The sequence below is a fragment of the Ornithodoros turicata genome, chromosome 1 (genome assembly GCF_037126465.1).
Source record: "Ornithodoros turicata isolate Travis chromosome 1, ASM3712646v1, whole genome shotgun sequence".
In the NCBI taxonomy this organism is placed as follows: domain Eukaryota; kingdom Metazoa; phylum Arthropoda; class Arachnida; order Ixodida; family Argasidae; genus Ornithodoros; species Ornithodoros turicata.
This window is the reverse complement of record NC_088201.1, coordinates 150860069-151004247: the sequence shown is the minus strand read 5'-3', so window position 1 is coordinate 151004247 and position 144179 is coordinate 150860069. Positions and strand designations below refer to the sequence as shown.

The window sequence follows — 144179 nt, the reverse complement described above, 5'->3', positions numbered from 1 at the left end:
CAAGCACTTAAAGAAAAAAAAAAGAGATGTATTAAATCGTCAAAACTGCTAAACGTAACAAGGCAGTAGAAAGCTTCGTGGAAGCGTGTGCGCAACTGGAGAACAATTTTCCTCGTTTTTTTTTCCTTCCTGTTGAAAGGGTGCCAACGCTGTTATCTAGCAATCTTTGAAACTACTATAGGGGCTGTGCAAACTCGGAGAGTCATTAATAATTGGGTTGTGTTCTCGCTTTATATTTATTTCGTTCAATGTGCATCATTCATAGTGGAAACTGTGGGCGAATATTCGAATGGCTCACATGGCTCGCAGATGTTCAAACAGAGTTGCTCGTCACTACACTCTATGTCCGGCACCCGATATGTAGCGCATGAAAGAAGGCCCGCACCTGGGCCAAGCGGTACACATGAGGTACAGTGCTCAACCAGCAGGTACAGTTCCCGACCACTGCGAATTTCAAGCGGTACAAGGGCTCCGAGACTTATCCGTACCAGCTAGGTACCTTTCAAGCGCGGCCTATAGCAGCTGTACCTCAGGTGTACCGCGTGTTTCCGGCGCATGAGTACGAACGCCTTCTCACGATCTCCATGCGCTGCAAAAAAAAATTTCCCGTGATTCCGAATACCAGTCTATGAATTCCTTTATGCAGCAGTGTAGAGCCCTGCACTATCCGCGGATGGAAGCGGATATCCGCGGATATCCGCAAGATACTTGCGGATTCGGATGAAAATTTAGAGCTTTCTGCGGTGTGCGGATCGGATGCGGATGGCGCGAGGTCGGATGCGGATCGGATGCGGATACGAAGGCGGCGGATCGGTAGCGGATCGGATGCGGATATACCGCGCGCTGTGATTTTTCCACGAGCAATTTATTTGTATCGCGCGCCGACAGCGAGCGCATGCTTGGGTTCGCCTTCGACCATGCACGGCCAAGATGGAAGAGAAGGCATTCTGTCGTCTTGAACCATGCAAGCACCGACGAGGTAGCGTTCCACGCGTTCCAGAAGTTTCCCCATATCGCGTTTGTTGAAATGTTTACCTTTGCACGTCTTTGTGAGTCCATCAGTGACAGCATGGAGGCATCCGAAATTGTACCAACATGTGCTTCCTGCGGTGTTTACGCGTCCTTCGAAACGTGCGGATTTTGCGGATCGGATGCGGATGGTGCGTTTTGCTCAGCGGATCGGATGCGGATGTGAACTGTTGTGTATGCCGCGGATGTGAATCGGACGCGGATAACGTGTGCGCGGATGCGGGTCGGATGCGGATGCCAAAAATCTCATCCGCGCAGGGCTCTACAGCAGTGCCGTAATGGTTCAGCAGTATCATTCCATCAAAGAAGTGCAATAATTAGAACCCGTGACCGTGAGGGATCGCTCGTTTGGGAAGAATGCGTTTCTTGCAACCGCTGGCAAATCAGTTTGTTTTGAAATGTCGGAGAGCGAGGACGAGTCTGCTCGGTCTTTGAAGAAACTCGTTCGACGCTTTCAAGATTGGAGTAATTTAAGGTGCGTATTATATCTTTGAAGTAATTACTCGTCTGCACGACGCATTTTCGTTCTTCTTCGCTCTGATTCCCAGTACTCCTGATCACCGACAGGCTGGACACAACGACTGAGGGACGGAGACAACGAACTTTGCGCTTCATGCACGAACGTTGATGCGTAAATTAGAGAAGTGTAGATTGCACTTTATACCTGGATTACACAAGCAAGTAGGCATGTTTTTCAGGCAAGCTATTTCGGTTGTTGGATTTTTTTACATTGTATTTTCTCCTAGGTTACGTCCAGGCGATGTCGTAAATAGGTGAGTCAATCATCATCCTGTGGTTGGTGTTACGTTCTGCGGAAGAAACGGAAGTTGGGGAGGAACAGCAATCCAATGGTGTGACGAAGCGTGACCACAGAGCAGCTGCAATGGTGAAGGAGAGATGCAGTGGTCAGCGTTCATCCATATGCGTTGTGCCCCGTGTGCTCGGCGTTTGTGCATCATGACAATGCACGCTCGCGATGGACAAGCATCACACCTGAAATGGATGTAATTTTCGAATAAAGGTATTTGTTTGTGATATTTATCGTACAGCGTAGCTTCCTGGGGCTGATAATATATCGTAGAGGAGGGGAACCACCCCGATGGGTAGGCCTAAATCGCTGCGCGCTATCCGTTGCATGTACCGCATGTGAGGGCGCGTGTACCTCTTAAATTTAAGAGGTACATTTTTTTTAAAATGTTCCTCTTGGCCAAGCGGTACTTAACCGTTACATATGCGTTACCTGGTTTAGAGTGTATCTAGCTACAACCATCAGATGACCCCAGCTTATGGATGGACCTCGAAGTACGCCTATTCGCCGGGAGGAGCTTTGGTGTCGCCACCTGCCAGTGAGTAGCAGTGACGTCAGCGGTTGGATGCGAGGCGTGACAGCAGACGATGCATAGCTCTTGAGTGCTTGTTTCGCGTGTGCAGTGTCTGCGTACAACTGTGTTGGTACGACTCTGATACTAAGTATAGTAAAGTAAACTTGCATCTGTGACTCACGCGTGAAATACCGAACCAAAAAGAGGTGGACGAGTATCAGGAGACAACTTTGCATTTGTATCAAGCGAGAACTGGCGGGAAAGGGCGTGTCTGTAAGGCGTACGAGCTGCTACTTTCCGCAAATACAAATTCAGACAGGAGTAACAAAGGCCCAGTCAGCATTTTGTGCATGAGAAAGAAATTTCTTCAGCTTTAGCATGAACTTTGATGAGGTCACTTCGTTAAATTAGTAGCAAGGTGTCTATTTTTCTTCAGCATATACCTGTAGAATGACTCCTGTACCGATGTACGTTCAACATCCATAGCAATAGCAAAGTGCCAAAAATATGACAAATACTGGGTTCGAGAGCATTTAGGAGCTCTTCTTAACGGTGCACTAAAACATAATGTGAATTCCACTAATATTTGCATAAAAACTGTTAGTTGGGTGAAGACACACACATCTTGGCCCAGTCAGCATTTTGTGCATGAGAAAGAAATTTCTTCAGCTTTAGTATGAACTTTGATGACGTCACTTCGTTAAATTAGTAGCAAGGTGTCTATTTTTCTTCAGTATACACCTGTAGAATGACTCCTGTACCGATGTAGGTTCAACATCCATAGCAATAGCAAAGTGCCAAAAATATGACAAATACTGGGTTCGAGAGCATTTAGGAGTTCTTCTTAACTGTGCACTAAAACATAATGTGAATTCCACTAATATTTGCATAAAAAACTGTTAGTTGGGTGCAGACACGCACATCTTGTACACTGTGCGACACAGCCCTTGGGACACATCACTTTCTTATTAATAACCCGGCCAATAACTAGCATCGGTGCACATCCAAAGGAAATCCAAGCTAGCTGTTAACAACATGTCTCATGTTTCGTCTTTCAGGTGAAGAGTAACTTGCTCTCAGAGAATGTTTTATTGGTTTTTGCCACTTCAGAAGTAATTGTGACAATGTTAGTAAGATATTGCATGAGGTCAAAGAGGAACAACAATATTATGACGACGAAGTGAGGAGGTTTTCCACTGTAGGAGTGGTACTCTACCCCGTAACTGCGAGGTTAAAGCGGAATCTCTGCTGCAAGATCTTAAAAAAAGCTTCATTCGCTGCATAGCGTCACACTCGAGGTCGGGGGCGTTTCAGGTTGGCATGATATTTGACTCTTTATTTTTTTGCCGAGCTCGCTGGGATGTCCGCTAGTCTGCTACGCTGCTGCGTAGATTGAGATGGAAGTAGTAATGTATTAGTGATGTGCTATTAATGAGCAACTATAGTTCTGCGACTTCACCGAACCCACGACGAATGTGAGTTTGGCATCATCCGGCTGCGAAGCATTTGTTGGGCCTGTCCAGGAGGCCTTCCCGGTACGTATCGAGTTCCGTGCTGCGTACCGAAAATGCGTGGGCGCTTTGTACCTGGCTGCAAGAACAATTCAGCGTACAGTTCCTGTGTTCCGCCTTCGAAAGCAGAGAGTTGCTTCGGTTATTTCACCCCTTAGTGTTACGGAAGCAAGGCGCAACTCGAACAGTAATTTTGAAGCCGAATATATCTCAACCGGGATGCTGCTGTGCCAACGATATCTGTAGCTGGACATGCGGAGTCAGCAAAAGAGAGCGGATGGAAGTAAGTCAGGTAATGTTCCTTTGATAAATTATAAATCGTGTGGTGCGAATGCCATGGCGTTGAAAAGAAGAAATGTGTCAGACATTCGGCCCCAGCGGGTTTGTTTTGTTTCAGTACCGATTTGAAATGTATCTCATATGATTGCGCAGGTATGGGTGTACCGAGAGTGGAGCAACGGGGGCCGCGCCCTCCCTGGAACTCCAAGATCACTTGTCAAAATAGCGCGTTCACTAGGTCGTAATGAATATTCTCAGATGTCACGACAGCAACATTTGAACACCCACACAGCGCGCAACGTCCGCCTCCAGAAAAAGATGTGGTAGGGAGGGGGTTGCGCTCTTGCCTCCCCCTGGAAGCGCCTTTCCCCCTCTCCCATTGGAAAAAATCCTAGGAACGCCCATGTGCGAAAGCATCCTGGCACCACTGGCAAATTTGCACTCCGCGTCCCAACCTTTACCTTTCAGTAACACCTGCAGCCGGCACGGAGACATTTCATTTTCTAATGAAGGAGGTGGTTTGCATCACTTGTGTTTCTCTTCTATTATTTGTATACCCTTGCTGTTGCTCGCTATAGCTTGGAGCAACCATGCCTGAAGTGTTTGTGTTGGTCAAATCAAGTGCCCTTACACTATTGCTTTCACAATGTACATTTAAGCAGCAACAGGTGTACGGCAGCACATTTTGTGTGTTTTGTGTAAGGTGTGCATTTAAATCATGGTTCAGCTGTTGTATTTTGTCCACAAATTTTTACAAGGTGTCTTTTCAGAATCTTCAAGGGTTACATTGAAGCACATTACATGACATTAGATAATACTTCTCGTACTTTCGCGTGCGATCGAAGAATGAAAATGGAACAGAGCCCGGGCATGACGTGGAATAAACCCAGCGCACGTGCCAGAACAACAAGAGAACAAAGATATGTGGCCTACATTGAACAGCTGCACTTTGTCATCGTTCAGCGCAGGACGATGTAATCCTGGCATATTCAAAGGGCAGACACAATCCCACGCACAGAGGCACTTCTGCACATGCACCACGACTTGATAATATAAAAATCGTCCAGTCAAGCGCATCGACGAAAGTGTGAAAGAAAGCCTCATCTGCCATGTCTGTCGTGGCAATACTCGTCACCATTATCTGTGCAATGGCCAGCGGCTGTGACCGACCAGCTGCCGTCAGTCCTATTCTTCAAGAGTATCAAGACATCGGTGAAGTAAGTACATGTACTATAGTGATAGCTTTGGATCTTGTAGTGTGTCAGGTACATGTGTTAGTTAAAGAGTGACGGGGTTCATGAAAACCTAACGCAATATGGAACAAGGAAGGTAGAAATAAGCACGCAAAAGGCTGTTAGTTCAATAAGGACCACTGAATTTGCTTAACACTCACTCACATTCTACTTTATTCGACTACAGTTGATGTACATGCATTTTTTAAAGTTTCCTTTGCCAACGCGCAAAAATTCGTTTTTGCTTACAAACTCCTATCATTCATCCACAATCCGAAGTGTCCTGTCAACCTTCGCATAGATGTGAGAGAGGCAAGCTATCGGAGCGAAAGTGCCTCCTTCTGCAAATGCGAAGCAGACATCCATAGTCTGGTTTCAGTCACAGCCGCTTCAAGATGGTCACGGCCGACAATGATCCCTAAGGTGTCATGTAGGTCTGAAAAACTCACCTTACCGGATCAAATTTGAATTTCGAAACGTAGGCTTTCTCACACATGTACGGTTAGTTTTTCTCAGGACCCTTCTCATAAGCTATACACGAGGTATGCATATTTTGCTTGGAGGTTGTAAACCGACGTCCAGAAAGTACGTCTGTATTCAGAGTAGTTCCGACTGACGACGATGATTTTCTAAAGTATACGTGCTGTAACGACCATCAGTATATAGTTAGGCCCAGTTACAAGGGGGTCGAATAGAAGTTCTAAACAGCGGCTGCTCCCGCCCAGAGACACTTTTTTCACACTTTACGTTGAAAGAATCGCTGGATCCCCATTCTTTGGGTGCAGATTTTTTTGTAAAAAAAGGGGGTCCTGGAAAAATGTCGAGCTCCAAGTTTGATGTCTCATTTCCCCGTAAAACTCCAATTTAATTGTCAAGTAATGGATGTTAGCAGTTGGTCGCCGATAGTAGTGACGTACTCTCTTTGACAGAATGTCCGCGTGCCCGTATAACCCATTTGCCAAACACGGCATCTATATGTTGCTCTCATACATTTTCTCATTATAAAATCAGTAGCGCATAAGAGACCTCCTACAGCAGTACATGGCGATGAAGCTCCCCATTCATCATCTCGCAATAAAGTTGCTGTTGTTGCCCTACAGCAGGGGTGCCGAAGTCGCGGCCCGCAAGTCGCGGGCTGCCCGCCTCGTGTTGCCAAGCCGGCCGCGTTGCCCCCGAGCAAAAAAGTATGAAAATCGTCCCAAGCTCCATGCAGTTTATCTTGCATTGGTTGGTCATAGAAAGCTGTTGCCATTGGACGAACGGGCCGGTTGGTACATGACGACAGCGAAGACGACGAGAGTGACACAGATACAGATAGGGAACGTCGAACTTTCAACTTTAAATCATAATCAACATTTAATTGTATGTTTATAAGTTGAAAGTGTGACGTTCCCTGTCTGAGTCTCTGTTACTTTCGTCGTCTTCGCTGATGACTCTCAAACATGCCCCTGCGTGGCTTTTATTTGATTGATATTACTGGTACACACCAAAATTTCTGAGCAAAGCCTACGTGACCAATTTGTAATATTGGTGCCCTCAATGCCACCAGAAGCGGACCGGTTCAGTCGCAGACTTTGTGACCTCCCGAGTGAAAGATTCTTTGAGTTGAGGATACCGGAAACGGATTTTTTTGATCATCGTTTTCTGCAGCTGTGGACAATGTTCCTGATGACAACTTGCAAATGGAACTTGATCTGCAGTGCGAAGTACCGATATAGAACAAACTCGCTGAGGTTGGAACGGCTTCGTTTTATTCTTACGTTGGACGAAAGTATCCGAAGAAACGCATGTTGTTGCAAAGAAACCTGTCCATGTTCGGCACAACAGACGTCTAATAGTAGTAATAATTCGTGGCTCTATACGCCGGAAGACAACTGTATCAACATAGGTCTGCGAGCAGGTGTTTTCCGCTGTGATGAATCTAAATAAGTCAAAGCTACGCTCACAACTCACAAACGAACACCTCAACGCGGCCTTTAAGATTGCAAGTGCGCAATCACTTTCACGATGTTGACCCAAGTTAGAAACAAGAGGTGCCAAGTTCCCTCAGCACACAGCAAATAAAAAGGATTGCTGACTATGTGATTGAGCAACGCAAATATATACGTTTTATGTCATCGTAAGGTCTGTGTCGCTTCATCTATATCAGGAACAGGCTACCCCAAACCCGTGGTATTCGGCCCGCGCAGTTCCTACATAGCTCAACGCGGCCCGCGGACACAAATGAGCTCGTCACCCCTCCCCTACAGTATAATGTAGGACTTAGCTACACTAGACAGTCCGTGTAGCACATAACGTTCATTTTTAACAGCTTTATAACACGTGTTCAACCGGAGTCACCGCTTACACTTAACCAGCCAAATACCCAGTCCTAAACATCATTCTAGCGATGCCCGTTCACAGCTAAAGTCGCTCGAAAGCTTTATCTGGCACTCTCTTGATAACTACCGTGCCTTTTGAATGAGACCTGTTTTTTCGTGTAATTATCTCGTTGGAGAGCACGGTATTGATACTGTTTCGGCAGTGAGAAGAAATGATGATGATGCTGGTACTTCTGAGGTTTTAGGATATCTGCATTACTTCATAGCTTACGATGCGCCGACCCAAGGTATATATCTGCATCGTTTTTGTCACAGAGAAATGAATTCAGGCGTACCTGCTAAGGACTTGTTTCAATGGGCAAGCAACACGACACACCGATACAGCCACTTGCTTCATAAAAAGTCATCTCCTACAGGTTAACTTCGCCAACAAATCTAAATTTATTTCTAAGTAGCTTAGGCGGTAGCTTAATGGTTCTCAGCCATAACGAAATGCCCCGCTTGCACAAGCCTGCTCCTTGTACGGTCATCAAACTGATAAAAAACACACGTCGGAAATGAGGCACATCCTTCACATTTGGATGCTCTTAAAGCAAACGCGTGAATAAAACATGTTATTCGACTTCCTTGTGTGCTCGGCGTTCGTCAGCATCTTGCATGCCTTGCCCATTGTTCATTTAAGAAATACACTCACCGCTCCCAGAGAATGCATTATAGAAAAAAAGGTAACATTTCCTTGAGTTTGAGGAACGCACAATACCAAGAAGACAACACAGCACTCAAATTGAGTCTTGTGTTGTCCTCTTCGTAATGTGTGTTCCCAAACTCCAGGAAATGTTACTTCTCTCTACAGTGCACCAGCATGCTTGCACCATTCTCATTTGCTCATCGAATGCATTATGTTGTCTCGGAGTATAGTTGATTGATGTAACATGGCGTTTGACGCCCATAATCCGTTTGATAAATTTTTTGGATCCAATTAGTGAACGAAGCGGGCGACAAATAACTTTTCATAAATGAGTTGTGCATAGTACACAAAATCGCTTTGGTTCTTGCAGTGCTTCAAGAAGACAGGAATGTATTATTTTGTCTATGGCAACAAGGAAAATCCTTTCGGATATCCATGCTTCTATAAAAAAACAACTCTGTCCGCTAAGCAATGGTGTAGTTCGATTCGAAGCCCGGTACCTACAGGATGGTAAACCGTAAGTACACTTCACATGCATCACTTCTATTTCGATATATCCTGTAATTCGCACAGTCACAAGTCGAAATACAACCGCCTGCTGCGGCGCAGTCTCATGAAAAGGAAACTAAACGAATGTAGCAGGAATCATGTTGTTTCGTTCCGTCTTTGCAGAACGAAAAGAGTGGTAATAGACCCGATAGACAAATCACCAGGCTACAATGCTACAAACATTGTCAAATTTCCACTTGATAACTGTAAGTACTGTCTCATCTCAAATTCTCAGTTGCAGTTCGGGATCGTGGCGTTCGCAGTAAACTAAAGGTCTACGAAAAAGAAATATACATCCTGCGACTTGAAATTTCATTGGTTTGTGTCTACATGATAATTGATTAGGTGGTGCGGATCACTGTTTCACTATGGACGAAAAAGGGTTTTGTCCAGCCGTGCCCGAGGGTCTCAGTCAGGAGTCCCATCGGCACTACCCTTAATCTGCCTTTGCTGTGCTCCGATGAACGCCCTCGTCAAGGCTCTAAACACCGTGGTATGGTCTGGTATTCGCTGTGACGGAGTTCTGGGAACTTGCTCGCTGAGGACACTGAAAGCAATTGAGTACAAGACCTCGATTATAAAGAGCAGCCTAACAACATAGAACCAAAAACAAATAAAAACTAAATTGATAAATAACTGTTGCTAATGAGTACTTCCGACGCTCAAGGCTCCATGGAATTTCTTTTTAAGCAATTACATAGATTGTAATCAACTAATGTCACGGAAGCCACGGTTCTCTGAGATGATAGTGGTTTCTTCTTTGACCTGCGGCTATGGAAGATCATTAGCAACTGTAAGAGTTTTACGTTAAGTTTTTCTAATGTATTCCTAAGAATATTTGACTAATCACGCAACTAACGCTGGAGATTGATGGACCATGTGGTCGAAGACGGATCTATGGCATCTTGACTTATGCAAGTCTGCACCACGACCTGTCCTCGCTCAAGAAGGTTGGCATCTTTCATGAACCGTCCCGCTGGCTTAATTCGTCAAGTAGTAGACAGCTAACTTTAACTGCGTCTGGGAGAGATATTTTAGGTCAAGTTTACACTTAAAATTTGATTTGCAGTATGCGTATAAACGCGGCATTTCTTTGTGCCACACCTGTCATCCTGCACCAACACTTGTGCAAAGGTCCTGTAAACAAATTGATGACGCATCAAAGGCCAGGTTCTCAAAGCCAAGTCTCTCTTCAAAGCCAAGTTCTCGTCAAAGCCAAGGCAAGGTTCTGAGTATCATGTGGCTTCCCGGAGTTTGTGTACTAGAGTGTTATCCAAGTCGTTGTCAAGGTAGCCCGAGTGCTGACTTGACATTTTCACACCACGTGTCAAGTCGAGCTTGCTGCACTTCTGCCGAGCAGGGTTTCTGAAGTGCATTGGCGCTTTTCAAAGGCAAGTCAGGTCGAGATCAAGTCACATCTACGAATTGGGGGGTTAGTGTACAAACTGGGCACGCCAACACAGTAAGTAAAGTTGGGAAGCCGGCTTACGAATAATCAAAATATTGTATTTTTGGAAAATACGGTCGCCGTTGCTTCGATAATATATTTGATGGAGAATACGGCACAGAGGACAGGACATCAACACATTGGAAGTAAGAAGCATGGTGAGGAGCAGGCACACATGAAGACAAGAACACTGCGTGGTTCGCCATCCATTTTATGAGACTGCCATGACCGACATATGCGCAATAGAGGAGGACGGACGGTTTTTAAAAACTAAAAATATATTTTCCGGTCTACACAGCAGTTTACGAATGTGTGCGCGTGCACGCGTTCCACTTTGTGCTGGGGCACATCCTATGGAGCATCCTGCGAAGGAGAAGCAGCGTAGCCAACTTGGCTGACAAATATAACAATATAACTCTGCAAATAACAACACAACCAGCAGCAGGGATCGTAAGTAAACGACAGCCCTCCGCAAGGCTAGCCAGTTGTTGCTGATAAGCTGATTATACGAAACTGCGTATATGTTTTTAGTCCAGTGTTGGCGCCGCGAAGCACCTGTGGCAATCTGCGGCGTACAGACGTGGACATATGGAGGGAGGACAACAGGGAGGAACGGTGGTTAGTATGCGTCCTCGGCCGACTTCAGGAGAACTGTGCCGACATTCGTCTGGAAAGTATACGTTAAGCCCAGGGTAAACCTCAGACAGCACAGCCGGTGGTAAGGTTGGAACCCACCGCCTCCCAGTCTTCAGTCTTCGACCTTAGCTACGGCCAATGGACGGGACGCCTTGTCGCGCTCGGCCCTGTCGCTGGTCATCATTTACATGTTAAGGAATGTAAGGACGACACTGTTATGTAGTTATCTTGTAGCGCCCCCACAACGTCTGTGATGTATTGCCAAGGCTGACAGCATAGGTCGTCTGTGGTTCAATAAAAAAACATGGCCGCACATCATCTGACCATGGCTCAACTAACAAGCTGCATTCAATCCAACTCCATCGACTCAACCACGACATAACATGGTGTCAGAATCTACTTTAACGAACCCACACAGCACCACAGTAACGTAAGACATGGCATTTCCCCTCACTCAACCGCGGAAGCACTTTACACCCGGAAACAACCCGGCAGAAGCGTGGGCTGAATGGAAGTCTGCCTATCTTTTGTATGAAGAGGCGTGTGAATACTCAAGTAAGCCAGCAAGCACTCGTCGAGCCCTACTACTTCACGTGATTGGTCCACAAGCTCGTAACATTGTCAAAACGTTCAACTTCGCATCACCTGCGCAAGAGACCATGGACGCCATACCTGCCAAGTTTGACGAGCGGTATTCGCTCTACCAGAACACGACGTAAGCGGCAGCATTATTCAACGTCATGGTCCAGAAAGAAGGGCAGTCAGTGGATGGATTTGTGGCGCAGCTCAGGATACAGGCAGCCAAATGTGACTTTGGACACCAGTGTGATCGGCTTATTGGGGATAGAATAATTGTTGGCATTCGAGACAGTGCACTCAGGGAAAGATTGTTTCGACAGAAGCAGCTCACACTGCCGAAGATAATCAAAGCTTGCAAGGCGGCTGAAACATCCAAAAAACATGTCACTTCGTTAAATACCGCGGCGGCATCACCGCATCACTTTTTACGTGGAGGACAGAGGAGGCATCAGCAACAGCATCCAAAAAGAAAGCAGCAACAAGAAGAACGTCATCAATTCAACGTACCTTCCTCGCAACAAGGTCAAACTAAACATGGAGGCTACCCCAGAAGTGCGTGCAGCGCTATGATGTCAGACTCATTTATGTACCAGGGAAGCTTCTAACTGTAGCAGATGCTCTTTCAAGAGCCCCTGACCATACTGCGACAGTCACCACGTCTGATTATGATCCAGGTCCTCTGGTATACACTCTTGTGCATGCATCTCCATTCAAGCTGACTGAAATTCAACAAGCAACAGCAAGAGACCCTGCCCTGCAGCAAGTCACAAGATACATCAGCCATGGTTGGTCTAAGCACCTTTCTGGTGTACATTCTGCAGCTAGGCTGTACTACTCAATCAGAGATGAGCTATACCTCACTAATAACTGTGTCTGCTTTCGACAACGCTTAGTCATCCCAAAAGTCTGTCGGGCTGAGGTGCTTGGAAAACTTCACATGTCCCACGGAGGTGTTACACTGACAAACATCGTCGCTCGAAAGGCTATATATTGGCCTGGACTTGACAACCATATTGAGCAGAGGGTAGTCGCCTGCGAACTTTGCCAAGGCTATCAGCGAGCAAATCCACAGCAGCCTCTTCTCGACAGAAACATTCCAGATCGCCCTTGGGAGCGTATAGCAATGGATTTTTTCCATCTCAACGACTCCACTTACTTGATTCTTATCGACTACTTTTCGAAGTTTGTTGAAGTTAAGAAAATGGAAGCGACCACTGCTGTTGACCTAATTCACGTCCTCAGTGAAATTTATGCACGATTTGGTACACCATCAGAGGTTCTCAGTGACAATGGCCCTCCATTTCATTATCGGCACTTCACCGATTTCAACAAGCAGTGGAACATTTTTCATGTAACGTCATCACCCCGCTACCCTCGTGCTAATGGTCAAGTGGAAAGGGCTGTACAGACCATCAAGGCATCGTTGAAGAAAGCTCTGGAAGGAGGAAGGAATCTGAATACTGTCCTTCTGGAACAACGCAGAGTCAGAACAACGCCAGTCAGTGGATCTCTGACTCCAGCTGTGCTGCTGATGGGAAGGCCATTGGGTACAATGATTCCAGCCCACCCAGATACGTTAAATTCGCATTTTCCAACACAAGACCACAAGCAGCAGCTTGAACAAAAGCAGAGATTTCAGCACAGACATGGTGATCAACACACCAAGGAACTTCAACCGCTTGATGTGCAGCAGCCTGCCTGGTATTGGGACAGTGGTACAAGAGATAAGGTCTGGAAGAAGGCCATCATCAAGAGACTTGGGCAGAACCCAAGGAGTTAAGTCATCACTACAGAATCTGGTGCTCAGCTGATTCGGAACAGACTGCACCTTCGGCCAAGCGTTGTGCAGTCCTCTAGTCCTCGTATAGGAACACCTATACGTCGTCCACGTTCAGCCGAGGACTATCACGCTGTTCTTGAAGAAGCGGAGCCCTTGTTCAGAGACAGTGTCACCAATCGACTTCCTCATCAAACGAGGTCTGGACGAGTCGTGAGGGGCCACTGCGATATGAACCATAATCTTGTATTCTTGTAAGAGTCATGTTTGTTACTTTTGTTTACTCAAAAAAAGGGGGGCGTGTTATGTAGTTCTCTTGTAGCGCCCCACAACGCGTTAAGTAGTTCTCTTGTAGCGCCCCCACAACGTATGTGATGTATTGCCAAGGCTGGCAACATAGGTTGCCTGTGGTTCAATAAAAAAACATGGTCGCACACCATCTGACCATGCCTCAACTAACAAGCTGCATTCAATCCAACTCCATCGACTCAACCAGGACATAACAGACACCAGCTGATATTCCGAGTCTGTGCTTCTTCTGACGTTGTACATAACACAGAAGAAGAACAGTTCTGTCTTTTTGACATTTCCCCATCGATTCCCTGGAGTTTCTACCATTTTACTTCCCATTTCCATGGTTATCACTCTCATCGTCTTCTGGATGGCAGGTCCATGACTCTTTGTAATCTAACTCAAACTCAACTCGCATCTCCTCCTTTGTCGAGACCTGTAGTCATCGGTTACAATTTTAACGCTGGTGCTAGTAACAGGTTGTACTCTGGCTAATTACTTAGCTGTTTGCCTGCGACATACTGCTCCGGGTAATCGGGTGTTGTGTATGTACACGAAGAAGCGCGATACGTTCCGCTGGAGCCGTTCCACGACAGGCCTACCTAATACATGGTGTCAGAAGATGCAAAGCCCCTGAATGGCTTTTATTCAGAGGAACTCACAATCGGAATCACACTCACAGACCACATGATTGTTCGGCCTACGGTAAAACATACCTCAAGTGCAGAAATCTCCATCATTATGGCATCAACCGGCAAGTTGCAGCAGCATAGCTTGTGCACGAGAAGCGTAAAACGGAGATCAAATTTATTAGGATTAGAACACAACACGTGCAATTCAATGACAGGTCAGCCTTCTTAGATTTTTTTCGTGGCTTGAAAGCTTGTAAAATTCCGGCTCTCATCTCCATAGTAGACATGATCAGCTCCATCGCGACACTGTTAGGAGACTTCGTGTTGTGTCTGTCCCTTCGTGTTCCCTAGTCTCGGAGTTTTTACATTATGCACTGTTAGAGAATTACAAAGCCTATTTGACCGAACGGGTTGCTACGGCAATAATACCGGTCACTGAAAAGGAACACGACACAAATTGTGCAGCCAGCTGGGCGAGTACCCGTGCTCTTTTGAGAGTCCTTACGAGAGGAACCGCGATGTATGAAAAAAGCGGGGATAATCGGGAAAATTTCCGAAACAAAAGAATGGCGGCGCTCATTCGTATTGGTCAGCGAAGAGCAAATATCTGAATAGCGAACACTGTCAGCTCCTACGGATAGAAGGCATCCAAGCCGAGTTGGCGGGAGTCACGTTTTTCTCCAGTTTAGCAGTGGTCTGTGATCAGTCTCGACGGTTATCTTGCCTCCGTAGACGGACTTGTGAAAAATGCTGGATTTCACCAGATAGCGGTGGACGAAGCCCCCTAAAAGATATGCACGTTTTGAATATCTTTTGATCTTTCGGCCGGCAGCTGTTGTTCCTTAAGGCCGCCCTTTGAAATAGCAGCTGCGCCGGAAGTGTTTCAGGAAACAGTGAGTAGCAACTTCGACACACTAGATGGCGTACGTTTGTGTATGAAAGGTGAAAGGAAGGGCACTCCTCACAGCCAAAGATGCTGCAGTGGCTTTCAATGCAGCCGAGTGTAAGTTTGGAATGACAGAATCATTGTATCTTAGAGGCCTGATTTCCGAAACTGAAGTTCAGCCGAATTCGAAGTTAGTCAGGTGCCTCATCAATTTACCGCCGCCAATTGACAAGTAAAGTGTGAAACGCATGCTTGCCGTAGCTACCTACTTCGGCATAACCTTGCAGAACCGACGGACTTCTACGCAGTTCGATCATTGGTGAAAACGTTCGTCAACTACTCAGCAACCCGACGTTATCCCTGTTCTTAGCCCCAAGAAAGTTAACAAACGTTTCTTCAGATGCGTTGCATTTCACCCATAGTATTGCTTCCGCTTGACTTGAATCTCATAGAGACGACAGGAAGCAGTTGGCTTACGCATCAAGAGAGCTGTCAGAAGCAGAAGAACAATATTTTCAATCTGAGAAAGAAACGCTCGGCACCACCTTTCGCTGTGAAAAACTTGACCAGTTTGTCTACGGAGGCAAGGCAAACGTCGAGACTGATCACAGACCACTGCTTTCAATGGTGCAGAAAGGAACTGGAGATATGCCACCAAGGCTACAACGGGTTTTCAGCAAATACGAGTTCACCCACAGTTTGTGCCCGGCAGAGACCATGTTCTGTTCGAGGTGTTGTCGAGGTCTGGTTCACCAGGTGTAGGCGGGACTCTAGAGGCAGGTGAAGACGTCGTTACTCGCTAAGCTCATGATGGCTGGTTCAACCCATATTGAGGACGGTAGCAATGTTGCGGAGGTAAGCAGTACTTCCAGCACCGTATGAATGAAATGCGTCCACAAGGGTCACTTAGGAATCAACGAATACAAGGACTGCAGGACGACGCCTAGTATTTTACCAGTTCTGATACTGAAGCACTCCGAGCCCCCGTTGATCCGTAATCCGCCTTGAAGCCTTCCTCACCGGCAGGGACTGGTAGATTACATTATGCCGGGAAGTTGTACTTTTGCACCTATGATGCACATTCTAACTTGCCAGAGGGCGACAAGCTTCGAGACCAAACGGCAGAAATGCATATTGTCCGCCGGTGCACAGTGTTTGCAGGTTATGGTATTAAGAGGGAGGTTTCTACCGGATATGACCCTCAGTTTTACATCTCACCCCATTAGTTGGCGGCACAGAGTAATAACCTCGACAGGCACACTTTATTCTTCTTTTTCCGTGTGTCCAAGTTATAGAAATGGACTAACCGGCGCCGTTAGTATTATGTCTATATACTTCTCACCTATTTCTCCACTTCGCCTGGAGGTACGTTTTCATGCCCATAACCTGGTCCAGGTTTCCCTCAGTCAAATGGGCTAGATGGAAAAAAATGTCTCGGTAGTAAAGCATGTCTTAAAGGAAAGTACGGACACCATACAATGAAAGAAGGAAGTCACTGAAAAGGTTAGCCAGCTGTAGGACTCGAACCCACATCTTCTGGATTACCGGTCCAGGGCTCTACCAATAGAGCTAAGCTAACACACCTCCTCAGCGAATTCCAAGGGCGCGTCATCGGAAGGGACAAACCAACCACTCTCTCACTCAACCCCCTTTCACTCTTACATTTTTTCTCACTCATACACACATTCATACGACGGGATCGACGCAGGCGGCATCAGTTGAAGATGCGACAAGTGATGTTCTGAGGCTGGAACACATATAGAAGGATAAGTAAGGTTTGTCCCTTCCGATAACGCGCCCTTGGAAGTGGCGGGGGAGGTGTGTTAGCTTAGCTCAATTGGTAGAGCCCTGGATCGGTAATCCAGAAGATTTGGGTTTGGGGGGGGGGGGCTGCTAGACAGCCTTTTTAGAGGGTACCCCTTCACCTGTGCGTGTATGGATGACAAACTAAATCTGAATCTTAATCTGAACCTGAATCTGTGTGAACGAGACTCCCAGATATCCGCAATAACGCCGAGCTTCCCGTAATCAAAGATAAACAGGGGCAACGTGATCGTGAGTTGAGCACTGCACGAGCCTCAATTTATGAGCCCGACCCGTCCTGGAAGTCACTGAGTCTTACCCAGCCCTGGCTGGCCCGGCTGCCGAAACTCAATCCGGTTCGGCTGGTACCCGAGGCGACGGACGCTTACCCGACCCTAGCCAGACTCGGGCGCCGAAAACTCAGCTCAGTCGAGGCCCGGTGCGCAGTTGCATAGGCATATTTATAACGTCCTGAGTTCAACAGGTTCAACCGAGTCGGCAGACTCATAAAGCAGCGTAAAATCGCACACACACACATGCAAAGCGCAAGCGTGAACCGGTTTGTATTCCTGTAGACAAGACGTGAAGCCGGCCGAACAAACCAATATCACTTTGTAGGGAATGGCTTACAGTATACCGTACATGGACATGCCTATAAGCCGTCCTTTACGCTCTCCCGTTTAGCAACATGGTGGTGTACCGCGCCTCTGTCTACGCGCACTACAGGATTCTGTCCGCGGTGCACGCCGCAGGGACGGCGAGATCTTCGGGAAGGCCAAGACGGTGAAAGGGGCCATGAACTTAGTTGCTTTGCTTTCAAAGCAGATGTTGAGGATTGAATAACGTGAAAGAATGGCTCTAAAAAGCACGGTCCGGCTCAGACCCGATTACTTTCAGACTCGACCCGCGCCCAGCCTGAGCTCACCGTCATAACGACTTTGGGGCCCAGCTTTCGGCACACGGGCTGGGCCATGCTCGGGTTTTCGCACTACCCCGGCTATTTGCAGTGCTTTAATCGTGAGACACTCACACCGCTGAATGAAGGTGAGATGGTACGGGTGCAAGGCAGCAACGGCTGGCCCTCCAATGCAACAGTCGTATGGCCACTACGTGCCCCACGAGGTCCAACCAGAAGCACAACATGTCCTCCGCTGCAACTATCAACCACTGAAATCATTAGGAGAGACGCTAGAACAAACGTTGGGGGAAAGTAATGGAGGAGAGTACGCGACTTGTACGTGAATGTTAGCCTGCTTCGGCACCCTGGTATGATTCAATACCTCGGTGCACAAAAAGTGTCACCAGTTAACATTCATTAACACTTGGTGAACGTTTATGGAGACGAAGCAATGGATGTGAGCACAGTTAGGAGGCGGATGGGCGCGTTTCCGTATATTGGACAGCGGTAAGACAGGCGAGCCGCATTCAGGGCGGTCCAGCACGGCAGCCACTCAAGATAATGAACGGCGCCTCAACCAGCTCATCCGTGCAAATCGTCCGGTTGCGACGAGGGAAATTCGAAATACGCTTGAAGTAGGCTTCAATGCCCTGTAGAGGATGTTCAGTTATCTGGGATATGGAAAACGGTGTGCGAGATCAGTGCCGACGTTCCTTCCACTGGACCAGAAGGAGCACCGCGCGCAAGTGTGTCAGGGGCTGTTGAATCAGTACGACGCAGAAGGAAACTGCTTTCCCTGAAGGAAACAGCTAGCCCCTACTTGTCCCCTTCGGGGTTTCATCTGTTCGGGCTCATGAAGGACGCATTACTCGTGTAATGTTACACTCACATCGGCGCCTTTACTGCAGATGTAAGAAACTGGCTGAACTCAGTTTGGAAATATTTTTGCAAACGTGGCATTTCAGTGTTTTCTTCAGCGCTGCAGAAAATGCATTGCCACTGGGGATGATTATGTGGAAGAAATGGTGACCTAAAGATTAAATGCTGATGCGTACTGATTGAATGCTGTAGGTGTCCGCTCCTATATACTTTCTACTCTTCTCATTAAAGGCAAGGAGGCATTACTTTCGGAGCAACGAGTAGCTTCAGAGCCTTCAGATGGGTTGTGGAGCCGCTGCAGCCAGGAAGGGCAGGCATCCAGATAGAGATTAAACTTCTTGGGATCTAAGATGATCACCAGGCACTTCTTCTCCGTGACGCAGTAATCCCGTTCGGGTCCGGTTTGCAAATTCCACTGGACAAAGAATAGCATCATGTTCCTGCGGCTGCTCTAACTCGGCACACTTAGGAATGAATTATCTATAAAAAGCAACCATACCTCTAATCGCTGCAAGGCTTTTACATTACCGGGAACCGGAAACTCCATGATAGCTTTAGCTTTCATCGTGAGGACTGATGCTACTTCCGTCCACCACAAAGCCGAGTAGACTGATCCCGGATGATGATGTGCGGGGTTTTATGGATAATCCCACCTGCATCATCCTATCAAGGGCGGTTTCCAGGTGGTCGTGGCCAGGTGATAGGAAGGCGGTGTTGTTGGTATTCAGACAAATCTAATTTAAGCAGCAAGAACAAGGGACATAAACACAACGATAAGCAGTTTTGGTGTGCAGTTCATTTATGTGTTTACATATGAACCTTGTTTTAGCTGCTTGACTGGGATATGTTGAAGGATAATCTGCTGTACAATCGCGTTTGGGGTCCAGGACCACATGAAACGCCCAAAAAGCGCTGGGGCGTTAGAATTTCTCCAGTTTGAAGCATTTCCCAAGAGCAGCTTCTAACAAGGCACGTTTATGTACGCTCCGAGGTCTCGGATTACAATGCCAGTGCCTAGCTTGCCCGCGTCCATGTTACGCTGTCACAGAGACGACGAAACGGGTTCCTCCGTGAAAATGTCGTTCGAAACGCACCGGCGCATCGTCTACGACCATCATGTACAATATCTGAAGCTACTGTATGACCTGTGCGATGCTATTGTTGGACTGCTTCTATTGGAATTTTTGCCTTTTGCTCATGATCAAGTGATTGCTAGGGTCATAGAGGTCGGTGAACTTATGCCTGTCTCACACGTCGACTACATCGTTTTTGATCGGTGCTTACAGTGTAAGCATTAGTCTCTTGTAGTTGGGTATATCGTCCAAGTCGTACTTTCTGCAGCTTGTTCATTAGTCATGTCTCGCTTTTTGTAATGCACACCGCTCCCTATGCGCTCTTCGTCTTCAACGTCTCTGTCTTGCTCGTCATCTAGCACACGAGAGAGAGTCCATTCGTGACTCATTCGTGCACCACGCAACGAAGTCTGCCAGACACAACGATTCCAACTCCGTGGACCTCTACTCGTAGCGGTGTAGAGATAATTTCGTCCAAATGTCATTCATAAGCATCATTGCACTTCGGCAAGCAATGGCCTTCGAACTTCGTCCGACGAAGGCTTCTCCCACTTGCGACACAATGTATCGTTATGTTCTCCTGAGGTAACCCTAATTAGCGAAGCTGTTTTCCAACGCGCCTGCACGTGCCACGAGCCATCAAGTGTTTTTATTTGCAACGCACCCAGATGTCGCAATACAGAAGCTGGCTTCCGAAACAAGCCATGGTAGGTCAGTATACTTTGGTCTGTAAGTCAGAGCTTTTGATAAGAACTATCCTGACGTTTCATTGGAACCGTCTAATGTTCCTAAATGCGAATGCATTTATTTAACGCAATTTTCAAGCACCCGTGACGCCGCGTCAACTTGCTTGTAGCCTAAGGTGGACAGGCTCCCCTTACTCTCGCGACGCGCCCTCTTTACCCGTTCCCTCGCAGTTTTCAACACCAAGAGCCTTGTGCATCACGCCTCCACCACTGCGAAGAAACATTGCGCCGGGCGCACTCGCTGAGTGTCTGCAGTGCGCATGTCGCACACAGACACTATAGTGCAGTGAGACAATAGCAGTATTTCATGATTCACTGCTGACGCTGATGGCATTAGGAATTAATGTGTGCTCCTGTCATATCCGAAATGGAATCGTCATTCTGCTGATACGCTATCGCATAGTTACGTATAAACTTAATTTTCACGTTTTCTTCCCCTTTTCGTTTGCTTCTTGCAGGTGACAATCCCCGGTATAGAGCTTTCCTCATCGCATACATCGAATGTGGCCGGTGTCTCGTTGCAATTGTACCTGACCTCGGTCGTGAGTAAAAGTCGATTTTTTTTCTTTATAACACTTTATTTCACAGGTATGTGCTGCATTTCGGGTGCCAAGTTTTTATCCTCTACATAATTTTTTAATACAGTGAGAGCAGCACTTGTGCCATTTTTGCATACGGGTTACGCTGTCAGTCGGGCAAGCTTCGGGAAAGAGCATGTGACTACTGCACGACTAATTTCCTAAAATGTATCGATTAACTTTTTACTCAATGTTTTAGCGAAAATGCGAGGCAGCAGAATTGGAGGCAACTATTATTTGCATCCGCCCTCTGTTTGAAAGCCTGAGCGAGATTTTATTTCGAGATATAAATCGTTAAAGTAGGTAAGAACTCCTATCTGCAGCTATTGAGTTGAGGGTATAATAGCTGAAATATTGTCCTTCTACGCTTCGTAGTTCCATTTACAAGTTCTTGTTCCGTACTCGTCGTTCATACACTCTAAACGTGGTACCTTCTAGTAAAGGGTAAAAATTTCAAAAATTTTACCCTCTATTTCAGAAGTTACCTTGTAACCTATGGGCAATACCCTCTATAAACGTTACACAGATCACCTATAAATAGAGGTTACTGTCTCCTAACCGCCACACCGAGGTAAAAGTTACAGTTTCGCCAGGCATGGCTGTCTCTAAGACGCTCGCCTCTTCACATACGCTACTGAACAAATGGTGCTCAAAATAAGCTCTCATCAGTGCAGAACGCATACTATCATTCGGAACATATAGTTATAATATACGTAATTCATCTAAGGGCATCCAGTGGCGAAAAGTGAGTGATCACTGCATGTACAGATTCACATGCACAACAAATGAAAGAAAGAAATAATTGCAACTGGAGCATATGCATTATTTAATTGGCAAACCTGGAACTACAGCTGAGGCAAGAGCACGAGGACGTCACAATACCAACACTTCAGCTGTGATGAACGATATTCAGTTTCAAGGAGGTATACTCTTTGCAGTCCCACGTTGTTGCAACTTCCTCTCCAGTACGCCGAAAACATTTCTATTCCTTTCTGATACGTCAGAACGACACATCAGCGACGCGGCTATGGTTAATCAGAAGCACACGAAGAAGTAAAACACAAGGATGACAAAGGACTAAGCAAATAACGGACGTAAGACACACACGTACACACTGTGTTGAACCGTTGAACCGTGTTAGAGAGGCAGACTGTGCTGTGATTAGTGTTCCTAGACTGTCCAGCAAAAACGTAACCACGTAACCTTTGTAGTGAACATACCGTAGAAATACCCTGATAAAGTTCCGTCACTTGACCCTTGTGCATTCTTCACAATTCTGAATACGATCCGCAGTTCGTACAGACGCAGAGACACAATAACGTAACGCACACTCATCGGGCACTCTCGTACTGAATAATTGAATGTGCGGCTTGAACGAGAACGCAGTGACTTTTGAGCTGTACGTTTTATACAGGTTACCTTGCAAAGAAACAAAAAAAAAAAACAAGCGAAGGAAATTCAAACGCGGAATTCGTTTAGAAGTTACAACGTTTCCATAAGGGGTAACATTTATAAGTTACGACAATTGGATTTCCGTTGAACACTGAAGTAACCTCTACTGCTCCTCCAGTGTCGCGTTACATGTCGTGAATAGAGGTATCGGACGTGTAACCTCTACGATATTTGGAAATCTACGTCTATATAAAGGTTACACATTGCTAAAAGTTACAATAAAGGGTACCGAATTAGGAGTGTACCTGGCGCAGCGTTAATACAAAAACGCACTTGTTTCGAATACGGGCGAATAGACGTACCGCCATCCAGATACCTCAAAGGTACACGTAACGTCATGTGCTCTAAGTCGGAGAGCAGTCTAGAAGTAGGGAGAAAAGGTGACGAACTTACACGAGTTTGTAATACGGCCTAAAATGTTGGACAGAAAATGTGGGACCGAGCAATATACTTCTGCGCGTCATCCGTTTGACGTGCCCTGTTTTCTACGATGTGGTGCAATCCAGTTTCTTTCTGCCTCTGACGACGGCGGCGACAGCACACAGCGTAGGCATTTCGTCCACAAAGCAGGCGGGCACCTTTCTTTCGTTCTTTCTGCACATGCTTTCTGTGGTAAAGCCAAAAATGTGACGAGAATAAGAAATGCGACCGAGAAATGCGTGATCACGTTGAAAAACAGTGGCGGACCTACCGACCACGGAGCCGAGCAAATTTTTCCTAAAACGAGCACGTACTTTGAGATATAATCTGAATTTAGGGAATTTAGAATTAATAATTTAGAATTTAGGGAATTCAGAGAATTTAGGAAAGAGGACGAATTGAAATAATGGCTAGTTACAGTTCCGCTATCGTCGCCGAAATCATTTAATTAATAAGTTCATGAATGAATATTAGGTACTTAGTTGTCCTGTTCATGTTCTATCCCACAGGAAGTCTACTTGTGAAAACCGCACCTAGGTATCTCTCAAAAGGATTGCCCTTTTGTAAACATTCTCTAAATGATAAAAAGAAAACATCCTGTTAACCTTGAATACTACACGATGTCATGGAAAGTGCAATATTGGAACTGGTGGATGTATCCGTCGATTACTCGTCCCAGTCCTCATAACTCATGACTTCGACGCATGAGACCTACACTACAGACTCTGCGACTCTACTCCATGACATAGCACGAGGACGCAAGCCTATGCCTTTTGTATGTGTTTGTGTTCTGCATTACACTATGGTATAGTAGTATTGTTTACTATTAAGATCGTCCGCCTTCGAATGTGTCACGTATGGAGGTCTGATCACGCCCATCTTGAGTTGCTGGACTTGGTGTTTGAGTGTGACATACACTTGACTTAGTTTGATATACACTCTCCGGGATTATGTACCGGGTCTATTGTATGTGACCCATGCGAAGACATATTTCTATCGATTTTCGCAGCGAGAACTGTATAAGAGAACTTTTGTCAAGGTCACGGCGTGGTTTTTCTAACTCTTTATTTGGCGCGCCATTGGTTGGTGCATCAGCAAATGGGAGAGCAGATAAAAAAAGAAAGGCGGCAGTTGTGAGGGGTGCGAGCGCAATCAAAATACCACTATCAATACTGAGTTTCAGTGCATCATCTGCTATTGGCTTTGCACACGTAAGCGATAGTGTTGGTGGTTCTGCGCACGCGCAGAACACAAAGACAGCTTCGCGTGTTGCGCGGAACCAGCACGCTATCTCTTACGTACGCAAAGACGATAGCGTACGGAGCATTGAAACTCTATAATATACGCTATGGGGCGGCCACGGAGAGTGTGTCCGCCGTCCACAAATTGGGAGTTCGAGACTCGGCGCGCCGCTGCAGCCGTAGTACATCGGAGGAGAAGCAGCCCAGCGGCTTCGTGAAGACAACATGACCCAACAGTATGGGAACACAAAGCGGCTGCGATGAGACGAAGCCGAGAAGATCCGAAAGTTAGGGAATGCGAAGCGGAAGCCAAGAGACGAAGGCGGGAGAACGAACAAGTACGCGAGCACGAAGCCCGGTGGCCCTTAGATGTAAACGGTCCTATAGACGTGACATTCTTTAAAGCGTCAGGAGAACAAAGGCGAAGCACACAACAACACACGCAACTTCAACAACGTGTTTTCTGCAGGACAAATGATCCTTGTATACAACCTGGCTGCAACACCCACTGCCTGGGAGTTGCAGCGAACAAAATTGTTTTTGTGTTTGACGACGCAAACAGGACGTTCCTTGTCTCTATTTACCAGGGGAGTCACAGACTTCAGCTGAAAATCGCCCCCAAAACGTTGTGCTTAGAAGTAAAATTCTTTAATCCTTGTATTTTGCTGCAACACCCAGATTGTATACAGGATTCCTTTGGCGGAAAACGCTACACCGGACAGATAGGCAGAAACATAAAAGAGAAGATTACGTGAGCACTCGTCCAACTTCAAAGCTGACATAGGCACCTGTCAGAACACTGCAACATTTGCCGGTGAACTGCCGGTTTTAGTGATAGAATCACTATGGGATAGTACTGGAATGAGTGGGAAAGGTTGATACTCGAAGCATTCTTTATCAGTGAGAAGAAGGACAGACGTGTCAGCCTATCATCAATAGCATTGGGTGACGGTGTGTCAGCATTTTGGGGTGAGTCTTTGAAACCGCATTAACCTGTTGTTCAAAGTTGCATTTCTGTTGTGCCATTTGTCTTGGTTCCCCTGGCGCTTTAAAGACGACGACGTAACGCATTAACGTGTGTGCTTGAAACTAATGCACGCCCGTCGCAGTTTGCACTGGCAAACGCACAGTTTACGGAGAAGCTTCTGAATCACGATTATGGATATGTTTGTAACGTCTGCGAGAGACTGGTTTCGGATCGACATGGCCAATGCTACTTATATAACAGAAGACCTGAGTGCTATTTCAACTGACGTCACGCACGTGGCCCTACTTTGGCTGTTGGGGATAGATAGATGTGAAGTCACCTAAATAGCAAAGAACAGAAAATCTCCCTCATTGAAAATGTGTGGCAGCGGGTCCAGGAGCCCGATCCTCAGCTTGCCCACACTATTGCCTGAACTCTGAGCTTCTGTGAGCTTCTCTTAACGTGAGCTTCTGGATACTTTAAACAGTTGATACAGTGAAATTTTGCAACTCACATGTCAAATGCTACGTTTAACTGCTTATTGTGATGTCCTTATTCATAGCAATGACAACTGGATTAAATCAAGAGCCCGGGCTTCAACTTATCATTATCCCCATAACACACGTGGAATGCATGACTTCGCCCGTGATTCACCGCGAGCTCTTGTGCGAGCCTACCCAAACAGCTTTGCTAACATAAGTTCGCTGACCTTGTGGAGGTACATTACATTCTGCTGCGACTTACGTTGCGATTTTGAAGTATGATGTGCAAGTATGCAACACTTCGTACTATCGCTAACATATTTCAACTTTATTCTAATTACAGCTGATGCCTGTGTGATGGTCGTGGGTGACCCGAATGTTCCTCCGAGTCGCTGCTGTCTCTACACCTACGCACTATTCTGTGGCAGCACCAAAATTCCCATCTATGACACGAAGGAATGTGCCGGCGTATGAATACCTGCAGTGCCTTTGAATGTAAAACACACATTTCGCGGTCATGACGATAGGCTACATTTCTCCAATTCGGAAGATCAGTTCATTGAATTCCTAACTGTTTCGATTGGCGTTGTCTTACGACACTTGGCGGTAAGAAACAATCGCATCACGGACAAAATGAATAAACATGGTATAATGTACTGGTATACGCAAGCAAGGTCTTCGAGTTTATCGTTCAACATTTTCTGCTGGGGTAAATGTCAAAATAAATTGTGCTCCTTTGGAAATAAATCAACATTGCAAATTGGACGCTTTCTTTTCCTTGGAGCAGTAGTATATAGTAAAGGACGCTGTAAAAAATCTCACGTTTGCTCGTTAATGATGGACGACTTTCTCCTGATGTGTAAGAGACCGTTTAAAGGGAAAAATGGTTTAAAATTTGGCTGTTCGGTGTAGCATACGTTAGAAGCGATAAAACCCCCGTGCCGGGACGGGGGTTTTTATCTCTCTTAAAGTTTAAAGGGGCTTTGAAGGTCAGGAATGAAAATGTCGTGCAATAAAAATCGAAACGATTTCCTGTGAAATCTTTCCTTTGGAATCCAAGGAGCATTCTGCCACGTGGACAGGCAGATCGCTCGGCAAGGAAATGCATCCAACCAAGCTTTAACATAAATGTTTCGTTTCGGAATTACAGCGGGTTGTATGCCATGCGTTCTTGGAGAGTAATAGTGGTCGTAGCTGACCTGAAGCGAGATATGTTCTATCTGCACACGCTCTAAAGTCCGTGGCGATGCTTACGAGTGTCTGTGGCAGAGTGTAAGTTAATTTTCCTTTGTCTCTCCTGGCAGAGTACCTGATGAATTCAGTATATCCAGCAACTCTAATATACTTCACTGGCTTTGCACTGGCCTTTCAGTGGTGAGTCAGCATACCCTGACGGGAGGAATAACGTGCTACGGGACCTTCTGACGTTCAAACGTTGCCTGCCTGCGTAGTGCAAATGGTCGACCAATAAGGCCGAAACAGCTGTCCAGTACTGGCGTGGCGACGTTTGAGCACTTACAAACATATGCTATGCGTGCAGCCAAAAAGCTCCGAATATTTTTCTCTAATATACTTCACTGGCTTTTCACTGGGCTTTTAGTGGTGAGTCAGCACACACTGACGGGAGGAATCACGTGCTACGTGACCTTCTGACGCCATCCGCTCAAACGTTGCCTGCCTGCCTACTGCTGATGATGGCCCAACAAGGCGGAAACAGCTGTCCAATACTGGCATGGCGACGTTTGACTTACAAACACATGAGTGAAGGAAAAACGGGTAGGAACACTTTATTACAATTAAGATGAACAAGGCTTTCGTGCAGAGTCTGCACTTCTTCAGGTTAAAGAGTAGCCGTACAACCGGACGTATATATACCAGTAGAAAGGGAGGGAGAAAGGGAAAAAGATAAGCAAAAACATAATCGAAGACACTTATCTAGCTGAGAGAGTTGAAAAAACAATAAGTAAAATAAGTAAAAAGTGAAGCAGACCGGAGAAGACCAAAAAATACAGCCCAGGGTCCTGTGTCACAGACACATAACAGGAAAATTCACAGCGCGGACAGCCGAAAAACGCAAGGCGACCCTTCCGATGCTCCCTGTAACAAGGAGTTTCGGGGAAGGCTCAAGGTCGCTCCGCGGTCCCCAGCCGGCGGCGCTGCCCCCCCCCCCCCCCCCCGGCCGGCGAACACATCCACCCCCAACATCCACACTTCCTGGATAACGGAAGGACGACCCACTTGAAGCATAATTAAAAGTTGAACAACTGTAACGGGCCAGCGTATATGTTTAACCCATGTGGCTGAAGGGAGCAAAATTTAGAGATCAAGTAGGATTCGCGATTTTTTCGTTTTGTGTCATTTGTATATCCGGATTCAAGGAGAACAATTGATAGATGAGTATTAAAGTCATGTCCCGATGCATTAAAGTGTACAGAGACAGGGGTGGGGCGATTATTAATTATGTCAGATTTGTGGCCATAAAATCTTTCTCGCATGGAATTTGATGTTTCACCAATATATTGGACGTTGCATTTTTTGCGCATAATCAAATAGCATAAATTAAATGAATTGCAATGTAAAAAGTGTCGTATCTTGAATGTAAAGGAATTAGCGTTACTAGAGATAGATGTACATGGATTTATGAAATGACAGGTTTGACAGCGTGTTTTATTGCAAGGAGAGCAACCGGGTTGCTGTCGCACTAAGCGGGAGGAGGTGAGGATGTTGCGAATACTGCGAGATCTGCGGAAAGTTACAACTGGGGCAGTTGGGAAAATAACTTTAAGTTTTTCATCGCTGTGCAGTATGGTCAGATGACGTTCAAAAATGGATCTAGCGTTGTTCAATGTTTCGTTGTAGACGGTGACGAAAGCGATATCATCGCGCTGTTTAATAGGCTGATGGGAGAGCAATGTATCCCTCTGCAAAAAACTACATTTCAATAGGGCGTTCTCTATCAGTTTCGGCGGATGATTGCGTTTCTGAAAGTCAACTGACATTTTTCTAGCGCGTTCAAGAAAATCGTTGTCGTTAGAGCATATGCGTTAAGGCGTGTAAATTGGCCGTACGGTATATTCCTTTTTTGGAAATTTGGGTGGTGGCCTTGGAAGTGTAGGTATTGACGTTTATCAGTTGGCTCCTTGTAGAGGTCGGTAATAAGTTTGCCAGATTGTATAGATATATTAACATCGAGGAAATTTACCGAGGTGTTAGACTGGTTACAAGAGAATTTGATTGTATCGTGAACAGAGTTAAAATGTTGAAAAAACGAGCGCAGTGAATCTTCATCGCTAGACTAAATAACAAAAATGTCATCGATGTATCTAAGAAAAACTAGAGGGTTCGTCGGGAAAGCGTCCAGTGCTTTCTGTTCGAATTGCCCGATAAAAATATTTGCATAGTTCGGGGATACACGTGATCCCATAGCTGCACCTTGCACTTGGACAAAATGGTTGTCATTAAAAGTAAAGTTATTATATTGGAGAACGAGTTGAAGAAGGTAAATAATGGCGGAAGTTTGGAGGATCTCAGAAGGGAAGGAAGAGAGGTAAGATTCCACGGCGCTAAGACCTACGTCATGTGGTATATTGGTATATAGTGATGCAACGTCCATGGTAACGAGAGTCATGTTACTAAAATCCATAAATTGGTCGTTTAACGAGTTAATTTTGACTAGGAAATCATTGGTGACCTTGACGTCCCATACGTCAATGACACCAATGATTTCCTAGTCAAAATTAACTCGTACACGAAGTTATTTTCCCAACTGCTCCAGTTGTAACTTTCCGCAGATCTCGCAGTATTCGCAACATCCTCACCTCCTCCCGCTTAGTGCGACAGCAACCCGGTTGCTCTCCTTGCAATAAAACACGCTGTCAAACATGTCATTTCATAAATCCATGTACATCTATCTCTAGTAACGCTAATTCCTTTACATTCAAGATACGACACTCTTTACATTGCAATTCATTTAATTTATGCTATTTGATTATGCGCAAAAAATGCAACGTCCAATATATTGGTGAAACATCAAGATTTTATGGCCACAAATCTGACATAATTAATAATCGCCCCACCCCGTCTCTGTACACTTTAATGCATCGGGACACCACTTTAATACTCATCTATCAATTGTTCTCCTTGAATCCGGATATACAAATGACACAAAACGAAAAAATCGCGAATCCTACTTGATCTCTAAATTTTGCTCCCTTCAGCCACATGGGTTAAACATATACGCTGGCCCGTTACAGTTGTTCAACTTTTAATTATGCTTCAAGTGGGTCGTCCTTCCGTTATCCAAGAACTGTGGATGTTGGGGGTGGATGTGTTCGCCGGCCGGGGGGGGGGGGTGGCAGCCGCGGAGCGACCTTGAGCCTTCCCCGAAACTCCTTGTTACAGGGAGCATCGGAAGGGTCGCCTTGCGTTTTTCGGCTGTCCGCGCTGTGAACTTTCCCCTGTTATGTGTCTGTGACACAGGACCCTGGGCTGTGATTTTTGGTCTTGTCCGGTCTCCTTCGCTTTTTACTTATTTTACTTATTGTTTTTTCAACTCCCTCAGCTAGATAAGTGTCTTCGATTGTGTTTTTGCTTGTCTATTTCCCTTTCTCCCTCCCTTTCTACTGGTATATATACGTCCGGTTGTACGGCTACTCTTTAACCTGAAGAAGTGCAGACTCTGCACGAAAGCCTTGTTCATCTTAATTGTAATAAAGTGCTCCTACCCGTTTTTCCTTCACTCAGTGTAATCACAGTTAATTGGACTTTGGCGTTGCTTTTTACTTTGTATTGTATTGTTACAAACACATGCTATACGTGCAGACAAAGAGCTCCGGCTCTTTTTTCCTTAACTCTAGATGTCGTTTGCTTGCACGTTTTAAACCGTTATGAAAGCAACAGATCACACAGGTCTACAACGAAATTGGTTCAGACGTAAAAACAACTTTTGAACATAAAAACAACGGTGAACTCAGTGTATGTTGGGGCTCTAAAAACGAACTGAAGGAACTGAAGCTTAATCTGTTCTAATTTTTAAAATAGAGAGACGTCAATATCGCGTACGTTCTATAAGGTGCGTCTCAGGAACACTACGCCACTCCACCACAATGAGCGCGAGAAAATGTTTAAATGAAAACCGGCACCGAATTGATAACGTTTGTAGCGTCCACCATGTGTGAGGGGCAGTGAGCGATGAACATGGGAAACAACGAGACAGGGAGCAACGTACTGGTGGCGGTGTGCTCCTGGCTGTTCAAAGCTCTTTGAGACCCATTAGTGTGAACTTCGTCTGTTATTGATCTCGAAATGGTTTGTACACTCTTTGCGGCATGTATAATATCGTTCTCATAGGTGTGTGTTCTCGTCCTCCTACTTCACAACCTGCATTTGTTTCATTATTACATGACGCACTCTGCGAATGAATTGCACATGCCCAGCAATTCGTGAGAAAACGTAAAGCAGGCTTCACCTGATACAATATTAGGAATAGGCTCTGTGCACTTGTGATGTGCGTGGCGCCATCTAGCTGGAGCCGAACAAACAACTGGAGTAACAGGAAGTGAAACGTGAAACCGTGATAACAGCGTGTCGGCTAACTGCTTTGGTTTATGTAATGTCAGGATCGTCAGATGCGAATACTGTGCGGATTGCAAGCTCTCTCCGGGGAAGAAGACTTTTTCAAAAAACAAAAAAAAACACCTAAAGAATGGCAAGCTCCTTTATGAGAATGGCCATGTCTCTAACGTAGAAGAATGTGTATCCGACGACGAAAGAACAGTCATCGGAAAGTGCCTTGCGCTGACACGCAAGACAATGCACAACATCACAATAAGCGTAAGTCCGTTTTTGGGTCATACGGCTGCATGTTAACCAGAAAACAACACTGTATTAGCATGCTGTGGTGAACCACCGAGCTCCGCTCGTTTCGTGTGTATCCTGCCACATGTGCGGTCCATGCAAACCTGCCGTGTTAACAGCATCTCCCTTTCTCTGGTGTATCATGTTTCTTACTCTTTTTTTTTTTCAGGTAAATGCCTATACACGGGCTATCACCGACGCGAAATGTCAGCGTAATAGCCGGCAACTGTAAGCACACAGCGGCGATCCTCATGTTCGTGAACTTTTACACGTTCAGTTCCTGCACATCAGTGCCTCAACAGTGGAGAAAAGCACTGAGCTTGACGAATGACAAAAAAGCGTTGCTTGAGTGAGTTGTATCCTGGCAAGGGTGCTTTCGCAAATTTTTGTGGTACACATTAACGGTTGGGGGTTCCGTCGCTTTCCCATTTTCCTCAATTCTGCAACACGCTATGAAATCACAGATGACTCTTGTGTGCAGGCACATCACGTACAGTACATGCCGCAGCATACGTCCTGGAACACTTTGCTGGGATAGAAAGCCTCTGGATGGACATATTAAGAGCACAAAGTGTGACAGAAGTAGAAACAACCTGTCGTCCTAATGAATGTTGTGGATCAGGCAGCATGCGATACAGAGAGAGTGACATTGCCTGAAACCCTTCAGACCGCAAACGCCAACAAGACCACACACTGCATTAACACAACAATTGCCCCAAACGACCAAGAAATATCCTTCTATTTATTTATTTATTTATTTATTTCACCGTAGTGGTGCCGGGGTACAGGCAAAAAGCTGTGTGCTCACAGCTTGACGGTGGCCTGACCCCCGGGCAGCAATGTACGTACGTTTCAATATCAAATAATAACAATAACAGCTATTTACAAATATATGCACAACTAACATGACGGACATAAGTTATGCGGGCATTGTTAGAGACACCCTTTCTTTCTTAATTTGAACGAACAATACTGGCAGCGATGCCCATTACCAAAGTGTGATGAGGATGAAACGGAAACGGAGAACGTATGCTACTGAAAATACTGCTTAATAGTGCCTGAACTGATGGTATGAAGGCTGACGTTTAACTGCAACAAATGATTCAAAAGCGATGGCATGGTGAATGAGAGTAATGGAGTGCCATAGTTAGTCCTTGGACGTGCGACGTGATATGCGGAATGGTGCCTTAGCGAATACTGAGGATAAAGGGTGGACCAGAGCTAAGAATGCTGTTATGTTGGATTTTACTGCGTCTGTGTAGGCTACAGACAAAGGATAATTGTACAGATTAGTTGCGCGTATTACGTTAAATCTAGGAAACAGTTCCACGGTGCTGTGGTGGTAGGGAACATCTGCTACAAACCTTACAGCCCTCTTTTGTGCCCGTAGAAGCTTGTTTAAGCTAGTTTGGGTAGTAGTGCCCTAGACTAGTTGTGCGTATAAAAGGTGCGAGTGAAGAAGTGAATTATAAATACAGATTTTTTGCTCTTGACGGCAGAAGACTTTTAAAGCGTCCCAGGACTCCAATCGCTTGGGACATTCTAAGAGCAACGTGACTGATATGTTTATCCCATATCATTGCACTATTGAACCATACCCCAGTGTTTTAACATTATCAAGAATATCAATTTCTTTGCCGGACATGACTAACTTGTCGTTGCACATGACGAGCATATTTTTTGGACGATAAAGGACAGCTTTCGTTTTGGACGGGTTTATATTTAAGGCATTGGCTGTGGACCAGCTCAGAACGTCGCCTAAGACACTATTCATGTTTGTGATGAGATATGACGCAGATGTGCCTTGCATAAAGATGCTGCTGTCATCAGCGTACGTGACAAATTCTGCTATTGATGAAAGTGAAAAGATGTCATTGATGTAAATAATGAATAATAATGAGCCCAAAATACTACCTTGTGGTACTCCTGATGTAATGGGCAGTATCGACGAAGGATGATTTGGTGTGCGACATACTGCTGACGAGTAGAAAGGTAAGATTGGATGAGACTTAAAGGTGTGCCGCGAATACCATAATTTGGAAGTTTGGAAAGCAATATTTCGTGAGAGGTTAGGGCAAATGCTTTGCTATAGTCTACGTACACACCAAGTGTTAATAATTTAGCCTCAAAGGCTTTCAATATAAATTCTTTTTGTTTAAGCAATGCTTGTTCCGTTGATCTATATTTTCGAAATCCAAACTGTGAGTTATCTAAGAGTGAGTGTTTTTCAAGAAATGACGCTATTCTGCGGTGTAATATTTTTTCCATACCCTTAGAAAATATTGGAAGAATGGAGATGGGTCGGTAGTTGTTATATGAATGAACGTCACCGCCTTTATGAATGACGACCACTTTAGCGGTTTGCATTTCACTTGGAAACATGCCTGTTGTCAGAAATAGATTAAAGATTTGTGTTCACACAGGACTGATTATATCAATGACATATTTGACTGGCTTTATTTCAATGCCATCTTTATCTGTGCTAGTACTATTCTTCAGACTTGTGAGTGACATGCATACCTCTTGGCTATCCGTTGGCTCAAGGAAAAGTGACTGGAACGTGGTTGGACAAGGTAAGGAAAACACTGTGTCAGGTGATTTTGATGAAAGAGCCTTAGTGATGAAATGTTTATTGAATTCATTGGATAGTTCCGTGCCTCGTAATTCTCGGCCATTTACTAGAAGGGAGTCGTTAAGACCCGTGCCTGAGGCGTTTGGAAAGATATTTTTCAGGGTGTTCCACACCTTTTGTGGTCCTTGACCTTGCAGAGGTTCGAATATGTTAGTGAAATATTCCTGTTTAGTACGTCGCAGCTTCGCAGTTACTTTGTTACGAAACAGTCTGTACGCTGTAAGGTCATCTAAATTCCTCCTTTTAATGAATTTATGGTAGAAACGATTCTTGGTGCGAATCATATTCAGGAGCTCTCTGTTTAGCCACGGCTTACGCAGTTTCTTGCTTGTTTTAATTGATGTAGCAGGAAAGTGATCATGGTACAACCTAACGAATAGGTTCATGAAAGTGTTATAGCCAGTTTTTGCAGTAGTTTCCTGATATACTGCGTCCCAACTTTTTTGTAGTACATCGTGACGAAACGCCTGGAGACTGATCTCCGTATTTAATTGCCGGGTAATAGTTCGTTGCTCCTTAAATGCCTTTCTGTGCTGTTGTGGAATTCCCAGAAAAATGGGAAGGTGGTCACTGATATCAGATGAGATAACATGGGAGATTGGATCATAAGCGTTAGTAATGAAAACGTCAATAAGAGTTGATGTGGAAGTTGTGATTCGAGTAGGATGCGTGATGACATTAGTAATGCAGTTAGATTCTAAAAATGATACTATCGAATGTTGTGCCGGTGAGCTTGAAAGTAGATCTACATTGAGGTCACCGCCAATGACAAGGTCACATTGATCACCAGAAACAACATTGACAAGCTCCTGAAGCGTAGTGATCAGACAAGACAGGTTACCCATAGGAGGCGGATAAACTACGGACATTACAAAACCACTGCAACATAATGACATGATTTCAAAATCATCGGTTATAACACTGTACTATTTCACAACTAATACCACTTCTAACTAGCATATAGACTCCTCCGCCATGTTTTTCACGCCTATCCAGCGGAAACAGGGAATAACCAGGTAGAGTGTAGTGTTCCGAAACATCTTTGCACCACGTCTCGGTAAACATTACAACATCAGGGCATAAGTTTAATTGTCTGAAAAGATTATCTATGCTGTCCTGCTTATTTCTCACGGATCTTGTGTTCAAGTGAAGGAAGCTTAGAACGCCTCTCCGTGTTTTTTGAAGTAGGACAGATAGCTCGTCTGGAGTAATAAGTGTGTCAACATATAAAGGCGGTGCCATTAGCGATAAAGATGTTGAAAATTGCCAGCTCTCGCGCTCTAACGCACATGCATCTTTCCAGGGGTAAACCGGGGTTTCTAAAGTCTTCACTTAGTAGGAATATGATCCAGGATGCGTTCTAACCAGTGGCTTAGCCAGACCTCCAAGGTAGGGGGGGCTCTATAAGAAAACCCGCCCCCCCCCCACTGATCCTGGGTGCGACAACACACAATACTTGTACACAACGCAGCATGCGGTTGAAAAAAAAAACGAAAATAATTTATTTCGACATTCACAATACCATTATACTGTGATGTCCAATGAGGTGGTGTCACGAGATTGGAAGGATTTTGAAAAGCTCATACTTTGGAAACCATTCAAGTGTGCCGCTTAGATAGACGCCATGAACTGTGAGAACTTTCGCGATCGTCACACTGCCCCCCCCCATATATTATTTTCTCCTCGGATTTGCACGATTTGCGTGGGTCGGTCAGTGGCAGGTAGCCCCCGAGCCCCCCCGTGGCTACGCCACTGGTTCTGACCACACGCCATACAGTCTAAGTCAAAGTTAAACTTGCATCCCATAAAAAGCGGACGATCACTGATATAGGTGTGTTCCAGATGTTGATCTTTTCTTAGCGCGTGAGTCCAATAACTGCTCATATCAGACCATACACTCTTCTGAACGTCAGTTATACGGAGAAGGGACGTCAGTGCAAAAAACATATCAAATGAATGACACGGTGGTTGAACGACAACATTTAGATGTTTCTTATCGGCATAACTGTTCACCAGTTCCACAGCCAAGTCTGAACTCACAAACTCTTCCAAATTGCGAAACTGTTTCTGTTCTACATCCACCACGAAAAGACATATCACGAGGATAACGTGCAGCATCATTTCGCCGAGCCATCGAAGCCAAGCACCCGAAGTTAAGTGACCGACGAAATCGATGTGGAGCAGTTCGAAGTACAAATTGTTTACACCAGTGTCTTGAAATAATTGCCTGTTTGGTCACACTATATGTTTGTCGACAAAACAAATCAAGTCTTCAACTTACAGCATGCGAGGACCACGTTGTTTCACTTGTTCATTTTACTGTTCTGTCCGTCTGTTGTGTGTTTCAGCCTCAGAACATTTACTTTAAATCTGTAGCAGGATGTCTGAGGTTCATGCAACACTGTTATCTTCGTCAAGGGAGTGTTTTTTTTAATAAATGTAAATGCATGCAGTAAGGGGCTATTGACTTCCTTTTTTCTCTCTGTTTACTTTAAGCTTGATGTCGCGATCGTGGTATTTTGATCCTCGTTGAACGCAATTGGAGAGGGTACCTGTTACCCAGCTCATCTTTTTCTGCCCTCGTGCCGTATAACACATATACATAATGTTTTGCTCTAAACGCATTGTGAGATTACATGTCGGGTCACCCACGATACTAGCTGTAAAACAGAGGCGGATAGTTTTCATTTTCCCGGAGGGGGCAAGGGCGCACCGCGAAGTAAGTACTCTGGCCGGGGGGGGGGGGGGGGGGGGGGTTGTTTATTAAGAGAAAAAAAAAGGAAGCTAAGCCCGATGGAGGTCGGCTTGTTATTCCAAAAAAAAGTGAAAGGGGAAGTCAAAAAAGGCAAAGAAAATTAAAAAAAAACAAAGAAAGGAAAGAAAATGAAAAGAAAAATGAAGAACAAAACTAATGCTGAAGAATCACGCACTCTGGCGGAATCCTATGATGTATGCAGAACTGGTATAGAAATAAGAGGGAGGAAGAACAGAAAAAAACAACACAAAAGAAAAAAAAACAGAGAGAACGTAAAGAGTGAACATGTGCACAACTGAAGGCATTATGCCTTTGAAAACTGAGTTAAAAAAGAACAAAATGCATTGAATCCTTGGTGTTTGACCCGAAATGCGCGCAATATAATGAATATGGTCAATGAAATGGAGCAGCGGGAGTTGAACCCGCTCCCAACGAATATGCGTTCCGAAGATCCCACCGTTACACCTCCCTGGCAGCTGCTGGTACCTTTTCGACTGCTTCGTTTCATTGATCTGATTGCTTTGGGCGAAATTCAAGCTATGTGTTGTGTCATCCTCTGTGTTTCTTCACCTCACCTTCTACTGTGATAATGAGTATGGTGGGCGGATACATATTTTACAAATTGCAAAATGCATTTTTGGGTTGGTGCCTCTTCGCTCTTTTGACCCGGGCGCGCTGAGCCCCAAAGGTTGGCGTCAGTCTCATAGTGGAGCTTCCCGGGGGAGGCGGCGCCCCCCCCCCTAGTTCATGTTCCGGGGGGGGGGGGGGGTTCGGCGCCTATGATGTAAAACATAAAAAAAGCAGTGTTACAATAAAGGAACAACGCTAACAGAGGGTACACACTGGTGGCACTACAACGAGAATAATTAAGAAATACGAGTAGCCTTAAATGAACGATGGTCAACAACTGCGCTAGATGACTAGAAAGTTCCATAATTTGAGGGCGCGTGGGAAAAAGTAAAACGAGAGAGTTGGTGTCCCGGCGTCGGGAAATTGGCGCCCCCATCGCCCGGCAGCAGCCGCAGTAGCCCCCTCCTGCACTCACGGTTGGGTCGCCGCAGGAGGGAGACCCCCACGTATAGCTGTGCGTGGCTTTCCCGTGTCTGGGGAAAGGGGGATCCTGGCGGTTGAGTGGACCCGGAGGTTGGTTAGGACCCTTCGGGGCCCCTCCGGTAAAGCAACACACCGCTTTGGCCTCTGCTTCCCATAGACGGGTGGTCCTGGAAGGCCCGGCCAGGATTATTCAGTTTAGTCGCCATCTCCCACGCTCATTGCTTACTACTTTTCTATCCTCCCTTCTCATCTTTCCCTTTCACCTTCTTTGGCGGCGAGGGCCAACCTTGTGCAGTCTTTTCACTCTTTTGAAACCTGCACTAGGGTATAGTGCAGAGGTACGTGTTAGCGTGCGGGGCACGTTCCCTTGGTTGGGCTCGATGGTGGGCGACACACCGACTGCACTGAATCTGAACACTCTTTGTATGGATACATCAAAACAAAAAAAACCTGATCGGCTCCTCAAAAGGAGTCGCACCGAGAGACAGACACTGAGCATCACTGACCTATCGCCAGAACCCTGGTTCCCCAAGTTCTTGATTATTCAGCCAAGTGACGAAAACACCTCACTGGCAAAAGTATCACCATTTCTCGTGGCAAAAGTTCTTGAACAGGTCATAGGCAAATCCTATCAAGCAAAAAAACTGAACTCTGGTTTCATCCAAGTAGAAGTACATACGAAGCAGCAAAGCATAGCACTTCAGTCACTGACAGAGATAGGGGACACACTTGTATCAGTCAGTACACATCGTACACTGAACATTGTAAAGGGCGTAATTTCAGAGGATGAACTGCTTTCCTGTTCTGAATCTGAAATTGAAGAAGGTATGAAAGAACAAGGAGTCGTCACAGCAAAACGAATATTCATCCGCAGAGACGGCAAAGAGATCCCGACTAAACATATCATACTATCATTCAAACTTCACTCACTGCCCTCAAGTATCAAAGCCGGCTACCTTAATTGTAATGTAAGAGCATACGTCCCAAACCCAAGGCGCTACTTTAAGTGTCAGCGCTTTGGGCACAGTTCACAAGTCTGCCGTTGCCATCCTGTTTGCCCAAAGTGTGCAGGGAAGGACCACACACCAGAGAACTGTAACAACGAATTCCATTGTGCAAACTGTGAGGGAAACCATCCGGTGTACTCCAGGTCATGTCCCCGTTGGAAAGATGAGAAGCAGATAATTAAAATCAAGACAGAGCAGAACCTTACATATAAAGCTGCAAAAGCACAGCTTGACTTTGCAAAGAAAGGTAGTTTTTCCGACGTGGTGCGCAGGGGGGTGGCACCACCGAGGAGGTCTGTGGAGACTCAGACCTGTTTTCAGGTAACTGAGACTCCACTCCACAACCCCCAGCAGGATGTGGGAGACACGCAAGTGCGTCCCACGTTGCCAGTGGCTAATCGAGAGACTGGCCACAACAAAGGAGCCACGACCTCGTCCAAGGTCGATGGCGCACAGTCTGTTTGGGACGGGAACTTAAAGGTTCCTTCCCAGATATCTCAAAGTATGGACGTCGATGATGATGACTGCATGTCGCAGAAGTCGTCATCGAGTATATCCAGCTTGCCTGGAAAAGAAAAAAGAGAAAGAAGAGATAAAGTTAGAGGTAGAGGCTCTAAGCCTAACGCCCCTTCCAATGAGCAGCGAAGGCCGGTCCCCCAAAGGGTGCTGCCACCTTAAACGTAAGTTATGCTTCAGGTAGTAACCCTTAATTTGTTGGTCCCTTTAGTTACCTGTATAATGGGCATCTCTATATTGCAATGGAACTGCCGTGGCGCTGCTCAAAACTATAATGATATTTGTGCCCTACTGGATATACATAGGCCATATATCTTCTGTCTGCAAGAAACCATGTTGAACACACACACAAAACTGTTTAAACATCACACAGTCTACCGTAAGGACCGCATAGGTAGCACCGGAGGGGGTGTTGCAATTGTGGCTAACTCTGGTGTAATCATAAAAGAGATACCTCTAAATACATCGTTGGAAGCAGTGGCTGTTAGGGCACAACTGAAAAATCTGACAACTGTAGTCTCTCTTTACATACCTCCAAGCAGCAATCCCACACTAGGCGATTTTCTTGACCTTATCAATCAGTTGCCAGAGCCATTCTTTATTCTGGGAGACCTAAATGCACACCACCCGCTCTGGGGCAGTGAAAGGAGAGATGCACATGGCAAATTAATTGAGGAAGTATTAGACACCACGAACATCACCATCTTGAACAATGGTGACCCTACATATTATAACAGTACACATAAAACATTTTCATGCATTGACTTGTCTTTAGCTTCCTCAGGAATGTCGTTGGACTATACCTGGTCCGCAATTCAGAATCCGTATGGGAGTGACCACTTTCCTATTCTTATAGAAACACGATCGTTAGCACCAACGCTGGAGGTGCGTCCACCTCGATGGAAACTGGAACACGCAAATTGGGACACATACAGAGAACTGGCAACAATCGATCATGAACATCTGATGCACCTATCAGTAGATGATGAAAATGAAGCGATTACACACACCATAATAGATGCAGCATCAAAAGCGATCCCTCGGTCCAGTGGACGACTACGTAAAAATCCCAAACCATGGTGGAACGAAGAGTGCCGCAAAACACGTCAGGCGCAGAACAAAGCCTGGAACTCTTTCAAGCGCGCTCCAACAACAGAAAATCTGATTGCGTTTAAAAGGTCAAAAGCCAAGGCCCGTTACACTAGAAAACAAGCCAGGCGAAAATCATGGCAAGGGTTCGTTAGTGGTATAAACAGCCAAACACCAGCAAAAGCTGTTTGGGAAAAAATCAGAAAAATGGACGGAGAGCATAGGGCTTTTACAATTCCTCTTCTTTCTACGAGTAATCCAAATAGCACGTCCCTTAAGGATCAGGCAGATCTATTAGGTGAACACTTTTTCAAAGTGTCCAGTTCTGCTGGGTACACAAGTAGATTCTTAAAGCACAAAGAAAAGGCTGAACGAAATAGGCTTTCAAGCCCAAAGACAAAAGAAGAATATGACTGTGACTTTACGATGTGGGAGCTTGAGGCAGTATTGTCGAGCTGCAAAGCAACAGCTGTAGGACCTGACAGTATCCATTATAAGATGATACAAAAGCTACCACCTCCTTCACTGCAGGCTCTGTTGTCATTCTTCAATAGGATTTGGGTGGAGGGCAAAATCCCTAAGGATTGGAAAGTAGCAACTGTGATTCCGATTCTCAAACCCGGCAAAGACCCGAGCTGTGCAGAAAGTTATCGGCCCATTACTTTGACGAGCTGTCTTTGTAAAACATTCGAACGGCTTGTTAATAACAGATTGGTATATATTCTCGAAAGTAATGAAATGCTAGACCGCTTTCAGTGTAGGTTTCGTCGTGGCCGATCCACACTTGATCAGCTGGTTCGTCTGGAAACGCAGATAAGGGAGGCTCATATTAAGAATCAGTATTGCTTATCTGTGTTTTTCGACCTAATGAAGGCTTATGACACCACATGGAGGTATGGAATTTTACAAGACCTCATAAATTGCGGAATCGGAGGAAATATGTACCATTGCATTCAAGACTTTCTTTCTAACCGAACTTTCCGTGTGCGCCTCGGAAATACATTATCAGACCTGTTTGTACAGGAAAACGGAGTCCCTCAGGACAGTGTCTTGAGCGTTACGCTTTTTGTCCTGAAAATCAATTCAGTTGTTGGCGTCATCCCTCCTACAATCCAATACTCATTATATGTAGATGATCTACAAATAAGCTTCCGCTCGTGCAACCTTGCTATATGTGAACGCCAAATGCAGGTAGCTATTAATCGCCTTACCAAATGGGCCGATGAGAATGGTTTTCGGTTTTCTTCTGAGAAATCTGCTTGCGTCTGTTTTCATCGCAAGCGTGGCCTGCCCCCACAACCCAACTTGCTCCTTAGCGGGGAAGCTATTCCACTGAAAACAGAGTATAAGTTCCTTGGTTTAACTTTTGATGCAAAACTCACATTCGGGATTCATATTCAGAAACTAAAGTTGCGTGCACGGAAGGCATCAAATATCCTGAAAGTTCTTTCGCACAAAACATGGGTTGCAGACAGAACGTGTCTCTTACGTGTGTACAGATCACTGATACGTTCAAAGATAGATTACGGATGCATATTCTATGGATCTGCCCGATCGTCCACACTGAAATCTCTTGACCCTGTTCATCACTCAGCCTTAAGACTTGCAACTGGTGCATACCGTACATCTCCAATACAGAGTTTGTATGTCGACGCAGTTGAACCCTCTCTAATGTTTAGGAGGAAATTCTTAACCTTGTCTTATATGGCAAAAGCTTTCTCACTTCAAGACCACCCTTGTCAAGGTATTTTGAAAGATGATCACATGAATAGACTATTTGAAAACAAGCCAAGGTGCATTCCAAGTTTTCCAATCCGTGGAAAGCAGTTTGCGCAAGAGTGTGGAGTTGAGCTTATAAAAGAACATATAATTCGTCCTCAAAATGAGATTGCGCCATGGAGGAAAAAAGAAATTCTATGCAATTTCAAGTTAGAAAAGTACAATAAGAAATCTACCCCTTCCATTGTTATAAAACAGGAGTTCTTGAGAATAAAACACAGCTATAGGGACTTCGCTGCATTTTACACGGATGGCTCTAAATCATCAAACGCGGTAGCAGCTGCAGCCGTCAATGAAGTGGGTGATGTGCAGCACCTTAGCCTTAACCCAAGAGCAAGTGTCTATACGGCCGAGTTATATGGGGTCTTTTTAGCACTCGATAGAATATCGAGCGAAAACAAAAAGAAAACTGTAATTTACACAGATTGAGTCTAATGATGGCAATGAAAACAAAAGAGCAAACTAAAAATGCTCTCTTTCATAATCTAATTTTACGCCTTCACAGACTCTCTGCAAAAGGGCATGACATACACTTTTGCTGGGTCCCCAGCCACGTGGGGATTGCTGGAAATGAGCTAGCTGATGCTGCAGCAAAGGCTGCATCACTGTCTCCTCCGCAAACTATGCAAATTCCCTTTCAGGACTACAGACCAGCTCTAAAAAGGGCTCTCGTATCACAGTGGCAGCTGACATGGGATACAGAACTTAATAACAAGTTGCATTTGGTAAAACCAGTAATTAAAGAGTGGGAGAGTTCCTATCACCGAAATCGCTTCTTTGAAGTCACACTTTCCAGACTAAGAATAGGGCACACACACCTAACACACCAGCACCTACTTCTTGGACAACCGCAGCCAGAGTGCCAATACTGTCACGAGCCTTTAACAGTTATTCACGTTTTAATAGCATGCCCAGCGTATGAACAGTATCGTTTTACCCACTTTTCACGATTCTATCGGTATTGCATACCATTACATCCCTCACTTTTGCTTGGCAATGAGCCTATAGTACCCCACGTGAATGTTTTAAGGTTTTTAGATTGTATCAAGATCTTACGAAATATATAAGTATTTTAGTCATCATTGGTATTTTACTCTTCACAAGACACCTCTAGAAGTTTTACATATATGCATACATTTTAATGTCTTCCTGATTTTAAACAAATCACTCATTACATAATCCATGAATTTTTCTTATCAGTGACTTGGCGCTCTTTGGCCTAAGTAGCCCTTGCGCCAGAAAACCTCTAACTACATACATACATACATACATACATACAGAGTTGGTGTGATGTGAACACGATGGGCATTTGTGAGGATTTTCCAAACGGTGGTTAAAGAAATTTCCAGGCCTATTACACTAAAGAGACTGGGAAAGGGAGCATAGGTAAGCTTGTGGAAAAAGCGGAGCATTCAAAGATATCATGGGTGTACCATAGATCCCAAGTGGAATTTATTCGAGATGAGATACACTTGAACAGTTCAGAGGAACCAGGAAGATTGAACCGGACAGCGTCGGTTATGAGTGGATTTGATGGCGTTGGAAACGGGTGATTGGTGAAGATGCAGATGTAACAAGCGAATTCTACCTACGGCCGAATTATTGCGATATATGCAGGGTCAAAGGGTCTCTGACCAGAAGCTAGAGAGCCTTTTCCGCAGTGGCTACCGATAGAATACACAAAAGCAACTTCATATACGAAAATTCATGCCTCAACACCTCGTAGTTTTCGTAAACTCGAATTTTAAACATCGCGGTTCACGCATACGCTGGCACGCCTAGCGTCAAACCAAGAAAACGTACGCACATATAGAAAACTCATCGGGTCATCCCACAGGGATGACGTCAATCGCCCATGCAATCAGCGCGCAAAATGCCGTCACGTGATCGATCACTTCAACAACAACTTTCAGCAAGAACCAACATTTTTACGCCGATATACTGTCGTCACAATGTCTGGAAATAAAAAGTATGTATATACTTCGAAATCTACGACCTGTTTTATAACTGCGATAATCCAATTAGCGACTTCCGTGGAAAGAGGAGCTACGAGGCTACGAACTACGACGACTTTCGGGATCCAGCGCGCAATTTCACTGCGTTAGCGTAGCGTGTGTATTTCCAAGTTTTCTTTAGTTATATCTTTTGGAACAACGACCAATTTATCGAGGTACAACCCTTACTTCATTTGACGTGTCTCGGTTGTGTCGTCAATGCGAGATTATTCGGCGGGCATTCAGTTCCGTACGATACTGCGCGTTCAACCGCAGCGGTAGGTATGGTTGGCAGCGGATTTTGCCACTCGTATTTGAAGAATGCAGACCATGAGACGGACCCCTCAGTTTGAGTACAAAGAACCTCCGCCTACAGCAGTCCGCAGTGCTTTCCTTGAATCTATCTTCCAAGACTGTTGCATCTGGACGTGACGAGGTTAGTGTCTTCTGTATAATTTATACAGTGAGTACTCTCCTTGTGAGAATTACGTTGTGGCATGCAAATGTTAGGAGACCGTTTACGCAACAAAGCAAAATACGGATTAAAGAAAATTGAAGTTTACGCACTAAATCAAAAATTACTGTACAATTCCGAGTGTTGCTGAATGCAGCCATGCCAATTGCAACATTCATGCAGTATAGCAGTATGCAGCCATGCAGTAAGCAACATTCACAGTACGTAAAATGAAGCTGTGTATTCCGCATCTAGATGTAACATGTTACATCTAGATGTAAGATGTGGAACCAAATGTTGGAAATACAAGGCAGGTATCAGGTACAAGTTTTCTTCTGTTTGTTTTCCTTATAATATGCAGCATACTGCACATAGTAAAGAAGGGCTCTGGATTCTAAACCAACGCAGTTGAAATCCTTAGTTTACCCCAAGCTGTACTATTGTTGTCTAATCTGGGGAAACACCACAGAGGGCAACTACGATAAAATTGCAGTGCACAAAAAAAAGAAAGAAAGAAAGACTAGTATACGACAACCATGTCTACAGGTTGTCTACAGGTGCAATGTGCTGGACCCTCGTTGCAAAGAGGCCTACCAGGGGTGCCACTACAATCCATCCATCCAGCACCTCAACTCCTTCAACACATCCAAAATTAAAAAGGGATTTTTGTGTGTGTGTGTGTGTGTGTGTGTGTGTGAAAATGTGGACAGCTCGGTGCAGTTGTGTATTTTATTTATGTGGTTGTGATTTGCTGTATGCTCGTAGTGGTAATATCTCAGTTATCGCATTTATATGGCTTTTTTTTAACAATGTTAGGGTGATGACTTCATGGAAGTGGAGGAACAGGAGAGGAACACATCTGGCAATGGTCATGACAGTTGTCCGTCAGGTACGAGACCAATTTCTTTTATAAATGTGGCATATAGAGTGAAGTTGTTACTAACAAAAAGTTTTTTTGTTCCCTTTAAAGGAATCTACAGGTGGTGAGCACGTGTAAGGAATTGACATATCTCAATACAACTTAGACCTGCCTGTTGCACATGAGATGTGCGACTCTACCTCCACACACAAGCTTCTGCGGGTTCGATGCATGTATATTTTGAAACATGAAAGACAGAGTGCTAAAAATATATCTGAGGTGAAAAATTGAGCAGTTCACTGCAGTAATTCTATCGATTTATTTTCAGCATTTTGGGAAAAATATAGTGATGGCAAGATTACCTGTGTTGCACTGCCAGACCATCTGCCATTGGAGCTCCATGTCCCAGTTATTATATATAATAGCTGTTTGAGGTTATTACATATTTATTATGCAAGTTTTGTGCCTGTGAGTTCCTGTAAATGTGCTCTGCAGTGATCATACTGGACAGAGAGCTATATGCCTGTATAATAACAGTGACTAATGTTCTCCTGGCCATAAACCTATTCCTAGGTTACATCTGCACCCTTGGAAGTCACTGGAGAGGCGTGTTCGCTTAGCTCAATTGGTAAGGGCCCTGGATCGGTAATGCAGAAGATGTGGGTTCAAGTCCTACTACTGGCTAACCTTTCCAGTGACTGCCTTCTTTCATCATTCCTTTCTTAGGCACTTGACGCTTTGTATGTATTTGCCTTTTCTATGTGTTCCAGTCTCAGAACATCAACTGCCATGTTCAAAAGAACTGGAATTTGCCTCTGCAATCTAGAACCCTTCCCAACATCTCTTAATCGACAAAGTAGAATTTGTACAGAACCGCACGGTTTGTTGCTCGTGATTATCATCCTTTTTCCAGCGTCTCAGCCATTAAAGCCAAACTCTTTCTTACTCCTTTGATTTCCAGATGAAAGGTATCAGGCCTGGCATTCTTTCGTAAGTTATATTACAGTCACACTCCTCCCCACCCCACTTACTGTCAATCCCCTCACAAGTTACTTCCAAGACTTGATGACTCGCACAAAGAACTTGTTCCACCTACACAAACAAAAAAATTCCTGTACTCTCCGCACCAGCTGATGGTGTCAAACTGGAATGACGTTCCTGCCCACATAGCATCAGAACAAAATGTATAGTCATTTATTTCCAAGTGCTATGATCGTTTTCAGATTGAATGAATTTCTTTGTGGTGAGTGAACGAATTTTGTGTACATCCTTTTGGTATTTGTCTTTTTTGGATAAAAAACCTCCCGCATTTATGTAAATCCCTTCACAAGGGTCTTTAAGTAAACAAATGAAATGAAGAACTTCGTGATACTTTCATAATTGGAGCATTTTTAATGCATATTTTTAAACACTGGCTGCTAAAAATGTGTCAGACACTGTTACAAAGGCTGCCGTCTGTGTCAGGTGAATCATGATTTTTCCCAGAAGCCCAATAATGTATAACGCTGCATGACATATGCTATTTTGGAGCAATCTCTGCAGACATATTATGAAGATATTATCTGAGTGCCACAATAAACTACATGAACCACATTTCATGTTACATCATCTTTGACTAAAACATGCCTATTTGAGTATTCGATACAAAGCTTGGTTCCTCAAGGTCTACATCCTACTCGAACTGGGTGTGCACTTTGCACACAAAAGGAAGATTGAGAATGAAAAAATGGCTAGGAAGCAAGCGAACCGGGGTTTTACATCATGCATGGAAGATTGAGGTTTTCGATAGTCAACTTCTGTAGTGAGCACTTATGGAGGACTGGGAGCAGGAACCGAGGTCACAGACAGGGTAACCTGCATAACAGTCTGATTTACTTCCACATAACGATCATTAAAATACTTCAGGTGCCTAAACAATACTATTTGGGTGCTATCAGACAGTAAGAGTTCGAACAACACTTACGACATAGACTGAATGGGTTGACAAAAGGATGCGTCAGAACAGGATTGGATTTGTGTCTGTGGTGGAATTGAGAGCCCAATGTAATTCTTACCAGGCGGAGCGGGCTGATGAGATGGTGCTTTGTGTCAGGGGTCAGCACAGTGGTTTATCCAGAATCCCAAGCATGGAGGAGTGTTGAAAAAAGGGAGTGGGGGTCATTATTATAGTTGCATCATTTGTCTACAGCTGATATTGCAAGGGCACCCCCTGTAGGGGGTACTTCCACCTAGTATCTTGGGTATTTAAAGCATGTAGTAGTTACTATGGGAAAGGCTTTGCGTATCCTGTTCACCGCGCAGACTGGTATAACGATTTTCTTGTTTTTTTTTTTTCAAGTTTGTGCAACATCCATCTCACGAACTGTTGGTATGTAGTGTACGTATCTATTTTCTGTATGAGACACGCAAGCTTTGAACAAAGCTAAAGCTAGTAGGACGCCCAGTATTAATTCAGCTGCACTCTTTCTGAATAAGTGACGAACAATAACGAAAACTTCAGAAAAACTATTTTGTATTGAAACCAACCAGCATGATTGTACATGAGACACGTACGCTTCTTACTTGTGAATATAAGCGCTAGGTGCGTGCCGCCCTCGAAGGTCTAAATATGCTACTTTAAGAGCAGCTCCTTGCAACATAAGCACTCGACTTCTTTCGGCAATATTATGCAATGAACCACTCCGGCCCCTTTACACGGCGCCGTCAAACATGAAAGTTACACAAACTGTTCATGTGCTTCATCGTGATGGATGCTGAAAGCTCATCTAACAGTCTGTCGTTGGAACTTCCTCTTCATACTGAAGTCGATTCGCGGCTCAACATTTCAAAAGCAAGGCCTCCAAACTCTGCTGCACGTAGCAGGTGCCTCTCAGCTGCTGAAAGGTAGCTGAAAAGCTGACTTGTCGACTCCGCTGTGCTTCCGCGTCCATATTGAAAAAGCCCCCAGCAATACGGAAGTTGCGGAAACCACCTGAACTTCCGGTGTGGACTTCCCACCAATAAACGTCGCGGGCGTTTGACGTCATACACATGGGAAAACCACTGCATAATAGCTAGAGTTTTGCGCTGATCGCACGAGTTGAGGGCAGAAATCGAAACCGCTTTTCGGCTCCTTGTTTGAAATAGTTGGCGGCTCCGCAGAGACGAAACGTTTCAGTTGTAACTTGGAGGCACCATGTAGGTTCGTTATCCAGACAAACAAAGACATTGATCAGGTTCTGATCAGAGACCCTTTAAGTTAGATATACCATCGGAAATACGCTTCAGTAGTACTGTTGAATTATTGATGACGTCATTAATACGGGTATGACACTAAAGAGTGGAAATGGTACGAGCCCTAATATATTTGTAGCAAAAAATATAGTTGATGGACGCGTTATAAGGCGTGCAAGGATGCGCATATATTATAGCATGCAAGTAAGACATTTCGGTTAGTCTTATCGGTCTTGTAGAGTACCATAGCAGGACTTTACGAATGTCTGTTTTCAGGCCCCTTGATCCTTAGGAGGGGTGGTATATGCCCATAGAGAATGCGGCTGTCGGAGATAAGTGGCACTGTCAAGGAGATATTAGTTGGAAAAACATTGACGTTTACGAATAGGAAGGGGTATAGAACAGCCTTGCGGATCAGGCGACTTCACAGGTTGGGAGTTATAATTCACAACTAGTATCATTCAGCAAAACTTTAATTTAGTTTCAACTTCGGAGGTTTTTTATTTAATTGACCCGTACTGTTTTCGCTCGCTGAAAGCCATTGTACCTGACATACAGCGCAAAAAAAATCTGCAGTTTGGGACAGTGTCGTTGGCGTGGAATAAAATGTCGAAGTTGCTCCGTCAGAAAGCTCCGCTGCTAAGTCAATTTCTTTCGTTTCTTGTTTTCGTTTTTTTTTTCTGGCGGATCACAACACTTCGAGCCAACATATTGCTTCTGTGTGCATGTTGCGGCACAACATTTTTTTTTTTTTCAAAAGAAATCGATGATGGTGTCCGAACTACCCTGCCTGAGTGGAGATGGAATCACCCATTTACTCTTTACCCTTCATCAGGGGTTCGCACACTCTGTTCCACGATATCTTGTAAAGGTTTCTACAGGCATAGTGGCGGCCGGTTATGCAGCATAGTGGAATGCACACGGTACACCAGGGGCGGATCCAGGGAGGGGGGCCCTGGGCCCCCCCCCCGAGACATACCTCTACCCCCCATTCCGGCAGATTTTCCTTCCACACGGCGAATTTTCCTGCTACATAGCGACCCCCCCTCGTCTTCTCTCTTTTTTTCAGTGCCCCCCCCCCCGAGGACCTTCCCTGGATCCGCCCCTGCGGTACACTCTAAATATAGTACCGCCTAGTAAAGTGCCATCTATTTCACAAGTTACCCTGAAACCTATGGGCAATACCCTCTGTGAACGTTACATATACTACCTGGCTAGTGCCATCTCAAATCGAACAAGCCGGTACATCTGATGTCTGAATCAATGGGGGGAAAATATGTTGAATCCATTGGTGAGTTAGGATAGATAAGCGCTTTCGGAAATCTCTGCGCTGCGCGACTCGAGGAATGGAGGGAAAGAAAAAAACTGCCTCTCAGAAGACGATGTCGTCACGCGCTGATTGAACGTCCCCTGCGAAGATATTTGTGTGTGTTGTGTGTCTAAGTGTTATAGTCAGTGAATGTAGTATGTGCAACAATCAGGTGTGCTATGCTTTTCACTGATTGTGATGCAGCTGTGACGTGTCACGGAAGACACAGTGTAGTAGATCCCTGCACGGGCCCGGCTTCTGACACATCCCTGGCCCAACCCGTAGGCAAGCGTAGCTTTTTTTGGGCTGTGTACTCCGGGCGCGGGCGCGGGCCCGGGCCCACTAAATCGCCAGCACCGCGGGCAGGTCCGACAAACATGGTTCCGATAGTCTGGCCGGGTCACACAGCTAATTCCACACAATGGAGGACTATTAGTTTATGTGATCACGTGCTTGCGTCGCTCCTGTGCAAATATTTGGAAAAGCAAGCAGACGACACTGCATTATCCGTGTGATTTGACGCTCTAGAACTTTCCCAAAGCAACTTCACATTGCACCTGACACCTCACATATTTCACAATCATGTTGGCAAAGCCTAGTGAGAGGTGTAGATTTTTGAAGGAGTTTGTCTACAACATGCTCTACTTCCACAAAAACTTGGTAGTGTAACGATAACGCGCTTAGCCCGCGTTCGTTCTGGATTTAATTTGGTATCGCGCTGTTGCAATGTTAGACTGCCAGCTCTTGTATGTTTGCCGCCTTGCTTTTTCTTATGAATTTACACTTAAACACACATTAAACTTGTCTGATAAGCGCCAGAAACGCGTAAATCACGTTTGGAAACGCAGGGTTCTACTCGCTGAGTCAGCGGCCCGGTCCGGGCTGTATTCGCTAGGCCACCGGGTCATGCCGGGCCATCTTTCGACGCCCGTGCCGGACCTTGCAGAGCTCTACAGAGCAGTAATGCCGAAACAAAGCAGTAAGTCTGTAGCCGAGGATGATGCGAAATTTGGCGCAAGCTGTCTCCACGGAGTTAATGCGATTAAGACCACCCCATGGTCACAGCATGTCAAACTGATGATCGTGGGTGTTGCTCAGCGACGCCAGCCGGACTGTTTCGGCAAGGTTCACAAAAGGCACAAGACGAAAGCCAGCCTTGAGTGTGTGCGTAAGGCACTACGCAACGTTACTTTCCTCTGTGCGATTTTCGCCGTACGTGGTCATGAAACTGTAGCAATGGAAAGGTGTTCTAAATAATGTTTGAAATTACTACGTCTCTTCTGACACAATGTGCACAACAAAAATGCCATGTAATCACCGTGAATACATCTTAGAAACATGCAAAAGCAATCTGTTCTTCATGGGCTCAGCACCTGGAATGCATGTGTGACGTTCGGTGAAAAATGCGGTTGATCTTCTGGTTGATCCACAATCTACATTCAGCGGTTATAACGCTGGACGCAAACGCTCAGAACGGCTTCAAATGATAGCAATTATTATGTGAAGACAGAACTTGAAAGTCTATTTCGACAATCGGACTTTGCTCCACGCTGGAGACGGTGCAACAGCTTGTTTGAGCTCCGCGTATGGGGCTGGCAAAAAATTCACAGTACGCCTACCAATCAAGTCCGAATCTTGATTTTTCTTCTGTGTAGAGTCTAAAGGACTACCTACGATATATCAAATTTTCGAGGCAAATTTTTGGTGAGGGGCAATTCAATGCAAAGTGATCCAGAGGCGCCGCTCGACCTCCCCCCCCCCCCCCTAGAATTTTGTGGTTCCTTATGACTCCGGAAGCAACAGAACATTGGTCTTTTCTAACGAAATTGAAATTGATGGGATGCAGAGCCCTTCAAAGATGCAGTGCTTGGCGAAAACCAATGTCGTTTTAAGCAGGCCTTACGGCCCACGTAAGGAACGGAACATGTTAAAAAGCATCTTCTTTGATAGGGGAGAGTTCATTTAACCGTATGTAAGCAATTTTCACTATCGCACTCGACGGGCTCGACGCTTGTGGCGCGCACGAAATTGACAAAACTTGTGCACGTTTACGACTCTTTTGCAATATGAAATTCTCTAATTTCTTCCTCCAAATTTTGCCTTGTATCCCCCTTGCTGTGCTTTAAGCACAAAAACATCCAACCCTACCGGTGCACTGTAAGTAGGAGTGAAAAATTGGGAGGTTGTGAAAATTCGACAAAACGCACATTTTTGTCCGAAAAATTCGGTGTGAGGAGGTCGGGATAGAAGCGTGTTGAAGGTGTCATTCGATGCATCGTCTTCCTTGCAACGCGTAGCAAAATAATGTCAGAGGTACTTTTGGTTAAACTCAAATAATATTCTTTTTTTTAATTGAAGGTAACACCGCCAACGTGTATGCGCGCTGCGGCGCATCGTACCGAATGAACAACTGAGCGGGTCACTCACAAAACACTAGATGGGCAGAAAACACTAGCCAGTCGCATTATTGAAGAGCAAATAACGATTGCAAACACGTGTTTCCTTCCTTCGAGACCTGACGGTTGTGCAGTGAGCGCTCATCAAGCAGGCCATCTTATGCACCTACGAAACTTTTAGCCAGCTCGCGGTCCTGGTAAGTCAGAGATAAGGAAAGACGAGGCGATAGGGGCCCATTCAGGCTTCATGGTACCGTGTGGTTGATTTTTGGCCGTGTGGCATCCGGCGTCCCTCAGTCGAGTCGTTGACACGAGTAGAGTAATCACAACATCGGAAGTGATCAAGTACTGCCTGCACCGAACACAATCGGAGACTGGTTTCACCAGTAAGTTCTTGGTATGTGCCATTGCTCCTTTTTTTTCATTTTTGTGTTGACTTATTCCAATATTGGGAACAGGACCCTTAGCTGTCCACTCCCCTTGCACGTACATAAAACTTAGTAGCTGGGACGTATACGATCTTTTCGCTTTGTGCGCCAACAGTTGAGACGTACGTGTGAGAGAAAAAATTTGGCAGTCACGCGTGCTACTACTTTTAATATTGGGTAAGCTAATTGGGGGCATTTCTCTTCTGTGAAAAGCAATGATACTTGGCTATTCAGGTCAGGTATAATGTTTCTTTGATAGTTATCTTCCATACGGGGGATAGTTATTTCAGAGAAACATGATCGAGCGTACGAGGACAGGCACATTTATACTGTTGAACATGAAACAGTCTTTCTTTCATCGTCACTTTCATCGTACATTTATACTGCTTGCCGTGTGAAGTCTAGTTGTAGAAGCCTGAGCTTAAAAATGACTTCTGGGAAATCTGGGGCTTTTCGCATTTTTGCATGGAGCCTGATCACTGCCATGAAACAACGGTAACAAGGGATCAAGTTAGCAGTTATTTGTGAGTTGAACTGCCCAAGTCAAGATCTAAGCGAAGGAACAAGTCGAAAAGTCCCAGATGTTCCTGAAGTCATTCTGAAGGCTTTGCTTATACACTAAAGCAGGGGCGGTCCCAGCGAAGTACTTTGGGGGGGGGGGGGGGCGACGTCTGCGAGCCGGTAGCCAGTCGCTGTCCATTTGAGTTCGTGGGGGGGAGGGTTCTGGACACGGGGCTCAACCTTTTCTCGCACGAAATCCTATCACTGGTAATCCATTTTAGGCATAGTGCACCTCAGTGGCAGCAGGTGGGAGAGACAAGTTGACTCTCCCACCTGCTGCCACTGTGGTGCTCTTGAGGATCTGGAGCATATTCTTCTTCATTGCCCTCACTACCAACCTTCCCGAACCACACTCTCCGAGTCTCTTCGTCAGCTCGACTCTCGCCCTCTCTCCCTATCGAAATTGTTTGGTCCCTGGCCCAATCCAACCCAGCAACGCTCTGCGCTCAAAGCTCTTCTGACATTTCTGGACACCATCGGACTTCGATCGCTATTGTGAAGGGGCTCGTTATTTTATTCCCCCCATCCCAACCAGCAATGGGGTAGAGTATCGCCTGCGCCGATGAAACTCCCCACTCTCCAAGGTCGAAATAAAGTTGTTGTTTGTTAGGCCCCTGTTGAAAAAAGCCAAATAGGTTGTATGCGATCCTATTTATCCTATACAAATTGATGTAGGATCCTTTATGTCCTATTTTGTATCATGTGGGAAGGTTGTGGGATCCTACATGTCCTATATTCATTCACATATAGGTGAGTCATAGGATCCTACATGTCTCATATTAGGCTATGTAGGAGAGTTGTGGTGTCCTACTTGTCCCATATTCGGCAATATAGGAGAGTTGTAGGACACTACATCGCCTATATCCGGCTACGTAGCAGACTTGTAGGATCCTACAAGGCATCAAAAAGGAGCTATGGGAGATCTTACGTGACCTGTTTGGTTTCATGTGTGGAGGACTTGGGGAATTATTTTGAGATATGGAAGTGATATATTAACACAGCAACAAACATTATTTGATTGCATATATTTATATATATCCTTCAAAACTGGGGCCAAGAACGAACTAGTCATATTCAATCATGTTTACCAACGCGCATACATACGGCAGGTTATCAAGTGCGAATTCTATTAGAACCACTGCAAATAAATATATATTTTTAGGTTAAAAACAAAGGACTGGTTGCATTCATTTATGGAACATGCATAGAGTATGTACATTACTAGTCGACGAACCATCAAGCATACAATGATGCGTGCATTCCTTTGAGTGCTATTTAAGCACAAACAGCAGTGCGCAACAGGTCGAGGTGGCGGTTGAACCCCATCGAGCGACATTGCGGTGTCGATGGGGTTCTCGGTCTAATTTCTAGGACTAAACCGGTTCTATCAGGACGCGATTTGTTGTGACGGATTCCCCAATCCTTCGCCTTCACGTACACGCTCACGGCTCGCAGGAATCCTAAGAGTAGTCGAGATACTTGAAAATTCCAGGCCTCCGTCTGCACTTCCGATACATTCGGAGCTCCGTAACATCCGCCCCGCTGATCATGTCGACACCAGAATTTCCGTCCTAGTAGGACTTGAGTCGCTCTACGATCGGTCAAATGGAACCATGGGTCGGTCTTTAGCGGTTCGGGGGTTGTGGGCAGAGACGCGTTCGTAACTCTGTTTTTCTAAGCTTTGACGCCCTTTTTCGGACGGAAGCCCGCGATGGACAGTTTTCATCTTTCTAGTGTGTACTCGCCTCAAATCGGTGAACGTGGCAAAATTTACTACAGCTGTCAAAGTCTTCTGGTTCTCGAGCTACAGGTTTCCGTGTTTACACTCCTCCCAATACATGGGACTGCCGGCTGTTTTTTCCCTAAAACCGTTTCCATCGCATCTACAGAGTCGTGTTTGACATAGTTTTGAAGCTCTTGACGTGCTCTTTCCAACCGCTTTAATCCCGTAAGCGCGCGACTCTCCGTTCCCCAGATATGGGCTTTGGAGTTGGAGGGTCATGGCACTGGCGACAGCAAGTCTGGCTGACGCCGCTCGGAGACGCTTCCGTGAGTGCTGTTCCTTTAGTGCCGTAATCTCGCTTACCTAACGTCCAATTTACTGGAAATTTTGGATGCGTGTTCTTCGTTCTTTGCTCTACAACTTTTCAATTCGCACCTTCCGTCTATTTGCTACAGGTTACGTTATTCCCGAAATTCCTTAGGCTGACTCTCCTAGTTCTGCAACCTTCGGCCCTGTTTTTAGGTTTGAACCCTGTGGGAGATCTGAATCACCTATTAACGGATTCGTGCACTCCGAACACCGAACGGCTAGAAACTTGCGGGATCTTTTTATCTCTCTCCATTCTCGAGTGAGGACAACATGGCAAAAGCGGCTCGTTATACATGGGGCTGGGGGCATTTTTTTCGATGTCGGTTGTTTGTTGGCGTAGAAATGTGATTGAAGACTTACAAACGTCCTCTTTCCAATGGCACTGGTCACCCGTACGCGCGACTTTCTGCTTTTCTGGATGTAGCGCGAGGAGAGCATGGTGGAGAGCCGTTACAGCCAGGTGGCGCCGTTGGAGCTTAGAATTCCTCCAGCTCATTTCGAAGGGAAATCTTAGAAGCGTTCGGACGCATGTCCACAGGGGTGTACCCTGTTACCCAGTCTTAATAATAAAACTTTTGAAATCCACGCTAAGAAATCCACCCTTCAAATTCCAATCCTTTCAAATTCAAACTGTCAAAATAAATCACAATGGGTCTATGCAGTCCAGTGTTAAGCATGGTTTTACGTGAGAAAATCAGTGTTTAAGAAGGTCACACTCCAGAATAACGAGTCTTTATGCAATTCTGTGTGGTATTCAGCATGTATCTCTCAATTATTCATCAATTTAATTAAGTTAGAGGCGTAAATAACTACGCGTATGAATACTAGGAAAACAACGCTTCAGAGGTTCGGCCGTTCGGCTACTATTGGGGACGAGGCTATTAGAGAAAATGGAGTAACGACGGCGCTGTATGGTGTTGCGTGATGTGCTGCATGAAAAGGATAATCACTGCAAGCTCTAATAAAGCATATGTTTCTTCTGCCGATTTCGTCAGGTATTTTTCAGACGTGTAACGACTTGGTGTGCTAACACGCGCGTGTAACTTATGAAGGAATTCATTGGTGAAGTGACATTGATGCAGTCGTAGCTGGTTTGGACAGGCAATCTGGTAGCGAAAAATGTCCACGATAGGCAACATATAAAACGTACCGCAAAACTGCTGTGTCGACCATTTGTCACGACGGTAATCACGTACATCACGGTAAACATCATGGAAACGTCTCTTGCTTTCCTCGGCCTCGGCCTACGAAGAACCGCTAATGTTATGTTTGATAAGCGCCGCGAAAAGTGGTTTAGCAAGGTAAAACTGTGCCGGGAACGCCGTCACTTAAGGGATGTGTTTAATTAAATCACAGTCAGAGATAGCAAAGGAATGTTACTGGTCATATCGAAAGGAGATCTCGTTCACCAACATATCAATGGATTGTTTAAATAGTGTTCCTGTCAATGGACAACTGACGTTTTCGTCCCGTCTATACTGAGAAATGTTGGCCCAGAGCTTGGTTTCTGGATGCCACAAAACACTTCTCGCCAATGTGGTGCACTGTGACTCAATGGGGCATTTACAGCTCAGTGTCATTACCACATGAGGCAAGTTGGCTCTCTCAGGTGCTGTCACTGCAGTGCTGTAGAAGATCCAGAGTATATTCTTTGTCATTGCCCACACTACTGAGCTTTCCAAACTGCCATTTTGAAATCTCAATAATCTGAACTCCTGCCCCTCTCTCTAAAATTTCTTGGCCTATAGCTAAATCGAGCCCACGAATGCCTGCTCTCGAAGCTCTTTTGGCAATTTTGGACTCCATGGGACATTATTTCCTTCCTCACACCACAAGCAGCTATGGGGTAGAGTACCACCCCAGGCAATGAAACTCTCTGTCCATCTCAAAATAAAGTTGATGAACAGCATCTGCAACTTCTGTGAGGTGGTTTAAACCACTCTTATAACTACATTATACAGACAAAATACAGAAACCGACACTTCCTCAGGTAGGACCTAAGGAAGCGTGGACCTCCATGCGAAACCTTGTACAAATTAAACTTAAACAAAAATCTTTAGTGTCGGTTTCTGTATTTTGTTTATGCGATCTACAGGACTTGACTCCCCTCTTCGTATATCAACCACATGGTATGTGTAACCTAGGAATGCTGATATGTGGGTGGAGTGACTAGTTTGCCACAGTACCGCAAATAGGAACACAAATGGCTGATAAATCTGCTACAGAATCTGGGCCAAGACGATGAGCACTTGGAATCATCACAGTTTTCAATACCATGCAGAGGAAGACAGAGTAGAGTACCCTCAAATTTTGTACTACTTTTTCTGAATTACTTGTAATTATGCAGCAGCTACATAGGCAGCAGTTAAAATGCTACTCAGAATTGCCAAAACTTCATGCTAGCACTCAATTCTTTTTTCAAACTTTGGTTTGTGATGTGATGAATGTTTCGGTGACTTCCATAGGCCCGGTTTCACCAACTCTGGTTAACTGAACCAATATCAAGGGTTGCCAATCCTCGAACAGACACTTAACAGACACTTCTTTTTTTCCATCGGTGATGTGGTGAAGCAGATAGTTTAATGACCGTTCATCTTAGTTCAGATGCTGAAAAGGTTGGTGAAACTGGGTCATTATGTAGCATTTGTGTTCTGGTGCTGTGCAATGGTTTTTCGAGGGATTCAAACTACAAAAAAAGGGTAGTAATAAAAAAAATTCTTGGCATACCCACCTACCTACATATGTGTCCTGGACAGCATGTAAGAAACTCAACAGAATATAAATGTCATCATGACATTGGTAGACAGACTGATGCCGAAACAAATCGGAAGGGGAGGGCTGGGTTCCACGAATGGGCACTTGTTCACTTCCTCCTCTTGAAAGAAAAGTAGGACCGAAAGTTGCGTGCTCTGTCAGAGACCACCATAATCCCCTCAAGACCGTGCCTTTTTGATGCGAACTCGTCCCCCCTAGCTTTGAGCGTAGCTCAACTGTACCAAATTGGTGGCACTGTTGAACAGTATGATGTCATTTGTTTTTATGATGGACAGTGTGATGTCATTTGTACCGTTTCTAAGGCACTTTGTACAAGGGTTTTGTATGCCAGCAGTGTACTGTCTGCGAAAGGTAGTTTCCGTGTCCACTTCAAGAAGAAAATTTTTTTAAGAGGCTTAGAGGATGTGTAACTAATGTGTGATTCCCACTAAATATCAGAAGAGAGCTGCACACTTAAATACCTGAAACCCTCAACTCAATTAATTGTAGGATCAAAATTACGTGGAAATATATTGAGGTTTGTCTCGTTCACAAAAGACATCATTGCACACTCTGCAAAGTGCATCGGTAGTTGCCATGGCCTACATCAATCATAGATACTGCAAACCACTCATTGAGCATAGTCAGTCCGCGGTACACAAAGTGAAAAGCGTCATTGCCCATTGTGAACATGGCCATGCAACAGTGCTTGCGGCTCCGCATTTCTCACTAGTTTCTTTCATCACTTTGTTATGAGATGACTAACGCTTTGCCAATTCAACACTTGGAACTTTGGAACAACTTTGCAAAGCATATGTACTCGTATGCACTTCCTTTAATCGCTTCAGGAGTATTTCTTCCGTAACATATCTCAGCAAAGCAGTATGTCATGTAGGTAACACAATTTTGGCACAGTATTTGCTTGATATGTCCAACAAGCAGAGATATCAAATCTTTGTGCCAAAATGGTGTGCCACGTGTCCGTGTAAAGACGAGTCGCTTAGATGGAATAGGTACAGCATCTTGATGTTGAATGCAAGAAGTTAATGTTTGACAACATATATGTCATGGGTTAAATAGAGCAGTATACTGTAGAAGTGGTTTTTTCCGTGTGGAAAATATTTTCGCGTTTTCGAGCAGAGCTGCTTCGAGGATTGATTCGCGAGAACTTAAATTCGCGACACAGGTTTCCGGGAGTGCTTTGCTCTTGCATATCGTGCCGCCGTCAATATTCGGGCATATTTCGGCACGTCCTAAGATATCCGTTGTTCACGTGGATTGCGGCATTCTAGGTCTATTCCTTTCTTCTCCTCACAGAGATGGGAGGAAAGGCCCTGTCAAATGGCCTTTAGGGGCCCTGTAGGAGGCCATAGTACTGGCCGTGTGCAAGTTAGCCAGTTTATTTTAGCAGTTCTTATTAATTATCACTCGGGGCACTGACCAGTTCGGTTGAGATGTGGTACTATCATTCGAGCTGGTTTTGAGAATGCGGGGAAAGGCATGTTCTGGCTTCGTGGTATAGTGGTGGTATATTGCATGTATAGTGCAAAGCGTTTATAGGAGTAACAAAAGCATGATGAATTTTCATTTCTTTTCATCTTGCCTGATGGGATAAAACAATCTTCTGCGCTTGCTTAAACTGCCTACGCTACATGGAGTAGAAAGGGTCAGGTAGCCGCGGTATAGCGTCGAACGCCGAACGATTTTCGCCCTCATATGGCCAGAGTTATTCGCGGGAACTTAAATTCGCGATTTTGGAGGTGTGCGCGAAAAACGCGAAAAATAATTCCGCGCGAAAAAAACCACTTCTACAGTATCATACACATCAGAAGAATGCCAACACTTCAGTGCTTTACCTTTACCTGTTATTCCAATGTTTACTCTCCCTTCTATTGGAATTATGTATTTCAGAATCATTTTTGTATTACTGAATTTTAATTTGGCAATCCTTTCACATGTCTTGTGATAGACAGGTTAGCAATGTAAGCAGTGTTTATGTGCCTCTCACAACCTGCATCTTTATGCAAAAGTACTCCAAAAGCCGGTAGACGACATAACTAGACAAAAAAGTAGAGAACTCCAACTTAACATAACAAAATAACAAGGTTTACTCAGACGTTTCATCCGTGATGCGACGGAGATCATCAGTGCCTAACTGAATGAGCGATTGCACAACCTGTCATTATTTAAGGAGATGGGAGTATTGTTCGAGGAAGGGCCACGGTTTTTCTTAAAAACCGAGGGGTCACTGCGTATGTTTCGAGACTCTAGAAGCTTCCTGTGTCCCCATCTTTGTTCTCTCTTGTTATGTTAAGTTGGAGTTCTCTACTTTTTTGTCTGCATTTTTATGTCTGAGGGTGTTTTTGTGACAAGAGGGCAAGGGTGCCGGCAACATGGCACATGTTCAAAAAAATGCAGAACCAGAGAAACACGCACACACACAAAAAAAAGTATAGCATAACACAGTCCCAATCATTTTGTCGTGTCCGTTTTGATGTGTCGTCTGTTCTACAGTTTTTTTGTTTTGTTTTTTTTCGTGTGTAGTTTCTGGATTTTAAGCCCAGGAGCAGTTGCTGCAGAGGATGCTGAGAACATGTGAAGCATACATTTTCTCATTCTCACATTATGCTGTAAGCAGTGTGAAATACAACCCAAAAGGAATTTAATGAGAGACAACTTGTCATCAAGATCAGTGTGGGAACATTGCAAAGGAAAAATAATTCTGAACCATAATGAATTTCTATCCTATTTAATGGTACAGTATCAGATGAAAGTAATCCAAATAATATTAAAGAAGTAACCGTGCAAATTATGAGTCAAACAGTGAAGCTGGCTGCAGTACACTACAATGTGTCACATGTAACAATATCAGTGTTTCCAAAACTGACACATAAACCTTAGGGAGGCCGCAATAGTCAAAGCAGGGGTTACACCAGTTGGCGAAAAGAAAAAGCAGATGAAATGAACGCAATATGCGACAAAACCAAGGAAACTATCACGCTACAACTGCAATATATTCAAGTTGTTTTTAAAAAATAGAAGTTAGTTCAGCGCACAGATATCAGCTGTCGAACACACAGCCATCCCGAAAACTATGCCCATCTTCGTTGATGCACCCACGAATCCACAGGAAGACCGCCGAGGCTTTCCCACTCGGATTAAGTATCTGTACCTGGAACTGTGAACAGTTTGGTGTACACTCCAGAAAACGAGAACAGCTGATTGCCGATTTCATGGGCGCGGCCATGCGAGCCGACAAGGACAGTTCAACAGAGGAGCAATTTGAACGTGAATGTGGCGCTAGTGGTAGGCGCAACAATTTGCACTTAAAAGGACGTAAAGTGACCAAAAATTAAGCAGCGACGATGCGTGCTTGCTCATTTTTGATTATTTGGGCCTGTAGTCCACGTCACGGTTCAGAAAAGCTGCTAAAAATGCCGATGACTGGCACAAGAAAAACGAGTTTGCAATGTTTTTTGACCCGTTGCGGTTCAAGCGAATATATCTTTTTTGTGCTTCCTTCCTCTTTTTTTCTTTCTTGTTTTTCTTTTTCTTTTATTGTTTTTTACTGTTGTAGGTTCGTTCCGGAGCCCTAGCTTGGAAAGCTGCTCCTGTTTAGTTTCGGTATAAATCGGAATGTGGGGGCAGGGGGAACAGTCCATCGCTCCTCGAGTTTTCACAGTGCTGGCTCTGCCCCCCACCCCCCGCCCTCGAATTTTCCCTCCGAGGACCTCTTTGAAAATGCCGTACTTCTCAATCTCTAACTCCATGTCCAGCAGTGCTCTCCTTCAGGTTAGGTTAGGTTGGGTTAGGTTAGGGCTCGCTCCCTCTTGCCGACTTCCGAGTTAGTGCGCGAAGTATCTCGATAATGGAAAATCTGAAACGGTGCACTAAAAACAAATGTCACCTCTGGGGATAATAATTTGAAGCTTATCGATGAAGGGTTCATCTCATATCTAAACCGATTGCCAGCAATTCTGCTCTTTCTGTTTCTCGAAGAAAGAAAAAGAGCTTCACACACACACACACAAAATACATCTTAGTGAATTATGCAAATTAGAATGCCAAAATACCTTGCAGATAAGGTTTTCCTCCACTCGCGTACGCGTACGTGCGAAACTAATGTACACATAGTCCTAGTTGTTTTATTTTAAAAAATCTCCATTAAAATATGCTACGACCACGATGCGTTTGTGGCACCCCGTTTATTTTGTGTGTGTGTGTGTGTTTCAGCTTGTTTCAACTTTTATAAAAAAGTAACGAGAGCACGTCATTTTCACAGTTGAGTTCTACGGGCGCGTATCTTTTCCAAGAGAGACTGTAATGACTAATAATGATGACTAATCAATTAAATTCATTATTTAGCTCTAATATAAGAACGTCTTGAACAAAAGCCAGATACCAATATGAGAGACTGTCCTAGTTAAAATCCACGTTTAAAAATTTTGAAACGCGTACGTGTATTAAAATATCAATCCCTGAATTTTGACATGCAAATGGCCAAAACCGAAACCGTGGCAACCACGTTTGGGGTGGTGGTCTTCACGGTACGGGATCTGTATGGGATACTTCTGTAAGTCAACTGCGCTCGCAACTATATTGTCTTGGCTCAGAAACCGTATGTTTCTGGAACGTAGAGAGGGAAAAAAGGAATCACACAACAGGAATATACTTCAAGTACTCTTCTCCTTAGGGAAGCGAGGAAGCGAAAGATTTATTGACTCTACGTTACGTTGCACTCAGTTGCACTAGTGTCAGCGCGCTGAGCGGTTGAGCTGGAATTGGAATTAGAATTGGAAATGAATCTAACAGAATGATAAATATTACTAGAAAGAAAAAGAATGAAAAAAGCGTTATCTGAGCTGATCGAACTCGGTTCACTCTGGAAATTGTTGCACCGACGACTGGCGCCACGTTCGAACTTACCTAAAATTGCTCCTCTGTTGAACGGTCCTTCTCGGCTCGCATGGCCGCGCCCATGAAAGCAGCAATCAGCTGTTCTCGTTTTGTGGAGTGTGCACTGAACTGTTTGTAGTTCAAGCTACAGGTACTTAATACGAGTGGGAGAGCTTCGGCAGTCTTCCTGGAGATTCGTGGGTGCATCAACAAAGATGGGCATAGCCTTCGGGATGTCTGTGTGTGTCAGCCGGTGTCTTTCTCCGTCTGTTACGTCGCGAGACAACTGAGATCACCGTCTGTGCGCGCTCAGGAAGCTTGAAATCTGCCCTGATACATATACAGTAATGTACACCTTCAATATACGCTGATACATATACGGTCAATAAATTGGGACTTGCTCCACGGCAATCTTTCCAGGAGTTCACAAGAGACACTGTTTGTGGATTTATGCCTTACATTTAATCTATCGCATGTCGTTCCACATCCTACGCGAATAACTCATGCCACGCAGTCAACCCTCGACTTGGTTTTAACCTCCCATCCTGAGCACATCACTTCTTTGCATGTCACTGATGGTCTCAGTGACCACAAGGCCATTTTCTAAGATATCTCTTCAAGTAGTCCAAATGTTCATAAATTCAACGATAAAACCATATACGACTATGCTCGAGCTAACTTCCAAGCCATCAACGAGGGTCTTGAAGCTCTGTATGAAAATTCATTTCATGGCACCTTGCCTCACTCCATTGAGGATAACTGGTCCCTCTTTCGTGACAACATAAGCTACCTTACCGAGTACAATGTTCCAAAGATAAGAGTGAAATCTTATGATCAGAATCCTTGGTTCACGAAAAGTCTTAAAATCTTGCTAACCAAGAAAAAGCGCTTATTCAGGAAAGCAAAGCGTCTTGGCGACAACGTATCATGGGCTAAATTTCACTACTGTGAACGGGAATACAGGTGCTCGATCAAGGAAGTGAAACATAAGTTCTTTACCATCGACCTCCCGTCTATACGAATAAACCAAAACAATTTTGGAAAATCTTATCTCCACCAAAATCCCACCGTATCAGTCTGACACCCGCCGACAGCGACTGCGCCAACGCTTTCGCGTCCTTGTTTTCATCCGTTTTCAACACCGATAACGGGTACACCCAAACTCCATTGTCAGTCAGGCATTGCCTTGTCACCTATGGTCCCCATTCATATCAGCACTCATGGCATTTGTAAAATCATTGAGTCACTTAAGCTGTCGTCGAGTGCTGGTCCGGACTCTATTAACCCGAAGGTTCTATACAACACGAGATCTATTTCCAGCAAGATTCTATGTTGCATATTTACTCAGTCACTCCAAGATTCTGCCATACCGCAGGACTGGAAGATGGCGAAGATTGTCCCTATTCACAAATCAGGCAGCTGCCACATCGTTAATAACTACCGCCCCATTTCACTCACATCTATAGTATATAAAATTCTTGAACGCATACTCCAACGTAGTTAAGTACCTTGAAGAAAAATGCTTCTTCTATCACTTGCAGCACGGGTTTCGAAACCTCTTTTCATGTGAAACTCAAGTAGTCAGTTTTGTTCACGACATCTTTCTCCACGCGGACAATAATCATCAGACTGACGCCGCTTTCTTAGACTTTCGCAAGGCCTTCGATATGGTGCCGCACTCTAAGCTTCTATACAAACTCTATCTGCTTAACCTCGACCCGTATGTCGTCCATTGGATAGCTCAATTTCTGACTAATCGTACGTTATTTGTTACTTGCAACAACCACCAATCCCCAGATGTACCTGTGCTTTCTGGTGTCCCTCAGGGTTCAGTCCTCGGCCCTCTCCTTTTCCTTATCTATATAAATGACCTTCCTTCGGGCATATCTTCCACGATTTGTCTCTTTGCTGACGACTGTGTAGTGTACAGGCAAATCCTCTCTCCTTCTGACCAACTAACCTTACAAAGCGACCTTTAACTAATCCGGCATTGGTGCAATGAGTGGCAAATGCCTCTGAACATTGCACAGTGTCGCATTTTGTCGTTTTCTCGAAGACGGGTCTCCTGCCTTCCTCCTTTCCCCTACACTCTAAGTGATATCACATTAACCCGAGCAGATTCTTACAAATATCTTGGAATCCACCTTTCCTCCAACCTAACTTGGAACGAGCACATCAACCACATAATAACTAACGCTTCTCGCTCCCTAGGCTTTGTTAGACGCACCCTCAGGTTGGCGGGCTCCATCTTAAGCTCCTAACCTTCACGGCTCTTGTACGAAGCAAGCTGGAATATGCATCACCTATTTGGGACCCTCCTCAAAAGTATCTCTGCGACGCCCTAGAAGCCATCCAGAATCGGGCTGCCCGTTTCATTTCCACGACTACAAATTCGATCCCTTGTAACCGCGTTAAAATCAAACCTTAATCTCGACTCACTCGAACATCGTCGCCGTATTGCCAAGTTAGCCCTCTTCCATTGGTTCTTTTTCATCTTGCCACCGCACCAATCACCCATCACCTGCCTGAGTGTCATTTTTCCTCGCATCCACCACACTAATAAGGTCACATGCTTTCATTGTAATACCAATGCATTATCCAGATCATTCTTTTGTTCAACTGCCATCGAATGGAACAACCTCCCATCACCTCTCTCAACTATATCTACCATACACTATTTTGTACCGGCCTCGGTGGCTCAGTCGGTAGCGTGTTCGCCTTCTGATCCCGAGATCGCGGGTTCGAACCCGGCCGAGGACGCCAGCAACTTGGTGGCAGGGTACAAGTTGCTTAGACACGCCGTCTTCCGCGAGGGACGTTAAATACGGGGTGCCGTGTGATGAGGTTTCATCGCACGTTAAAGAACCCTCAGGTGGGCAAAAGCAATCCACAGACCGACCGCTGTGGCGTCGCTCATGATCTCAGTTGTCTCGCGACGTAAACCCCCAATTATTATTATTATTAACTATTTTGTAACACCCTCTCCCGTTCACTCCACCCACAAGACCACCACGCTTGTATGTCAGTTGCTATGAAATTTTTCACCTCCCCCTTATCATATTTGTTAATTATCTGTACTTACGTGAACGAACTCCCTGTTTCACGCTTTAATACTTGTTTTCATATAAGATTGTACTGTCGTCGTTTCTTTATTTTCCTGTTTACTTACTGCTAATTGTGTTGTTCTTTTCCGCTTGCTTGTTTGTTTCTATCAAGTTGCCGTAAATGTATCTTACGCTCGAGTTCCCACCCCCCATGTAATGTCCTCCGGACCCTTGGGGTTCTCGAAATAAATAAAGAAATATGAATGTTACACTAGTGCGTGCAAGTAGCATCTGATGTAGGCCCACGGTCTCGTCATGATACAGTGAGGAATACTGCTGCACACTTGATTCAAAGCATTGCTGAGAGTTAGCTTGTTTCCCGACTGATTGTGTGCTGAACTGAACTTGCATTTTTGTAAAACAACTTCAATATAATGCAGTCGTAGAGAGATAGTTTCCTTGTTTTTGTGGCATATTGCCCTCATTTCATCTGCTTTCTCTTGGGCCCCGTTTGGGCTATCGCGGCCTCAATGGGGGTCCTGACACACTGTTCGGGAAACACTGAGGCATACTGTATATTGTTACATGTTGTAGTGTACTGAAGCCAGCTTCACTGTTGTATTGTTTCTTCGCATGATTACTTCTTCAACATTACTTGAATGAGGAATGCGGAGAATGAGGAAATGTATGCCTTGCATGTTCTGGATGTGCTCTATTTGCTGACCCCTGCTGTTGGGCTAAAATCCAGCAACTACACAAAAAGATTAACAAATGCAGAACAGGAGACAGAAACACGGACACAATGACACAATTGAGATCATGATATGCTGTCAATTTTTTTCTGTGTCTCTGGTTCTACATCTTGTGAACATGCGCCACATTGCCAGCACCCTGCTACTCCACTGCCAGCACTCTTGCTACGAAGAGAGCCTCTCAGCAATAAAAATGCGGATTGTCAAATGCACGTAAACAGTGGTTACATTTTTTGGGGGTTCGCTCATCTAATGTTTATGCCAGAAAATGCTCCCCTAGTTCACATGGCATACTGAATATGAGTGTGCTCCACAGCCACAAACTACATTGTAAATTAGCACTGCAGTATGTTTATTGGCACACATGAAATTACCCTTCATAAGTGCATCATGCAAGCTGATTGATTCTGATGCCAACTGCTCATGAAATAACGTGGGGTGGGGTGAAAGACACTGGAATCACATGTTGCGTCACTAGCAGTGCCGTACTCACTCAGCAGTGACATCACAAGCAGTGATTTTTCACTGAAGCCTGCAATTCAACGATGTAATTTACATCTTGATTGCAGAAAAAGTAAGCACATGTTTGTTATTACTTGGTATACAGTTGAAACTTGTTAATGTGATGACGGTCATTCTCGTTGATTTTGGCAATGAAACCATTTTAGGATAAAAAACACCTGTCAAGGTGTAAGCTATGAAAAGTAGTAAATTGAGTGAGGCATTTTAAATTGCCTTTTTTCCTTTATATTTTCAGTGCTGACATACATCAGCTTGTGTAACTGTCAACCTGGGCTATTCCAGCCAAAACCAGCCAGAGATGTAGCTTGACTCTGTTAAATATCACTGAAAAAAATTGTGTGCATTTTTTAGATGATGCATATATCGAATGTAACTCATCATTTTGTTTTCTTGAACAATGGGGGCACATTAAACTGTGCCGAAATATGAAGTTGTCCCTTACGAGCTTCCTTCTGACATCTACATATGCATCATTTGTGCGCTTTCCTTGCCTGGTGTTAGAGGGGAACCACGGCTCTGCCATCCCAAAGGGTATGTAGAACGAGAATAAATCTGGTGACGTGGTGAGAACTCGAGAAAGGAACACATTTGGAGTCAAGTTTACAATAAATTTCTGACACATTAGCATTCTTGAAGGAGCCCCAGATTATTTATGCTTGTAACTGATTGCTTGTGATTAGCTTCACATAAAAATATCAAGCTGATCTATATTCATTGTTTAACCATGTGTTTGAGAATAACAAGCACTTGCAAAAAATTACTTTTTTTTTTTCAGATAGTATATTCACATATAGGTCGTTTAAAAGAAATCTTCCCTGATTTGTATAACTAGTCCTCTCCTGCAACATATTGAAAATCTAGAGGTTTATTTTTCTTTAAGAAAAATTTTAAAAAATCGTCACCATAATGTGCTGCAGCTTGTTCGTCAGTTGAGGCCATCTAGGAAGCAAAAAAAAAAAATATTTTGAGAAACTAGCGGTTGTATTTGCTCTTACGCAAGAAAAATGTTTCGTCAGCTGATTCATATCCCATCTGTATGACGCTATAGCACACTTTGAACAAATTCTGCATTCAACCGTTCTGCCCAGTTCTACAGATTAATTGCAGTCGCTGCTTCATAACAGCTTTGTCAACATTTATGATTGTTTTCACATACCTGAAGTCATCTGGAAAGTGAACAAATCTCATCATTTCAAGGGCATACCCTCTCCTATAGCATATTCAGAATCTGCTGGCATGTGTTTTCTGTAGGTCTTATAGCATCAGCTGACCATATTGGCTCAGATCATGTCAGAATGCGACGTAACAGCTTTTGGAAACAATTTATTATGATCTCGTGTGCCCTTCAACCACAACAGAAAAAAAAAAAAACAGTCTTTCTTTCAGTGGAAATAGGTGTTTTTGCTGCATTAACAGAAGGTGGCTCAAATTAATTGTGTACCTCCTTGTGGCCTGGGTGGAGCATGCCTCACTGTGCTTTATGTCCAGTAATTTCTTCTCCAACCGCATCTCTTTGGCAGTGAGCCACAACGTATGCAGTCTTCAAGCTTTCTTTCACCCGGAAGAACAGCTTACAGCTCTGCAGGCATCAGAATATTTGCACGCAATAAGGGGCTACAATCTAGCCCTATAGATGCTAACGTTTTAAATGGTACTGCGAACACAGTCATAGTACCCTATATCACGGCAAAAAGCAATTATGTCAAAGCTATGCTTGTGGAGGCAAAGTCACGCTTGCCAAAGCCAAAGAGGCAAAGTGATGCTTATGGAGGGTTTTATTATGCCCTGCTGCTCAGTGTATGGCTTCTGTTTTTAGCTGGAACAAACCAATAAAAAAAAAATCTGAGGAAAGAGATATGCCACCTTCAGTTGTCATCGACAAAGCAAACTAAGTCAATAATGGTGGTTGTTATTAACTCTGCTATGTGATTGTCTTCATGTAAATTCACCTCTTTGGTACTGTGGTATCAAGTAGCTTCCTTGTAGCGTAACATATATGTGACCACATAGAGGACAAAGAGGAGGAATTAGCTAGTCTGGCGTAGGAGCTCTCACACTGGCATAGCTGGTCAAAAAGAAAATGTGGGCCATACATCACATAAGACACAAATACCAGTATATTTTCAGCAAGCACTGGTTAATTTCTAGTAGGTGCAGTGCATATAGCATGTCCATGGACTGATTTTTTATTCTTAGAGAAATAATATTTTTGCAGTTATAAAGGATGACAACATGTTCTACATCCGAAGCGAATGCACTAATTAGGTCTCGTTTAATTATTAAAAATAGAAGGTCGGTGCAAATGCAATGTCAGTTTCCCTATGTGCCGCTATAGTTTTCCAAAGTATGCTCGTGACCATTTAGTGCGAGGACATGGCCCCGAAATAATGGCTGTGTGAGAGTAAGTCCCGGAGCGTTCTTTTTGCCTTTTCACTTGAACGTGAGGAAGAAACAACGCTGCAGAACTGCAAGCAGCACATTTAATGTAATGTCGTACAGGATGCAAGTTTTACAGCGATTTCATATTTCAGCACAATATTTATAAGCTGTAAAAATGGGTGCAAGGGTACCATACAGTGAAGTAGCTGGTACCGTAAATTTTAGACCTCTTCTTGGCGTGGGTGCTTGACATAAAGAGTGACTGCTAATAAACGTACTTGGGGATTTCTGAATGCGAAGATCATAGGAGAGAAAGGAAGGCAAACAAAGACAACAGAGGGTGCCATTCATTTCTCACACTTCTGATTTCAGTTACTTCATTGCTCTTAGTTTTCTTCAGTTCCGACATCTGATAACCAGAATTTACACTGTATGTCCACGCGAATAAAAAAAGATGCAAAAATTCCTGTGAGAAAATTTCATGTTTTTTAATACCTTGAAAATGGCATTCTTCGGTTCCAGTGTATTCAAATACCAGTGAAAACAAAGTGCTTGAAGTATTATGTCTAGATACATCTTTTGCAGCTTTTGCATGGCAAATCGTTGTCTAGGAAGGTGCGCGAATCAATGTGGATGTTCCTGAAACTAGAATCTTATTTCGTTACACTTTGAGATTACCGTATGCTGGTTACCAACAAAATTAGGACCTCTGCTGACTCAAGTTATTCATTCGAGAGAAAATAGTTTTTTTCTTGCAAACACACACACAATTTCTTCACATTCATATGCAGCTTATTTGCAGAAATGCATTTCGAGAGTCTGTCGAGTACCTGTTCCGTGCGTTAATCAGAACGTAGGCTCACAAGGAAAACCACAGGCAGGTTCCGATTTCACGATTCTACGGTTCTGAGCCTGGAACACAGGCAGACACATACAGAGGGACAAACGCAACACATCCACACGGTATCGGAATCAGGCTTTTTCGTCCATCGTCACTTTTCAACTATACGATTTCACAACCAAGGCAGCCCTGCAGGAGAATGGCGATGTTCGCGACAATGTTCATAATATAGCAGGTGTCCACCATAGCTGGAACCAACACCGGGAACTCATTTGGTGACAAGACACGAATTCAGAGTTCGACATTCGACAGAGTTTGACAGGCGAGCAGCAGAACCATTAACTGCAGTCTCAACAGAATCCTGATAGCCAGCGAAGAATACAGTAAACGATTCGTCCAGACTCGGTACTCTCGTTCCCAGCCCACCGCAAAAAGCCTCACCCTGCGGGGAACTATTTTGAAACGCGGGAGCGAAAAGCCTTCGCTGCTATGAGGCTGTCGTTCCTGTCGACCAATCAGAGACGATTTATTTTGAAAGTTTGAATCTGAAGTGTTTGTATCGCAAAAGTTGATTTTTACAGCTTTATGTTTACATCGTGGATTTTTTCGTGATTTATTTCGAGGAGTTTATTCTCGAAGTTTATTTTGCGAAGTGTAAAACAGAGTGTTCCCGTCCACAGAGCTCTCGTTCGGGAAGCGTCTTTCGTCGTAGTTTTGGTGCCCCGCAGTGCTGTGACTGTATTTCATGCCTTACTAGTGGTATCTGGACCTGTTTCTGTGTGTGTACCTTGGAAGACCGAAAGCTGTTGGATTTCGTGAATTGAAGGTTAGTTGTGTGCATGTAATGCCATGTTTCGTGCACCTTTTGCGTTGTATTCTTCCTAGCGTGCGGGTTCCTATAACTTTATCCGCTCAGTGCGATTATTACCCTATTGTTACCTATTTCCTTATCCTCCATCTGTAATCTTGTGCTCTTACCCTGTTGGTTAACCTGTATCATCACTTAACATCAGGTTGATATCATGTGTGATGCTTCAGCGGCCCTGCTACAGGGTACCGGTGCTCTAAAGATCTTCCTTTTTTGTTATTAATTCAGAATAACTCAGCTTGGGTCATGCATATTTTCCCCGAGTGTGGAAGGAATATGTACAGAATGTAAATAATTGCGGATATTATAACTCAACGTGCATTGTTTTCACCCTGTTCAGGTAATGCCTTACTGACACCCTTGCTGTAGCCCCAGTTGTCATAGTTAATTAATCTTACTGCTAACAAACAAAACCATTCTCTTTGGACCTCAAGTAACAGCATATGTGGGAAGTCTGGTTAACCTGTGCACGAGTTTGGCATATTTTATGTGACACATAATGTATTATCCCTTGTTAAATCTAACTTCCTAACTCACTTTATTGTTTCAGATGCCTACAAGAAACATATCTTAGAGCTATCATCTAGCATGATCTGTAAAGGTGTTGAAGACGCTGTACATCAGGCAAGAGTGTGATTGTTCAACAGTCATGTCAGAGGGATGATGAACGATGTCAATAAAAAATAAAAAATAGAAGCTGCATGATTTGTTATTTCCTAATATACACAGCACAATAGGGTGCACAAATTATACAGGATCACCACGAGAGACTTGGACTTATTTGCATGTAGGACCCAACGTAGGTCCCACAATCAAATAGGATCCTGTTTATATGTAGGATCGCATTTGCATGTAGGTCCCACAACCAAATAGGATCCTGTTTATATGTAGGATCGCATTTGCATGTAGGACCCACAATTAAACAGGATCCTATTTGTATGTAGGTTCCTTCATCATGTAGGACCTGGTGTCATAATACCATATGGAGTCAAGTAGGAATTTCCAATAGGGGCATAGTGCCTGCCCAGCATAAAGCCTGTTGTACACTTCAGTGTAATAGGGAAAGAGACGAAAAGTGGACCAGGCTATGCTTTTGGGAGAGGGGTGACCGCCCCCCCCCCCCTCTTGGGACTGCCTCTGCACTAAAGTGTCTTCACATGGCAAGCAGTATAAATGTGCATGTCCTCGTACGCTCTTCCAAGTTTCTCTGAAATAACCATCCCCCGTATGCGAGATGACTATGAAAGAAACGTTAGATCTGACCTGAATAAAGCAGTACATGTATCATAGCTCTGTACACAAGGGAAATGCAAGGAAGTAACTTATCTGTTATGGAAAGGGATAGCACCCGTGACTGACAATATTTTTCTCCTGTACGCACATCTCAACTGTTGGCGCACAAAACGACGAGATCGTACATCACAGATACAACGTAGATTTTATATACGTGCAAGAGGAGTGGACAGCTAACGGGATATGTTTCCCATACTGGAATGAGTTAACACACATATGCCAACAAAGGAACAATGGCATATAGCAGGAACGTAATGGCTAAAGCATTCACCGCTTGTGTTCGCTGCAGGCAGTACTTGACCACTGTTCATGTCGTGATTACTCTACTCACGTCAACGATTCGACTGACGGATGCCGGATGCCACACGACTAAGTGTCAAACATATGGTACCATATAGCCTGAATGGACTCCTGTCTCTATGTCTTTCCTTATCACTAAATTACCAGCACCGCGAGATGGCTAAAGTTTCGGGGGGTCGAACGGCACTTCTGGATCACTTGGCGTGGAATGGCCCATCTACAAAAACTCGCAGGAAAAGGGTGTTTGGCTGGGGACGCATGCAGGAATATTGCTAGTAAGAGCTGTCGGAATGTAGGTAAATTTTGTTCTTGTTCTTTACATTGGGCTTTGTTGGGCGCCCCGAGGTTTCCACATGTTTCTACAAGTTTCCACAGCCGATATGGTACCCTTTTGTCGCATTCATGTAAACGTAGCTATGGTCTTATTCTGTCTTGAACATGGATTTCACACGCAATACTTGAGAGAGTATAGACAGATATGAGGGGGGGGGGGGTACTCGGGTAGAAATGATGTTATTGGAAACAGACCTATATGTCAATAGTCTGCTGGTGCGCCCCAGGTTGGTGTCACTGGAAACTGGGAAGATGATGATGACGATTGGAAGTTTAGTGGCGCAACAAAACGGGGAAGGTACCCTTACATATTGGTGTGGCTGGTGCCCAACATGTGCGGGACAGATGTCGTATACTTCCCTATCAATACTACGAAGGAAGAGTATACCACGACCGAGGTAATCCATTTCAGGCAATACACATTTTACTGCTCCTCATTTGAAGAGAGTTGGATCACACATCACTTGACATGTGTCACAGGTTGCTTAGGAACATATTATATGGTGAAGTTGCGCTTATAGCGAAAGACAGGTAACATTACTGCTTCTTCAAACTCCCGTAAATGATGTCTTCTTCACGTGTTCACCCGCTTGCTTATCTTACAATGCTTTATTCATAATACGTGGGTATAAGGTCGTTTCTATTTTGTGAAGGCTATAGTAATCTTGCAGCGAAATCAGAGTCGACTTGAGATTGATTGGTCGATTCCAGACATCTGGCATCGATAAAAATTATACACAGAATACGTAAGCCTATACGAAAAACCCAGCATACATATAATCTGAAACACAAACTATCAAACACACATTTTCTCGTCCTTCCAGTTTTGTGGAACGATGTTCAGAAAGCTACAATATTGTATATCGCCAATACGCATAACAGAGGAAAGCGCCTGATGCAGAAGGGATGACAACAGTTCTCCTAGGCTTCTACGTATCCACGTGACTTCGCACGTATTATCGGCTTCATTTCACAACCTTCACAACAAACGGATGACAGCGTAGACTGCGTGGATGTAGTATATGCCTCCTATTGTAACGCTAAGAATCTGAAACGAGAAAAAGACAAACTCAGAAGCACACAGCACGGTTGCTAGTGCTCACTTAGTACCAGCTACTAACTTTTAAATTGAACGTGCACTCCCTACCTGTACCTGTGCCTAAACATTCAACTGTTCTCCATCTTTGTAAAGGAAGCGTTTAGCGTTTTCGTACTACTCAATGGGTTTCGTTATCATCTAATAACAGTTGTCGTTGTCACCAATCATTATCAAGGTGGCGAAGGCGTATTGCTTGCGATGCACTTGTCTTTAAACTCACGTTAACTTGCGTAAGGGCTCACACTCGTAAGCGAAGACAGGCGTGTTTACCAAAAACGTTTCACTTAATATATTGCGTTGCGAACGTGACGCAGACGAGTTCGGAGGAAATCGCATGCGCTGCGCATAGAACACTCATATTAGATAGAAGAATTTATACAAGTGATCCGCCCTGATAGATACGGTAGGGCTAACGTGTTACAAACGTTATGTTCAATGAGCTCGTGCACAGTTCTCGCTTGTGGCAGTGTAATGTTTGAACAGCACAATACCCATTCTTTACGGAATAGCTACGTACCACAATAGGTATTCCTACCTATTGTGTGGTAGGAATAGCTACCTGTTCCTATACGGAACAGGTAGCTATTCACGCACACAATACGGTAGCAGACAAAACAAACCCGCTTCGCACACAGCATTACACAGGGAGCCCGCCGGGAGAAAGCACGACTTGGATTTCATTGGACGTCAGGGTGCCGAAGCAGACTGATGTTCTCACGTAGAAAGTCACAGGCCAATTCAACCGCATTGATGATTGTGCCTCCCAGACTTACACGCTGTGAGGAGGTGCCGCCTCCTTACAAGACCTGTGCTCTCCCTCATCACTCTCCCCCACCTGTCCTTATGGTTTCTGTGGCGCCGCGCTCCCATTTGTGTGCCTGGGCTACGTCACCGTGATGTCACTATCGCTGGAGCTTCCCTAGTTGCAAAGGCATTGCGAATCTTTAAAACTCGTTTATTGTTGTGTGAATTATTTTCTAAAGAGGAATTTGGCCGGAGAGACTGTGTAGCGGCGCGAAAGATTCCCGGGTCAATCTCATACACGTGCGCCGGAAACCTCCGCCACACGGTGCATTTCGAGTAACCTTAAGACATAACGGTGTTATTCTGAATGAACGTTTCAACGTATTGTGTGATGAAATTCTCTTTAGAGTAGTATTTTGATGTCGTGCATCTCTGTCTCTCTATCTCATCCTTATCCACTTAATCATCTTATTTCATCCTAATACGAATACGGGTGATGCATTTCAATCCACAAGAGAGAGCACCCGCGTCCGGCTCACGTTCCACACAAGAACCGCAGTGTGGCAGTCATCATTTCAATTCACAAGACATTCTTACAACGAGAAGCACTGCGCGACAAGAGTACTTCTGACTGAGGCTTCCGTAGAAGGCACAGAAACAAGTATCCAGAGAGTCGGGAACTGCTCTGTGCTGCATCATCCGTGCGCGCGACGTCTGCTCTTTTGGCATTATTTGAACTTGCCACTCTCGTGAATGGCAGAGAAATCGGAAATGCATTATGCGAAATTTGCACAAATAAGTCATTAAGTTGTCTTGTCAATAAAAACTTACCGCAAACACGGGAGTAGACTTGCTCTCTTTTATCACGCATACAGAGCCTATAGTGTACGCCATACCAGCACAGGTCAAGAAAAGGACGTACTGCAAAGATAAATGATCTTATAGTGACGTTATGATCTTAAAAGGGCAGCGAAATGACATTTAGGCTTGCCCGAAACCCTGCTTAACTAATAAACTATTCAGGTCATCATGTGGGGTACAACTTATTTACAAGTAGCACCTGGAACGTACACGCAAGAAATAACACGGACAACTTATTTTGTCCTTCTCGGTTCTTCGTATCGTTTCTGTTGTGTGCGTTTACATATGTTCCAATGAAATAGTCGCTCAGATGTACCAATGCAGAACATTTTCTCTGAAAGTTGTCACTGCACAATATAATTTACAGGAAAAAACCGTGAGCCCTGCGCAGAGCGACGCGATCTCGGAGGTGCGACACGATCTGCCGCCCTGACGTAAGGAGTATAGTATGACGTGCGAGAAGCAGAGTGGAAACATGCCGCGAGCGAGCTACACTATCGGTACTCCCATCGGGTCTCCGAGGGGATCGCCACCGTCGTAAGCAAAGGCTGATTGCAGCGACCTGAAGTAGCAACGAGGGTCCACCAATTCCTACCGAACTTCTGCGGCCTTCCCTACAAGGACGGGACGCCAGCAAATGCATGGGCTTGACCAGGCGGCACCCCAAATTTATATCTCAACTTGTGGAAACAGTGAGATCACGCATAAGCAGGCCTTCTGTATCAAGAGGGCGCTATTCTGTGGAGGATAGTGACATCAGCCTCACTTTTTCACTTACGGGCTATTTGAAGGAGACGAGGATTTTTCAGGAAGAGCGTTAGGATAAAGACCTCTCTTGCACGTCACATATCAACCACACTGGCAATTTTTGTGTGAGAACGTTTTTTCTTTTTTTTTCTCTTGCAACCCTCCGCAGGAAGAAAAACGGAAGGTTTATGTAGGGGACTTTCACTACTACAGTAACACTGTTGATAGGATATCGAGACCGTTACTACATTGCGTCGCTAAAAGCCGGTTCTTGGAGCGAGTGCAATACGGTATGGAGATGGCACAAACCATTTCTCAGTTAATTATTTTATTTGTAGCAAGCACGAACATTGTTCCACGTTGTTGTCTAAAGGCCAGGGTGGTTTTCATGATAGTGGGAATGCAACCTTTTACAGAAAACGTTATTGATGCCACGCGTATCTCTGAACGGCATTATTGTCATAGTGCACTGGCGCAATTATAGTCGCAGCAATTATGCCATGGAGATTTCTCTGCCGATATTACGCTATGCTTACGCAATCACATTGTATTTAGGACGACTAGAGCAGGGGTATCTGGGATATCTCGCATTTTCAACACTCAGATCTGTTTTAACCCATCAAACCGTGAACTATCATTCGTTTTTGATTTTTTACATTATTTATTGGTGAACATTTTCAGCAAATTTGCGACATGAATCAGCGAACTGGATGCTTCGTAATGTAAAATGGAAAACTGCGAGCGACGACGTCAGGGCAACGAAACTGTTCGCTCTAAAATTCAATCAGAAAAATGCCATGTTTCGATATGAACACTAACGGAGCACTACGTCCGATATCTTTCTGCACCACATACAGTTATGGAACAGCCGTTGAATTGTTTCAGTTTGGATGCCAACTGAAGCGTGAAGGATGTCCCACGCCCAGCGCTTATTTTAACATTTTCTCTTGTATAGATTGCGATAGCTTAATTCTCCCCTCACTTTTCCAAATTCTGTTCTCAGTCCATCGGTAAAGACTCGATGCAGCTCCGACATCTAGTACATGCCACATAATTGAACACATTATAAGTCACCAGACAAGGAAAATGTCATTCACGTTGCCAAAGGAAAATGACTAAGGGCGTTCCGTCGAGTATTTCAAAAGCACCTGTCAATAACCCAATCGCAAAAAAGGAAGCTTACGGCGCATTCGTGTGCCCAAAATATGGCCACAGGACAGGGCCCAACAGGCCAGGAGATTGCTAGTTTGGCGGCCGCTCCATCTCACTTGGCAGTTGCCACGCGAATTGGGGTGCCGTGAAGCTAGATGACTGAGTCGCTCGGACCACTTTAGTTGCATTGCGGTCGCTTGGCTGCCGGTTGCGTCATGTGGTAACTCATGTTAACTTCGACGCCCAGCCCTCGCGGTGCGGATGTGAGGATACACTGTATAGTTGGGCAACCCGTTGCCCGGCTGCATCACGGCCAGGCGAAAAACAGCTAGCACTGCAGCTAGCACTGCTTGCCAGCAGTGCCAGCTGCAAATGCCTGACGCCAGAAAAACGCCACGAGAACACACGTGATCGGCACGTTTCGACCAAGAGAACGCCATTCCTCAGAATCTGACAAAGAAAGCTACCAGGAAGTGGCCACGCGTACACGATCGGCCTCGATCGGCCTCGATCGGGCCTCGATCGACGGGCCTTCTTTTCTGCACGACCTCGAAGTGACTGGTAAACGGATTACCCAACTGTATCAGGTGTCGCATTCGCACTGCGATGGTGGCGAGGGCTCTCATTGGCACGCACGTCGAAGTTCACATGCCTTAGCAGACGAGGAAACCCGAAGACGAGCGACCTCGATGGCCCTAGCGTGATCCAGGCGACTAAATCCGCAAGATTCCTAGTACACGTGTTCGGTTGGACACGTTCACATGAGTGAGCGCGGGTAATTACCTAGCAATTTCTGAGCGCCAGGCCTCGTTGCCAGGAAATGACCACCCGAATTCGCCATTAGTAGACGTTGTAGCGAGAACGACAAAAACACGCCTCTTCTGGCGCGCCCCACTGCGCCCGCCACCTAGTTCGACCGGCACCATTATTGCGTGAAGCCACGAACATCTGCCCGGTGCGACATTCGATTACCCCCGGTCAGGACTCTTGTGGAGGAAGACCACCTTCTCTACATTTGGTGACCCGAAGAGCGAACATCATGTTCAGATGTAGCGTCCCGTAGACGATAACGACGACGACGGGCCTCTGCAGCCGCACGTCACTGCGCCTGCACGCTAACTCTACCGGCAGCGTCCTAGCGTGGCCACGAACATCTGCCCTCTCGGACATTCAATGAATTCCGCTGGTGAGGACTCATATGCATGAACAGCACTCCTCTACAATGTTCACGTTAACAAAAGTTTCCGAAATACGATAAGCCCGTAGCGTTACTCTCTTGAAGTGGCCGATACACAAGGCTGCGTCTGGATCTATCAGCTTCCTTTATCGTATCGTTTTGGTCGACCGATCCCGACCTTCAAATACCCAGAACGCACTGTCGCACACAATCTTGTTTGCCGTGCAATCTTGGTTGTCACAATCCAGCTGGACACGCCTGCGCCGTCCGCAGTTGTGATTCGTGATCCAGGTCTCTATTTGACGGCGTCTGGCGAGACCTTGGAACAGTACCCATTGAAGTGTAAAACTGAAACGAAACATTGGCTCAGGACGCGTGCTTGAATTAAATTCACATTGAACTAAATACCATTTCAGTTATTTCGGAGACTGTCCGCGTTGTTTTGTTCTTTAGGGCTGCCTCCGCCTTGCCAGCCTGCAACCGACAGCGCGAGTAGCCGAGGGAGCCACCGTGCCTGTGCAAACGCTCCTTGGAGTGTGCAATCACGTTCACGACCGGCGCACAAGTGTCGTCGTTATTGATATTTGTTGGCGAGACTCGCTTTGTCCGCGGCCACGATCTATGCCTAATCACTATTGCGCGCCCTGTAGATACGCCACCAAGCGTATAAGGTGTCAACCTGACAGGATGTAATGGATGCAGCAATTTTAACGAGTTACTTCATTACACGCTCGGTGGTGGTACGCGAATGCCCAGTGCAGTCCCGTATATTTACAGGGGTCTGGCCATTAGGAGCAGCCTTAAAAAGAGGCTCGACCTGTCGATGAAACTTGGGCGCGTTTCATTGGCTGCCGTTTTGCGTGGGGACCGCCATGACACTAAAATTCCTCCAAAATGGAAGAGGCAGTTTGGAACGGCGAAGTGGAGATTTCGTGACAAACCAAAAAATCACAGGCCACTTTTTTTTATAATGTGAGTATATATCCTCATGTACGCGTCTGCAAAATCAGATTCAACTTTCGCTCTGCCATTATTATTTACGCGAAAATAGCTGTTTCGTCGCTAACGCTAGCCCACGTTAAGACCGCGATCCCAAGAAAATAGCGCAAGGAAGAAGCCCCTGGGACGTACGACCTTGCATTATATCATTGAATTTTATTTACACATACAGCTTTGTGCATTTTTGATTGAATCTGTAATGGTCAGACACCCATTTAAATATACAGCACTCGCTCAATGTAGGGTGCCCCGATGTGCCACTGTCCCTTGCAACGACGGCGGAGGAGGACAAGCGCGCATAGAGGCACCCTAGCTCAATGGTTATTGCTTTCAATGAGAATTGAAAGAAATGTCCATTGAAGATGCATCAAGTGTCACCAATCATATGAAGCGTCCACCTGTCAGGGAGTAGACTATCCAAAGCTGTTCAACAATTTGCTTCATTACACGCTTGGTGGCACTACGTGGATGTTGAACACCCATTGGTTTCAATTGGAATTGAAGGCAATGACTATTGAACATCCGCGTTGCGCCACCAAGCGTAAACGTGTTAACGTGTCAGGGAGTAGATCCAGCAATGTTTAACAAGTTGCTTCATTACACGCTTGGTGCCGCTACGCGTATATACATGGTGTCCCACCGAAAAAGGGCCAGGGGCTAAAGAAAAAACGGAGTGCTCTACACAAATGGAACCAACTGTACGTGCTTGGCAGTTGTGTGGTCTATCCAAAAATATTTTTTCATCGCCCCTTGTCAATTAATTAGCGGTAATTAATTTTCTAAATTATCGGTTTTAGCTCTCAGATGTCAATGAGGAAGTTGTAGTACATGTCGAAAAAGGCACAACTGAAGTGGTTCGAGGTCGCTATGGCTTGTGGTTTCGTTTTTTCCCGGGTTTCAGATGCCGGGCGGACCGCAGATCGCTGCCCACAATCCGGCACCCGCGCGCGACGATTCCAGCGCCCTTCGGCGTCACATCGACCTTGAGATCAGCGCTTGGAGACCATCCTTGGGCCACGTCACACAAGATATTTCACCTGTTTCATGGCACACCTATCAGAGTGCACTGCAATCATCGCGCGCGGGCGCCGAATTATGGGGAGCGCTCTGTGGTGCGCGCGGCTTCTGAAACCAATTTTTGAACTTGGGAAAAAACGAAACCACAAGCCAAAGCAACCTCGAATCACTTCAGTTGCGTCTTTTTCGGCACGAACTACAACTTCCTTATTGACATCTGAGACCTAAACCGATAATTAAAAAGTTAGAAAATTACTTACTGCTAATTAATTGACAAGGGGGCGATGAAAAAAAAATTTTGATAGACCACACAACTGCCAAGCACGTACAGTTGGTTCCATTTGTGCAGAGCACTCCGTTTTTTCCTTAGCCCCTGGCCCTTTTTCGGTGGGACACCATGTATTTAATGGGCATTATTTTCAATGATAATTGAACACTCCCCTTGTGAGAAGGGTATTATGTGTGCAATTCCGGAACAATTCGATTGAATTCGCTTTTGGAGAATCATTGATTCGAAATGAGAACATGGAATTTAGTATTCGATCCGGAAATGGAATCGAATATCGAACGATTGCCTCGAAAAATTCAAATATTTGCACATGCCTAAACAACGCTTCTACTTGAACAAGTGACGCTTGGTGGGTGGAGAGACTCACGTAAAAGAGCTCCTGTAGGTGAGAAAAGGACTCTAGGGAGAGGCAACCTGCGATGATGAAATGTAGTCCGTTGAAGGTATAGGCGTAGTTGATCGTAAACAAGACACGTACTCTCGTAGTCAGTTCCCGTCGAGTGTAGTGCACGACGAGCAAGAGTAGAAGGCCAAGTAACTACGTACAGATATTCAGAGAAAAAGATAGCTGTGCTGCAGTCAAGTTTCCCAGAGCAAAAAAACAAACAAACAAGACAAACAGTACTCGGAGTAGCTCATCACGAGTGACGGCGGTATCTTCCGGCATATAACGTGTGTCTCATACATTGTAAAAAAAGTCCTGAGCTAGCAGTGCGCGATAACACATTGGAGTTTTTCCTGTATAAGCGGTTCCCTAGAAGACGTCCGGTAACATCTGGCCTCCGTCCGGCCGCTTGCCATAGGGGTGATTATTATTTATCCAAGTGTCATGCACAAAAGTGTATAAAAGTTACTTACAATGGACGTACGCGCATTGATTAGTGAAAACTAATGGCGATGTGGTGTTTACAATTGATGTGCACTATTAGCACTGATTCCTTGAAATACGTGGTGCACGTTATGACCCGATGCGCGTGATGCATTGGACACCATCCAAATTATGCAAATTTCCAGGAGTGTTCATTATATTCCGGTGCGCATTGCTTACCCGAAAATACGGCTATTAGTTATTGTGCTTACGTTGCTGTTACTTTTGGTAACTTTTGTCATAACTCGTTAGATTCGAGTTCCAGTAACTTCTCGGTGAGGTGGTCCCCTTCTCTAAGTAACATGGTAACTTGATGTTGCAATCTTTCTTTTGTGTGTGCGTGTGTATAAATCATGGTGCAGAAATGCATAGAAACCTTCGTCTTCCGTTTCTAACATGACGACAGGAATAGGCGCTCCGCTTGCAGATGCATGGTATCTCGCCGATTGGGTCCCTTATGTGGTGAATGCTACGAGTTTGGTTTTGGACGTTTTGGAAGGAGGTTGAAGTGGCCGTCATGAGTGCGGCGAATAGTTCGTTTCTTCTATACGAAGGAATGTAAAACATGCAACGGCGGAAACTAAATAGGCTGCCTACAATGCTTGAGTACGACCGGTTCTGGAATACGCGAGCGTTGTTTGGGATCCTCACTCTGCTTCTAATATAAACAAGCTTGAAAGTGTTCAGAAAAGGGCTCTGCCCTTTGTTCATAACTGCTATGGCAGAGACACCTCCATTACTTCTTTGTATGTTAAATCAGGACTTCAAACATTAACACGGAGGCGCAAAATTAGTAGGCTAAAATTCTTCTATGACCTTATCCGAGGGAAGTATAAAATCGATATTTTAAATTACGTTGAGAGTATACCTGGACTCCGAACTCGGCAGCCGCATGTAATGCAGTTCCGTGCTTCCTGTGCAAGATGTGACTGTTACAAGTACAGTTTTTTTCCGCGGACTTCGATTGAATGGAACTGCCTTCCGGCACGTGCTGTCAATGCACTTTCATCCAAAACATTCACTGACATTGTCACAAATTTGTGAATTACAGGGGTTACGAAAATGGTCATGTGCTTAGTCTTAGCATGTTTTTGTCGCGTAGTGTCCGCTTCTTTGTGCTTAAGTCATCTTTATTCGTTGTTGCGGCGTTCACCTTTTTGTATATATCGTGTGCATGTACCAATGTGTATGAAAATGAAAAAAATGAAAAAATGAAAAAAAAGAGGTAGCTGGCAGTATGCCTAAATAAATAAAATACAAAATAATGAGTTCTGACACTGTGAAGGTACTTCAAATTCGGAGCTAAAGTCAAGCAGCGGCGGGAATCGAATCGTTGTGTCCGTCTGATTGTGAGTTTTAAAACAGTAAGGACTGATTCACGCGGTTCAAGTATTGTTGAAACTTTGTTCCAAAAATGGTTGCACACAATTGACATTACAGAGAGTCAGCTCCTTCTAGAGTGTGAGCAGTTCGCCGCATAGTAGTGTTGAACGAAAGGCTAGTTGAAAGGCCAGTTCGCACTATGTCGTGCTGCGTTCCAATACATGCCCATGCAGGTTGTTGCAGTGACCAAGATGCGCGCCGCCCCGCGTACTATAAGCCATCGTAGGCCACTCTCCAGGAAGAAGAATGTCAACGCATACGCACGCAGCCGTACGCACGCATTGGGATACAATAGTGTGAAGCCGCTAGATATGGCGGACGAAACCATTATCAAAACCTTCGTGTTGAAACTTTGCCGTTGAATCTTTACGAAAATGTATTCGAGAACATATTATCGCGAATATGAACACTCGGAAGACCTTCCATGCTGCTAGCGCCGACTGCGTAACCCTGGCTGTGGTGCGAAACTCATCTCGAAAGCGACGCGAAGACATCCTAGCACAACGACGGCCAAGTGATGGACAGGTTGCGTCTGAAGGTTGCCAGATGAATCGCTCGTGGGGCGATCTATGCTGCGCAACCCGTTCAAACGGCGCCACCTAGTTGCGGTGCCACTAAGCTTGCATCGTGTGAGCCAACCCTTACTTTCCATCATGCTACTTGAACTGTTCTACGAAATACAGGACGGCATCTCATCGAACTTAAAATTCCAACGTCTGTTGCGTGCTCTATCAATCCCCAGCCTGAGAGAGAAGATAAGTGTACAGCCCGTTTCATCACACTGAAGTTTAGCATAATTTTGATGTTCCAAAATTGTTTTTACAGCAGACCCTCGTGTACATCAAAATGTGAGTTAATGATACAAATGTCAAGAACTAAACAGTGCACATTACGTAGCAAGTAATTTGAAAAGTAAGTCGTTACTTCTCAACAGGAACTTGAATATTTCAAGTTCCTTAGTCATAACTCGCAACTTGGTTAGTAATTTAGGTGCACTTCCTGCACACTAACTTAACTTGTAATGAGCTTCTTTTGCGGGGTAATTTTCTTATCACCGCCAAAGAGTACCGCATTTTAAATGATGTAGCAATATGTTAATTACACGTGCATACGAACATTTAAAGGAACTGTAAAGTGAAATTTGACCCCCCCTGTTTATGTGTGCTACCTGGTAGTATTTGCCTGTGTGATGCTGCACACAGAGCCTAAGCCCTCAAAGCGCGTTAATTATTACACAGCATAAATTTGAAAAGTTAAATCGGATGGTAGGTTGCGCCCCACAACAGCTAAAAAAGTCATGAGCGGAGTACTCCCGTCACGTGATTCCTGAGTAATACACGATGAACTAATGACCGGCTACTAATCACCAATAAACACTACTTCAAGAATCACAAGAATTACTGGGACAATTCTTCAAAATACCGAAGAAACAGTATCCCAAAATACTATCAGCGCCTATCAGCGCCCTCTGTTTGCTCTCCTCCCAACCATATCACACCGCGTCATGCACAGCGTGACTTGTGTCTCTCGTTTCATGCTCTGTCTCCGGCGTGCCTCGTAAGAACAGAAATTTTGCCGGCACGACTGCTGGACTATCCGAACCTGGAGGGCATTTAGGTTTGGTAAATTCGACATCACACGGCGTGTACCCCAAAAACATTTCGGCCATTACGGTTTCGCCACGGACCGGGACGCGGATGAGAAAGGCGAGACTAGTCGTAGCCGACACGAGCCAACCCAGTGTTGTTGCATTGGGAGTACTCAGCCTCGCGCGCGAATGCAATCTTTGAAATTCGATTGCTCAAAAGAAAACAGGGATTCCACAAGAAATATTTCGTAACTGAGATGTCCTCTTCCTAGGCTTTCATAAAATCATAAGGTTACCCTGGGTTGAAATTCACTTTACAGTTCCTTTAAATGGACTCGGTCGCTTCACGAATGCGAAGGGTAGGACGTTATAGCCAATGCTTTCATTCTGTATATATAAATTGTCCGTTACCACTTCCAGGAGGTTGAGAATACCGGTGAGGGTACTGATGTAGTCCTTGACAGAGAGTTCTATGCTGCTTGCCATCGTAGCAACGTCTCGGTCCATGGCGTCATTCATCCTACGGTACAGCGGCATCACACGTGTCAGGTCATATAAAATATTGGCAAACTTATTCAGCCATATAAGTAGCAGGGAGAACATGTTCTTTGTTTGTCCTAGCCAATATCACCCTACCTAATGTCTGACTAAAAATGAAACTCGCGGCACAGCTTCCTTCTTGTGTCTCTCAGTATGTAGCAGTACAGCTTGGGACAAAAGTTTACGGAACACGGCGGTGGCGTATTTCTACATAGGAGCGGCCCCGTCATACCTGCCAGGAATAGCTTGAATAAGAAACAGGTGACCAGCTGTTCTCTCCATCTATTAGTATGTGTGTCTGCTCCCGTTTGCTGCTAGGGTGCTGCTCAAGTGGAGAAATGTCACATCCCGCTGTTCCGTAAACTTTTGTCCTAAGCTGTACCGAGACGGGACAATGGCGAACATCGTGTACGTAGAGTGTTCATTGAGTGCTTGCTATCTCTCTCTCTTTCTCGGTTAGTTAAGAATCTACTCAGAGTACAGCAAGGTGGGGGCGAACCGAGGCACAAATTTGCAACTGAACGTCGTTTTTCTTTGTAGTTCTACTTCAGAAGTAATATTAATAGGAGCCTTCTTTGAGGGCTCGATATTCAAACAGCCGACCTCGCTGGCTCAGTCGGTAGCGCGTCCGCCTGCTGATCCCAAGATCGCGGCTTCAAACCCGGCCGAGGACCGTGGCAACTTGGTGGAAAGGTACAATTTGCTCAGCCACACCGTCTTCCGCGAGGAACGTTAAATGTGGTGTGCCGTGTGTCGAGATTTCGGTGCGCGTTATAGAAGTTATTTAAGGTGCACCGATATGTCGACACACGGTTCTTTAAAAGACACAGCTGAGGGTTCTTTAAAAGAATCCTCAGGTGGGCAAAATTAATCCACAGACCCGACCACTGTGGCGGCGCTCATGATCACAGTTGTCTCGCGACGTAAAGCCTCGAATTATTATTATTATTATTAATATGCAACATGTGAATCTAAAAGCAGTAGCCTACGGCTAACACAAAAATATACCGTGAAATTTATACCTCACAATAGTATCATTTTGCCACGACCGTTGGGGTTGAATGAGACCACGTAGCAAAATGAGCTAGTAAGAGTTACTTCATGCAATGGAAGCAAGTAAAGCGCAACTTCATGATACTCTATACAGTCTTGATAAGCACATTCACCACATGCGGTTCACTGGTCCTGTGCCAACAAATGCACTGCCAGTATCTTGCGGCACCCGTGGCTCACTTTTCTGGGCACATTTGTGTTGCATCATCGTCGCTTTATAAATTGTATTTGTTTCTGGTGTGTTCGAAGCGCATTCCAGAAAGAGGTAAAAAACAACGTCTCAGGAACAAGCGCAAATCTAATTAACTGTGGGCTCGTCCCTCTGTAACACATTATCGTGTCATGGCCGTCCATTACCATAACCTTAAATTTCAATCGCAAAATTCGCGGTCACCCCCCGCCTGCGCACTCCGCCACTATGATCGCGCGCTATGCGGGAAGCAGCCTTACAGGATGTGAATTCAATGGGAGACAGCGTTTCTGCCAATTAACAGCAAAGCAGAATAAAATTTTTAAGACGTCATCGTCTAATAGAGAAGACCGCCACGTAAAGAACCCCTGGAGACATGAAAGGCGCTAGCAGAATATAAACCTAGTGCACCCTGGCCAAATAAATTTTAATGCATTGCGCTTATGGGGATTCAGTCTATTTTTGCACAGCGCCCATGTTTAGCCTACGATTTTTCGACAAAGACAGTCAAATTCTGGAAATGTCATCGCCTATTTTTGTTCAGTACGTCCTCCAGGCCACATACCAACCACGGGACGATGTGTGAGTGTTAATCCTGATGCACCCATGGCCTTCAAAGTTGCGACTCGGACAGGGTTCACCTCCTAGGCGCTCGACGGACTAAGTCCCCATATTATCGTAATATGCATGCGCTGCGACTGTACGGCCGGTCTGAAAGAGTTCGAAAGGCGAACGGTCATTTTTTTCAGAACTCGAAAGGGCTGACAGAATAGACAACTTTATGTTCAGTGACAGAGGGACTTGCCTCAGGACAGGAGCCACCGAGTAATACAGTCAACCCTCGATTTATGAGCCTTCGATTTATGAATTCCCTCGTTTTATGAACACGAGCACGGGGAACCAAACATATTCCATTCATTTTTCCCTCGTTTTATGACCCTCGATATTCGAATAATGAACGGAATTTCTGGGAACCAACTAGGAGTTGCGCAGCGTTTTTCCCCTCAATTTATGAACGGACCGTGCCGAGGTCAACAGAAACCTTCGAAGGGATTATTCCGTGGTCTTATGAATGACGCCTGAACGGACAAAACGTTTTTCTGGTATTGCAGCCTCGGTTTTTAACCCCTCGAAATCCGAACAACAAACGGATTTTCCGGGGTCCCACAAGGTGAGACCAAGTGTTCCTGAGCTCAGTTGATGAGTAAGGTGGTCGCTGTCACCCAGAGATTAATAAACGGAGGTTAAAAATCCCGGAGGAAATCCGAGACCAGTCCAGTGCGAATGTGGTGACATCTCTTCTTTCCAAGATTGATACCGTTTTGTATTTTATATCGCTTTTATATTAAACTTTACAACTTAAAACTGTCCATTTCGAGTGCCGTTTTGGAAGTGATTTTGTCAAACGCGACCTTCCAGGGTGCAACAGGAGAACAACATACGGGGTTCAAACCCCGTGATCTAACTTTCACATATACATACTACTTGATGAACTTGATGAACTTGATGAAATTCGCCATTTGGCCATTTCGAAGACCGTTTTGGAAGCGATTTTGTCAAACGCGACCTCTCAGGGTGCAACAGGGGAGAAAGGTACGGGGTTCAAACTCCGCGATCTTACTTTCACATATACATATTCTAAAATTAGCTTAGGACATCTTTAATATTATTTTTATATCAAATGATATTAAGCCCCGAAGTTGACGAAACTGGCCATTTGGCCATTTCAAGTGCCGGTTTGGAAGCGATTTTGTCAAACGCGACCTCTCAGTCTGCAACAGGGGAACAAGATACGGGGTTCAAACCCTGTGATCTTACTTTCACATATACATACTACAAAATCAGCTTAGGACACCTTTAATATTAATGTTATATCAAATGATATTAAGACCCAAAGGTAAGGAAATTGGCCATTGGGTCATTTCGAGTGCCGTTCAGGAAGCGATTTTGTAAAACGCTACTTCTCAGGGTGCAAAAGGGAAAAAATGGTACGGGGCTCAAACTCCGAAATATGGATTTCATGTATACTTTCTGTAAGACCAGCTTAAGACATCTTTTATATTATTTTTATATTAGCTAATATTAAGCCCCAAATTTGATAGCATTTCATTTCCTTTTTTTTTTTTTTTCCTACGCCAGTGTCATTCTGGAAGCAGTTTCTTCAAATGTGACCTCTCCATGTACAGGGGAAACAGGTAGACCCTAGCACCACGATTAAAGGGGCTTGGCACGTTTTAAAGGGCTCGATCTGCTGCCGAACGTTGCGGTAGGCTGTTACAATCCCAGTACAAGCCGTTCATAGTAACTTTTTGGCACCGTGATACATATCATTTGAGTCATTGTAAAGGGCCCTGTTGCCACCTTTTCCAAATTTTGTGGTGGTTTCCGATGTAATCACAGTAGAGGGGCATAATATAAGCCGTCGCGCCTTTAGATGTGTGTAAAATGTCTGCCACCATGATTAAAGGTAGATGGGTAGAAATCCAGCGAACCGGTAGAGATGTAGGAAGGAATTTGCCTCAGGACAGAAGCCACCGATATTTCGAACAGAGACTGTTCTTCTTCTGGGCACCGTCCTCATCATTGGCATGGTATTTAAATGGTTAGGTGTGACGTGTTTAAAGGTTCATGCGAATTATGGGTCAACAGCCCAGAGGGAAGAAAGGGTCCATACGGGCTTCTACGGCCGGAGTGAATGGCCGCTTTGTTAGAGTGTGGAGGGGATTATGTGAACGTAGTGATCTAGGCTCCAGACCGGTAACAGAAAAATGGGAGGTTCACGAACACGTGGACGAAACGGGACAACAGGCAAGAATTGGCAAGCATAGCGAAAGATAAGGAGGTTAGTGGTTACGTGGGGAAAATTCCAGAACGAGCAAAGTTTTTTTTTATATATTCGTAAAACAGTCGACCCCCGTTTATCCGGACGGTGCCGTTCCCGGCGAAATCGTCCGGATACCGGGGCATCCGGATAAATGAAACGACCGAATAGAAACGTCCTACAGAGCAAGATTTAATTAAAACACAGAAATCTCGTCAATATCAGCTGTTACATAGTAGTGTAGGCACTCGATTCCTGCAAACTTTAGCTAATTGCATAGAGTTGAGCCACGCTGTTGCGCTGCTCGAAGAATGTCAGTGCGGACGCAAAGTGTCAATGTCGGAGCCTTGTTTCTCACTGGCGTCATCGGCACCGTCTTGCTGCACATCAACGGAGGCAACAGCACCAATCACACCGTCATCAGTCATGGCTGCACACGCGTCATCATCCTTATCAACGTCAACGTAGTGAGAAACCGCAGCATCATCTACGGCATCGCAGGTCAGCTAGGGGAACGTCTTCATTGGCCAACGGGCCGTAAGCAGCAGGCCCTCGGGCTGGAGTTTTCCCCTCTAGAACCGGACAGTTACACGAGATATTTCCAAATGACTCGACTGGTCAACGTGACCCAACGCACACAAATAGAAAAGGGGGTCATCGTGCACGGTTGTCTCCCCTACGGAGGAATGTAGGTCCCTGACGTGTGACGGGAATATCCTCAACACAGCGAAAAGGGTGACGGAACAGGGTTAGCGTCTCCTCTTACTCACGGCAGTCCGGATAACTGAAGCTGGATTACAAGAATTTTCTACTTTCGTTCCCTGGAATTCTTGTCCGAGTCCGGAAGCTGAAGTCCGGATAAACGAGAACAAAATACATGGAGGAAAATCCGTTCCCGTGCCTTTTGTCAGGATACCGCGGGATCCGGATAAATGAAGTCCGGATAAACGGGGGTCGACTGTACAAAGTTGTGGCATGCAATAAAGAAAGCAGAAAGCAGTGGCCATGCAGAACATGACAGATGATAATGGAGATAGAAGGGAAAAGCATATTTTATTTGTGAAGTGTTTCGAGGGTGCCTTGTGATTTGTTGATACCGGACGGGTGAAGAGCGTTGAACTTGTATATGAGATAAGACTACCTATCACGTCTCTCACGTGTGGATACACCTAACCCTTTAAATACCATGCCAATGATGAGGACGGTGCTCAGAAGAAGAACAGTCTTTGTTCGAAATATCGGCGGCTTCTGTCCTGAGGCAACTCCCTTCCTACCATGATCAAAGGGTTTTTGTCCGTTTTAAAGGGCTCCGCTGCCGCCTTTTATGAAGTTTGCGGCCGCATCCGTTATAATTCCAGTAGAATGACAATAGGATAAGCTGTTGCGAATACGTATATGATTTTGGAACTATGATACAAGGAGTATCGTCCGTTTTAAAGGGCTTTGCTGCCGCACCTTTCGTATTTTGCGGTAGCCTCTGTTACAATCCCAGTAGAAGGACATAGCACAAACCATTGATGACATGTCATTGGCAGCATGATACAAGGGGTCTCGCCCGTTTTGAAAGGCTATGCTGCATCCTTTTCCGAGGTCCTGTGTTATGATCTCGGTAGAATAGCATAGTATAACTTGTTGATAATAAGTCTTTGGCAGCATGATACAAGGGGTTTTGCTCGTTTAAGATGGCTCTGCTGCCAAGTTTTCCGAATTTGGCGATCGCCTGTGTTATAACCAGACCGGGGATTTGCATGTTTTGCATGTTTCTCTCCGGGGCATGCAGAGCTTCGAACGCAATATACAGAGTGTTTCGTTTAAATCGAACCCCACCTTTAAAAAATAACGGCTCATTGCATCACAACGAAACCGATTGCATAGTATTACTAGTAGCCCAAAGTGTTTCAAAGTATTTTTTATACCGCAACTAATTAATTAGTGGAAATTAATTTTCTAACTTTCTAATTACGAGGATTACAACGAAGACGTCAATTGTGAGGTTGTAGGCGCTGAAATGAGAAAACAAATTTCATCACTCTAGCTCTAACCACTGCTTTTTTCCCGGGTCTCCCCGGGAAGAAATCCCCCAGGACTTCCGAAACTTGGACGGAGCATGTTTCCGACGCGCAAAAAGAGCGCTCGATCGCAGCACCCTACCACGTCCACTTGACGAACAAGGAGATATGCGATCCTTTCCGTCTACACGCTTATTTGTCACCCTTGCATGGTGCCGTATCTGCTCGACGATCAGAGGGCACAGTGACGATGACAACGCTTTGTCTTTTTATTGTTTGCTTGATTTCCTCCTCTTTTTTTTTGCGCATTTCGCCGTGAAGCAACTGAAAGTACGCGACAGGGAAGGCTATCTTTCAGCCAGGGCACCTTGATCCTTTGTTCACTTTCGTCTCCGTATGCGCACTCTTTGTTGAATGCTCTGCGGATCAAATAATGGCCTATTCCAACGAACAAAGAGCTGACATGGTGCTTGCTCTAGGACTGCTCTCGTCGACAGGAGCAGCACCACATCGAGCAAGGGTAGAAACAATGCCCGAAACCCTGGTTTCATTCCGAATTCTTCTTAATGGGGGGGGGGGGGGGGCAGCTTTATTCTGTTTTGTGGTCAAGAGCCCTCCGGGCACAGAATAGCTGACTGCAAGCCATGCACATGAGACCCGCTGATCTAAGCCTTGCTTCATCTTAAGCGAGAAATAAATAATGTACTCGAGGGCGCGTAGCGCTTGTTCAGCGTTATCACCAAATCTGCCTATGAACAACTTCATTTTTGATGTTGGGGTGTCTAATCGCCACCGGCGATATTCGACCCTGTTCCAGTTTCTACTCCCCTATAGAGGCTATACTGAATCCCATGCCAGTCTTCATACCATGGATCCATACAACTGGTTCTTGGAAATATACAATAAACATTGGAGATCAAGTTGAAAGGTATAGGCTGTAATTGCAGGAACGGGTCGCACCATCAAACCGCGTTATTGTTGTTTCGTTTCAAGCTGATCTAAATTCGCTGATTGCTATGCAATTTATTTTTGGAGCACCTTACATTTTCCACGCATAACTATACTACTGAATACAACAGACATCTGTCGACGTCTGTACGCCCGCTCATGTCCGCAGTTACTCCGCGGCGCTAACACGCAATAAAAAAAAAAAAGAAACTGAATACAACAAGATCAGTACGGTGCATCCGATGCACCCTACATTTGTAGTTGTAAGGGACGAATGTCGCCTCGGTAGAAATACCTACCCAGCTGCGACTATACCTACAAGTATGGGTAAACAGTATTGTAAGTACAGTAAAATAAAATTCACTCAGTCCCGGTTTCACCAACGCTGGTTAACTTTGAACCAAGATCAAGCGTTGCTAAAACTTGCAGTGAACGCTCAGTTCTTTTTTGCAGACACTAGTTAGTGACGTGATGAATGTTTCAGTCATAATAACTGCCCTTTGTGAAGCACAGTTAAGCGTTAAATTCAAGTTAAGGGACCGTTGATCTCGGTTCAAGTGTTAATCGGCGTTGGTGAAACCGGGCCTCAGTGTTCTCTAGTTCTTCACCGCCTCGTGTGTCGGTGACTTTCTCTATTCCTACGCACTGCTGGGATTTGGGAATACACACGCCTTCGATTCTGAATGCATTTAGTTCTGCACCAAAATCTCTGGTCTAATAAAGTCGCGTTTGATCAAATCATTGCCACTCGCAGACGCCACCACTCGCATCGCCACAGCACTCGCAGATGCCAAATTGTACATATGAATGAATGAAATTTATTTTCCATTTCATTTAGTATATCTATATTATTATCTACTACCCTATCTCTGAAAATAACTCCCATAACCCTAGTTAGGACGGACGTATTACATCCAAGCAGGTCGCGTCACGGTGCATAACGGTCTAGAAACAGAACAGCGCCGTATAACATGTTCAGAACACACTATAATTAATAGTCATTGTTCTCTTTCCCGACTCGTTCAAAGTGGGATGTGTAACATGCTTTCATGACAGCTGCTTGCTATTTCGGGTCGCAGAACGGATGTTTTTACGAACTCCACTGAGGAGGAATATGTCTTCGTCCGTCCTGAAGGCCTTGAATGCAATTTGAGACGCTTCGGAAGCAGTGGTCGCATTTGCAAACGTCGCCATATTGACTTGGTGAGGTGGACTAGGAAAGGGAACTCATTTGAAGTTGAAGAGGAAAGGGAAATCTAAAATGTGGAACGGCAGCGCCACAACGTGTGATATCACTCGACAGTGTATTTGGCACATTTCTCTCGCGAAAAGCACGCATATATGGAATAACCGAGATTTATAAACTAATGCTGTTGTTGCATCTGAGGTAATTCCAACGGCAAAAACATCGTGGTGAAGTCCGTTTCAAGGGTGAATCATAAATCAGCGTGCAGACGATTATCATTGCTTCCGAGGTCGTCTACAACGCTTACTAGGCGCCTTGCAGACCTTCACCGCTTAGGCGGCGCGGGTTCATCACGGACGTTCGATCCCTGGTTGATCTGTTTCATTTGACGTTTTCTTATGTTTCCCGCGAACGCCTTTCGCCATGCTCTCAATATCTCAGGTCTGCTTTTGCGGTGTATTTTATGAACTCCCAGAAAGACTACGCCCTGTAATTCACGTGGAAGTTTCAGTATTATAGTGAGTGATTAGCTAGGAATAAAATGCCGCTGCAGTTGCGGAATGCCTCTCAAGGGTCTTCGACCCCATTCACTGATAAGCCCTCATTTCGCGATCTGAACTTATTAGAGGGCAGCGACGCCATGTCAGAATCACGTGCTCTGAAACCTTGTACTGTGCCCTCAGAATTCTGGAAAGAGACGCTGTCAAATGCAAACAAAATATGTGAAACCCCTATGTGCAGTTTTTGTTTACTAAACCTGCACATAAATATGTTTAACCACTGTGTTGTGTTCATCTCTTGGCGTCTGTTGTCTTCATTACACCAGCTCAATAAATTAGAAGAACAAAAAAATTAGAAGAAATAAGAATTAACAATACAACCAAATTTTGAGGCATTACTTTTACCGTCGTCCAGCGCAGAGAGAGAGAGAGAGAGATTATGGTTTTAATGGCACAAAGGCAACAAAGGCCATAGAGCGCCAAAACTACACAGCGCAGAGCTACCCCTGTCCATGCCAGGCGGAACATACGCATGCGAGTATTTCTTGTAGCTCAGGAACCTTAACAAGCTTTGGACATAGCAACTTGGTCTTCGCGTGCGCTTTAGTAAGCTACCACTGCAACTACGTGAGGGTTACGATCTTAATTCTCACACGAAGCTAAATAGTGACCTACTAAAAATATCGAGACGAAACAGTTATGTACAAACATAATTGTACTTTAATTTTATCTACTTTAATTTAATCCAGCAAACCTGGAGTCATACATTGTCAGCAGTGACAGCCAGATGTTTCTCTCTGTCTTTTCTAAACCAGTCGAAACTGTGAGCAAAGACAACGGATGTAGTTCCGTATCGGGACCACCGGCTTTTTCAAAAGAATAAAAACAAAAATCAAACGCTTTTACGTGAAAGAGGAGCTAATTAGTAACCAAATTAAATAGGAATGACCCTCGTATATTGCGTGAAACGTACAAAATTTAAATTGTATCGCCGGTGTCTTGGTGGCGTTCCGCCATCTTGGCTGAGGACCGTCTGACCTAACCCGAGGCACAGTCTCGACGCCCGCACCGCCTAGTGCGTGCATGTGATGGGGGGGGGGAGCGCACCCGAGATACCCCCAATCTGTAGAACCTAACTTAACAGAGTCTCACTAAAGTGAGGTGATTTAGCCCATTTCAACGACCCAAGGCCCATTGCCTTTCGCAAGACGGCAAGTTTCAAATCCGTTAGGCTCAGCATTCCCGTGTTTCTCCTGCGCTAAAAGTGAATCATATGGGGTTGTTGAAATGCATATAAAAAACTTATAGTCCACAGAATTTTATCATTCTTATATTTTTATATTCAGTATATGAACTTCTTCCACTTCTGTGGAATATTTACCTTCCTATCCCTTTCATTAATTTTTAAAAACGTCCTGATACGGAACTACACCCAAGACAACAATACAGTGTATGAACACGTGATTATTTCAGTGCTTCTGAACATCGTCGTAATCGCTTGGAAAGACCTCCGTACCGTTTTTCATATTTTCAGTGATGCATTTGCAAATGCAGATTATTTCTCTTGGTGTGACATGGGGGATTCCAGTGGCGAATTTTGCACACAGCATCCGGCTCCACAATATCCACTTCGTTCCTGTTCTTTGTGTCTATTTTTATTGTATGGTTTATTAACGCATTTGGTTATAATTACCATCACTTCTTTTATATCTGGCCCTCCGTGACTGTAGTGTTTGTGGCGCCACCTGTGTGAGTGGTGCAGAATGATTGGCGGGGTGCCGCCTGGTGGGTGACGAATAAAGAGGTCTTTGACAAAATGGCACCGTAGCGTCGAGATGTGTATGAATCATCAAGGGGGGTTTCAATCCAGGACATCAAAGTAACGACACTACAAATTTGGCGACGAGCGGCAACGAAATGACTAATACAGGATCTACAAACATCGAGGTGCCAATATGTTTTGGAAACCTGGATAATTTCGACCCCGATGGCCCGAATCCAAGTGAGGCATGGCGCAAATGGAAACAACGATGGCAGTTCTTCATCGATGCACAACCGGAAATTCCCGACAAGCGAAAGAGAGCTTTGCTTCTTCATCTGGCTGGAGAGAAAGTCCAAGAAGTGTATTCTACACTGACGGATCAAGGAACAACGTACAAAACAGCTTTGGATGCGCTGGACGCACACTTCGGAGACAAGAAGAACGTTCCATATGAACGCTACTTGTTCCACAAGATTGAGCAGCAACAAGAAGAAACGGTGGATCAACTCATGCAAAGACTTAAGTTGGCTGCAGAGAACTGTGAGTTCGGGAATGAGAAATCGAATGTAATAAGAGATAAACTTGTGCATGGGTGCCGAAACAAGAACTTAAGACGCCGACTACTTCAAGAAGAAAAACTCACATTGGAACGAGCAGTACAACTAGCAAAACTGCTGGAACAAAGCGATAAACAAGCTACTGTGATGGAAGAAAACAACGGAATCCAATGCCAAGAAGTAAATTTGGTCGCCAGGAAGGCTAGGCCTAGAATCGAACATCGACAGACGCAGAAGAGGTGTACACAAGGAATGTCACGTTTCAACATAAAAGGTCATCAAGAACCGAAAATGTGTACCAGGTGTGGACAACAAGGACATTTTGGAGATTCATGTCAGCGAACGCAAGGTAAAACATGCAGCAAGTGTGGTTTGAAGGGACACTTTGCACGTGTCTGTCGTACGAATGTCGGAAGAAATCGACCAAGGTTCAAGACCTACAATGTTCAAGGAGAGATGGAAAGGAATGAAACAACAACGGAACATTCGGGCGACGAGTATCAACTGTTCAAAGTGACAGCGAAAGACTGCCATGATACAGTCATGGTGAAGCTATACGATGTTGACATTCCAGCGGTTGTGGATACGGGAGCTTCGCTGAACATTATCAATGAAGCGCAGTGGAACATACTTCAGAGACATGGTCTCTACCTGTCCGAGACAAGTGCCAAGGTGTTTCCCTACGGAATGGAACAGCCTTTACCGCTGATCGGAAAGTTTACAGCGCCAGTTACAAAAGGAGACAGGCGAGTACAAGCTGATTTCCACGTGATGAAGGGCAAGTCGGTATCCTTGCTAGGAAAGCAAACAAGCATTGATCTAAAACTCGTCGTACTACCACAAGACAGGCTAGAAGTTAGGCTAGGAAAGACAAGGATGGAGAACGTCATCGCGACAAACGCAGAAGTGTTTGAAGGCTTGGGAAAACTGAAAGACTACACGTTGAAGATTCATGTAGACGAATCAGTAGTGCCTGTAGCACAGCCACATCGTAGAATCCCCTTTCAGCTGAGAAAGAAAGTGGAAGAAGAGTTACAAAGATTGTTGAACGAAGATGTAATTGAGCCAGTCAATGGACCAACCACGTGGTCATCTCCCGTTGTGGTGGTGCCCAAAGCGAATGACAAAATAAGATTATGCGTGGACATGAGAATCCCGAATCAAGCTGTAAAAGGGAAAGGTATCCCATTCCGACTGTGGATGACGTCTTAGAGGAGATTGGTGAAGCACAAGTGCTGTCGGAATTAGATCACAGAGAAGGATACCACCAGATTGAGTTGGACGAAGCATCACGGGATATAACAACGTTTTCGACACATGTTGGAAATTTTAGATTCAAGAGGCTCATCTACGGTGTTTCTTGTGCACCAGAAGTATTTCAGAAGATTATTCAAGATGTGCTGCAAGGATGTGAAGGAGTACGTAACATCTCAGACAACACAATTGTGTACGGGAGAAACCAAGAAGAACATGATGATAGACTGGATAGAGTGCTTCGCAGGTTTCGAGAGAAACGTCTAACGCTTAACAGAAGCAAATGCCATTTTGGGCCCAGTAAACTTAATTTTATGGGACATACCATTTCTGGCAATGGCATCAGTCCAAGCATTGAGAAGATTAAAGCTATACGTGATGCAAGGACACCCAGTAATGCCTCGGAGTTGAGGAGCTTCCTTGGATTGATCAACTTTTGTGCTAGATACATACCACATTTGGCTACAAAAACTACAAGGTTGAGAGAACTCATAAAGAAAGAAGTCAGGTGGGAATGGACAACGGAGCATGATGAAGATTTTGCAGAACTTAAGAACTGTCTGACCGACAAGACTGTTTTGGCTTTCTACGATAAAAATGCACGGACAAGGCTCGTGGTGGATGCCAGTAACACTGGAGTAGGAGCAGTTTTACTGCAAGCAAAACGAGGAGAGATGTTCAGACCAGTCGTGTATCTGAGCAGAGCATTGACGGACATAGAAAAGAAATATTCTCAGACAGAGAAAGAAGCATTAGCAGTCGTATGGGCTGTAGAAAGATGTAGACTCTACCTGTACGGCGTGGAGTTTGAACTCGTAACTGACCACAAAGCTTTAGAAATAATCTACGGACCAAGGTCGAAACCGTCAGCTCGGATTGAAAGGTGGCTGTTAAGAATGATGCCATTTACGTACAAGGTGATATACCAGCCAGGCAAGACGAACATTGCAGATCCGTTATCAAGACTTATGCAACAGAGAAGTGAGAAACAAAGGACTGCGACTGAAGACTACGTAAACTTTGTGATCAAAGAAGCAACGCCAAAAGCACTGAGCGAAGATGAACTTCGGAAAGCCACGAAAGGAGATCCTGTTCTGCAGAGAGTACTGGACAAGGTACGGAAAGGACGATGGGAACCAAACAATGAAGACAGTGTCTACAAAAGAGTGGAGTCTGAGTTATCGGAGAAAGAGGGACTACTCCTTAAAGGAACAAGAATTGTAATTCCCAGTGAACTCCAGGCAAGAGTGTTGGACATAGTTCATGAGACACACCAAGGCATTGTTAAGACGAAACAGTTGCTGAGAACCAAAGTATGGTGGCCAAACATGGACAAACATGTGGAGGAATTGATAAGACAGTGCCCATCTTGTCAACTTGTAACAATAGAAAATCAACCACAGCCCATAAAGTCGACTCCATTACCTGCCAGGCCTTGGGAAGAGTTAGCACTTGATATTTGTGGACCTTTGCCATCTGCAGAATATGTTTTGGTTTTGGTGGACTATCATTCAAGATGGCCGGAAGCTGTGATCGTCAAGACGACGACAACCAACGTGATAATTACCTGGCTAAAAGAACTATTTGCAAGATTTGGTTACCCTAGAAGTATCAAGACGGATAATGGACCTCAGTTTGTCTCGAGAGATTTTGCGGAATATTTACAGCAGTGCAACATAAGACACGACAGGACTACACCTTATTGGCCGCAAGCGAATGGCGAAGTGGAAAGACTGAATAGATCTTTCCTGAAAGCACTGAAGATTGGTCGACTACAGAACCGGAATTTAAAAGGCATGCTTTTGAGTTTTCTTCAAGCATACCGAAGTACACCACACTGCGTGACAGGAAGGTCACCAGCGGAACTTCTAATTGGAAGGTCCATGAGAACAAAGCTTCCAGAGGTAAAGATTGAGGAGAAGCGAGGAAATGTCAATGTGCATGACAAAGAAAGGAAGTTGTATGAAAAGCGATATGCGGACAGGAGGAGAAGAGCGAAGGAAAAGGATATCCAAAGAGGAGACGAAGTATTGCTAAAGAGAATGACAAAGACGGACAAGTTGAGTACGGAGTACTGGCCGAAGAGGTGGAAAGTTGTTAATAGATATGGACCAACAATAACAGTGCAAGACAATGAAGGTGTTGTGCGCAAGCGAAATGTAACCCACGTAAAGAAGTTCTTCGGTGGAAGACTTGGCGATACTGAGCAGTATGAGGATGTATTTTGTCCACACACCGCAGATACATCAGAACCAGAAGGGCAACAAGTCACGCAATGTGTGCCGGCACAGGAAAGATCCGAAGTTACGGAACGAGCCGGAGGAACAGAAACATTGGTGAACAGGCCGCGGAGGCAGGTACGCCAACCTACAAGATTTCAGGATTATGTGCTCTACCGCACAAACTTTTATTAACTGCAAGTGCGTGTTAAGTTTTGGGACTTACGGGACTAGGTGTTTGTGAACTTTTGGGACATATGGGATTATGGTTTTCCGAGATAGTTAGATTGGGATTATTCTTATGATGGATGTTTGTGTTTGGAAAGAAAGAAAGAAGATGTAGTGTTTGTGGCGCCACCTGTGTGAGTGGTGCAGAATGATTGGCGGGGTGCCGCCTGGTGGGTGACGAATAAAGAGGTCTTTGACAAAATGGCACCGTAGCGTCGAGATGTGTATGAATCATCAAGGGGGGTTTCAATCCAGGACATCAAAGTAACGACACTACAGTGACGTGGTGTAAGGTCGTAAGGTGGTGTGAGGCCCGCGGCTGGGCCCTACTCTAGTGCAATCGGAACTTGATGGCCTCCGCTATTACCGCGACAAAGTGATCACCGCGTACGCAAATAATATGAACCCTTCATTATGATAGCGAAGATCGCTCACCAAAATATGGTTCAGGCTCGATGGAACCCGGAATGCGGTTCAGCATGCACGAAAACGACTTCTTTTTCTGTTGTGATGACAACTGCCATGGGGCTTGCCTAAGCGTCGTGTTCGTATGCATAAGAAGTTATAAGAAGTCGTGCATAAGATTCGTATAATTATGCATATAATTATGCATTCGCGTAATTCGTATGCATAAGAAGTCGCAAACTGCGACAGGAAAGGAAGGCGATGGCCATGACGAAGCAAGCGAATAACAGGCAACGATGGTGGTGGTGGTGATGGTGAAAGGGCTTGCCGTTGTCGGCCTCACGTATGTGGGCAACGTCACGACTGACGCCCTAGGGAAATGTGCGTCCTGGGCCGACTTCTAGGGGAACTGTGCCGACATATGTCTGAAAGCGTCTGAGGAAAACCCAGGAAAAACCCCAGACAGCACAGCCGGCACCGGGATTTGAACCCGGGTACCTCCCAGTCTCGACGTGGGAGGTAACAGGCAACGAAGATCGAGTATAGGAATCCGACACCCCACCGAATGAGACACTGCTGCGTAATTCGCCAAGTACTCAGCAATTGCAAAGGCGTGAAAGACGAGGCAAGACAACATTAGGGTATGCGGATCGCGGCCATCTTCCTGGGGAGAAGAAGAAGAAGAAGTATGGTGATCTTGAGCACTGGTGATCGGGATGCCGAGAAATGGCGTGAACTGTATCTAACTGCCTCTAGTAGGATTTTTCACGGAACTACGCATCACGTGTTAGTAACTAAACGTTTTCTTCTTCCCGCACACTTGCGGGTTCACTCAGAGCGTCACTTCCCTGGCAACATATGGTGCGCTAGTATACGTCTCAAAATGGGGTACCCTTGAGACTCTAGGGATAAAGATAAATTTAGATGTCTAGAAGCTCTCCATAACTCTACGCGTCTTTTACACAGGAACAGAAACAATGTCAAGCGACCGGATGATGAATTAGAAGGAACTGGTAACGGTTAGAAATATATAAACAAATTTTAAACGATAATTTCACGTAGCAGTCTAGATGGTGTGGTGTACTTGACATGACCGTGAGATTTCGCAGTAGACGTCTACTGTCAGACGTGGTGGAGACCAGAGGTCGCCATGGAACAGTTCCTACCAAGATGCCACGGGAGGACGCGGTTGCCAGTCTGTGGAAAGGGGAGTGATGGAAGGTAAATGAATGTTGGGGCATGGGGACTGGGGATTTGCGAGGCGGATGATCTTTGACGCGAGAAGTCTTTGCCGGCAGTGCAGAGCAGTCTTGTCTAAAGTAAACTAAGGCTTCGGACGATGTTACATATACTTGTTTTGTGATCGTGTTCCATCATGGGCTGGATGGGTGAGCGCTGCCTAGGTAGTGGGAATTGTTTCCCGCTATTGGCGCCTAACAGGTTTGGATCCCTACATGTCATTTCGGTGGCGGCGATCCTGGCGATGAAACTCCCCATTTATCATCTCGCAATAAAGTTGGTGGTGGTGGTGGCGGGAGGCTGCGGCTAGGGTGAGCTTTTGCTTTTTGTTGCTGTTGTTACTATTTATTTATTATTTATTTATTATATACTGCTAATCGCCTTTTGGCGACCGTAGCAGGAACAGGCTACAATGTTTTGGATGTATAAATGAAGAGCAAACAACAACAACAACAACAAAAAATTCAAACACAGTAATACAGAGAATAGAGCGTAATGAAAACCTACAACAAGCACCAGAATATATAAAGAGGAAGGGCTTTACAGCTACTGTGGGACGATGGCTGATGAGAACGCGTGTAATGATGAAGCATTTGTTATCTCGTACGCTAGTGCATTCCAGTCTGTTATTGTGCGCGGAAAAAAAGAAAACCTGAATGCATTTATTCGAGAAAAAGGGGCAACAAACGTGTTGTTATGTCGGAATCATACTGGCCTATTTTCGTTACACGAGATATATTTGTTGATGTCGATACGAAGTTTTCCATTGACCATGAGATAAAGAAATTTAAGCCTGTCGCGTGAGCGCCGAGCGGTTAGTGGTTCGATATCAGCCATAGAGATAATATAGTAGGATTCTAGAGAACGGAGTTCGCGCACCACCTATAGGCTCCTCCTGATACCACCCGTGCGCCGCCAAACTTTTGGCATGGACAATGTTATCCAACGAGTTTTCCCCGCCCAAATACGGCGGAGCTTTGCAGTTTGTGGGCCACACTGGGATGTCACGTGACATGAGAGCAGCTGCTGCCCGGAATCCGCAGCGATGTTCTAAGAATCACAAGTGTGGGTCGGTCTGGGCAAGTTTTAAGGCAAACAGAGTACTTTTTAGAGTTCACGGAAACGTTGCTCTGCGATTACGAGACTGATATCGCATCGAGAAATGCTGTGGATCATATTTTTAAGAGATACGGGCGCCGCAAAGGTTGCTATGTACGGCGGGCGTGAAGGAGGAATCGCCCATATCGAGGTTCGAAAAATTCAATTATCTCACGTGGGTACTACAGGGCACTGAGAGCTTTAAAACAGAGAATGGACGCAACATGCCGTGCAGTCCGTGCTTGTTTCCCGCCGTGGCCACAGATCATGTTACGATGCTACAGCTGGAATGTGGATCGTCATTGTAGACTGAGGCGTAATCTCAAGTTGGCGTGATGTCGAGGAAACCACACTGTGCAAGACGGGAACTGGATAAAGGTGCCCAAGATTTCTCTATTATATTGCACATGTACCCACATGCACTGCAGATAAGCTATGTAATACATAGCACGATACAAAATTTTGGGAATACCAGAAGAGTATCAAAATACAAAGGAAGGGACTCAGAGCCTGTGTATCAATAGAACAGCATAAATACAAATTTGATGTACAGGGTGTTTGCTCTAACGTGTCCAGAAATTATATTTAAAGCGAGCGATAAAAGAAAAGCAAGCGGCACTTTTCTGCTACTTGACTAAGAAACAGGTACTGCTTCATTAGTAGCACTTGTTTCTTAGTCAAGTAGTTGAAAAGTAGCGCTCGTTTCACTTTTATCGCTCGCTTTAAATAAAATTTCTGTACACGTTAGAGCAAACACATTGTATACATAAATATAGTAATGTAACCACTCGTACAAGCAGAAAACTGCCTCACAATGTAACTAGTGAGGCACTTAAAACATTGTATCAACATGGAAATACCAAAACATAGAATATTTAAAAGCACAGAATAAATATACAGTACGCATAGAATATTTACAAGAATGTGCGGAAATTGCCAAATGCCCTTCATAGTTGCACAGCACACCTACTGGTTACGAAACAAAATCTGTTTCGTGAGCATTTGCCTTACTTGAACACCACGATTTGCCACAGTAACCCTGCGTGCATGTTCCCTCAGCCTGATGTTTGTGTATCTCTGTAGTGTTACCTTTGCAAGAGAGATAATATGGCTGGGCTCATCAGCATAGTGCTTACACCTCGGCAACTTTTCACCATGTTTAGCAATGAAATAGTTGAATGATTTCAGGACAAGGTTACTGTGAGCTCTCTGCACTTGGACTGCTCAAGCCGGAATATTTCTTCAGCACAACAAAGAAGCCGTTGTACAAAGGAAGATGGCTTCAACAGACCACCATTGTCCCTAAGGATGATCAGAAGGGTTGACGTGTCATCATCAAGAAGGGTATCAAGGCACCCATCACATGTGAGTTTTGCTGACACTATTCTGACGACAAAACCCCCAATGTACGCTACAACGTCCTCACTGAATCTGCTTAGATCCGACGAGACACCGTAGTCGTGATCAATAGCATCAAGGAATGTGCTAAGGTTGGTTTCTGCCTGGGTTTCCTCAGTAGAGCTGCTCTGTGAATCTTCTTCTGATGTCTGCTGCCGTGGTCTACCCTGGTGAGACAAGGTCTCAATGCCCTCCAGGCTGGGAGATATGTTGGCTGTACTGGGAGCTTGAACATCAGCATGCAGCAGCAATTTTCGGTAGGCGTACCTAAACTGTGACGCGGAGGGATTGTTGTTCCAGCCTCCCCTTTGTCGTATACAGCTGAAGAAAAGTTCGAGGTGGTCTTGACTCAGCCGATACGTTGTGATGTACCTGTAGGAAAGATGTTTCTCTCTTGCCATGTCCTCATGCTTTTTTTTTTCACTTACTTGCACGCGTCGTTCTGGAAGAGTTCCTCCGCAAGTTCTGCTATGCTCTTTATTGTAAAGGCAAGGCTTATCACGGACATGCGACGACCGTGCTGGGTGACTGGCACGCCAGAGGATAAGTGTAGCGTTATTAACCTTGAGGATAGCTTTATCATCTTTTCCTTCTGTTGTGTTATGGAGGAGCTCCGCAACGGTGCCTTGAACCCAGTCGCTACGGGGCTATGTGAATTTAGTATGTCGAATGACCTAGAAAAGAAAGGAAAGTATGTCAGGACAGTAGCTATCAGAAAGGGTGGAAGTTCCTTACAGATCCACATCTGTGATGAACCTCACAGTGCCCTCGCTGTCCTCAAAATCTGTAATTCCTAGCAGTCTGCAGAAGTCGAGCGCTTTGCTCACTGACGAGCTGAAGGTCTGAACAGCCAGTCTAACCTTCATAATTTGGCGGCGGAACTCAACATGTGCTCTAGTTAGCTTGTTTGCGGCTCGAAGTCCTTCGGCCTCTTGGGACTTCTGTAGCTTTTCAATGAAGTCCCACCTGATGGTCTGGGAATAGAGAAAATTTGTTGAACTTGTGTGTGCTGCATTGTACAGATATACAGATATTGTTAAATCTCACCCCATAGTAGGTACTGTGCAGCACTTTGTGGTCTCCCACTAGATTTCGAAGCAGCTTGAGGCCATGAGCCGCATCGAAGATTAGATGGACTCTCCTCTCCTTGTCACAGGGGTGTGGGAAATGAGTCTTGAAGTCCTCTGTGCTGTCGACATGTATTCGACACCCCAGGAGGCGTCCCATCATTACGTTTGACGACAAGCCGTCGCACACTACTGCTACAACCTCTAGGCCGCAGTCCGTTATTGTTGTTATGGCCTCTGTCAGGAGGTTTTTAAGAATTTCGCCTGATAGTCATTTGTTGAGAAAGTACCAAAGGGTATCTTCCATGGTGATGCCACACCCACTACCATGAACACAAGTGCATCACCCGCCAGTGGTGCGTCATCAGTTTCGTGTGGAGTGTGGGCCTCCCCGAAATCTACAAACCCAATGAGGCGCCCTGTGGCTTTGTCGACTTCGCATTTTTTTCTTATGCTCATCCCGTCGAGCATAATGGAACACAGCTTGTTCCTTCGCTCACGGTTCTGGTGTTTGGTTTTCAGATGATCAAGCACCTCTTTAGTGAATCCCGGCCACGCTCCTACGACCTTTGACCACTGACGAAGAGTGTCAACTGCTGGCATAGGAAACATTTTTGCCACATAGTTGTAGGCCCGGGGGGAATAGAAGTGTAGAGTCATGGCGAACTTTCGTGTCTCCTGAGAATACATACGGCCCATTTTTGAACGTTTCACATTCTTTTTCCATTCTTCGATTATTTCTTTGGGCAGTTCACCAAAAGATTCAATCATGCTCTGTGCTTCTTCTGCCAGTAGGTGTTTCTGTTTCAGTTCTGCAATCAGATCTTCCAGCTTCTTTATTTTTGTGTGTCTTCTTTTCAGTGTCATCTGCAGACGGCGGCGGACCGCACTCAAGTGAAGATTCCTCTGCTTTAGTTGCCGTACACTTGACCTGGGAGTTGTTTTGCTCTGGTAAGCATGCTCTTTCCGAATTCCTCTGCTTTTTGGTGTGGTGGGACTCTCAATATTCGTGTCACCTTGTGATACCTGCAGTATGCACAAATTACAGAGCACACGTCTAACAGCGAAATGTTTCATAAAATGTACCTTTCGCCTCTTCGGTGTTCCCTGTTCCTGAAGTGTACAGGTCACTGTTTCGGAGCAGACATTTTCAACACTTTCAGTGTCAACTTCTGGGGATGCACTTGGCTGGCTTGATTTGTCTCCTCCCATGTGTGATGCTTGTGATGGGGATTCTTGCCCACTTTCGTGAGTGTCAACCAAGACAGAGGTCTGTTAAAAGTGCAGTAAGGTGAAGCTTGTTTTGGCTAATGATGCCCACAAAGTTTTTTTTCTTTTTTCTTACTTTCATGTTAGCACCACGAAGCAACTATGGCTATGAGCGGCGTGATGCCCATACTGAAGAGGAAACGTGATCGTGTATTTACCAGTTTGTGCTTCCTTGGGAGTCTACAGTAGGGATGCTCCTCATGAAGCTGCATTGGCATATGTACCTGCATAACAATTTTTGTCTTAACTTTTGTGAGGCTAAATTTTTTACATCATGTTTGGCCGTGGTCGAATACTTTCTCTAAAATCTTTCTAGCATGGAGTCACAAGTGAAAACTGCTCCTTACAGGGGATGCAGCAGGTGTAAGAGGATTGGCTGGCCGATCCAACATCGTACTGCATCCTGCTTCATTGTCCTGTAAAAACAAACACGGAGTCAGCATAATAACACACATGGAGAGACACAAAGAGTATGGCTGACTGATGTTCATGATTACTGTAATCGACAAATATCAAGCTGATGAGGGTATGCTTTCAGTGCATAAACATGAAAAGCAGGGAGCACCTATATTAATTACCAAGTAAAGCTTTCTCGTTCTACACTGCAATATGACATTCCATTGCTTTGATTTTGTAATGTAGGATACAGTCATGGGCATGCACACAATGCACCCAAGGATGTTTAATTTCATTTGTATTGGCACTATGCAATAAAGTGTATTTGGCGCTATACTTGCCCGAGATGTGCTTGGCACTACTGCATTTGTAACAGCATCCTTTTTTAACATGCTCAGGCGATATTCAGACATAAAGCTGCTGGCGTCGAAGTGCCGGGAACAAAGTTTCACATGCCGCGTAGGAACGAAACCCTGCATTCCTAGGGCCTCCAGCCATCTCGAAAGCAAGTCCGGGTTATGCAGAGGAAAGCTGTTGGATGGTAACGCAAGGAACATATAATAACAACAGTACGGACTTTTCCGGACGCTTGCCGCCAGTTGCGTTTCTCTCCACGCGTGCGGGAAAAGGCGGTTTAGCTTGTATATATGCAATTGAAGGTCGTCACAAATTGGGTACGCTCTTTAATACTTACGAATGAAACGTCACGCCGCAGGATTTGCTGTATCTGACTTTGCACTTCGCGCAGCTAACCGGCATTTTCGGCTGTCTGCGAGCATGGACGACGTATGGCTACAGTACACAGTACCAAGACGAGGGAGGGGAGGGGAAACCGAAACCATTCGTTTCACATGCACACAAAAGTGACAGGCGAATGACAAAAAACAGGCAGATGATTATTGGCAAGCTCTTATTGTGTCTTTATTCTTGTAATGTACATGACAAACACATCGCATACACCGTATGGAGCACGTCACACAATAAAAACGTCCGCCAAACTTAGCGGAGGGACACCCGAGAGGAAAGCAACAGACTCCGTGCTAAAAGTATGTCGGCGGCGCTGCGGTAACACTTCTCCGGACTAGTCCGACCCCCGTGGGCGACACCTTATGCCGATGCTAATGACTATTGCGAAGAGCAAGTGGTCGACGAACAGAACCACCATGCAGCAATGAGAAAAATATTTTTCTGGGTGGTCGACTGGGTTGACCACCATGCTTGAAAGATTTAAAGGTTACCTATGTGGGATGCAGGGTAATGGAATCAATGCGTTGAACTGATTGTTGCACGAAGTAGACACTTCTTCATGATAATACGTATATTTCCGGCAAAGTGTTAAATACGGCATTATATGGAATGCCCTCACCCCCAGACATTTTATAAACTATTCTATTTATAAACTACTAGCCGGCAAAGTGTGAAGTGAAATGCATTTCATACATTCTCTAGGCATTCTATAGATTATGTACAGAATGAGTAAGCTGTGGCAGGCAAAGTGCGAAAATGTTTTGTTTTCTTCATGCAAAATATAAACAAAACTACCTAAGTCAGTAACGACAGATGAACAGTATACTTGTACACACTCTGGCCTTGTGTTGATGCAAAAAGATACTCAAAACTAACCAAGTCACGACGGATGAACAGTCTGTGGACGGACCCACTCTGGTCGCAGTTTTTTGCAAAAAATACACACCGAAACTCACCAAAAATAACATAAATTAGTGACTTCATTCGTCAACAAGAGTTTACTGTCGAGAAGAACCATTTTTCATACTTTGGCGGAAGCGGCGTTCGCAATGTACAGAATGCCTAGGCAGAGTGTGAAAGACGTTTACGAGGAAGCAGATTTCATCATTTGCGAAAAAGTTCTGGGTATTCAACAGAATACTTTGCTGGTAACATATGCTCCAGTGAGACTGACAACTGCAATCTGAAGAGCACAATCTTTGTGGGTACTCATAAACATTCATAGTGTTACAAAAGGGCATGTCATCATTAGGTCTTAAACAAAGTGGTACTGGTCAATGTCACTGTAAGCGATTACTTCGTCATACTGACATATGAAGCATGTAGTCCACGCCGCCTTCTACATTCTCTTCGCTCACAAGTGAGAGCTTTGCCGATTTTTAGCAGGTGGTGGCAGTGTTTGGCCACTTGATGTTTCATGACCAGGGCATCATTATTTAATACGCTCAGGACCAATTACTACGCAAGATGAAAGCTACGTGTTATAGTAGTGCTAGCGCAAGTGTGAAGGAAGGATGAGAAGTTTGAAGGATTGAAGTTATGCTGGCTATTTGCTATGAAAGCAGGGTGCACGTCTTTTACTTACTGTAAAAATGTATGCAATGTGTCAGGTAATGGTACAGTGTCTATTCTCACGTTATCAGAGGAAGTAATGATACCATACGTGGTAGGAGGAGAACGCCTGATTTACTTGAGCACATTGCCCATTCCCCGCACTAGAGTGCCCGCGATAAACCACCCCAGAAATCTGTCATGAGCATTACAAATCCCCTGCCTCAGCCCACCATACAAAAGTAAATATAACAAACAAATGTTGTAGTGCAGTAGACATAACGTGGATCATTCCAATGGAGTACACACTTCTGAGCAACCTTCACGATTCTCGAAATGACCAGCTGATAGTTCAAAATATTGGGAATAGGCACAGCGCTCTGCGCTGTGTTAGAAAGTTTCTGTTTCCTCACTCTCGGTTGTAATAAACATGAGGAAGTGCTGGAGCATTGTGGGCCCTAATATCAAGCAAGCAGATTTTTTTTCAGCGTTATTGTTAAAACTAGAGTGCGGATTTTTATACAAAATCAAGTTTTTTTCCTAGATATGGTCTTGAATCTGGGCAATGAGAAAAGGTTCCTCGCCTTTCTTTGGAGCCGATTACGATGATTTTATGTTGCATATAAATGCACATAGTGAACGTAAGTGTATATTTTGGTGTATTTATGGTTGGTCGCTCAAGACAGTGCAAGTTAATGGCACCAAAACGTGGGAGTGTATTGTACTTCTTTCATGCCAAGTGCTTCTCTCTCTGTTCAGAGAAAAGTAGACCACTACATTATGATGATCTCAAAAGTTTGCGGTGAATCGTAGATACCCACAAATGCTGCAGAATGCACTTCTTTGATTTTGTAAAAGATATTATTATTATCCTAGCTGTGCGTGCGGGTTCTAACTGCCCTGGAGCCATATCTGTGTTTGACATAACAATTATCCGCATAATTCAGCTATTGTACCTATTCTTGAGCGCCTGACAAGCAAGGAGTGAGTTTTGTGTATTGCTATCCCTTTTAATAGTTTTGGTACACGCTCTACGCCTTTGATATAGTGTTATGTTACGGCAAATCCAACAAAAATAGTGCGTACATTCGGGATTTTAATTGCATTTCTTCATGCATATCTCGGGAGTTTTTACTTCATGTTTATCCGCGTTCTAATTATGATGTACGCATGTAGGATTATGTTTGTCCACGTAAAGGTACATGGTCACCTGCCGATCAGCTGATACCATGTTGTAACCAGTAAAGCGACAGTCAGCATGAATCATTACCTCTATGTGTTGTATTAGACAAGAGTCCTGTGAGTAAGTCCTTTTCTTCTGTTCTTAGCATGAACGTTTACGGCTATAGTCATACCTCATTTATTTCTATTTGAAGCCAGGAGTTCGCTGTCATTACCCTAATTACACTCTGTAAAGACCCAGGGCAAACAAATTTCATAAATGAATGAGTTGTGGTGTACAGGTTCGTTCAAAAATGTGCGAGCAGTGTCAAATAGAAATGGAAACCGGAAATGGGCACTTTCACTCAGGGGTGGATGGCTGACATTGGCCTCGAATGTGCATGGAAAGCAGCCTTATTGCAAGTGACAACAACCACTGGCCACCCTCTGATAAAGTGGACGTCCGTGTTTCGCAGGATGTCGCTCCGCAGAGGGTTGACGCCGCTCGTGCGTTTCGTCAGCCGGTACATCATTTTTACACCAAGACAGGTGTTGCTATTTTGACTGTGGGGTGTAAACTGTACAGTACATCATCTTTGCACCTGGATAGGTATTCTGCTTTTGGCTGTAGGGTGTAAATTCCAAAATACACCCCTTCGACACCTAAATGGGCGTAAGTATTCTTAGTGTGTACTACAATTACTATCTGTTTTACATTTCCACGTGCCTGTATGCCCGTATACGGTTTTGAACCGGTTTCGTTGTGTCGTCTGCAAGATTGGCAATAGATATGAGCGAAATTTTTAATTTCATGCTCGCGCTGGTTGTAGGTGGCTTGATATTTTGGGAATACTGGAGTGAGTGCGAGAATACCAGCATTCTCATGGTTGCCTAATAAAGTCACTCGTTTTGGGAATGCGGCACACGTCACGTTAGGTCAGGTCAGGTTAGGTTAGGTTCGCATCATAGATGAGACTAATCACCGAATGAAGGAATACAGAGACGGTCACAAACACGTTCTCGAGAATGTATTTGTGAATGTCTCTGCATCCTGGTCTTCCGGTTTAGTCCTTTTCCACATATATATCACCAGTTATAGTGGCGGAATTGCAAAATGAAAAGAGAAGAGGAAAAATAAAAATCAGAAGAATTGACGAGAAATATGAAATATTAGTAAAGTATTTTATGCACATTTACATAAATACTCCAACTGCAGCTGCAAACAACAGCTTTTTTTTTTCACATGTGATCAATGCGCACAAAGCCATCGTAGAATAATTTAATATCCACAGCACTTCAGATCATGGTTCACTGACCCGCCTCACTTCACATACATTTTCACTTCATTTTCTATTTTCATTTCATCATTTTTTCTTGCAATCAAGAGGACATATGGAACTGCGACTTCTTTATTTGGGTTTGCTCCCCGAGGACTTTTTCTTCGTACAACAGCGCGCTTTCTTTCCATTGCGCTTTCAGGTAACATAACCACTTTATTTGATGATGATGGTTATTTGGAGAGTTTAGTTGTCAGGGGCGATACCCATCCCCATTGCTGATGGAAGGGAATGAGGTAAAGTCATAATTGATTCCATGTACTATTACATATGTATGAGGCCATTTGAAGAAGTTCCAGGTGTCCGGGAAATGCGGTGTAAACAATAGTAACGACGCATACATCACAAATATGACGACGGCGATCAGAGATGATAGTAACAACAAAGCATTCACGACACTGAAAACTTTCCCCGACAATTGTCAATCTGAACCGCGACTGCCGCAGTCTAACCTGCTGTGTTCATATTTTGTTCTTTCTTTTTTTCAGAAAGAACTGTTCACTACAGTAACATTCAACTGTCATTACCACGACCCCAGCCACCCCGTGGTGTCCATGGACGGGAAAACAAGCAGTCGCCATGTTCGCTTGGGAGGGAACTCGGTAGAGTCCGAGGCAGGCACCACCGGTTGCATACCGGAAGTTGGGGTGCCAGAACCCTCGCTCTGTCTAACTCAACCTGACCTAACCTAACTAAAGTTAGCTAACTTCACCGAATGTATATGATCCAAAGGGGGGGATATATTTATTAGACAAAAAAAAACGGGGGAAAGGTCAGCCAAGCGGGACGTGGGCTTGCTATTCCAGAAATAAATAAATAAATAAAGAAAATGAAGAAATATGAAATAAATAAAGAAAATAATTAAAGAAAGAAACAAAGAAAGAAATAGGAACGAATAATAAATACATAAAATTAAGAAATAAGAAATAAATGAAAATAAAATGAATTAGGATAAACTAACAAATGATGAAAGAAGGATGAGGTAGATTAAAGACAAAGATGATGACAAGAAAGATGACGAACAAACGGTGAAAGAATAATGAGATGGATCACAGAAGACGACTTTAAAAGGAAAGCATGAGGTTAATGCGTTGAGGGTGAGAGCGGGGCACAGAGGAATGAGATTGCCCGACTGAGTTCACAGGCTGTTCATAAGACCTGAATCTCTCAAAGTCATAACTGCTTTGGTCACAGACCGCTGTATGTGATCTCGTACTGGGCCGAGCAGAGCGACCAGAGAAAAGCCCGTGCACCGCAGCTCGAGTAGGCGTCGTCTCAGCGTAGCTCGAGGGATGTCGAATCTGTGACAGTCGAAGAGAAAGTGTGGAACATCAGCTTCAATAGCGCAAGTGGGGCATTTGGGCGACTGGAGAAGACCCATTTTACAGAGAAGTAGAGGTGTCCTGGCGGCATTAAGGCGTAGTAGGTGTAGAATGGACGCTTCTTCACGCGAGCAGTGGTGTGTGGCAACGAAATCGATCGACGGGTCGATAGACCAGAGATGGTCGTTCAGTCGGACAGCGTCCTCTTGAAACTGCCGAGTGCAGTAATGACGGAGTCGCTGTGTCTGTAACCGACACGATGAGGCTGAAAGTGGTAGGAGACATTTATTGGAGGTGCCGTCTCGATGTGCCCGACGTGCTAAGGCGTCTGCGCGGGTGTTTCCGTGCAGGCCGGTGTGACTGGGTGCCCATTTGGAAACACAGGCTATGACCAATGGATAGAAGTCGGTTGTATATTGCGACTATCATGGGCGACTATGCGACTATGATTCAAAGCTTAACCTTTACTTTGCCTTTCTCACCATGCAACACAGATATAGGTCGCGGTGCATCTATTTCTACGTCCTGCATGGGAAGATTTGGCACAAAACGTACACCCGCGCATGCGTTTTCTAGGTCGAATTATATCGGACTCTCTCTGGGACAAGCTCTCAGAAATAAGTAATATATAATAAGAAATAAGTAATAATAACGCGATCCACTTTGGATGCGATAGTTCTGTTGCTTTACAACTATGATTAGCGGTGTTAAAAGTGCTTCTGTTGAACTATATCTCTTCGTCATACACTTCTCCTCAAAGTAAAGGGAAAGAGTTCAAGACGTTTTAGCTAATATATACTTGCCGCGTAGTCCTCCTAGTGGGGGAGGGGGGATGTTTATATATAAAAAAGGCGAGGTTAGCCATGCAAAGAGCCGATTAATCTGTTCGAATAAAATTTCCTGCGACTTACCTGTTCATTTTTACCCGTTTGTACTTGTACCTCATTTTGCGACATCCACACGGCCTGAAGATACACCCTATAGAGAAAAACAAAAAAGTACCGGTTCAACTGGTTTGTTACCGGTAACCGCAAGGATTAAAACGTCGAACCTCGTAAATGACAGCGAAACCGCTTTCAGAGTTCTGACACCCCTTACAAAAATGAAAATTTACTTTTCATTGACAATAGACTCCCTTTTTATTGACCGTATTGACCTCCTACTTTCTTTGCTTTTTATTGACTTTAGTCAATCAAAAGCCAATTGACAAATAGTTGACACAAATTGACTGCATGTTAGTTGCCATGAGTCGAGTGGGAGCAAATTCAATTTGGCTTTATTTTTTTACCACAGGAAATGCAGCCGGTACACAGCCATAAGGGTTATCAAGTAGCAAGCACAGCGAATCCCCATTGGCAAATTTCAGCAGGTTCGAAGCCATCACGTCGGTACGAAACGGCTTTGTGCACGCTGAATAATATGTGTGCCTCCTGAACCGTGTACTCGTGTGCTTGTAGCGGCTGAATATGTGTGCCTTCGTTGGAGCGCACTACGCTCCTCCGCGCTCCGCCGGTGAGGAGTGACATGGTTCCGCGTATTCTTCCGCAGTGCATTCCTTCCCTTCCCGCTTCCCGCGTTCTTGCTCGTTGTCTGCGCTGCAACCTCGCCTTTGAGAAGGATGACAACCTTGCTTTTTAAGTACAGGTTTAATGTTCGCTTAAGGTAAGTCAACCTAGATGTGATGCGTCGTACGACACCTGCGTTTTACTCGTGTTTAACCATCGAAGTATACATTCAGTTGCAGACGGTGGACGTATTGCAAATTGCACCAGGAGAGGATCGGCTACATCGGTGAAGGGACGATGTACGCTACAAGCGAAATTAATCGTATTCTTCCGTTATAGGTGACCGTAGGACTGTTGCAAGGACGTGAGTTAGGAAATGGTGTACTATGCCAGCATTCACGTTGGAACAATACCAGCGTGATATTCGCTTCGGTTTCTTTACAGGTTGTTTCCTGTCTCAACGGTCAAGCATTCGCGTGCAAAATTGCAACTGCTTCTCACATCGAAGCGTGTCTGAGTGCCACTTGCCTGGACAATTGTTCGTGATCTTGATTGAGCTTTGCAGTGCCAGCCAGTTGGAGTTTCGAGGATTGTGTGTTCGACGTTTGGAGGACTGCAAGGTGCATTGGATTGGTTGTGTGTCCGTGCAACGTGTGCTCCATGTGTGTGTGTTGGGATTAGTGAATCGTGTATGATTTCCATTTCGGCAAACCATGATGAGTACGTCCAGTAGGATGCAATTTAAAGGTACATGCAAGCCAATAAATTTTTGTGATTCATGTTCGATGTCATTGGATCATTTTCTTCCTTTCATTTTCTTTTTTGTGAAGCCTGGAGGTCATTTTTGTGTATTTTCTGTGCGGGAACTCGGGAGGTACAATGTACCTCGCGTATTAGTGGGTACAAGTAACCCTTCAATACATCCTGTACACTGTGGCTCCTGGCGTTCGCAGGGATGTCGTACCAGTTGTTTCAGGGGCCACGGGGCACCTGCAGCTTTCGCAAACACCGCGGAACACAGTACCCATTCTCAATTGAAAATAGTCAATCAAAGTCCATAAAAAAGCACATAAGAGTCAGTGAATACAGTGCCTAATCTCAATCGAAAATAGTCAATCACCAGTCAATATAAAGACACCGGCCAATTATCAATAAGAAAACGATAAGAATCAATCACCCATAGATTAAATGTAAATTGACATTTCACTGGCATGCGATGACTTTAGTCAATTGAAAGGAGAAGTTTATTTTCGTACGGGACTGAACTGTAACCACGATCCCTTGACCGTAACCGAACTGATATTCGCTTCGGTTTCAGTCCTTGAGTGATGGAGGTGATGGACTATGGTCCGGTTTCAGCAACACCAATTCACATTCGAACCGAGACAGGAAGTTATTGTCACTGCAATATTCATCAGCACGCAACCCTGGATATTAGTCCAAAGCTAGGCACCGTTGGTGAAAGCGTGCCATAGGCAAACAGCAGTTATTCTTGCTCTTCCTGTGGCGATACGCTTCTATAAGCCCCCTATTTAAATTTAAAATGAATTTAAAGTTGGTGCCATCACTGAACCAGTGGGTCTGACTCGTCGTCACCAAAGTGAATTGTTGTTGAAAATCTTTTCAACTTGCTCAAAACGAAAAGGAAATAAAGTTAACAATATTTTAAGGGCTAACATAAAAGTCACCGCAGTTGAACTGTAAGCTTTTAGAGAAATATCTCAGATGACATTATACTTTTTCGCTTTTCGCGCGACGAGGCATCTTGCCTTGCAAAAAGGGCACTACGGAAGAAGCATGCCCATGTGAATGGACGGCCTTCGTGACAGCTTGGAGCGTAAAGATTACGACATGTTTGTCAAAAAAGGGACAAGTAGCTGCCCCCCCCCCCCTCGAGACAAAAGTCCTGTGAATATCCCAGAATTCTTTACTGTCGTGAAGCGGTTTGTTCGGGACCTTTTCTGTCGCCTTTTTGGATCTGTGGCCGTTTGTAATTACAGGATGACATTGGGTAGCACTTACGTGCGCCACCATTTTTAAAACACAACTACACCGCTAAAAACGTGCCATTCCCTGGATAGGCAGACCTCGCTCGCTTCACTACGTCACTCCACACGACACCGCTTTGCACGGGGGTAACATCGGAGAGCACTGTGATGGCTTTGCAAAATGCTCGTGCTTTACAGGAAATCATGCTAGATTCGAGACTGATTTTTCAGTGCATGGTGCGGCTGCACGACTGCACAATCGTAAACTTTTTCTGGTGGTGTCACTCTAAGAGATTCCCTCCACTAATTCTAAGAGAGCCACTCCATTACTGGCAAGATGCTTTTTATCAGTTCTGTATCAGTCCATCTGGTTGCGCAGGGTTTTTATTAATGCCTGTTACATCATCTAATGACACGAAACTAAGCCCGATGAGGTTCAAGGGGTTTATTGCAAGTACGTACAGCGTTGGTGTACACTCTGGCTGCGGTAACATAGAGCGTACTTTTGCTTATTAAGATTTTGGTGAGATATTTGGTAATATTTTGGTGACAAGCCAAGAGATATGCACAGTCACAGCGCAACGGATAAACCGTTTATTGTTGAAATGAGGCAGCTATTCCAAAAGACAGCGGCAGACTTTTGACAATGCAAACCGTTTATGATAAGCGCACACATAGTGAGCTATATGTGGTAGTCGCTTCGAAACCGTTAAAATAAACGGTCAAGAAAACGATTTTGTTCCCGTACGTGACTAGCTACATTCATATTTCGGTGATCGACACAAGTCACCTACGAGGCACGTAAATTTCACTGAGTAGCACTAGGAAGAGCTCCGCTTCTACAGTTGACCACTTCGGGTTTCAATACAATACTTCCACACCACTCTTTTCCTCCTCCAAGCGAAGCTATGAGGAAACTAGCACAGATGGAGGAACAAAAACAAGCGACGCAAACTAACGGCCATTAAACACAATATGGGTATCCCGTGACGATACGATGTAGCTATCATACCTATCCCCTGCGTAGCGGTACATTCCCGTATTAACCCGCCGCAGTGCTAGATTATGGGGGGGATTTTGATACAGTTTATTTTTAATGCTATATTGTTAACCGGTGATATTTAGGCGGGTATTTTAACCGGTTTATTCTTAAATGTTTTATTTTTAAGCAGTTTATTTTTAATGGTGGAGTTTAGGTACCTCCCCAATTCGCGCCGGGTTAGTGATGTGATGTGATGTGAATAAAGAAAAGAATGGGGATGTGAGTCAGATCAGGTTATGTTAGGTTAGTTTAATTCGATTTCGGTTAGTTTCAACTTCAACTTCAATTCTTCTTTATTGAAAATCAGGAGATAGTGAAACATAGAAATCGGAACCGCAGTGCAAGCCCGTGAAGTGGTTCCCCTTCAATGATAACAAAGACTTAAGGGAGCACCATAAAACAAACAATGTCACAAGCAGCGATAAATAACAGCAAGCGAAATAATAAAGTAAATCTAAGAACGATAGTAAGATTAAAGCAACAGATCACCAATTTAGTATTAAACAACATGTTGTGTAGCTCCAATGTACAGCTGTAGGGCAGGAGCATAACTGCAAAAATGAAAAAAAAAAAAACATCCAAATTCACTCAAGATGTAAAATAATCTTATTTCGAAACACATAAAGCGATGGGGAGTCACGGACGTCATAGGGTAGACAATTCCAGAGCTTCCCAGAATAATAAGAAAATAAAAACATACCGTAGTTAGAACGAGGATTGGGAAGACCTACTGTTGTATTATCAGTTCTAAGATTACACACATTCCTATTGAACTGATCGTGAACTGAGCATGAGTAAACCATACCATGGATGATTTTGTAAAACAATATAAGGCACTTATATTTAACGAGGTCTCACAACGGTCTAACGCGCAAGAGTGTAAAAGCGAGTGAAACCGATTCTCGAAACACATAGTCTAACACATACAAGTCATGGAGGCGAGTGCCATAAGCGATACCTCCACCACCATAAGGCTTCAAGCCTCCAAAGCTATAAGCCTCAAAGACGCCTCCAATGCGTAAGAGAGATGACTAGGGAACAATACGTAGTAGACTGCTAGCAGCACCTTCAGAGGAAGGAGATACTTTAAACGAGAAATAGCATACAACCCTTTCTTAGCCTTTTTCCTCACATGTTCTCTGTAAATTGACCAAGATAAATAAGAATCTATGTACACGCCAAGAAATTTCGTGTTGTCAACCCGCGGCAGCCGCATACCCCTAAATAATAATTCCCAGCTACCAACGTCATTATTTTGGGATAGTTTAGGCTAGTTTGGTCCTGTGAGGTTAGTTTAAGCCCCTTGCTTGCGGTTTACCTTGATTTGGGGCCATACCACATGACTCTAGCAACTGTAGGGTGGATTTGGGGGATTCTGAAACCATTTGTTTTTAACGATATATTCTTAACCGTGGATTCCTTACGGTTTTTATTTAAACAGGGATATTTCGGCGATTATTTTTGTGCGTTGATTTTTCAGAGTATATTCTGGGAGATATATTTTTGACAGTAGGTACTCACGCGTTTATTTTTGATAGATTATTTTTAATGATTTCAGACAAAATACTCGCGTACCGGCCCACTGCAGTCACAACACAAATTGATACAGGTCGACGGGTACCCCATTATGAACATCTTTCCTGATACGTTCACAGCCTAGCGGCTCTTCTGCAGAGCACCGTTGTCACGCTGTATTCAGACTCAATCGGACTCTCGCTGTGTGACCGAGTGGAAATCGGTAGCACCATCTGTTGACTGCGCACAAAATATTTATCACGCTTCCTTTGCATGCGGACAGACGGTCAGAAGAGAAATACATATTTTCTCGTGCATTACGTGGTGTACACCACAGCGCTGGAGTGAGAAGGCATTATTACCTATGAACTAAAATTTCCGCTTCACTGTGCTGCTTAAGAACATTCGACTTCTCTCTGACTGTCACACAAGCGGATTAACTTTTAGAATAAAGAACCTCAGAAACGTAAACTGGTCACCGTCTAGCATTCGAATCTACGCCATGTAGGCTGAGAGCCAGATGCTTTACCACTGAGGCAGTACCGCAATGCTACTGAGAGGACATATCATGCTATAGCATGGTGCATCGTACTCTATGGTGCACGGGAATACTTAAACATTGTTCACGGCCTTGAGGCGACCCCTCGTATGCAGCACTGGCAGCGGCAGGGGCTCCACGGAACAGATTGTATGACCCCAACCCTGTGATACTAGGCGGGAGCCACACGTCGCACCAGGGTGAGACTTTTTGCTGGCTGTCGTCCTTCTCACCTGACTCTCCTCGCGTTACCAGACACTAACTTCCGCGCGCTTTTGCGTCGTTGCAACATCGCCGTGATAGTTCCGTCTCGATCACTATCGGCATCGGTAGATGGTATCGAGTCCACCCACTGGCCCACGTTATATGCTTGTCACTTTATGCATGACGTCATACGCTTGTAGAATCGATCAATGATGTTTAGTCAATGCTCGAAGGGCACTATGCATTACATAATATGTAACGGCGAGGGTCAGCCGGGGATGAAGCACCGGTGAAGGTCAATATGCCCCAAGAACTCGCGGAGGATGACATCTTAAGAGTCTGGGATTGACTTGGAATCTCCTGCTGGATACCATAAGGCTTGCGGGGTCAAATATTCACGAGGCAATCAGTCACGTTGGGGACACCAAACGCTCTGTACTTCCGTCTGCCTCAAAGAATCCAGCAGCAACGTGGAAGACTCGTGTGTAATCGAGCTAAAGAAATTCAGTCAACAACGAATTTGGATCAGTGGCGCTGCTGTGCTTGAAGGGAAAACCCCGTGACTGTTTAGCTCGAGGCATGACCGTCAACGCCCTTCGGAATGCTATACTGAGTTGAAAAGGACCATCATGGCTGAGTTGGGAGGAATCAACCCACGCAGCACACAATAGTTGGCCCATATTGGCTCGGCGTTGGCGATACGAGTCGAACATGAGACCCGTGTTGCAAGGATTATCCCTGTATTGGTTCAAACGTGGCAATATCGGACGCCTGTTGCCAGGTTTGAGCCAGTGATGGGGAAAATGTCGGCAATATGGGCCCCATATTGCCCATGTGCACCCCATATTAACTGAAAATGCGGAAAATTGTAACATGCTACTGTCGGCCACGCATCTACCCGGGCACTATTCCTGTTCTTCGTCTTTGGGGTGAGGAAGTTTTGTTTTTGCAACGCGGTGCAACGTGGATCAATTAGAAGATCTAGAGAAGAAAAAAAGTAAAAGAAAGACGAAATACGTAATCTCACTTCTACTGGTGGATACGTATGTATGTACCGAAGCAGCACGGCACTATTGGACCCATATGGGCTGCCAAGATTGTCAATATTGGTCAAATATGGGCTTCCCATATTGGCAAGCATTTTGCGCAAATATTGCGAATATTTCTGTGATAACGCCAACGGGGAGTCCGTGTAGTAATAAAAAATTATCTGGTTTAATATCCACCACTGATATTACTTCTCTCTTGTTTTTGCTTTTTCATTTCTGCAGATCTCATTGACCCACGGTGCATTTAATTACAAAAACAACATTGCATTGCCCCAAAAACGAACGGGTGCTACGCCCGTCTTGCTGAAAGACAGACAGTCCCATGGAACTGCGAACGCCAAACATCCCTCAGAAGCCTTCATTGTCATCGCAACACTCTACAAGCCAAAAATTTGAAACCCGCTCCGAGAGTACAAAGGAGATAAACACTTTCGTGACGGTGACGGACATACGCAAGAGCAACTCACACAGCTTTCAGTAACTTGAAAGCACCTAACTTTACCCTAAGAGATATCCCTTCCCATCAAACATTGCGTTTTTTACTTGACCTGCCGCAATGCCGTTATCATTAGAGGAACCAGCAACATTTTAGCCTGTATGAAACTGTCGCGCATGCGCATTAGTTGTAGCACGCGTGATTTCGCTCAAACGACCGCGGTCGCTGCCAGCCGGCTCCACCGAGTGGCATTGGCATCGCGAAGCAAGATCGTGACTGCTTCCAGAAAGTGGAAAGTTGAGTTGTCGAGTTCTAGTGAATGTTACAATGGGATTGCCACGTACGTTTACTGTTGCGAACAATGTGTATCATGTGCGGGAATTTGTTGAATGTAACGACGTACTGAATCGGGTATTTCACACGCTTCAATGTCCAATCTTGCCGTGCATTTGTGCAGCACGGGTACGTATCATTTTCAGTATTTTCAGTGAATATGGGGTGTGCACGGGCAATATGGGGCCCATATTGCCAGGATTTTCCCCATACTGGCACAAACTGGGCAATATGGGGCCCATATTCCCCAGTTTCAGCCAATATGGTTGAAATCTTGGCGAAACGGGCCTCAAATTGGAGCCGTATGGCATTGACATGCCAATATTGGCCCAATATTGTGCGCTGCTTGGGTATGTATGCATGTACATGCATTATTCATGTATGCATACATACATGCATTCCTTTATTTCATTTCCATTGGAAACGAGGATCAGGTGCAAAAGAGAGAAACCTAGTATGTTCAATGTCGGGCATTGATACATCTAACACAACTTTATTTTGTGATTGCTATAGGGGATACCAAAATACTCCAAAAGCCTGGAGATGACATAACGAAAGAAAGAGAGGACTCCGACTTAACGTAACAAGCAAACACACAAACTTTAAGCAGACGTTTCGCCTGCCATATACGACGGGCATCATCAGTGCAAGACTGAGCGGGACAGCCGACAACCAGTTGCTATTTAAGGAGATGACAGTATTGTTCGGGAAGGGGGCCACGGTTTTTGTTACAATGCAAGGGATCGGTGCGTATGTCCCACGATTCCAGGAGCTTCCTCGGTCCCAGTCTTTCCTCGCATGCCAAGGTCACCGCGTTATCGTAGTCGAAACAATGCCCCGTGTTCCAAGGATGCTCGCTGAGTTCGGTCTTGAGCCGTGTGGCATGTGTTGCGTTCCGGACGTCGCTCTTGTGTTCTTTTATGCGGGTCCTTCTTTTCCGGCCTGTCTCGCCAATATAGCACGTGTTGCAACCTAGCCATTGTAGCTTGTACACCACGCCAGACTGGTCTTCTGGGGCGACAGTGTCCTTTGGCTTGGAGATGAGGCTGCGCAGTTTAACGTGCGGTCGGAAGGTCGTCCAGATTTTGAATGGACGTAGCACCCGGCGGATAGATTCCGAAACGCCTTTGACGTATGGAATTGTGACCCGGGTCAGGCGGGAGCGGTTCTCATCCTGCGGTTTACGTAGCTGTATACGTTTCCGGGTGTCCTCAATAAACCTGTGTGGGTAGCCTCGCTTGTCCAGGGAAGTGGTGACCGTCGCATCTTCACAAGCCCGTAGCTCGCTGCAAGATGACAATTGCTCTGAACGGTGCAATAAAGTTGGCACCACACTTCGCTTGTGTTCCGTGGGGTGATGTGAGCCGAAACTAAGGAAAGTGGCGGTATCGAAGGACTTTCTGTAGACACACGTATGGATGCTCCCCGTGCTGTCCCTGCATACACATACATCCAAGAAAGGAAGCTTGCCGCTCTGTTCAATTTCATACGTGAAATTGATCGATGATTCAATGGAGTTGAGAACCGAGTGGAATTCATCGACGTGGTCCCTGTCTAGGATGACGAACGTCATCTACGTAGCGGCGGTAGAACTTAACTGGGCGGGACAACCGTTCCATGGCCGTCTCTTCAATGTGCTCCATGACCAGCGTCACTGACACAGGGCTTCCCATAGGGCGTCCTTCGATTTGATGATAAGACTTGCCGTTGAAGGTGAAATGAGTTTGATTGAGGCAGGAGTATAGCTACCTCTTCAACTGTGAGTGACGTTCGTGATGGCAGGGTGCTGTCCTTCCGTAGTCGGGCCTCCGCCACTGGTACCGCGAGATCCTTCGGAACGTCGGTAAACAGTGACACCACATCAAATGACACCATGGCATCGTTGTTGCTGGGAGCTTGCGTTCGGACCAGCTCGACAAACTCCTTCAAGTTGCGCACCGTCAGGTTGTTGTTGCCGGTAAAGGAAGGCACAAGTTCTACTAGATACTTGGACAGGTTGTACGTCGGCGACCCGATGAACGAAACAATCGGTCTCAGAGGGCACCCAGGCTTGTGTATCTTAGGGAGGCCGTACATTCTGGGAGTCGCGCCGTCTGATAAGAAGAGGCGGCGGTAGGTGGCATCATCTAGGTGGCCCTTCTTCTTTAACTCACGGAGGTGGTCCACCAAAGAGCGTTCCGCTTTAGCAGTTGGGTCATGCTTCAAAGGGACGAAGTGCGCAGCATCGTCGAGGACCTCTTGCACCTTCGGACGGTAGTCCTCCGTGTCCAATATAACCGTGCCTTTCCCTTTATTCGCTGGCAAGACGATGACTGATTTGTCCGAGCGCAAGTCACGCGGCGCCGACCGTTCTTGCTTAGACAGGTCGGAGGGTGACCCACTCACGTTGTTTAGAATGGTGGCGATGCGGCTCCGTGCTAGGTTGACACCTGTTGAGTCCTTGATGTGGCGAAGCCTGTCTTCGATTTCCACTATGATTTCCCGTTTCGGCACAGCACGGGGCGCGAGAGCGAAATCCAGTCCTTTCGACAGCAGACTCATGTGCCCGTCGGTGTTTTCGATGACAGGTTGAAGACGTTTTTGCAGTTATACCCCGGAGGCTTCCTCGGCAGCAGGCGGGACAACTTCTGGTCGTGGATTACTGTCCGCTGGTTTCTTTCTAGCAGCTCTGCCTGTTTCCGGGCGCTGAAGACCTGTCGCAACTCATCGGGGAGGAGGGTACGTACCAAGGCCTTTTCAGCTGAGTCCAGTCGGTGGCGGGAGTCGTTGAGTTTTGACTTGTTCTCGAGGAGCCGGGCCTTCAAACAGTTGATGCCGAAGTCCCGAGCAAGCTTCCTGCCATACGGGGTGTCCACAAGAGGCCGACATCTGAGGGCTTGAGGAACGACGATGTGCTTCAGGCATTACCGGTTGAAGCGTTGGTGACACTCGAGGCGAATAATGTTAGTAGCTTGGTCGCAGTACTCTCTCACACTGCCTAGAGCAGCTGAGCCGTGGATGGATCGAATAGATGCGAAAATACTCCAAAAGCCGGGAGATGACATAACGAAAGAGAGAGAGGACTCCGACTCAACGTAACAAACAAACAAACTTTAAGCAGACGTTTCGCCTGTCATACGACGGGCATCATCAGTGCAAGACTGAGCGGGAGAGCCGACAACCAGTTGCTATTTAAGGAGATGACAGTATTGTTCGGGAAGGGGGCCACGGTTCTTGTTACAATGCGAGGAATCATCGCGTATGTGCCACGATTCCAGGAGCTTCCTCGGTCCCTGGAATCGTGGCACATACGCGCTGATCCCTTGCATTGTAACAAAAACCGTTGCCCCCTTCAAGTCTGAGTTTACGACATACCGTTCTTTAACGAGGAGTTTCACGAGGAAATCGCGGCTTTTTCCTGTTTCTCCTTCTATCTTTTTTTTTTTCACCTTGGCGCGCCTCGAATAAAGTTGTATCAGAAGCTACAGGAGCGTACACTGTCAGCCAAAAGGGTGCGAAAAAGGGATAAACGGGGTGCAAAGGCGGGTCTTGTCATGTCGTTCAGACCATCAGGGTCATATGTGTACCCTTCAAATGGTATAAATAAGTGTCATGTTGCAACGATATACCTTGCGCGCTGTCAGTAGGTATAAAGGCAGTATTATGTACCACGTTTATACCTTCAGGGTTATGTTTTGATACCCCTGCATTCCGCGAGACCCCGTTGGTAACCTGCTCCGCCAGGGAAGGTAGAATGCGTTATGATGGTATAACTGGTTTGTGGTTGCCTAAGATGGCCGCTTGCGCTGTTTTGCTGTAGTTCTGCGTTGACAAAACACAAGAATACTGTGATTTAGTGATGTGCTTCAGTGACGCCATGCGGCGGATGGAATATATCATGCGTCTTCGTGCATTAGCGGCTATATTCACAAATTTGTGTTGGTTTGCCATCTGCGCAGTTTTAATATAAAATGCGGCAGTGTTGTCGTAGAAGTGTTGTTGTTGGGATCTACGATGTCCACACACTATGACTTGTTGTTCGAATTTCATTATAAAAAAAAAAGATATATTTATTCCGAGTGCACTATAAAATATATGTTCCTTCAGCGAATAAAAGTCAAATTTTAGCGGCCGTTATGCTTAACAGCATGTTGATGTTCGAATTCCTTGTTATTCCTGTATTCATGTGCGCGTCGTCTTCTGCAATGTTAAGCTGGATGGTTCAATTTTTCCAGCTCTTATTAGAAGACACAGCATTAATAACTCTAGAAATATTCATAACAAAAAAGCGTTCGAATTGTGCGTTGCATTGCAAACAACATATGTATCGCTTTAAATTAGCATTCGGGACATTCCCTCTTTAAGCCTAACTGCGATTTATTTTGGTAGTGTTTATTTGCGGCGCGGATTTTTCACAGGTGGATTTTTAAGAGTGGATTTTTGAATGTTTGGGCGTAAACCCCTTCGCAGTGTCACAGACACAGAATAAATGTTCGAAGCGCATTTGTTGACTTTGCACAGTATGCATGGGATGTGTAGAATGATAGCGCAAATAATACTGTACGTATTTTACAGCCTTCAAAAAACTTTAGGCTTCCACACATGTCGTACTGCTAATTCCTACTGCTGGAACATGATTTTACAATACACATAAAATTGTCATCATACAGTCAAACTTTACGGATAGCAACTAAAGAAAATCAGGAGTCATTCCGAATCGCAAAATTCCACGAACAACCACTGGTCAGCATTGTTTGCCAAAACTCAATGTCATGAACACAACCTCCATAGCTCCCTGACCCAAATACGCTGAGCCCTTGGAACATTCTTCGACCATTTACCTTTTTCTTCCCGCTTTTCCCCGTCCCACTAGTCTTTATTCTCAAGAAGGGCTCTGGGCGAAAGCTTGTAGCATAGGAAATAATAAATAATGTTTCAGCTCTTCCTGTTTCAGCATTTCGAAGCTATACTCTGTTCCCATTCATGTGTCAGTCATATGGGATATACTGCACGGTATGATACACGGTACCTGATACAAAAAAAATTGCGAGTTCAAGTACATCGTATGAACTCTACTCGACAAAGGAAGTTATCTAATTCAAGCTTAGCAATGTGATTCCCCTTCGCTTCGAAGAAACTGGCCAATTGGCGTATCATTATTGGCAGGCGCTTTCGGAACCGTTATCGTCAAAACCTTCAGATGTATTAAAATACGTAAATTTAGGACAGTTAGAAAAAACATAAAAAAAGGAAGGAAGGCTAAACACTGCTTTTCGGAAAAGTGCCCGGGTTCGCAGTCACTACATTGCAAGGTGCGGTGCAGATAGGCCCCTTAGTTGTCTTTGCTTGTGGTACTTAGCCAATTAGGTGTCCTTGAAAAGGCCATGGTTCTGTGTACTAATCTATATATGTTTCGCTAACTTCGAGTAAAAGAAACAAAAATTTAACTAATATACCTATATAATGTACCATAGATGGGTAGAAATCCAGCGAACCGGTAGAGATGTAGGAAGGGAGTTGCCTCAGGACAGAAGCCGCTGATATTTCGAACAGAGACTGTTCTTCTTCTGGGCACCGTCCTCATCATTGGCAAGGTATTTAAAGGGTTAGGTGTGACGTGTTTAAAGGTTCATGCGAATTGTGAGTCAACAGCCCGGAGAGAAGAAAGGGTCCGTACGGGCTTCTACGGCCGGAGTGAATGGCTGCTTTGTTAGAGTGTGGAGGGGATTATGTGAACGTAGTGATCTAGGCTACAGACCGGTTACAGAAAAATGGAAGGTTCACGAACACGTGGACGAAACGGGACAACAGGCAAGAATTGGCAAGCATAGCGAAAGATAAGGAGGTTAGTGGTTCCGTGGGGAAAATTCCAGAACGAGCAAAGTTCTTTTTTTTAGTATTTGTAATACATAGTTGTGGCATGCAATAAAAAAAAAGCAGAAAGCAGTGGCCACGCAGAACATAACAGATGATAATGGAGGTAGAAGGGAAAAGCATATTTTATTTGTCAAGTGTTTCTAGGGTGCCTCGTGATTTGTTGATACCTGACGGGTGAAAGCGTTGAACTTGTATATGAAGTAAGACTCCCTATCACGTCTGTCACGTGTGGATCTAAACCCGGTTTCTAGAATATGTAGTTTAATGTTGTCAAAATTGAGACCAGGAACGTTAAAGTGTTCGGCGACTGCTTTAGGGAGTTTGTTGGACGTGTCGGTTCTGTGTGTCGGTTCATTTGTTGGCCGGTTTCACGAATTGCATAGAGCAGTCGCCGCATTCAATTGAGTATATGACATTGGAACTTGTGCATGTGAATGCTTGCATGGTTAACGGGATTGGTGTAATTGCTCGCAGTGCTTTTGATGGAGTTAGCGTGTTGAACGTGCTTGCTTGTTTTGCAGCGCGGGAGGTTGCAGGGTCGTGTTCCCGTGTACGGGGTGCTCGTTTTGCTGATTTTGGCATTGACCAAGGAGTCTGCTAGGTTTTTTGCGCGTCGGTATGTAACCTGTATGGGATGGGTGAATATATTGCTAAGTCGGTCCCGCATGTAAGTGTTTTAGAGTGTCTTACAGTAATTTCAAACATAAACGCAGCAAGTGACTCATACGCACCAAGGAACAGACGACAATATTGCGCCTTGCGAGAAGACAAGCGAACGCAATCCTATCGCCTGTACCTTCTTCCTTCTTGCGTATTGTCATTTGTTACGTTTACGTTCGTTATTATATGACATACCAGCCAGTTTTGCGTTTACTGTTTGCATTTAGCGTATATGCGGATGGATTAGAAGATGATATATCGATATATATCGGATTTCGTTGCCGGTCTATTGGCAGCGACGTTCTGTGCCTGAAAATGCAGGATATAATTTGAAAATTAAAAAAATATAGATAAGGATAGGTGGAAAAATATAGATAAGGATATAATTTGAAAAATAAAATTTGAACATATTTGAAACCGCCAAATTTCAAGTAAAAGATAGATAGTTGTGTTCGTTTTGATAAATACGACTATGTATGCACGTATTTTGATGTAGTTTATCATGAGCTGCCCTTTAACTACATCATTACTTATTTCTTGTCGTTCTTGTTGCCGTTTAACGAAACTGACAGCCTCTGATCTTTTTGTGTATAGCTGCTGCTTGCGTTCAGAATATTGTTCCGTCCAACGAGAACTCGTCGCACAAGCGCAGCAGGGATTTGAAGATCTTTTGATGATCGTACAGGAAAACGGCACGGAGGCTCAACTACTCCTCATTGCAGATAGCCACGATAAGTTTTCCTTTTTTGCCTTTTGTCATTTCGGGAACACTAAATATCCAATATGGGCTATTTCAGGTGACCTGTGCGTCCTTGCCCTGAAATTAATTTCAGGGAGATGTAATGAGTAGCCTTCGTCACTTATCATAGAGGTGAGATCAAAATACGCTTGCTTTGCATGTAGGTATTATTTAAAAAAAAGTCTTTTCAGGAACAAGAGCTGCCTCTCTGCCCCATAATCAAGCTCATCGGTATCAACATCATTGAAAGGGGAATTTTAAAGATCGAAGAGACAAAGGCTCGGGAGAAGTGCATTGATTTTGTAAACTTATTTATGTACTAGTGTAAATACACACTTTTGCGTTTGGCTCACAAACCTTCGCATTGTCTTTGAAGTTATTTTAGGTACAGACATGACACACTTTATTCCTTGCGTGCTTTTGGTGCAAAGAAAGATACTGTTCTGCACCCAGTGGTCTAGACTTCTGTACCTTTGTGGTACCTTGCTGCTTAGATTAAATTTATACCTTCAAATTACCTGATAGAAACCTTCTAAACGGTATTTATTCTCTACCCAAAGGCGTGGATTTCTATACCGTTACTATACCCTGTTCTTTTGATTAAATAGATACCTCGGGGTATATAATTTGAACCTCTCAATGGCACATATTTTACTCCCCAAGGGTTACTTTGTTATACCTTTGCTATACTCTGTTCCTGGGATTAAATTTATACCCTGAAGTATTGAAGTTATACCTCATGTATGGTATATACTTTGCACCCCAAGGTCTGAATTTTCATACCTTGCTGGAGGGATAAATTATTATACCTCACCTGGTGGTATAATTTTTATCCCTTTTGGGGGATGCGCCACAGGACAAGCCATTTACACCTTTAAAGGTATAAATGTGGCTGAGAGTGTAGTATCAGCATAAGCTGTGTAATAGGAATGTGAGAAGAAAAAAGTAAACGGATTCAAATTGTTTGACTTTGAAGTATTGGTGTCAAAACGAATTTAGTTCTGGACTTCCACAGCAATTTGAATCACCAGCCAAACAGATAGTAAAATTATTTTTTAAATATCGCTCTGAAATTCGAAACCAAGCTACGAAACATGGCACAGGCTCACAAATACTTGATAAGGAGACACCATTGCAATAAGACTCCGAATAATACATGAATGTTACAAACAGCAAGTGTAGGCACATACGACGAGTGGGTACCATCTCACCTATGTATTTTTTTTTTTCAATTACGTAGGCGTAATTATTTAAAGACATCTCAATCAGGGGTGCCCAAGTGGCGGCCAGCCTGGTGTTGTCACGCGGTCCGCGTTGCCCCTCAGCAAAAAAATAAATAAGAAATATTCGGCCGAAGCTTCATGAACGGTCATTCATAAGTTAAAATTACGCTTACGACTAACAAACGAACACCTCGGGGCAGTCATTAAGACTGCAATTGCGTAATCACTTTCACACGATGTTAGCACAATAGTTAAAAACAAGAGGTGCCAAGTTTCCTCATGACACAGCAAATAAAAAGGATAGCTAAACCTGCGATTGATGAACGCTATGTAATACGTTTTATGTCGTTTTGAAGTTCTGTGTTGTGTCGTCTATATCAGAAACAGGCTACTCCAAGCCCTAGTATCTGGCCCGCGTAGTTTCACCATGGCTGAATGCGGCCCGCGGACGGAATGTGTCCGGCACCCCTGATGTAAATGAATCGTTTCTGCTATTTTGCTGTCTGGGAAGCTTAGCGCCCTTCTCAATCTTCGTTCGATTTCGAAACTTTGATTGCATGAATCATAGTGACAGGACGCACGAAATGCAGCCGCATGTGTATATGTAGATATGTACCAGCCAGCCCAACACCTGTTATTGTTAATCCTAGTGACAACACGCATTTTTGAAGCCTTGAATTTCCTTTTTTTATTAATAGATTTAAGCTGCTTGCAGATGATGTAGGTAATCTCTAACTGCACTGCGACAAGTGAGCCGCATGGCTGCAAAAACCATCCTGTGTCCAGCACACTAAGAGCTCAACGTCATTACACATGGAACTCCTAAAAGGGTGCCCCTTCGCTTTAACCTTTGTTACCATTAAGAACATCATAGGAAGAGAGCGTAGAAGACATTATCGTGTTCTGCAGTAACACAAATATTTCGTGATTATATGGGTTGCATGATGTTGCCTAGAAAATTTAGCCCATAAAGCTACAGGCGAAGCCTCCGACAACAGCCTTTCGTGATAAACACATTTTGCTATAACAGATATTCCGATGTTCTAAGTGTGATTTGGCAGCTCATATGTTAGTTTATGCCGAGCGATTGATATTGCCTATAGCACAGTATGTGTTTAATTGAAGCATCTGTCAGTTCTACGTCAACTACAGTAGCGGCTTCTTTTTTTTTTTTTTCAAAGATGAACGGAGAAAATTCAATTTCTCGGGAATTAGTTCGATAAAAGTGCTCGGAAGTCATCACAAAATCTCCCCAGTCATAAACAGCGCACACACCATAGACAGTTCAGACAAGTAGATTTTTTTTTAAACGATTTGTTTTTCCGTTAGGTGAAACACCCCGTATGCTGCGGGTTGATTATTTACATGACTGCTAATGATTTGCAGCTATCAAAGGAAACCATAACGAGAAATCTGAGAGATACAGGGTGGGTGCACCGGAGTTAACTGAGGGCGGCTTTCCCTTCAAGTAATGCATGTAGCTTTAAGTCCCGTATGCATGCAAGACTCAATATCCCAGTCTCCAATGTCAAATACACAGAGTTATACAGCAGCAGGATACCTAACGCCACGCACACGAGCAATAGGTGTAGCAGTGACACACATTCGTTTTGTGTCTTAGTTTGCTGTCTGTTAGGAAAGCATTCTCTATTCAGACTATGGCGGCGGTTTAGCCCGAAAGAGAATCCGAAGTCAAAATTCCCATTTTCCCACACTGATGCCTATAATAATGTGAAACAGAAGCCATAGTGAACACACTTAATAGAAGCGTTAGTCAAACGTTTTCCTGTAGGTCATGCTGTGCTAGCGACAGAGAAACTGCGACGAGAGTTAAAACAGAGAAAGTGCGCCGCAATCTTTCACTCAATTTTACTTAGGAAAACAACAAGAACGAAAAACAACGACACAAAGCTTGCAGGTCGTACGTACTTACATTGCAGCTCGCAATTGTACAAAGAAAGAAAATGGAGGTACCGAATAAAAGTGGCTTAACTACGATGCATTATTCAGGTGACAGTGGAGATGGCGTCTGAGGTTACCCTTGTTGCAAAATGTTGTTGAACAGTAACCGCACTTGTAAGGGCGTTCACCTGTGTGTTGCATCATGTGTTCCACTAGATAATTATACCTCGAGAACGACCGAGAACAAATCACACAACGAGTGTCTCCACGGTGAACAGCCTTGTGCCGGTACAGTTCCGTCGTGCAGTTGAATGCCTTGCCGCAGATACTGCACGCATGAGGTATGATGTTGCCGTGTGTATTCATGTGGTTTAACATTGTGTCTTTTCGCGTGAACGACCTTGAGCAGAGCTGACACTTGTGAGGCTTCTCTCCTGTGTGAAGACGTAAGTGAATAACGAGGTTGTACTTATCTAAAAAGCCCCTCTGGCAGAAGTCACCTGTAAACGACTTGGCACCAGTGTGCGTCTTTTCGTGTCTACGCAGATTGAACATCCGCCTCGAAGCATAAGGACAGAAGGAACAGTTGAATTCCCCATTCAGTCTTGATATTGGGTGCATCGTTCCTGGACCAGAATTACAAAATAACTACACGTTACCACGTTACCAGTCACATATACGTAGTTCACGTTAGACACGTAAGTAAGAACCTTACTAGAAATACATAGAGAAATACAAGGTGTCCCAGCTAAATGCGAACATATTTTTTAAAACTATATAAATCATTTTTTCCGAGATGAAATCAATTGCAATATAGTATACGCTGAAGGGCACTCCCTAGGAGGGCATTAGTAGACTCCTAAGGCAATACCTTCATTACCTTTAATTAATTCTAATTATAAAAGCTACGAAGTTCTTCCAATGAGAACATCTGATCTCTTCAGTCACCTGATACCGGAGCCGTTTTCAGAACAAAAATCCGTCCGATAGATCGTCCGCAAAAATTCGTGAAGCAACACCAGTGTTTTCTTTATTCTGTTCATTGCGCATCTTCGGAGACGCGTCTTTCCTTCTCCCCCAATGTGAGAGGGTGAAGGAGCACAGTGCCGCCTCATGCGTCAAAGATGAGCTTTAACTTGCGGAAACAAAACAAAAACAAATGGACCGGGTGACTCTATCGGAACTGCGATTATCTTGCGTTGCATTTTCCGTTTTCTTTTAATCTTTTTCCATGACGCAAGAGGCGATAGTGTGCCCTTTCATCCTCTCATATTCGGGGTGAAGGAAACATGCGTCTCTAGAGGCGCGCAATGAACAAAATAAAGGAAACGGACGATCTATCGAACGCTTTTTTTTTTTTCTGATAACGGACTCCGGTAACAGGTGACCGAAGAGATCAGATGTTCCCATTGGAACAACTTCGTAACATTTATAATTATAAAGTTAATTATTGAAATTTAATTAAGACATTGCCTTAGGAGTGCTAATGCCTTGCTAATGCCTTTCGCCGTGTTGTATCTCGGCACCGTGAAACGTATCTGCATCCGAGGGACTGGACCAATAATAATTCAGGGCTTTACGTCGCGAGACAACTGCGATCATGAGCGATGCCACAGTGGTCGGGTCGGTGGATTAATTTTGCCCACCTGAGGGTTCTTTAACGTGCGCCGAAATCTCGACAGACGGCACGCCACATTTAACGTCCCTCGCGGAGGGACGGCGTGCCTGACCGACCACCAAGTTGCCACTGTTCTCGGCCGGGTTTGAACCCGCTATCCTGGGACCAGCAGGCGGACACGCTACCGATTGAACCACCGAGGGCGGCCGATGGACTAGACCAGCGATTGCAGAGTATAATAATGAACTGAGTGAATAATTGCAATTTCGAGAGATAATGTACAGCATATAAACACGTGCAGCGTATCCCCATTGCCTGTAGAAACTTGTTGCTTTCTTGTGCCTTGAATAAAATATTTTCAATTAATCCAAAGCGCTCTTAATTCGTTCGATTAATTGTGAGTTCTTATTGAGCCGCGATTGATGACCCATATATAGGAATCGCTTAAGATGGCATTAGGAACAAACATGTTAATCAATCGTCTGGAACCTATCTAAATGTACAAAATCGAGTGGTTTAGCCTGCGGCAATCATATGTTTGTTTCGAGTTCAAACACAGAGTATACAAACTATACGAGAGGCAAAAACACGCGGACAGGAAGCTAAAATAGGTTACTCTATAAAGGTGAAATGTGACATCTACTGGCAAAGCCGTAATTATTCCACTCAAATGTCTATGCTATCAAGATATCACGGTCACTTGATATCATTATAGGGGTGTTTTCTGTCAGGGGTAGAAGACAGCGAAAAAGGCCACTTGATTCTTATGCTTTAAAATTCTAGTTCCGTCATTCCCAGGATTCTCGAAAACTTGATAAGTCCAGGGAGTACATGCAAAATGAAATGAAATGCAATGAAGTACACATTCATTTGCAGCCTCTGGACGAATATATCCGTAAATTCGATGGTACGATATACCCTTGCATAACGAGAAGAAAATGAAAGCATTAGGCGACCGAATATGGAACAAACAAGCACAAATGCCTTGAATGTAAACACTGATAAGATAGCAGCCGACATCCTCCTGGAGATGATACAATATACAACCCCGAGGGCCGGCACAATGAAGTCACACCATTAATCAATGCGGATCATAATGAGCAACGACAAGAAATGACGCCTGCTGCGCTGATGGGCATATTCGCGACTCGAAGTAGGACTTCATTCGTGACAGGACATTCACCAAGCAGTTGTTTCACTTTGTTGACGGGCATTCTCTGAAACACAAAGCACAACAATGAGCACGACGTATTAGGTGGGATTACAGTGCCTAGCGGCGGTAGACAACCTAAAATTCTGTGAGTCAGCGAATTGTTGTGGAACATGCACAAATGATGCCCAGAGCATAAACTAGAACACGTATTTCATAACACTCCGCATAAAAGCATATTTTTTTACACTTTGTCCGACGATAAAACGATTGTCCTTCTTTAATAATTGAGAGGCGGTTCTGGAGCAGGTGCTGGACAGGACAGGCATCTACAGCTCCATTTCCTTTTGTGGTGGCCATGAACACTGGTCCGTTTCAACATGCATGGGGCGATCTGTCATAGATCTGTCTATAGCCTCGTAAAAGATCCAGTCAGGGGTGGATCCAGGATTTATCTGAGGGGGTCCAGCCATGAACAGCACGCTAGGTACGCGATCTATGATCAATTAAACACTATGTAAAAATAGAAATTGGAGGAGGGAGTAAGGACATCCGACCCCCCCCCCCCCCCGTCTGCAGCCGCCTGTGGGTCCAGTTAGGGACATCCGAGAAAACGAAAAGGCAACCGACGTAACAGGGGTAGTGTGCGTACCATTTCATATTCAAATTCCCCAAAGCAACAAATGAAGCACATAATCCAAGCGAGAAATCATTGATCATCCCGTTGTAGTGGACAAACACAAACTAGCAACTGCTCTTCTACGTAAGCTAGCGATTGGTGGCTGGTTTCCAACCCACATTATATGTGCGCGGAATACAACACAATTTGATAATTCCATTATTCGTGGTTTTACGTCTCGGGACAACAATCATCGTAAGCTACGCAACAATAGTCGGTGAACGGATTAATTATGTACAACTGAACGTCTATCTTTCACGTACATCGAAATCTCAGCACACCGTATTCAACATCCCTCGCGGAAGACTGCATGTCTAACTAACTAGTACCGTGCCACCAAGTCGCTGAGTCATTTCCGAGCTTGAAACACAACATTGGAATACAATTAATCGTGCACATATGTGAACTCGCACTCATGTGAACGAAAACAGCACTGAATCACACTAGGTAAGTATCGGAATACGCATGACAAAAAGATAACACAAATCCACGAAGACTTCCACTAGCGTTCCGAAAACATTCCAGGGACAAAAGAAGCAACTACACTAACGTTCGACACATGTAAATTAGAGACGCATCCAGTCTATATATATCCAGTCCAGTATATATCACCACAGCCTAGCTCAGTTCATCTGCAACAGTTCCCGGCTGTTACACACACAGTATTCCAACTCGGAAGAAGCCCGAAGGAAAATATAAAACATTCAAACGGAAACGAGGTCCCGCAAGGCACATAGTGCGTTCCGCCATCTTGGCCGATGCTGTCGATGTCACTCCGATTCTCTCAGCGGGATTAGCGAGGCAGCGAAAACCAAAACTAACTGGTGTGCAGAGCTCGCCTTCAGTGGCGTATCTAATAGCTAATTGCGCCCATGGCAACATAGTTAACGTGATGTCCTTGGGGATGCGTTTTCGTGTGGTCCGCACTAGGTTCCACACTACAACCTCTCTAATCGCGGGTGCTTTACATCATTTGTGAATGTGCCAGGTTGAGTGTCCGACCTGGCACATTCACACCCGACCACATAATGGCGCCCCTGTTCACCTGGCGCCCATGCCACCTGTCCACACCTGCCACACCCTAGATACGCCACTGCTCGCCTTGATAACTCCTGGCTGTTTGGCGCACTGATCTCTATGTATAAAGGCTGGATAGCGGATGGGTGAGGGTACCGCGGGAAAGGGTACGCCAACCAGCCGCCATATTGCGGTGCTCAAAAGAGCCATTACCATGGAGGAAGGAAACTAGAGGAGGGGCCCCTCCGGCTATTTCCCCATACAAAGGAGCGTGCCAGCCCGCGCGCGGAACTCTGGGATGCACTTGGCCCCCATGTGACCGCACACGTGATATAAACAACATGGCAGCGCCCTTGCCAAACGTGAAGGGCGCGATTATTGGCAGTCGTAGCAATAGTTTTGCGTTATCAGTTATCATTTCATATTCTACGCTCCTCTCTCACTTTGTGCGTACGCCAAGAGGCAATAATAACGTGGAAGAAGCTTTGCGAAGATATAAACAATGTCAGGAAGTGAAAGTTACACCGAAGGCAGGATGAGTGCCATAGCCCATTTCGTAACGTTGAGCAGACTGGATCGTCGTATACATAAGCTACTTGTTATTTTCTTGGATGAATCATGAAGAACGGATCACGGGATGCGTATCACTCACCTTTGCCGCAGAGGATGCACCCACGTAAACGACGTACACGTAGTCACTGTTTCTACTCTTGACAACCACACAAAAAGTAGGAACCAAAGCGCAAAGTTGGGGTAGTTGGTGTGACATTACTAGTTTAGGCTGCCAAGGGGGACGTCGGACAAAGTAGGAGACACGCAACAGAAACAGCTTCTGGTTCTGTTGTCGTGTCTCCTACTTTGTCCGACGTCCCCCTTGGCAGCCTAAACTAGTAACAAAAAGTAGGGTTTATTAAGCAGGCTGCGAAGAAGCCGTGTTGAAAACAGAAATTCGGAGAAGTGAACCCCCTACACACATGCGCATGCAGAAAAATAGGCGCGCAAGTCAGTATCCATGTATATCAATGGAAGTATGTGCACACTCAAACGAAACACGCATACATGTCAGAAAAGGTAACATAGTGAGCTCTGCCAAAGGCAGCATATGAAATGGAGTATTGGGCATTACACATCTCTCTTGGTTTCAGGTGTAGGTGATTACTGTCCTCTAAACAGCGTGAGTTATGTGTACATTTGCCGGAACTGCTGGCTATGCATATCAGCAGTAGCCTTCTTTGATGCATGGTTCAAGCGTATGTCTAAATATTTTTGTGCTATGCTCTTTATCATATGATAGTAGTGGTTGTCCAGGGGTGCTTGTTCCAGCATGTGGTCTTCTCTAATAGTTTTAAACAGATTGGTGTGGGCGACACGGCTGAGCACATTGGTCAACATCATTTGCAACACCATCTTTGATGATAAGCCTGACCTTTGCATTGTACACCGAAACACCTTTTCGCTTTCCGTACATACATGAATTAAATCCTGTGATGGGTAGAGCAGCCAGCCCATGCTTTTCTGTCTAATTAGGGAATGCTGCGGAACACAGGCTGCAGGCACTGTTAGAACATCAACACAGGTCTCGCACTTCAAACACCTCTGGAGATATCGTGCCACATATCCAGCTATGTAGCCTACAACCCTGTCAGCAAAATCTGACAGCAGGCTGGGATCTGGGAGGTAGTCGTGGTCGGCTGCTGATGGGATGTCATCATCGTCTGTGCATAGTTGTTTCCGGTGAGTCGACCAATTAATAACCTCTTCAGGGCGATGTGCAGATCCACTTGTTACGTGCAGTATTGTAATATTGTCAAGGGGAAGACAGTTGCCTGTTGTCTTATTTCCAATTTCATTTTGAATTATCAACTTTTTGAAGGCAGACTCGAATTGGGATGCAGTTGGATTGTTGTTGCACCTTCCATGAGCACGAATCGCACCAAAAAAGAGTTCAAGGTGGTCCTGGCTCACTTTGTATGCAGGCAGGTACTTGAGCTTTGTGCTCTTTTACACCAGGTTAGTGTACAGAAGATCAATGCTGTTAAGGCAGACGAGAAAACCAAGAAACCCTGTTTTCCTGACGCTGTCCAAAAGAAGGGGCCCGTTTCTGCTTGTTCGCAGTGTTGATATGTAGTGCCGTGCTTCCTCAATGTACCTCCTTACTTCGCTGATGTTTTCATGGCAAAGTGGTTTCTTCCAGGATCTCTGTCGTATGTTTTGGGAATTGAGCACATCAAAACAATTGTTTATGGTTCGGAGAAAGTGCTCTGTTGCAGCAGTCTCCGTGAAGCCTGGCACGGAAAGTTCACGACATTCCTTCAACGCGTCTGCAACTGATGTACTAATTAGCTGAGCCGCAAGGCGGACTTTCATTGGTTGTCGGTGCCAATTAATGTGGGCTTGTCTTAATTTATTTCCAGCATGGATGCCTTCTTTTTGTTGTAAAGCATGCAGCTCTTGAATGTGGCTCCAGCACACCATGCCTCCATCATTCGTAAAAATGCAATGTTTGTCGCAGAGTGTGTTGCGTACAAGCTTTAGCATGTGGCAGGCATCTAGGAAAACAGCAACTGGATGTCCTGAGATTGGGTGCGAAAAGCTCGTCTTCAATCCAGATCTGTAATCAAGTGAACACCCAAGGCTTCTTAGCATTGCCAAGTTTGCTGCAGCGCCGTCACAGGTTAACGAGACAACTTCTGCTCCTGCTTCATGGGCAGCTGCAAGGCCTTGCTGAACCAGGTTTAATCGCTGCTCCCCTGATATTCCGTCAACTAAGAAGTACCCTAGTGGCAGCTTCCATCTGCCATTGATGGAAACAACCATTACTACGAATGCCTCCTTCGCTACTGTACCATCATTTGTGATGCCCGTGCCAAAGTCCACGTAGCCACACATGGTTTGTCCGTTCCACTCGACATGCTTTCGGATGGCCATCTCGTCCACCATCATACTACATAGTGTTGGCTGTTTTTTTGCTGTGTTGTCGCGTGCCCTCATTTTCAGTGCCTCAGTTGCTTCTCTGGAAAAACCTGGTTTCCCATCCACTGACTCATACCACTTCTTGAGTGTTCGTGGATGAGGCAGGCAGGTGTTGAAGGTTTCCCTCACATAGTTGTAGGCACGAACAGAATAAAAGTGAAGCGTAAGTGCAAAAGCTCTTAGCTCAGGGCTGTATTTCTTGAAATGTGTCCTGCCAGTGTGCTTTTCTGCTTGCCTTAGCAGTAGATCCTTGTTGGCTCCAGCCAGACTTGAAAGAACGTCTGCATTTTCTTGAAGTAGGATGCTTTTTGACGTAAGGTCTCCGATAACATCCTCCAGTTTTGCAATTTTCCGTTTCATACGGCGCTGTTGTTGTTGAAGAGCCTTAATTCTCTTTTTGCTTGCAGTGTGCAGGTTGCCTAACCGTTTAACCTCCTTTTTTAAGAAGGCTTTAACGGGCGTGTCCTGTGCTTGTGATGTTCCCTACACGAGCAAAGATATAATGAATAACGTTGGCTCCAAACTGAACATAACAGGATGGAAGAGTGAGACAGATTAAATGTGTCAGTCCCCACTCAGTGTCCTGTTATTATCAGCATAAGTGTAGGTATGGTGCTTGCACACAACAGAAGTATGGTTTGCCAGTCAAAAACTTGCGAGCATGATGTGTTAGTGGAATACCATGGTTATCTGCTTTGTAGAGACATGCCACCATGCACCAAGACTGTAAAATGAGAAAAAGGTTTGATTGGGCAACAAGGAGATCACACCATGCAAATCACACAGACAATTCATTGGTTTCATAACTTTTATTCATATATCACGATCAAGAAGAAGCTAAAAAAATCAATCACTATGAAAAAAAAGAAAAGCTTGCTACAACCATGATTGTGAGCTACAGTTACGAGGAATGATCAGAATGATTGGCTGTCAATTCACTTATCAAATTATAGAATGCATGCAAATCATGTATTCATATGATTTGAGTATCACTTCACAGCTGGAGAACCGAAGTCAACCAGGATTGCAGTCCACATAGTGAGAATGTAAATAAAATTCAAAATCAACATTCCTTTGTAGTCAATGCCTGACGTGGGAATGTATGTTGTAACAAGCACGAAATGATCCTTACCACCTCAGAAGGCAGTGGGTTTGCTTCAATCTCGCGGACAGTGGCGTCCTGCTGAGAAAAATGAAAATCAGAACCAACATTCTGTTGTAGTTAGTACCTGACATTGGGAAAGCATGTTTTGAGAGGCACAAAGGATCCTTACCATCTCACAAGGCACTGGACCTTCTTTGAACTCACTGGCAGTGGTGTCCTGCTGAGAAAAATGAAAATCAGAACAAGTATTCTTTTGTAGTTAATACTGACATTGGGAAAGCATGCTGTGATAGGTACAAAGGATCCTTACCATCTCACAAGGCACTTGACTTTCTTTGACCACACTGGCAGTCGTGTCCTGCTGGGAAAAATTCACTGACATGCTTTCCACACCTGACACTGGAATGTAAAGAATGTATCTACCAACCAGATTGAAGTGAGGATGGGCATGTTGCAGGCACCCGTCGCCATCAGTAGCGTGTGTCCTCACTACGACCTTGAATATTTACAATAATATGCACTGTCTAAATATGCATGTGACTGAGTGGATGTCAATCTCACCAATTCATCGACAAGTTCCATGTATGGATTCGATAAGATACCATCACAACAGAACCCAGTGCTGTCCTAAAGCAAAGTAAGAAACAAAATAGTACAAACACCACAGTAATTGTGACAAGCATTCAATAAGCACCCTGCTCACATTGCTAAGATCAGAGATGTCTTGTGGTCTTTGAATGTCCCGCTCCTCTTCACTTGGAATGACAACATGGTGCTGTGGATCTGGCCCTTGTGTGCTAGGGATATCCTATAAATTAAAAAATTTATGCCACAGGAGGTCAGCAGTTGCAGCTACCACTGGCTCATGGCAGCTCATTGGACCCTTGGCTCACTCACTGGCTACTCTACAACTGCTCGGTGCCTGACTGGCACTTCCGATTCAATCACCCATGCCACTCAGCAAGACGTTAAATACCAGTCTTATGATACTGAACACATTGATAGCACGGGAGTAAATTGTGACTGAGCACTTCAGATTTGAGGGCAATTTCCCTGGATGATCCCTGAGACAGGACGCTCAGCTCACCAATTGCGACCTATTTTCATTAATCACTCGCTCTATTCTCCGTTCGCTCGGGCTCTCAGTCTGCCGACCCATATTCGGTTCAATTTCTAGTGAATGAGCTAGAGCGAGCATGTCATATACGCGAGTTCGACACCACAGCTGGCAGCAGTAATTTCGGACCCCCCCCCAAAAAAAAAAAAATTCACCTTGGACCCCCTGCAATGGGTGTTGTGGTTGAATGAGGCCTTAATTACGTTGTTTTCCGCATTATAAGCCCTGTGGAATTATGACTTCTATCCCAGTTTTTCGCGACCCCCCCTCCCCTGACTTTCTGGAGAAACCACTGGCTGGCAGACAACCCAAAACACAGACTGATCGCTATTGTAAACAATATCTTCCACATACTTGACCACAGGCGACACTAGGAAGAACTTGCGGTATAGCCCCATGTCGTAAACGAACTCGAAGCGGCGAAGTCCTGTCGATGTCTTGGTTCCGGAAATGCTTGGAACAAAGTTTACTCCATTTCGTTGGGGTCCACCCAACACTTCCAATAGCGGTGACCCAAGCATCGCGTAGTGTAGGTTCCAAGGGGAAGCTAACAGAACAGGCAATGTAACTCTGCAATGTTCGCACAAAGGAAACCGAAAGTCACAATACTTACGAATGAAACGTTATTCCGGTGACAAGACTGCTCTCCGTTGAACGACTGCCGCACCCAGGGCAGCAGCAATTCACCATAATTACGATGTTCAACAGCAATCATCAACCAGCGGGTACGTAAACAACAAACAACGTAAGCGCCCGGATAACACCCAACAAACACACCGCGCTACAATCCGAAACTTAAGGGAGGTCACGTGGGGGCCAACAAGTAATGGCGGTTCTGCACCTAGCGAACGCTAGAGGAGTCCCACGCGGGTGAGAGAGAAAGGGCATCTCCTTTAGTTTCCTTCCTCCATGGCCATTACAGCCAGGTCACCGGAGCTCATCCAAAACTGCCGTCAAACTAAGGAAGCCGCCATTAAGCGTCCCCGTGTTGCCAGGCCAGAACTGGCGGAGCCCGCTAGTTTTGGCGGAGAAAATCGGAACAATGGTTTTGGTTCATGTTTGTCGTTTTGTCACTGTGTGTGTCAAACAAAGACGTGTGAAACGTGATAAAAAGCAATTAAATCAAGAGTGGGGTCATATCTTGTGTGTTTTATTGTTCCGATGTATTCTTTTAGACTGGCCTTCACCTCTGAGCTTTCTAAATCGAGCCTACTTAGATTTCGATTTCTATTCCGTGGTTGTCAAACCTGTCAAGCCATAAAACGCGTGAACGTATCTTTAATTAGTCAGTTTATTCGCGATTTCAAAGATATCGTGATTACCGATGCCTTTAAATGGAGCCGAAATCCGAGAGCTTCGACGCTCTGTTTCGGAAGTCAGCAACATAAATATGAAACTCCCTATTGGCCTCTGGCGATGGAACTCCCCATTAATAATCCCAAAATAAAGTTGTTATTGTTGTTGCCCAATAAATGCATGGAAGAGAACTGCAAGCAGTGCAGAGAGGGTGGATCAAGAGTATCTTTCCTAAAGTAAGTAGCCTGCTTTTCCTTCTTTCATGTGTGTGAAATTCTTCCACTATGTTTTTGAGTGAATTAAGTTTGTCTTTCACTAGCCGTGCAGCTTTGTACATCAGAGTGCCAATATATACAAACA

The 144179-nt window shown here is 44.8% G+C and overlaps 2 protein-coding genes and 2 long non-coding RNA genes across 6 annotated transcripts; 1 reads left to right on the top strand and 3 right to left on the bottom strand.

The window, feature by feature from the left end:
* Window positions 1-74343: 74343 nt before the first annotated feature.
* Window positions 74344-101389, bottom strand: LOC135371060 (uncharacterized). 3 transcript variants are annotated; one of them, XM_064605041.1, is made up of 5 exons: window positions 101320-101389; window positions 86029-86137; window positions 82146-82316; window positions 76368-76457; window positions 74344-74741 (listed from the first exon to the last, which is right to left on the bottom strand). In XM_064605041.1, the coding sequence occupies exons 2-5, from the start codon at window positions 86134-86136 to the stop codon at window positions 74673-74675; spliced, it is 438 nt and encodes a 145-aa protein (XP_064461111.1). In that variant the 5' UTR covers window position 86137; window positions 101320-101389; the 3' UTR covers window positions 74344-74672. The 3 variants fall into 3 exon arrangements, with proteins under 3 accessions (XP_064461111.1, XP_064461119.1, XP_064461128.1); XM_064605049.1 differs by lacking the exon at window positions 86029-86137 and having other exon boundaries at window positions 82146-82192; window positions 82257-82316; window positions 101320-101372; XM_064605058.1 differs by lacking the exon at window positions 82146-82316.
* Window positions 101390-104836: 3447 nt separating this feature from the next.
* On the top strand, window positions 104837-107960 carry LOC135371054 (uncharacterized). The gene is made up of 4 exons (XR_010415500.1): window positions 104837-104991; window positions 106953-107042; window positions 107255-107600; window positions 107677-107960. It is a non-coding gene; the product is annotated as an uncharacterized LOC135371054 (long non-coding RNA).
* A 15203-nt stretch (window positions 107961-123163) lies between these two features.
* On the bottom strand, window positions 123164-124057 carry LOC135387384 (uncharacterized). Its single transcript, XM_064616608.1, has one exon. The coding sequence runs from the start codon at window positions 124055-124057 to the stop codon at window positions 123164-123166; it is 894 nt and encodes a 297-aa protein (XP_064472678.1).
* A 17538-nt stretch (window positions 124058-141595) lies between these two features.
* On the bottom strand, window positions 141596-141854 carry LOC135371049 (uncharacterized). Its single transcript, XR_010415499.1, has 3 exons — window positions 141834-141854; window positions 141717-141764; window positions 141596-141626 (listed from the first exon to the last, which is right to left on the bottom strand). It is a non-coding gene; the product is annotated as an uncharacterized LOC135371049 (long non-coding RNA).
* Window positions 141855-144179: the final 2325 nt, after the last annotated feature.

Excerpts from the sequence above, each read along its gene's own strand:
- LOC135371060 (XM_064605041.1), bottom strand. The coding sequence starts at position 86,136 with ATGAATGACGCCATGGACCGAGACGTTGCTACGATGGCAAGCAGCATA. Across the intron at positions 82,317-86,028 it reads TTCTCAACCTCCTGGAAGTG|TTACTTGGCCTTCTACTCTT; the intron begins GTAACGGACAAT and ends ATCTGTACGTAG. Across the intron at positions 74,742-76,367 it reads AGTCTACTCCCGTGTTTGCG|ATTCTTAGCGTTACAATAGG; the intron begins GTAAGTTTTTAT and ends TTCTCGTTTCAG.
- LOC135387384 (XM_064616608.1), bottom strand. The coding sequence starts at position 124,057 with ATGACGTTCGTCATCCTAGACAGGGACCACGTCGATGAATTCCACTCG.